General features: G+C 32.3%; 2 protein-coding genes across 2 annotated transcripts; one reads left to right on the top strand and one right to left on the bottom strand.

Moving 5' to 3' along the window:
- Positions 1-55803: 55803 nt before the first annotated feature.
- LOC127723105 (neural cell adhesion molecule L1-like protein) lies at positions 55804-88046 on the top strand. The gene is made up of 11 exons (XM_052229564.1): positions 55804-55827; positions 60773-60858; positions 61669-61816; positions 68592-68986; positions 73334-73456; positions 74990-75095; positions 77535-77722; positions 79068-79199; positions 80070-80210; positions 86440-86493; positions 87864-88046. The coding sequence occupies exons 2-11, from the start codon at positions 60780-60782 to the stop codon at positions 87986-87988; spliced, it is 1491 nt and encodes a 496-aa protein (XP_052085524.1). The 5' UTR covers positions 55804-55827; positions 60773-60779; the 3' UTR covers positions 87989-88046.
- A 6003-nt stretch (positions 88047-94049) lies between these two features.
- Positions 94050-126362, bottom strand: LOC127725659 (neuroglian-like). The gene is made up of 16 exons (XM_052232823.1): positions 126350-126362; positions 123614-123748; positions 119739-119876; positions 119269-119427; positions 118617-118798; positions 115742-115832; positions 112847-113134; positions 112291-112436; positions 111519-111750; positions 110243-110389; positions 107547-107735; positions 105086-105199; positions 103835-103993; positions 101920-102060; positions 101239-101278; positions 94050-94686 (listed from the first exon to the last, which is right to left on the bottom strand). Exons 1-16 carry the CDS (start codon positions 126360-126362, stop codon positions 94188-94190), a joined length of 2673 nt encoding a protein of 890 aa, XP_052088783.1. The 3' UTR covers positions 94050-94187.
- Between the last annotated feature and the right edge of the window lie 17817 nt (positions 126363-144179).

Below are 144179 nucleotides of genomic sequence, written 5' to 3'. Positions count from 1 at the left end.
CACATACGCACGTTTACAAAAATAATATAAAATCACATTTAATGGTATTAAATTCGCTCAACTTGGCCATGTTAATTTCGGGGAAATTATTTTTTACCCCCAAGTCAATTATACATCAGTATAGTAAATATTCTTAATTATCAGTACCAATAATTTATTTATTTCATAAGTAAGCATGGGATTATTTTGCATAACGTGCTGCTGGTATCCACCGCAGTCGACACCCCGCTGCTGGTATCCACCGCAGCCGAAACCCCGCTGCTGGTATCCAACGCAGCCGAAAACCCGCTGCTGGTATCCACCGCAGCCGACACAATGTTGCAGGTATCCACCGCATCCTGTAGTTAATAGTTTATTTTTAGAATATTGTTTTAAATTGTTGTTTAGATTTGGTAATTTTTTTATAAAGTGAGTAGCCCCCGAGAAAGCCAAACCATAGATACATTTATTGTTTGCTATATTGTTATGTTTTTATATGTTGTCATGTAGTTTTAGCAATTATATAATGGAATTAGTATAGCTTGTTTTTTTTATTAGTCTAGATAATAAATATATATACCACTTTCCTATTTTATGATGTTTGTTGTTTTGACCTTGTTTTTGTTAACGTATCAGTATGTCGTCTTAGATATAATGCGAGGTTTAGAAGGGACCGGAATTACTATAGACAATAGCTTTCACTAAGTGTCATTTAGGGAACACGTGTGCTTATACATATGAATTTAACATTTGGGTTGTCGTCGTTTGTCTTTGGTTAGTCGTTTTTTCAAGTTACTTATACTAGCTAAAATATGATTGTTTAAATAGAAATTTACAGATTTAAATTATAGTTTATACGATAAATAATGCCTGCCTACGTCAGGTGAGATATTTATAGAATGCAAATTGAGAGAACAGAGATATGTTTAGAAATTACCGAGAGAACTAAGATATTTTTAGAAGATTTTTTAGCCAATCAGATAGGAGATATAAGTAAAATATTAATAAGCCCGTTTTTAGCTGCCAGTTCATCGTAGCAGATTTTAATTTTGTTTCCCACCCGCCCTTACCTTTACCTCTTTAAAAATGTATACACGTATATAATGAAATAAATATTGGGGCTACTTACTATTGGTCATGTTAATTTCGGTGAAATTGTGTTCATTATTGGCTTTCAATCTTTTTTGGAGTTTTGAGCCTTCCTCATGAAAGTAAATCCAGAAAAGCTGACGGACTACCAAATTTATACTTGTATGTATTTTTTGTATTTCGGTTTATAAGCGCTTCAATGTTTTATCATTTTTGGATTTTGAAGAGACATTTAAAATGCGCATCTGGTGCAGTAAATTTGGTACCGTTAATGTTATAAAGTGTCATTTTCATTGTCTAGCACTGGGTGATACCACTGATGGTGGACTTTTAGTCCCCGATGTTATCATCACTTCAGTAGTAATTGTTGCGGTACTGACATAAATTATAACATACCTTTCCTAAATTCTCAGTTTAATGAATTAAGAAATTAATACGGAACTAAGATTCCAATGCCTTTACGCATGGTTGACCTAAGATGAACTTGGAGAATAATTTGTTTGTTTTTTTAGTGATTAAGATATGAACTGATGTACCCCAATTTTAGACATATTCACCTATTATGTCTGTTTATGTTGTTCACACATTATTGTCAATATAATGGAATTTTATACGACTGTCATACAAGGTTTAGCTAGCTATAAAACAAGGTTTAATCCACCATTTTCTACATAAGGAAATGTCTGTACCAAGGCAGGAATATGTAAGTTGTTTGCCATTCGTTTGATGTGTTTGAGCTTTTGATTTTGCCATTTGATAAAGGACTTTCCGTTTTGAATTTTCCTTGGAGTTCGGTATTTTGTTATTTTACTGCTTACTACAACCAAGTCGATGCCAAGTTTAACTTTACTGCTGGTTGATTATTTCCCAAGGGCATCATTAACTTTGTAGCTTAATGCATGATGAGTACAAAAAATACAAAGAACAATCCGGCTAGGACTTCGCCCGGGTTGCCAATGTCCTCTTCTGCTACACGGAACACTGTAGCATTTGCTTTGTTGTGTGTTCAATGGAACATCCTTCGGGATACCCCTGATTTGACTTATGTACAGCAAGAAGATAATTATTACTTTAAAAATTGAGATCCTTTTCAAAAATTAAAACCATGTACTGTAAATATTTTCGACTTTTTAAAGACACCAGCTACAAGTGAATCAACTCCTACCATTTCTACTTGTAAACATAAAAGCGGAAGGAGGAGCACATGTAAGACATGTAATATGATAATCACTACTCCAGATTTCACGGGTAATTAAAAAGGAATAACTTATTATACAAAATCTTTCGAGCCTCTGGACTGTCCAATTGAATGCACTTTGTGCGGACTACTTCATGTTTGTGAAACGCGACAAACTTTGCGTAAAAGGATAATCAACACAGGTCTGATAAAAAAGATCAGCACTTCACGGTTCTTTATAACCATTTTAATCAACCGGGCCATGATCCTTCTTTTTCTATGAAAGTACGCATCATGGAGAAAATTTATCACCACACCAATAGCGCTATACTAAGTACACCTTTGCGAAAAGATAGAGAAAATTTTTGAATAAGGGACCTAGATACTGCAATGCCATATGGTTGTAATGATAACATCAAAGGAGTAGAAAATTTGTCTAGTCCAGCCTGCAGTGATGTAAATGTAATTAGCTTATTTAATACCAACTTAGGAACCTAGCGTAGTCATAGGCAAAAACAATACCACCGGGCCAATGTAAAAAATTCTTCCAAATTTAGATCGCCTTCTGGGAGCTTTGATGACCTTCTTTCACACCTTCATCATCCACAAGGGTTACATAACATTAGAACTATTCTTTTTTTCACTGCCTGTTACTTTCCTAAAATGTTTGAGAGATTATGGACTTGACAAGGGATGCATAAATACATTTTCTCCAATATACAGACTGGTCAGTATAATTTGTAATGTACGTCTTTTCCGGCTTTTTAAACCAGTAAGATCGGAATCATTACATGACAAAAATAGAAAATTCCTGCCAATTCAGTTTACTTGAAAAGGAATCGATGCTATCAAAATCAGCAACGGTATTCATCACAAAGAGGTAACATCTTAAATTCCACTTTATTTTCAAAATTAGTCTGTTCCTATTGTATCCTACAGTTACACAAAAACCATTGCACCTTAAGTATTTAACTATAAGCAAGCATTGCAGGACCTTGATTTAGAAGGTTACCTAAAAAACCCTCCGACATTTTGACTGTTCACACTCTCCTTACAATTACAGCCCCACTGGCCATGTTATTACTGGGGATCTAAACATAATTCAACATGAACATCTCCGAAAGGTGATATCTCATAGTCCTAAGTTCAGAGAACCCCAAAACATTAATTGGAACCATAACTTCAAAATAATTAAGGATTCCATTGAAGACTACACAGAGCATGGGCTAAACGAGAAGAAGTTGAATTGGACACTTTGTCAGAATGGGTTAAAGTTATCAGGTCTCTGATAAAACGTCGAATTAAAAAAGTTGAAAAACTGTACAAAATGATCGACCAAAGTCCATTTTCAGAGACAAAGAAGCCGCGAAATGTCTATCATATCTTCACGATAAATATGTAGTTGTTCCTGCGGACAAAGCTTCAAATAATACTGTTTTTGTATGTAAGTCGTATTACTACGAGTGTCTTGTAAAGGAATAAGGAATGAATGAACACTCAGGTAATCCCACATACAAAAACATATCATTTGAAAAGGATGAGATTTTGGCGAATCATAAGTCCTTCATGGATTCAATGAACATTACATTGAACAGCCAATCTGAGGACTTACCTTGTTTGTATTGGATACCTAAACTTCACAAAATTCCGCACAAACAACGGTTCACTGCCGGCTCATCTGGATATTCTACAAAGAAATTGTCCATTAGATTGACCAAAATGCTGTCAGTAGTGAAAGAAGGTCTTCAGAAATACTGTGAAACTGGTTACTCGCGTAGTGGTATGAACTATATGTGGATTTTAAAAAAACTCTAAAGAACTTCTGGATAATTTTAAATCTCGACCTTTCTCTTAAATCAATTCTATCAAAACCTTTGATTTTTCAACCCTATATACCACCATTCCCAATGTCAAATTGAAAAATCGTCTAAAAGAAATAATTCACAATGCTTTTCAATATAGAAATAGCAGCATACTATATAAATTTATTGTTTTGGGATACCATACGGCATATTTTGTAAAAGGTAAAACATGCTACACCGAGGAACAAGTGATCAGTGTGCTAGAGCTTCTTATTGACAACATATTTGTTAAATTTGAAGGCAGACTTTTTCAACAAATTGTCGGCATTCCTATGGGAATGAACTGTGAGCCTCTCCTTGCCGACCTCTTCTTATTTTCATATGAGTCGGAGTTTCTTCAGACACTTGTCAAAAACAAGAAGATCAAAGAAGCCAGATCATTTAATTTCACTTTCAGATATATTGATGATGTTATTTCCATTAACAATCCAAACTTTTATGATTGGGTTCCATTAATAAATCCCTCAGAACTAGAAATTAAAGAAATAACAGACCCCGCTTCATCCGCCGCATTTTTAGACTTATACATCGAATTTGACATAAGCGGTCATCTCAGTACCATAATCTACATCTTCGCTTGCCAAGGATTACGATCCAGTCCCCTCCTCTCCACCCTTGATGTATTAAGATAGAATTTCGGATCCATGATGTAATGATTTTCATTGGTCGCAGTTGTAACTGGCTGCATCCAATCAAAAATAGCCGTTAAGATGATCACGTGAAAATGTAGACAATGTAAATAAACAATTGCCACGTGCAGATTGTGCAACAAGTCTTTACCCCAAAACATCAAGTCGATATTTAGTGACAATCTTGCAGTTCTTAATTAACTAATTGAAGTTTCTGGGTATGTTTCTCGCGCAATTGTTGGAATGCCAATGTTTATTTTTTGTTCCTGCTTCACTAAATTTGTAAACACTAGACACAACCGTTTTTACACCTCCTTACTGAAGATTGTTCAAGTGCTACTATTGGTCAAGAAACATGTAGTCGGAATGGGTATGACTTTTGTCTACCGGTAGATGGCACAGCATTGTGATCACAAATGTTGGCTTAATCTGGAGAGGTGGGGACTTGATCATAATCCTTCGCTAGCAAAGATGCAGAATCTATGACTAACGAGACGATTTTAATTTTGAAATTATAAATTCCCCCCACCTTAGTAGCATAAAACCAACTTCACCTGCATATGGGATATACATTTCCCAACTCATTCGGTATTCAAGAGCTTGCAGCTGCTACTAAGACTTTATAAAACGTCATCAATGTCTGAGCAGAAAGAAGATGAACCAGGGTTATGTCAAAGAATGTCTCATCTTTTTTCTAAAAACGTTCATCGGAAGATACCAAGACCTTGTTGATAAATATTCCGTATCAACTTCTCAAATAATACATGATGGTCTTGAAGTATAGATTCTAGATACTGACGTTGTTTATCACATTAGTAATGTGTTAAAGTGTACTTTTATTTATCTTTGTATATTCTAACCTTTACTATGATGTCCTTTTTTGGTAATATTCTTTTGCCGTGGCTCGGTACTAATACATCCCGCCATTGTGGTATTGTGCTATGGTCATTTTGTGTGTTCTTATCTTTCATTTTTGCTTACGTACTTTGTCTATATGCCGTTTTGTTTTCGTTGCTGACATATTTGTTTGTTTTTATAGTGATAAAGATAATAACACAACGTTGACTGCTGTACCCAAATTTTTGACATTTAAAACCTATTCTGTGTGTTTGGTTTGCTCACACATTGTTGTCAATATAATTGAATTCTACATGAATGTTATACAAGTGAGAGGTTTAGCTAGCTGTAAAACTAGGTTTAATCCACCGTTTTCTACACAAGGAAATGCATGTACTAAGTCAGGAATATGACAGTTGTTTTCCATTCGTTTGATGTGTATGGGCTTTTGATTTTGCCATGTGATAAAGGACCTTCCGGTTTAAATTTTTCTTTGAGCTCGGTATTTTTGTTAATTTACTTTTTAGATCCCTTTTTGTCATATAGGTCCTTACATTTTCAGGAATTTATAGACCATTGACCTTCAAAATATTTGATTTTTAGTGTTCCTGATGAAAATATACCCACAGAAGCTCCTCAGATGAACCAGATTAAAGGTGATAAAGGCAACAGTTGTCAACCGATGTTCAAATCTCATAAAATTATTTATATCATACAAAATCAAGGTAAGAAACAAAACCTGAGGGAATCGCTAGAACTGCAGAATGCGTCGACAGCTTTAGAATTTGCATGCATCATCCACCATGGGAATGCAAACCCAAAATATCACAATAAGGATTAGGACACAATTGGCAAATTAACATGAGCTATTTATTATTTTTATTGTGTAACTAAAGGAGATCTTATACTTCAACTTAAATTGTATCTACCTAAACAAATGTTGATTATTAAAAGCTTTATATGAGCACCAAACTGATATCTAAATCTAAATATCATATATAATTTACCTTGATTGCACGATTTAAAGGATAATACATGATCTGAAAATATAATAAGATCAATTAATTTTAATTTTTGAAAGAGTCCAACTGTCAAATTTTGATTAGTTCAGATGGCAAATAAAACTTAATAGCTGACATCGGCAAGTAGCTTAACTTAATAAAATCATAGCTAATGTTGCATTAGGAAGACTTTATGGTGTAGTTGTTGACGAAAAAGCTTCTCACTGAAGATTAATGAGAACGAAAGTGAGTATTTGCCTATCACCATACTGCCTTAAAATATGTTTTCTTAATGTAGGTTGTTTTTTTTAACACAAATTTATCAATTTTATTGCACCTTCGCAGTTAACAATTTACGTAATCTACAGCTTCAATTAAGTATCCCTGTGTATTAGTTATTGAATATCTAAGGAAAATATTCAATAAAGTAGATCTATAAACTTTTAAATTTAGATATGATCATTTGGTAGCATAACTCGTTATCAGTTGATTTTTGCTGACGATAGCTAATTTTGAACTTTTTTGGTTTTGTTTAAACGACTAAAGTGTAAATGAAGTTATTTGATGAGGTAAGAATGTTTTTGTTTTCACACATTATATATACTACTTCATTTTTTAAATTAATAATGTTAATTTCTCTTTCATGAACAAGGATCGAAAATATACATGGTCTTCAATACGTGTATGTAATAACGTTGCATTATGGTGTGTAATCTATTTGATCACCTGCTTATAAAAGGTTTGAACAGGAATAAACTTATTTAATGCAATTCAGATTCAGTGTAGCTGTTATAAATTGTAAAAGAGACTACAATTAAATTGCGGATTTCAATCAATACACACGAAACTGACTGGACACATGCGCAGTCGTGTATAAACTAAGTCACAGCTAAGCTGCTAGTACATGTATACATACTGTATATAATAACTCTCATTTAATTACATTTAAGAAATTCGAAATATTCCAATGTTTTAAGTATTATTCTCTTGTTTTTTTGTTACTGACTTTATTTATGTTAATAATGTCCCAGGTTTTATTTTTGAAGATTTTAAAGATATCAATGACCTTCTCTTTCGTGTCAGACATATAATATGAGTTATAGATGGAAAAGAAAATTACAGTTAATATAGATAGTTCATATCAAAATAAGCTTCATTTTGAATTTTATAGCCTGTTACTAAACTTTCAAGACTTAGTATATGCTTATCATATTTTAAAATGCTTATAGTTGGTCAATTTTATGCCAATAATGAACGTTATATGAGTAGGGAATAAAGAAGTGTTTATAATCATCATGTTGCTTACAATGGAGGCACGAATTACTTGGTGCTATTTTCCATTTATGAAGTAATTCATTACAGGCTAATGTATAATGTATTCTTTTCCATTTAAACATTTTAAATTTGTAGTGTTTCCAAGATAGTTAAATGTGGACTTAAATTTTGTAGCTATTTTTTTTTTTGAAAAATTCTTTCCCACATTAAAACTCTTATCGGTTTGTCGTGTGTAAATTGACTTTGCAAGTAAGTATATACTTCTTTGTTGCTTATATCTGATGAAATTTTATGTTTTAGTAGTATTTTTAGCTGTTTATATATATATTTATTTTATATTGACAACAGTTTTTTAAGAGCTTTCTTGTTTTAAAATATTTTGCCAGTGTTTTGGTTTATCTTTTTAAACTAATGAAAATTCTCTAATCCAGTCTTGTTTACTCCTTAAATTTTTAGTACAGTTTCTGAGGAAATGTATCCGTTTTCGTCTATTATATTATTAATGTACAAACTATTACTATCAATCAAGTTTTGAATGAACAGACATTTTCCATTTTCTTTGATAAGATAATTTCCCCATATAAGTTGTTTTTCTAACCTCAAGGAAGTATCTTTGTATGATTGTTTGACCTCCTTTTACTTCTACTCATGTTTTAATTAATTGTTTATAGAATTCTGGTAAAGATTTAAAATTTATTTTGTTAAGCATGTTGACATTTGTTGAATTCATTCTGAATAAAAGTAAGTTTATCCCAACTCTATAAAGATAAAATCTTGTGATAATTTTCCTTTTTGATAAGTTTTAAAACCCATCTGATTTGTAATTAATTTGTATAGCAATCAAAATCAATCATTTATAATCCCCCGTCAAGATATGGTTTACATAATGTAGTACGTTTAACTTTATCTTTTTTTCCACACTCCATATACAGTTATATATTAATTTTTTTTAACTTTTGCTTTATTTCATTTGTTATTATCGTACTTGATGCAATGTATGTTAGGTTTGGTAAAATTAAAGACTTTACTACAATAATCTTTCCTTTTAATGTTAAGTGTCGTTTGTTGTATTCATGAATATTTTTTTTACATTTGGCTATTTGCTTCTCTGTGTTTAATAAATGACATCCTTGATAATTGTATACAAAATATATTCCTAGACTTTTAATGTAGTCTTGTTTTCAGTTTATATTTTCATATTTATGTTTCGAATCTTTATGTTTCCCATGCCACAAATCTTCTGTTTTGTTTCTATTCAATTTGAAGTCCAGAAAGTCTTCCAAAAGTTTCAATAATATCAAAGGCTATATTTATATCTTTGCGTGTTTTTAAAAACAATTGAGTATCATCTGCCAATTGACATATTTTTAGCGAGTAAGATTTTCGATCTAGTTTGATTTCAAATCCTTTTAGTTGCGTATTTTCCCTAAATTTTAATTGTAATTATTTCAATAGATAAAACAAAAATTAACGAGGATAACGAAAACCCTTGTCAAAACCCATGAAATGTATTGAAGGGGGAAGACACTCATCCGTTATTTAAAACAACCCTTTTTTATCTGTTTACATAGGTTCAACTCATTTTATGAATTTTTTTTTAAGATTCAAACATAAAACACTAATCAAGTGAGTCGAAAGCCTTAGTAAAGTCTAGAAATAAAATTACACCATCTATATTTTACATTTTTTCAGAGTAATCAATAATATCTTGAATTTGTCTAATATTAAATCCTATTAAAATCTGTTTTTTATGTAACCTTTTTGATCAGAGTGAATGATTTTCGAAAGTACTGATTGTAACCTTTGTGCTAAAGCATAGGCTAATAATATGCATGTTTTATTATCTCGAAAATTAAGTTTTGATGGCCGATCTTTATGTTTTTTTTATTCAAAATGTTTATAACCTTGAAACGATTTAGAGCCAGACATATTGTATTTGCATCTTTCTAATATTCATAAGACTGTAAGTTTACCTCTAGGTATGTTTAGATTAATTGTATAGATGATTTGCTGTCACATTGATCCGTCGAGTTACACATCGCAAGTACATAATACGAGGTATAGTCGCAATCGGTAATGCCACTATCGTACGAAAGAGGACGGAATTGTGGTGATTACTAGTGGAACATATCTATGATCATCTGTGACACAGATATTCCATAACAGCGACCGTAAAACTTTCAAACGTATGATTTCAACCTTAAGAATGTAGAAAGGTTTCTTTTTATCAGTTACCCTCCATCACAGAAGAGAAACACATGTAAAATTATTAAATATATACAAAAATTGAATATTAAACATCAATATCAAATAATGTAGCTTTTACAGGTTCAAAATTATTTTATTTGCTCTTTTCTGATGAATTTTCTCATTTGAGGGGCAATTTTGGTGGATAAAGAAAAATTGTAAACAGCAAAACAATATCTACAATTAGGTGACAATTGCAGAAGTTTTCAGTCGACTCCTTATAAGAAGTATCGCCCTTAAATGACGATTTGTTTTACTCATTTATTATATTCTGGACAAAAACTATAGTATATAGAGAGAAACTGTAAACAGTAAATATGATCAGCAAGACATGATCAACAATAAGAGATTTAAGTCATGAATTATGTTCTAGTCTCAAGTTGAGTGGCCATAGTTGAAGATGCACATAGATCCAGATGAGCAACAAAGGCTTTAAAAAGCCTGTTTTTATTTCAATATGTGGATAAGTAGGATTTAGACTATAATGATTCAAGGCATTTTTGGTTACAATTGTTTGCATAGTTGTTTTTGTGATATTTAATTAGCTCCATGCATTTTTTTCTGATTTTCTTTTTAAGTATAAAAAATGACATCATTCCACAGTAGTTTGGCTATTTTATCACTATTATGTGCTGATGGTTGTCTAACAATTACAGATGCAATTGGTAAGATACACAGTTTTTATCTTTTTTCTCAATATATTTAAAATATGAGGTGTTTCTGTTTATATAATGCGCTTGAGGCCGAGAAAAAAAACAACATTTTCTACTGCACATTTTTAAACATAGTTCAGATAAATTTCAGACAAAATATTAGGGGAAAGACCTGTTTAGCCCAAGGTTATTCCTCGAAGAGAGGAAAACTATTTCATAATTGAAATTTGTTAAAAAGAAATTATTTCTAAAAGAATCGAAAACAAGTTAAAAAAGTTTTTTGTACGTGAAAAAAAATATGACGGCTACAAAAGATACATGATGATTCTTAAGTTCGTCTAAGTGTTGATGCCACAGGACGTCAAGCAAGCAACAATGAATTATTTAATATATATACTTGACAATCGAAGCCTCATAATTATTGTCCATTTGTATGAAAACTGTGACGACTTTGTATAGGAGTGACATGTTTCGACATATATGATTTGCGTTGTAAGCCCCGCATTACTCATGGTTATCCGATGGAAAATGTCTGTCGTATAGTTGTCAAATATTTAAGCATCTACACATTGCAAACTAATTTTAATATTTGTACTCATGCATTTAGATATACGGACTATTTTTCTAATCGCCTTCACATATTGAGCTGATTGTTAGTGTGTGAGTCAACTATGATGAGTTACAGATCGAATTTAAGTTTGATTCAGCTCCATTAATGTTTGCCGAAACAACAGGCTTTGGACTTTGAACAATTTGTGAAAATAACAGTTATACCGACGTTTTTCTAAACGCCTTCACATATTGAGCTGATCTGTAGTATGTAAGTCTACTATGATGAGTTTCAGGTCTAGTTTACGTTTGGTTCCGCTCCATTGAGTTTTGCCGAAATTACAAACTTTGGACTTTAACAATTTCTTGAAAATAGCAGTTATACCGACTTTCATTCTCAAATTTCCACTCCTAAAAATGACTTCAAGCTTTTCTTGCGAGCGGGGCCTTTCGTGTCGTTCCGACACATCTAGTTTTTTTAATAGATTCATATGTCTGATAATGAATGTTTATAGTAAAACAGAATTTATACAGTTATCAGATAATAAAAATATTTTTAAGGATGTTATTAAATGTATACTGTGCTGACTCACTCACAAATTTAAATGAGTCAGAATTTGTACATATGCATGTTTTATCAAAGTATTTTATTGTTTGACTTTGAAAGCATTGCTTCTGTCCAGTTTGTTTATCAAAGACAAACTACAATTTCTGTAATGGGTTTTCTTTTTAAATGCTATGTTGTAAAGTCAAGATTATAATAGTCAGTTTGACTATATATACACTTAGATTTTAATTGCAGTACCAAACAGACCTCCAGCTATTTATATACAGCCTCCTTTTGATGTGTACTACAAGACAGGAGAAACAGTAGAAATGCAATGCGTTGCTGATGGTGTTCCAAACCCTCTGTAAATATTGGTAGCATATTAATGTTTAACATATAGACACACTATTTTCTATGATATAATATGTATATATGTACCATTTGTAACAGTTATTAGTGTTTCATACTGAGGTGAGTCTATGTTACCTTGAATTGTGAAAATAAGACTGCACTTCTATTTATTTGAAATATATGAAGGTCATTTAAGATTCTTCGAGCTGAGTCTAAAAGTTATCAATCCATAATAACATAATAAGATTGGTTATTTATGTCTGATTGTTTGAGGCTTAACTTTTTTGATGTTGTATTCCTCCAAAACAGGTCGGGTGTATTGTTTCAACAAGTTATTAAAAAAATTTGTATCAGTAGAGTTTTTTGAAGCCTGGACTACATGTATTTTTTTCTGAATTTTTCCTTGTTTTCTGACTTATTTAAGATTTGGTCAAAATTGAGTGGAGTACATGTATACCTATAAAAAGTAACCTTAAAAATAGTTACAGAAATATTACCTTTATAAATGATTTTATGCATCTGTAATTACAATTATATAAAGAGTATATGTATAGACATATTTTGTAATTTGTTTTGGGTAACAAATAATAAATAAATTCAGTGTTCCAGCTATGATTTGAAAATAAAGGGGCGCATATATAAGAAAGGGCACTTACAATGTAGTTCAAGTCTCAATAAAATCAAGTGTCCATTATTCTATAAAAGTTTACCTTCAAGATTTTAAGGAAAATAAACATTATAATAATTTCAAAGAGCGAATTTTGTACCCAAAAGCGACAATATTAACTTTAAAGTGCATCAGGTAGGCAATTTGAGTTTCAAAAGGTTTTCTTCTGCATGGGAAATATAACAAGATATCTGAGGAAACTTTTTATGCTAGTAAAATTAGAACAAATATACCTAATTCAAATTAAGATAAAATACAAAATACTGCAGGCAAAAACAAGCTGAAAATAAAAAATGAAATAATGAAATCTAAACAAATTGAATGAAAATGTAGAAAACAGCCAGAATAATACTGTACAAAATAAGATAAAGATTGTTAAGAAAAAAACTAGAAAACCTTTACATAAATGAAGCAAAGGGGGCACAGGTGAGATCATGTGAAAAATGGACAGAAGAAGGAGAAGAAACACAAAATGTTTTATAGGCTTTGAAAAATCCGGACAAACTCGTAAAAATATTTCTGCCCTAACAAATGAAAAGAGAAAACTATTATAGAATCATCTGAAACTTTAAAGTTAGAAAAAAACTGTCATGGAAACAAATCACCAGGTATTGATGGGCTCAGTGTAGAATTTTATAGAACATTCAGTAAATGTATTTAACGTATGCTATCAAAATGAAGAAATGAGTACACTCCAAACTATGGAACGCCACAGCAATCTTATGTGGAACTCTGATATAACTTTATGTTGTTTTATTATTACTTGATGATATTTTGTCTTTACTTAATATGGTTTTGACATTACGTAATGATGTTTTGATATAACTCAATATGGAATTGTCATTACTTAATGATATTTCAATATTACACGATATGGTTTCGTATTGACTTGATATAGTTTTGTCATTACTCAGTATGGTTTTGTCATTACTCGATGTGGTTTCACCATTATTTAATGTGGTTGTGTCATTAGTCAATGTGGTTTTAACATTACTTGATGTGAATGTGACTTAACGTTATGTAGTTGTTTCATTACATGATGTGGTTTTGTTATTTCGTAATGATGATTTGCCTATTCTTTATATGGTTTTAACATTACGCAATGATGTTTCAAAATTTGACGATTTTACACTACATGATGTGTTTGTTTCATTATTTGATGTGGTCCTGTCATTCTTTGATGTAGTTATCCCATTACTTGATGAGGTAAAACCACGTGACCAATTCGGAAAAAAATATGTTCTATTTTTAAACAGATTTAAATATATCGTTTGTTTAATGTGCTTTGGACGGGTATCGCTATCCATTGAGTTAAAGTTCAAATTAAAGTTCGCGTGGTTGTTCAGAGTTATTTGGTATGAAAAAGGGGAACGGCTGACAATAATAAGAAAAAAATATTAAAAAGTTTACAGTATTTCGGACATAATTGGGATATCCCCAAACCACTTGGTCCTGTTGTTTTTATCCTAAGTTCTCAAACGGAAGCAGTATTTTTGTAATAAATTTGTAAAATATTCCACGGAACCATGTGTCTCGCCTGATATTGCTGCTGTAAGTGTAAAAGCGTCATGTTGATCGGCTGTACATTTCATGATCTATACATTTATCGGTAAAAAAAAAAAATAAAAAAAAAAAATGTTTTTCTGTAGATGCTTTTTCTTGAAATTGAGGAATAACTCCTATACAAGTTTTAAAACACTTCATTGAGGTTTACAAATTTATCATGTCAAAACAGTTTAATTCGGTTTTATTTAACTAAAACAAAACTGTATGGTTTTCAACAATGAGCAAAACCCATACCCTATAGTAAGCTATAAAAGGTCCCGAAATGAAAAATGTAAAAAAAATAGAAAACTAACGATCTATAGATACATGTATACTTTATTCTCTAAAAACTAAATACAAGTTTACAGAGAAACATACAATATAAATACAGATACAATAGTCGAGGTAAACAAATGCAGTTTGATATTCTAAAAGAACAAAATTATGATGGAATACATGTTTAGTAACATGTATAATGAAAGGTTAAACTCAATAGAAATAAAAAAAAATGGAAATGGAGACGCCGACGCCACTATCGACGACAAAATATAGGTTTGTTGTGTCTCACTGCCGCTACATTGATGTCACAGGCTCGACACAAATCAAAAGACTTGAACTTTATTGTTAACAAATGAAACACTTCAAATCAACTCACACTAAAGTTACAGGGAAACGGGGGGAGAAGGGGCTCGGACTAAGCGACAAAGCATCAATACTATAAAATAAGAATTCTCCGATTTTTTTTTTAGCGTAAATGATCATTTGAACTTATACGAATATCAATCTTTTATTTGTAATCAATTGAATTCCCTGATCTACCTTGCACTAATTGAAAAATAAACTTTTTGGAATATCTGTTTCACATGTGACGACGGACATGTTCCAGTGGTCGTAACCATAATACGTCATCTTTTCCTTGAATGTAAACTACCAAATAAAACCAAATCACTGGGTTTGTACTTTCTCGAATAACACGACGGGTGCCTTTCTGGAGCATCCGAGATCACCCCGATGGATTTATATTACACAGTCATACCGATCTATTGAATCAGCCAAATGAAACTGTTTTGTATGCCACCGCAACTGAAAGTTGGGGGGCATATTATTTTACCCCTGTCCGTCCGTCCGTCCGTCTGTCCGTCCCATTATGGGTTTATAGTTATTCCGCATAACTCCTCCTACAGTTTGAATCCTAGGAAGTTTTCTCTTTACTGTCTGTTTGTACATATATTGAAGGTGTGCATGTGGTCAGGGTTTAATGTTTATTAATATTTGCTCTTTTGGGAGATGGTTGAACTTTTTTTTTGTCATTTTTGGGGTATAAGCGGTTAAATGAGTTGAGTGCGGGGGCATCACTTTGTCTAGTTTACATATATTTCTCGTGTTGTGCTGTTACACAACTGTAACAGTCCAATGTAAGGTTAGGATTTAGCGCTCACATACATGTTAAACTCCGCCACGTGCACTTTCTTTATGTACCTGCCCCAAGTCAGGAGCATGAAGTTCAATTGTTGTCGTTGTATAAATGTGTGTCATTTTTTTTTTGTAGATTGTTTATTTATATATAAGACCGTTTGTTTTTTCGTTTGAATTTTTTCACATGGTGCATGGTGGCCTTTTGTAGCTGACTAAACGGTGTGTTGAAGGCTGTACGGTTGCCTATATATGATTTCTTACATCCACTGCATTTAAACTCTGGTGGATAGTTGTCTCATTGCCAATCACACCACATCTAGCTTTATTTCAACTTCTATGTTGCGTTTTGTATACTGTTACATTGTTTATCTTTTGTACGCATACCCCGGAGCCCTCTTTTCGGAAGCCTGAGCAAAAGTCCTTGTTTCGCGATAGAAAATTTAATTACGAACCCATATAAGATAGCTCGAATTTCAACTCATAATCTTAATTAATCTAAATGAGACTTAAATTCGAATCTTACTCAAACTCTACCTCAAAAAGTGACTCAAATTTAATGTTGTAACTAGAACTCTACCTTTAAACGTGACTCAAATTTAATGTTGTAACTAGAACTCTACCTTTAAACGTGACTCAAACTCGAAGTCCAACTCGAAACTCAATGCTAACTAAAACTTTAATTCTAAAAGTGACTTGAATTCGAAATCGAAGACTAACTCAAAGTTTAACTCAAACAGTAACCCGAACTCTAATTCGATGGATGGCCACACTCATCCAAGGCACATGGGAATCTATCTAAAAATAGAACAGGTTTTTCCGAATTGGTCACGTGATTTTACCTCATCAAGTAATGGGATAACCACATCAAAGAATGACAGGATCACATCAAATAATAAAAAACAAACACATCATGTAGTGTAAAATCGTCAAATTTTGAAACATCATTGCGTAATGTTAAAACCATATAAAGAATAGGCAAATCATAATTAAAAAATAACAAAACCACATCATGTAATGAAACAACTACATAACGTTAAGTCACATTCACATCAAGTAATGTTAAAACCACATTGACTAATGACACAACCACATTAAATAATGGTGAAACCACATCGAGTAATGACAAAACCATATTGAAAAATGACAAAACTATATCAAGTCAATACGAAACCATATCGTGTAATATCGAAATATCATCAAGTAATGACAATTCCATATTGAGTTATATCAAAACATCATTACGTAATGTCAAAACCATATTAAGTAAAGACAAAATATCATCAAGTAATAATAAAACAACATAAAGTACTACCAGAGTTCCACATAAGACAGCTGTGGCGTTCCATACCAAACATAGGGGTAGTCTTTTTGTTATATAAAAAGGCAACCCTCTTCTTTTTGACAACTACAGTCCAATAACGTTTCTAAATGATGACACGAAATTTATGGCATATTCCTAAGCATTATGTCTAAAGCCAATACTAGCTAAAATCAACTACAGTGACCAAAATGGTTATATCAAAAATCGGTATATAGATTTCAATATCCGTCAGATTCAAAACATAATAGACCATGCACAAAATTTTAATATTGAAGGAGCATTGCTCTTCATAGTTTTTCTCTAAATCCTTTGACTCATTGGAATGCCGATTTATGTATGAAGGGCTAACAAAACGTGGACTGCCAAATTCCTTTATAAAATGGGTCAAAACACTGTATAAAGATATGAAAGGTTGCATGTTGAATAATGGATGGGTCTCATCTTTCTACTACATTAAGCGCGGTATTAGGCAAGGGTGCCCGTTAAGTTCCTTGATTTTTGTCGAGCATGAAAGCTCGAAATAGGGATAGTGATCCAGCTGTGGCGTTAACTAACTACTTAAAAGCTTTAGATTTTAGAAGGTGGAAGACCTGGATGCTTCATACTTTGAATAGATGCCTTATGTTATGAAGTTTCCGTCTGTCATATGTCCATTGTCCTTGACCTCATTTTCATGATTCAGTGACTACTTGAAAAAAAGTTAAGATTTTTTGTAATAATAATTTCTCTCTTATTATGAGCAATAGGACAACTATATTAGGTATGTGCGTACATTGCAAGGTCTTCGTGCCTGTCAGACAGTTTTGATCTTACCTCGACCTCATTCAATGGATCAGTGAACAAGGTTAAGGTTTCGTGGTTAAGTCCATATCTCAGATACTATAAGCAATAGGTCTACTATATTTGGTGTATGGAATGATGGTGAGGTGTACATGTCCAACTGGCAGGTGTCATCTGACCTTGACCTCATTTTCATGGTTCAGTGGTTAAAGTTAAGTTTTTTGTGTTTTGGTCTTTTTTTTCTAATACTATATGCAATAGGTCAACTATATTTGGTGTATGGAAATATTCTACGATGTCAGTCTGGTAGGTTTTATTTGACCGTGACCTCATTTTCACAGTTCATTGCTCAGTGTTAAGTTATCATGTTTTGGTCTGTTTTTCTTAAACTATAAGCAATAGGTCAACTATATTTGGTGTATGGAATGATTGTAAGGTGTATATGTCTGTCTGGCAGGTTATCATCTGACACTGACCTCATTTTCATGGTTCATTGGTCATTGTTAAGTTTTCATGGTTAAGTTTGTTTCTTAGATACTATAAGTAATATGTCAGCTATATGTAATGCATAGATTGATTGTAAGGTGTACATGTCTGTCTGGCATGGTTCATCTGACCTTGACCTAATTTTCATGGTTCATTGGTCAATGTTAAGTTTTCCTGGTTAAGTTCGTTTCTTAGAAACTATAAGCAATAGTCAACTATATTTGGTGTATGGAATGATTGTAAGGTGTACATGTATTTCCGGTTTGGTTTATCTGACCTTGACCTTATTTTTGGGATCATGTTAAGTTTATGTGATACTTGTAGTAAAGCTTTATATTTAGGACCATCAACATAAAATCAATGGTCAGTAAAGCAGGCGAGACATTTCAGCGTGTGCATTCTTGTTGTTATAGCTGTCCTGCAGAATAAGACAAGATTACTAACATCAAAGGTTTTCAAATTAAGCTTGATGCTTAAACTCATAGATTAAAGATCTCAAATCTAGACACTACACTGTTTTTAAAATCGAAACCAGAAGTAATTAAGTCACTCTCTTTATATCATTGAAATCTTTGGAACACTATCATGTTTAAAACTTAACAGATCAAAAACAGAAGGCATTTGGTTAGGAAAATTAAAACATTGTAAAGATTAGTTTTGAACTATTATATGGAATAAAGGACCGATTAAAAGCTTAAGAGTTTATTTTGGAACTAATCAAAGTGAATGTGATAAGCTGAATACTGAAAAAATTATACAAAAACTTGAAAAATGAATAAGTAACTGGAAAAAGAAAAATCTTACAATGATAGATTAAATAACAATTGTAAAATCTCTTCTTATACCAGACCCTAAATATTTAGCTTCAGTAACAAACTTATCACATTAATTTATTCAAGAGTTTAAAACTCTAATTTATAATTCTATATGGGAGGGTAATCAAGAAAAAATAAACGAACGATATTAAGCAAAGATAAGACTGATGGAGGTCTTAAAATGACAGACATAGACATTTATATAACTGCACTGCAAATAGCTTGGGTCAAAAGACTAACAGCAGATAATTTCGCTAACTAGAAAGAGTTTCCGACATTTTACTTTAATAAATTTGGTGCGGATTTCATGTTACTTTACTTAAATCAGATATATTAATAAAATCAAAAGTACAAAATAAAATTAAACACCATGCATTAAGATAAAAGAAAAAAATAAGATGACATGTTTACAAGTAATGGAAACAAAGCAGATATATGCACACGTTGATAATAATACTAGAAATGAAGACAAACTTCCAGGTTTCTAGAAATGGAAAAGAGTACTAAATTTTGATTCTTTAAGCCCAATTAAATCAATGCTCAAATTTGTATTTAGTTATTTAAAAGATAACAGACTGAAAATAGTTAAATGGAAAATGTTGCACCATATCCTTCCCTGTAAACAAATGCTTTATCGATGGAAGATAAAAGAAGACAGACAATGTGACAAGTGTAATCAAACAGAAGATCATAAAAAAAAAATCTTGAATGTCAATACTTTAAAGTCTTTTGGGAAAAAAAATAAAAACACTGTTCAACAAAGCTAAAATTGGTCACCATGTCCTTACATTCAGAAATCTCATAGTAGTTTATATAATCTGGGACAGCGGTTATTACGATATCAATATTTGGATAACAATCATTACATTTTCCGTCCATAAGTGCACTCATATTATTATATAATTATAAAACTAAAAATATTGATGCATATGCCATGTTCAAAAAAGATTTTTTGAACTATTTAAATATCTCGACACTAACAAGTGGTAAACATGGTAAAATTTTGAAAGAAATGTCTGTATATATAATTTTGTTTTATGCATATATGCTATATTTTGCATTACACAATTTGTACAGGAAATGCATGTTGGGTTATTTGCTATGGCTTTTTTAATTGATTCTATGACCACGTGTTTTGGACTTCATCATGTACATGTTTGATGATAAAATATTGAACCTCACTTATCTGAACAGCAACTTACCTTTAATCACATAAGTAAATGTAAAAATTCATGTAAACACTTCAATACTCACATCTACGTTAAGATACTTACAATTAATATAATTTTGTCAAATTGCTTCCATGTTCATGATGTTGTGATCGATGATCAAAATGGTCATGACCAGGTTTGCTGCTGAATAAGTCGGCCTAAAACAAACTCGGCTTATCACAAACTCGGACTATCATAAAATCGGACTATAACAGACTCGGCCTACCATTATTTATATAAAGAAATTAAGTGAACAAACTCGGGCTATGATGTGTCGATTGTACTGTTTTTTCTACTTTTTTAATTTTACATAATTTATAACAACTTTATATACGAATTTATGAGATAATGATAAATATTTTAAAAAAAATATAAGAAATGTATTAAAATAAACTTAAGATAAAATATGCGTTTATATCAAATACAGTTAAATTGAAAAATTTTATACTTTAAAATCAGGATAATTAACTTCTATTTGAAATGTTGTTGTGTATTTCTCGTTTGAATTTTTATCTTGATAGTAGGATTTTTTTTATTGGTAAATGGTGTTTTAATGTGTGTGTATGTTTGTACTGTGTTTAATCTCAAGTGTTCATAATTGGTATTCAAACAAAAGAGAAATTAGATTGACAGTGAATGGCTTGTCAACGTATAACGAACATATAACTGATGTTTTCAACAGAAAAGTAATTGTACTAACTTATAAGTTGAAGTTCTTGACCAACAATATTTCGTGATAAACTTCCTATGTATATCAGTATAATTTAGACATTTTGAAATAAAATGAAATGCATCGTCTACTACATTTAGATCACACATAACACACATTCTATTATTTCTACTAATTCAACAAAAACATCCAGCTTCAATACATAGATTGTGTATGGACAGACGAATTTTCGTTATCCATTTACAAGATATTAGAGGAATACATTTTCGTAAATAAAATTGTAATTCTACATTTGACACAATATAGTTATACATAATCTACACTTTGGTGATGTTTCAAGCATAAAATGTAACTCTTGCTTAGTTTTCATAACCGTTGTTTGGTTAATTGTAAAAATGAACTATCCAAACAAAGTACCCATTAATTGTCCCAATAATCATTCATACAAAGATCATATAACAGTGTTTTAATACAAGTTGCCCACTTTTTCCATTCATTACTTTTTGCTACTAATTCGATTCTATGTACTGTGAAGTCACTACGTGTTTTGGTTAATTACGATTTCATGTAATTACATGTAGTTATGTTCTCACTTGGTGATTAAAAAGATGTCAACAAATCACGTACCAGTTATTAGTTTAAATTAAGGTGATTAAAAGGTGTCACCAATACACGTGGCAATATGATGTCATATTCCCAGTTTAACCAAATAAGTCATGCCTCTTTTTTTTTATGTATAAATACACATCCACGTTCATTTTCTATATAGAGATTACTCTATCTATATATAACATAATATTTTTATAAAAGGTTAACTCCTAACTATCCTACTGCCTGATACTTTTATTTTGGCATTGCACGAGTCATGTCTTCTTTGACTGTCAATGACGTTAAAACGCTAAATACCTGGGATGTGTTTCAGTTGATTTTAGTGTCTGATGCATGATTTTTTATTATTAATTGTTTTTGGCTTTTAATTAGCTTTCAGTAGCAGCGAGTACTCTCAAATCGTACTTTCGTGTTAATTTGACCTGTTGATACAATTTGTAATGCATTTTTGTTATTTAATGTTTACTTATTTATTGTTATATCTCGTCTAACTATTGTTGATATATACCACCTTTGATAAGTGTTTGGTATGACGATAAACTTTTCACTTCTGTTCTATGAACAACAAAATTATTTATGTTGTAAAAAATATTTTAGTACTCCATATATACCTTACAACAAAATTATTTGTATTTACCTGTGTACGTTATTTTATTTGGCGGCATTTTTGTCCAAGGTTATGGTTGTCTTTCTGATACTGTTTTACATCTCACCCCCCCTTATTTTTATTAACTTTGTATTTACATCGTGTCAAAGATCAAATTTATTCGTTCAGTGTATGTTCACTTGTTTTTGTTAATACGTTTGATGATTGAGTTAAGCCATTTCAATTGATATTTTATAGTGTGTCTTCCTATGTTGTGATGTTACACTATTGTTTCATGTTAGGGTGAAGGTTGGCGCCTATTAAAACGTTTAAACCCGCTTCATTTGTTTTTATCTGTCTTTAGTCAGCAACCTGATGTTCAGTGGTTGTCGTTTGTTGATGTGATTCATAAGTGTTTCTCGTTTCTCGTTTTTTATATAGATTAGACCGTTGGTTTTCCTGTTTGAATGGTTTTACACTAGTCATTTTTGGGACCCTTCATAGCTTGCTGTTCGGTGTTAGCCAAGGCTCCGTATTGAAGGCCGTACTTTGACCTATAATGGTTTACTCCAACAAATTGTGACTTGGATGGAGAGTTGTCTCATTGGCACTCATATCACATCTTCTTATATCTATATATGATAGATTTTTTTTAAAAGGGCATATAAATAAGAGAAAAGAAAAGAAAAGCCAAATAAGTGGTAACTTTCCATTGTCAACTCAAATTAGTCTTACTTTTCTTTTTATATCTAGTTAACGTAACTTAAATTTTTTGCTTTTTAAATGTCCAAAATAAATCATTCAATTTTAATAACTCATAATAATTTACTGCTAATTAATTTCAAATAAAGAAAAAAACATCCATTATCATACTTATATTCTTTTAGTAGTCCGAGTTTGTCATAGTCCGAGTTTGCTTTAGTCCGATTTTGTGAGGCCAATTGAGTTCAGCAAATCTAACCTTTCAAGGATACCCTGTCAATTGCTGTAGACATGGTATTTTTATAACACCATATAGTGCAATAAACATGATTAAATAAAAATAGAACAAATAAACACCTCTGTAAATGATAATTACAAAAGTAACTTATATTAGTTATATTTAAAAGTGCCTCTTTATCAACGTAACTCGTATATTTTTGTGAATATACATAAACATTTTATTATAGATACCTACTATGGACTAGAAATAAAGTTGAGTTTAACCCTATTGGTTATAAAGATCGTGTGATACAGCCATACAATTCTGGGACTATTGTTTTTAAAAGACCAGAAGACAAAGATGAAGGAATATTCCAATGTAACGTCATAAATAAAAATGGCACATCAACAACAATCAATGTTAATCTGAGGAAAGCTATGCTTTAAGCCTTCCCAAATGATGAAGAGAAGACTAGAGTTGTATCTCGTGGACATTCTGTCAAGCTTCCTTGTACACCACCAACAAGTATACCAAAAGCTGAAATAAGATGGGTTCTAAAAGATACCAAACTTGGTGGAGGAATTGAAGCTATCAATTTAGATAAAAGAATTACAATGGATTTAGAAGGTATGAAAAGGGACATATTCTGTAATATTATTATATAAACGTGTAAATAAATGGTCTGTTTCTTGTATGATGAAAAGTTATGGAAAGTCAAAGAGGTCAAAATGATCAATTTGAATTTTCACATATTATTGTTTTCATGTACCTGAGAGTCATAGCAATGAGAAAAAAGAGTATCATCTAAAATATGTTATCAAACTTGCCAGGGTTTTTAATAAGTCATAATACTAACGGATTCCAGTGCCTGAGCAGAAAGTTGATGAACCAGGGTTATGTCAAAGAACGTCGTCCTGTTTCAAAACAAGGTTATCGGAAGATACCAAGACCTTGTTGATTAATATTCCGTACCAACTTCACAATTAATACATGATAGTCTTGAAGTATAGATTCTAGGTACTGACGTTGTTTATCATCTTTATCATGTGTTATAGTGTTCTTTTTGTTTGTCTTTGTATATTTAACCTTTACTGTTTGGTTCATTTTTGGTATAAACTTTTGGCGTGGCTAGGGATTTATACATGCCGCCATTGTGTTATTGTGCTATGGTCATTTTTTTTTGTCTTTCATATTTGCTGATGTGTTTTGTCTATAGAGTGTATATATGCCATTTTGTTTGTCTTTGTTCAAATAGTTTATTTTTATAGTGATTAAGATTTTAACACAATGTTGACTGCTGTACCCCAATTTTTGACATTTTTACTTTTTATGTCTGTTTGTTTTGCTCACACATTGTTGTCAATATAATAGAATGCTAAATGACTGTCATACAAGTGAAAAGTATAGTTAGCTCTAAAACCAGGTCTAATCCACCATTTTCAACATAAGAAAATGCCTGTACCAAGTCAGGAATTTGACAGTTGTTTTCCATTCATTTGATGTGTTTGAGCTTTTGATTTTGCCATCTTATAAAGGACTTTCCGTTTTGAATTTTCCTTGAACTTCGGTATTTTGTTATTTTACCTTGAATTCATATATTTATGTAAATCTGTTTTTGTCATTTACAGGAAATCTGTACATCACAGCAGTCCAACAGTCCGATTATAAGAACGGTAGAAGCTATGTGTTTATGGCAATCAATTATGTCATGAGACAAAATACATCTGCTCCATGGATTATTATAAAACCTGTAGGAAGCTTAGGTATAAAAAGAAGATTTGGTATGATTGCCAATCAGAAAACTCTCCACAAGAGACAAAATGACACAAATATAGGTCACCGTACGGCCTTAAACAATGAACAAAGCCCATACCGCATAGTCAGATATAAATTGCCCCGAAATGACAAATGTAAAACAATTCAAACGAGAAAACTAACGGCCTAATTTATGTACAAAATGATGAACGAAAAACAAATATGTTACACAGCAATAAAAGACAATCACTGAGTTACAGGCTCCTGAATTGGGACAGGCACATACAGAATGTGGCGGGGTTAAACTCGTTTCAAGGCGCCAACCGCCCTCCTGACCTGAGACAGTGGTGTAACAGTACAACATAAGAAGAAAACAATAAAAATTAGTTGAAAAAGGGTTAACTCATCAGATGGATACAAATAGAAATACATCTAACAAAAACACAGATCTAAGAGTACTCGTAGTTACTGACAGCTAGTTCAAAGCCAATAACAACTAATAAAAAAGTCATGCATCTAAGACTAAATGTATGTATATGTATGTTCAGGGTTTTGTAAGCAATTCAGGTTATATAAATACATATGTTTCAAGGTTTGTTATAAAACCTGTAGGAAAATCTCATATATGCTCAAGGATATGTTATATAACCTGTGAAAAGCTTAAGTATATATAATTACATATGCTCTAGGATTTGTAATAAAACCTTTTTGACATTTAGGTGTATGTTTTTACCTTTAAACTCGAACCCCTTGAAATTTTATGGAATGTATGTTATTCCAAATTAATCTTGATTGTCTTCAGTTGAGTTGAGGTAGATTGAGACTTTTCATTTTAACTTTAAATTTGTTCATCAAAATCTGATTGATTGATTAATTGATTGGTGTTTAACGCCACTGTCAACACTATTAATACTCTGGTGCTATTTCGTGGCGGACAGTAATTATTGGTAGAGGGAGCCGGTAGGAAAACTGACAATCCTAGTAAATTAAGACTGGAGTCGAGTGCACCTGCCAAGTACGGAAATCGATCTCACAACCTCAGTGTTGACTGGCTAGTGATACACTTGTTCGACTATTTAGAACACTCGACCACCGAGGCCCCTCATTACAATCTGTTTACTATTTATAGATAATCGATATGAAAGACAACACTGATAAATTACCGCATTAATTGTTTTAATGGTTGATCAGGCGCGGCGTCTTCATGACTACACTTTTTTTAAAGACAACTGTGAATACCTAAGGTATCCAATCATTTATTACCATACTGCAAAATAACAACTTCGGATGTTGGTTCACCATATACAATTACTGTTTATAGATAAGATATAAACAGCTCACAAACATATTATCCATCTTTATTATTAATGTTTAAACTGTTTTCAGCTAAAATAGACAGCTTCAAATGAAAAAGGTGTGGTGTGGAGGATACCATAAACTTTTGAATTGGTTAAAAAAGAATATCATTTGAATGGCATTCCTTCAACAAATTCATGAAGCAGAAAAGATTAGATTTGACTTTGTTGATGAGATAATAATATGATTGATAATACAGGTACAGACGAAACTGTGCCTGCTCATTTCTTGTGGGCCACGTCATCTGAAATCTTTGGTCTTCTTGGAGAATCACTTAAAATCAAATGTATATATGGTGGAAAGTAAGTTTCAATATGTCAAAATTTACTTATTACGTAATTCGGGTTATTTGGGTGTACGGATATTTTATTGTTTTCACGGAAACAGTAGTGGTTATTTTTGTGTGTGTCATATTTTAGCACTTGGGATCAATTCTATCCACATAGAAAATGTGTTGATTGGTATAGTGTCATGGATTTTTAGTTCTGTCAGGTAGTCACTTCTTATTTGACAAAATGAAAATTGTAGCAGGATTAATGAATGGAAACAGATTAATGTAAGCAGCTTACTGCCTTGGCTGATTGATGAAATAGCTTCTAATTTTCTATATGCATTCTTAAATTCACAAGTTTTACTAGACTATTTTCATAATACCGACTTTTGATTCCGAACTATATATTTTTTGACAGGTTACCTTCTCTGTGGCAGGACATCTTGGTACTCGGTCAAGTAAGAGCAACCGAAAGAAGTAAAATCAAACATATACTCGGTGCAATTTGGGGCGAAAGTTAACTGTTTTCCGATGATCTTGTTGTGTATAGGAAACATCAGACATAAGATAAATTATGTCATTTATAGTTTATTTCAATGTTGAAAAATAAAGATCAAGATTTACAAAGGGGATAATAGAGAAATATGAATTTGTTGTGCCTAATAACAGATTATATGCATTGAGTTATAGTGGGTTTTTTTTAGGGTAAAATATTATAATTCAGTGTAAATAAACTGAGATAATATTTTGCAGCCCTACTGCAGAAGTTCATTGGGATAGTAACACTGGTTGGATTCCAGATAACCGTCGTTCATTGTCTCAGGAAGGTCAGGAACTGCTTATATCACAACTGAGAGAAGAGGACCGGGGACAATATTTATACTACTAGTTCAAGTGGCCGAAGAGAGCAAAGAAATATCAATATTATTTTGAAATGTGAGTAAATTGGTTATATATAGAGTATTCATAAAATTATTTAAAGTTAAATAATTATTTTTGATAAGACATGTAGATTCATGACATTTCTTTTTATGGGTGAAAATCTCAAAGGATTAGGTGCAGTAAGTGTCCAATTTGGCTCCAATGAATAATTCCATAATATCAAGAGAAAATATATATACATATATGCATATAAGTGTGTTTAAAATGTGGGTTTTTGATATGACATAAAAATCTTCATTATTGTTTAAACTATGATAAAATGTGTGTTATAGCCACTAATTTGAAAATTCATTAAATTTTGTAGAAAATTAAAATTGTTGCTTTATATGACATCAAAATCCTTATCTAGTCATTTATTAAACTATGATAAAATGTGTGAATAGCCACTAATAAAAAAAAATACTTCTTTTACAATTTGAAAAAAAAGACACATTGTGCAAAATGAATTAGGGAATATACATGTTTGCTTATATTTGACAGCAAATAATTGGGAAAACATTCTATTTATAGCAAAACCTCATTGGGCTGAAAGAGGAGAACCAAAAGATATAGAAACCAGTATAGGCGCCTCAGCGACACTCTATTGTAATGCTTCAGGAGACCCACAACCTGAACTGCAATGGTATATTAATGGTGTCAGGCTTAAAGGTATACAAAAGTTCGTTAGTCTTCTTGTAAATAGAATGATATATTGTGTCAGAATAAATAGTTCTTCATTCATTCTAACTAGAGTGGTATGTAAACGATTTCAGGCTAATGCGATCTAAAATTGGCAATATCATGTTAGTACTAATGTCATTAAAGGGAATTATTTACCTCCAAAATCTAAATTGGTGTGTTCAAATACATATAATTTTTTTAGCTATCAAGAGTATGAGTATAGATTTATTTTCCTGCCAAATAAACAAAAAATGTTTAAGGTTAGATAAATGAAAGATTGAAATACTGTACTGATTATGTGACCAATCTCTGCTCACAACGCTTCAATTTACCCTCTGATAATAATGTTGTATGCGCCGATGAAATGACCATGATCCGACACCACTTCTAAATACCGTCTAGATAATTATGCTGCCAGTCAATGAAATTACTATGATTTGACATCACTTCTATATACTGTTCTGATAATTATGCCATCAAGCAATTTGTTTAAAGTTGTAATTTCTTATGACAAAACATGAGAATACCAAACAGAATACAGAGCGTGTCAGACTCTCTTCAGGAAATAAATGTGAACATAACATCTAAATTTATATCAGATTGAATGAAAAGTTCTGCGAATTAATTTCAATATTTTATTTGTTATTACAGATTCTCAACATCCAACTGTAAAATCTAAAAGATTTTTGAAACCAGATGACCACAATATAACAATAATAAACTTAGAGAAAAGTGATGTCATGGTTCTACAATGTAATGCCTCCAATATGCATGGTAATGTTTATGCAGACTTTTATCTTAATGTACTAAGTAAGTAAAATTAAAGAACTGAAAGTGACAAATTCGTCTTATATTTAGGAGATAGCAGTATTGTTTTTAAAAAATTGTGGGCTTCAGTTGACAATGGAATTAATAGAAAAAAATGTATGCCTGCGAATGCCACTGCATGAAATATTTCTATATGTTTATCATTGTTATTCGTGTTTTTCTATGTTATACATGTATTCATATCATATTTCATAATGAGCTGATATTTAGTAAATGAGTCACCTATGATGAGTTACAGATCGAGTTTACGTTTGGTTCTGCTCTGCTGATTTTTGCCGAAACAACAGGTTTGGACTTTGAACAGTTTGTGAAAATAAATTTTTTTTTTCTAAACGCCTTCACATATTGAGTTGATTTTTAGTATGTGAGTCTACGATGATGAGTTACAGATCAAGTTTACATTTGGTTCCGCTCTGCTGATTTTTACCGAAATAATAGGCATTTGACTTCATAAATTTCATGAAAATAGCAGTTATACGGACTATTTTTCTAAACGCCTTCACATAATTGAGTTTACTTTTGATTCTGCTCTGCTGATTTTTGTCGAAACAACAGGCTTTGGACTTTGAACATTTTGTGAAAATTACAGTTATACCGACTTTTTTTCTGAACATATTGAGCTGATTTTTAGTATGTGAAGCTACTATGATGAGTTTCAGGTCTAGTTTACTGTACTGGCCGGACCAGAGAGTTTAACCAAGATGACTGGGTTTATGTAAAGATAAAACAATCAGGAGCTGACTTTTATTTCACTACCAATCCAAATGGTGAAAAATTGAAAATACAAATATAAATACAATTTTACAATGTGTTCAATGATAATTAAAGTCCATTAAAATACGGATAAACAGTTTGTAGATATATAAAGCTGTTAATTTCTTTATAATAATAAATAGATGAATATTCTTGCACACGTCGGGTTCTGTCTGAATAAAATTGTGTAATCGCAGATACGAACAGTTTGAACGGTTAAATGTTCATACTTTCTTTATAACATAGGAAAACGTACTAAAACAGTTCATCGCTGATGTAAAGACATAGTTTGTAATGTTTTAAAGGTAACTCACGCTGTGGTTAGCCACGAATTGTTCCTTTGGACAACGTGTCTGCTGAATGGTCTTTGCAGTTGTGCACACGGCCTGCTGAGCAGTTTTCGTCACTCAGAAGAGAGGGGAAAGTAACATGGGTTCCTACACTGTCCTGTATAAAACTCCTAAAACTGGAGCATATAAAGTGATGTACGCAATGAAACATAAACAATGTAAAATGATGATCACATGAAGAACAAATGATGAATGAGTTCCAGAACATTTACGTGTGGTTCCGCTCCATTGATTTGTGCCGAAATTACCGTCTTTAGACTCTGAAAATTTATTGAAAATAGCAGTTTAACAGACTTTCATTTCTAAATTCCCACTCCTAAAAATGGCTGCAAGCTTTTTGTGCGAACGGGGCCTTTCGTATCGTCCCGACACATCTAGTTTTTTAATAGATTTATATGTCTGATAATGAATGTTTATAGTCAAAACAGAAATTTATACAGTTATCAGGTAATAAGATTATTCTTACGGATGTTATTGAAATGTATACTGTGCTGACTCACTCACAAATTGAACTGAGTCAGAATTTTGTACATGTGCAAGTTTTAGGTTAAGACACAATTAACATATCAACAAACTCTTGGAAATAACCTTTCTTAAACATATTGACAATAAAATGCATTAAAAAATGATCGAGATAAAAAATATATACAGCCTCCTTTCGATGTGTACTACAAGGCAGGAGAAAAAGTAGAAATGCAATGCGTTGCTGAAGGTGTTCCCAACCCTATGTAAATATTGGTAGCATATTAATGTTTAACATATAGACACACTATTTTCTATGATATAATATACATAGTTCAGTGGTTGTCGTTGGTTCATGTCTGTCATATTTGTTTTCGTAAATTGTTTTTTTTATAACTTAGACCGTTAGTTTTCTCAATTGAATTCATATTTTCCATGTCGGGGCCTTTTATAGCCAACTATACGGTATGGGATTTTTTCATTGTTGAAGGCCGTAAAGTTGCCCATAATTGCTTACATCCACTTCATTTGAACTTTGGTGGATAGTTGTCTCATTGGCAATCATGCCACATCTCCTTATTTTTATATATTTGTACCATTTGTAACAGTTATTAAGGTTTCATACTGAGGTAAATCTTTGTTTCCTAGAATTGTGAAAATAAGACTGCACTTCTATTTATTTAAAATATATATAGATCATTTTAGATTCTTTGAGCTGAGTCTAAAAGTTATCATTCTATAATAACATATTAAAATTAGTTATTTATATCTGACTTTCCCCCAATTTGCTTTTGACCAGAAGACTTAAATGATGGGTTGAGGCTTAACTATTTTGATGTTGTATTTTTTCAAAACAGGTCGGGTGCATTGCTTCAACAAGTTATCAAAAAATTTCTTTATTGATAATTTTGTCTGAGTTGAGTTTTTTTTAAGTTACAACAGAAGCCTGGAATACATTTAGTTTTTATGAATGCTTCCTTATTTTTTGACAGATTTTAGAATTTGTTAAAATTGAGTGGAGTACATGTATACCTATAAAAATAAACTTAAAAATAGTTACAGGAAAATTACCGCTATAAACGATTTTATGCATCTGTAATTAGAATTATATAAGGAGTATATATATAGACATATTATGTAATTTGTTTCGGGTAACAAATTATAAACAAGTTCAGTGCTCCAGCTATGATTTGAAAATAAAGGGGCGTATATACAAGAACGGGCACTTACAATGTAGTTCAAGTCTGAATAAAATCCAGTGTTAATTATTTTATAAATGTATACCTTCATGATTTCTAAGAAAAATAACATTATAATAATCACAAAGAGCAAATATTATACCCGAAAGCGACAATATTAACTTTTAAGTGCACCTAGTAGGCAATTTGTGTTTCAAACGGAAAAGTTTTTATTCTTCATGGGAAATATAACCAGATGTCTGAGGAAACTTTTGGTGCCCGAAAATTAGAACACATTGGACACCTCTGTAAATGATAATAGCAAAGGTAACTTAATGAGTTATATTTAAAAGTGCCTCTTTTTCAACGTAAATCGTATATTTTTGTGAATATACATAAACATTTTTATTATAGATACCGATGGACTAGAAATTTAGTTGAGTTCAACCCTAGTGGTTATAGTGATCGTGTGGTCCAGCTATTCGACTATTGTTTTTAATAGATCAGAAGACAAAGATGAAGGAATATTCCAATGTAACGCCATGAATGAACATGGCACATCAACAACAATCAATGTTAATCTGAGGGAAGCTATGTTTGAAGCCTTCCCAAATGGCGAAGACACGACCAGAGCTGTAGCTCGTGGGCATTCTGTCAAGCTTCCCTGTACACCACCAACAAGTATACCAAAAGCTGAAATAAGATGGGTTTTGAAAGATACCAAACCTGGTGGAAGAATTGAAGCTATCAATTTTAATAACAGAATTACGATGGATTTAGAAGGTAGGAAAAGGGACTTTTTTCTGTAATACTAATATATCAACATGTGTAAATAAATGGTCTGTTTCTTGTATGGTAAAAGCTATGGAAGGTCAAAGAGGTCCAAATAATCAGTTTGAAATTTTGCTTATTTATGTGTTCATGTCAAAGCAATGAGAAAAAATAGTATAATTTAAAATATGTTATCAATTTTGCAAGGGTTTTTAATAAGTCAAAATGATAATGAATTCCATTGAGGACTACGCCAGAGTATGGGCTAAACGAGAAGTTGAACTAAACACTTTGTCAGAATGTGTAAAATCAATCAGGTCTCTGATAAAACGTCGAGTTCATAAGTTGAAAAATTGTGTGAATGATCGACCAAAATCCGTTATTAGAGACAAAGACGCTGTGAAATGCCTACCATCTCTTCACGATAGATATATTGTTGTACTTGCGGACAAAGATTCAAATAATAATGTTGTTGTATGTAAATCGTACTACTACGAATGTCTTGTAAAAGAACTAGGAACAAATGAGCACTCAGGTAATTCCACATACAAAAACATATCATTTGACAAGCATACGATTTTGGTTAATCATAAGTCCTTCATGGCTTCAATGAACATTACATTGAACAGAAAATCTGAAGACTAACCTTGTTTGTATTTGATAACTAAGCTTCACAAAATTCCATACAAACAACGGTACATTGCCGACTCATCTGCATGTTCTACAAAGGAATTGTCCATTAGATTGACAAAAAATGTGAAAGAGGGTCTTCTGAAATACTGTGAAACTGTTTTCTCGCGTAGTGGTATTAACCATATATTGATTCTGAAAAACTCAAAAAAACTTCTGGAAAATTTTAAATCTCTGTTTTTTCTCTGAAATTAATTCTATAAAATCTTTTGCTTTTTCAACCCTTTATACCACCATTCCCGACGTGAAATTGAAAAATCGTCTAAAAGAAATAATCCACAATTCTTTTCAGTATCAAAATGGTAGCTTACGCTATAAATTTATTGCTTTTGGATACCATACGGCATATTTTGTTAATAATGAACAAAAATGTAAAACTTGCTACACAGAGGAACAAGTCATCAGTATGCTGGAGTTTCTTATTGACAACATATTTGGTGAATTTGGAGGCAGACCTTTTTTCAACAAATTGTCGGTATTCCTATGGGAAAGAACTGTGCGCCTCTTCTTGCCGACCTCTTCTTATTTTCATATGATTCGGCGTTCCTTCAGACACTTATCAAAAACAAGAAGATCAAAGAAGCTAGATCATTCAGATGTATTAATGATGTTCTTTCCCTTAACAATCCAAACTTTTCTGATAAGGTTCCATTAATACATCATCCAGAGCTAGAAATTAAAGAAACAACAGACACGGCTTCCTCCGTTTCATTTTTAGACTTTTACCTCGGATTTGACATCAGTGGTCATCTCAGTACCTGAATCTATGACAAACGAGACAATTTTAATTTTGAAATTATAAATTTACCCCACCTCAGCAGTAATATATCAACTTCACCTGCATATGGGATATACATTTCACAACTCATTCGGTATTCAAGAGCTTGCAGCTGCTACTCAGACTTAATAAAACGTCACCAGTGTCTGAGCAGAAAGTTGATGAACCAGGGTTGTGTCGAAGAACGTCTCGTCCTTTTTCTAAAAAAGGTCATCGGAAAATACCAAGAACTGTTAATACATGTTCCGAACTTCACAATTAATACATGGTAGTCTTGAAGTATAGATTCTATGTACTGACGTTGTTTATCATCTAAATCACGTGTTATAATGTTCCTTTTATTTGTCTTTGTATATTTTAACCTTTACTGTTTAGTCAAATTTTATTTTGGTATATACTTTTGGCGTGGCTAGGATACATCCCACCATTGTGTTATTGTGCTATGGTCATTTTTGTATTCTTGTCTTTCATTTTTGCTAGTGTACTTTGTTCATAGAGTGTCTTTATGCCATTTTGTTTTTCTTTGTTTAAATAGTTATTTGTTTTATAGTGATTAAGATTTTAACACAATGTTGATTGCTGTACCCCTATTTTTGACATTTTTACCTATTATGTCTGTTCGTTTTGTTCACACATTGTTGTCAATGTTATGGAATGCTATATGACTGTCATACAAGTGAAAGGTTTAGCTAGCTCTAAAACCAGGTTGAATCTACCCTTTTCTACATAAGGAAATGCCTGTACCAAGTCAGATATATGACAGTTGTTTTCCATTCGTTTGATGTGTTTGAGCTTTTGATTTTGCCATTTGATAAGGGACTTTCCGTTTTGAATTTTCTTTGAACTTCTGTATTTTTGTTATTTTACTTTGAACTCATTTATTTATGTAAATCTAGTTTTGTCATTTGCAGGAAATCTGTACATCACAGCAGTCCAACAGTCCGATTATCAGAACGGTAGAAGCTTTGTGTGTATGGCAATCAATTATTTCATGAGACAAAGTACATCTGCTCCAGGGATTGTTATAAAACCTGTAGGAAGCTCAGGTATATATCTATATGTATGTTCACGGTTTTGTAAGCAATTCAGGTGTATAAGTACATATGTTCCAAGGATTGTTATACAACCTGTAGGAAGCTCAGGTATATATCTATATGTATGTTCACGGTTTTGTAAGCAATTCAGGTGTATAAGTACATATGTTCCAAGGATTGTTATACAACCTGTAGGAAGCTCAGGTATATATCTATATGTATGTTCACGGTTTTGTAAGCAATTCAGGTGTATAAATACATATGTTTCAAGGTTTGTTATACAACCTGTAGAAATCTCATATAATTATGCTTAAGGATTTGTAATACAGCGTGTGAAAAGCTCAGGTATATATAATTACATATGATCCAGGATTTTTAATACAACTTTTTTTACAATTAGGGATATGTTTTTACCTTTAAACTCAAGCCCTTTGGAATTGTACTTAATGTATGTTATTCCAAATCAATCTTGTTAGTTGTCATTTGATTTGAGGTAGATAGAGACTTTTCATTTTAACTTTAAATTTAATAAAAATAATTCATTTCAATCTCTTTTACTATTTATAGATAATCGATATGAAAGACAACAACACTCGTAAATTACAGCATTAATTGTTTAAATGGTTGACCAGGCGCGGTGTCTTCAGGACTTCACTTTTTTAAAGACAACTGTGAAAACTGCAAACGGAATCCAAACATCTATTATCCAACCGCAAAATCACAACTTCAGGTGTTGGTTCATAAGATATGATATAAACAGCTCACAAACATATTATGTATCTCTTTGTTAATGTTTAAACTGTTTCAGCTAAAACAGACAGATTCAAATGAAAAAGGTGTGGGAGTGGAGGATTCCATAAAAATTGGCAAAAAAAGAATATCATAGGAATGTCATTCAATTCAAAATTCTTGAAGCAGCAAAGATTAGATTTGACTTTGTTGATGAGATAAAGATAAGATTGATATTACAGTTGCAGACGATACTGTGTTTCCGCATTACTTGTGGGCCACGCCATTTGAAAAAGTTGGTCTTCTTGGAGAATCACTTAGAATAAAATGTATATATGGTGGAAAGTAAGTATCAATATGTCAAAATTTACTTATTCTTCACCGTAATTCGGGTTATTTGGGGTGTAACGATATTTTATTCGTTTTCACGGAAACAGAAGTGGTTATTTTTTTGTGTGTCATATTTGGCACTTGGGATCAATTCTGTCCATATAGAAAATGTGTTGATTGGTACAGTGTCATGGATTTTTAGTTCTGTCAGGTTATCACTTATTTTTTGACAAAATGAAAATTGTATTGTAAATTAGAGCTGATTTATGGAACAGTAGTATATAATGATCACTTTATGATGAAGTTTTTTTTCACTAGCAAGCTCAATAAATGGAAACAGATTGATGTAAGCAGCTTACTTTCTTAGCTGGTTGATGAAAAAGCTTTTAATTTTCTATATGCATTCTTAAATTTCTTAAACAATATTCAAGTTTTTGTAGTCTATTTTTATAATACCGACTTTTGACTCCGAACTATATAATTTTTTGACAGGCTACCTTCTCCGTGGAAGGACATCCTGGTACTCGGTCATGTTAGAGCAACAAAAAGAAGTAAAATCAAACATATACTCGGTGCAATTTGGGGCGAAAGTTTACTGTTTTCCAATGATCCTGTCGTGTATAGGAAACATCAGACATAAGATAAATTATGTCATTTATAGTTTATTTCAATGTTGAAAAATAAAGATCAAGATTTACAAAGCGGATTTTTAGAGAAATATTAATTTGATGTGCCTAATAGCAGATTGTATGCCTTCAGGTATAGTGTTTATTTCAGGCTAAAATATTATAAATTCAGTGAAAATTAACTGAGATAATTTATTACAGCCCTTATCCAGAAGTACACTGGGAGAGTAGCACTGGTATAATTCCAGATAACCGTCGTATATTGTCTCAGGGAGGTCAGGAACTGCTTATATCACAACTGAGAGAAGAGGACCGGGGAGGGCAATATATATGTTATACTACTAGTTCAAATGGCCAAAGAGATAAAAGAAATATCAATATTATTTTGAAATGTGAGTAAATTGGTTAGATATAGAGAATTCATTAAAAACATTTAAAGTAAAATCATTATTCTTGATAAGATATGTAGATTCATGACATTTCTCTTTCATGGGTGAAAATATCAAAAAAATATAAGATGTAAAAAATACTACTTTTACAATTTGAAAAAAAGACATATTGTGCAAAATAAATAAGGGAATATACATGTTTGCTTATATTTGACAGCAAATAATTGGGAAAACATTCTATTTATAGCAAAACCTCATTGGGCCGAAGGAGGAGAGCCTAAAGATATAGAAACCACTATGGGCGCCTCAGCGACATTCTATTGTAATGCTTCAGGAGACCCACAACCTAAACTAGAATGGTATATCAATGGTGTCAGGCTTAAAGGTATACAAAAGTTCGTCAGTCTTCTTGTAAATAGAATGATATATGGTGTAAGACTAAATAGTTCTTCATTCATTGTAACAAGAGTGGTATATAAACGATTTCAGGCTAATGCGATCATGTTAGTACTAATGTCATTAAATGAAATTATTTACCTCCAAAATCTGAACTAGTTTGTTCAAATACATATAAGAGTATGAGTATAGATTTATTTTCCTGCCAAATAAACAAAAAATGTTTAAGGTTAGATAAATGAAAAATTGAAATACTGTACTGATGATGTGACCACTCTCTTCTAACAACGATTCAACTTACTCTCTGATAATAATGTTGTCTGACCCTATAAAATGACCATGATCCGACAGCACTTTTATATACCGTCTTGATAATTATGCTGCCAGCCAATGGAATTATTATGAACTGACATCACTTCTATAGGTTAGATATAGATATATACTGTTCTGATAATTATGCCATCAAACAATGAAAATTCTGCCTTCAATTTGTTTAAAGGTGTAATTTCTTATGCCAAAACCTGAGTATACCAAACAGAATACAGCGCGTGTCAGAATCTCCTAAGGAAATAAATGTGGACATAAAAACTGTATTTACATCAGGTGGAATGAAATGTTCTGTGAATTGTGATACATGATTTGAATATTATTATTTATTTTTACAGATTCTCAACATCCAACTGTAATATCTGAAAGATTTTTGAAAACAGATGACCACAATATAACAATAATAAACTTAGAGAAAAGTGACGTCATGGTTCTACAATGTAATGCCACCAATATGCATGGTTATATTTATGCAGACTTTAATCTTAATGTGCTAAGTAAATTAATTAAAAAACTGAAATTGATAAATTCGTCTTATATTTATGAGATAGCAGTATTGTTTTTAAAAAATTGTGGGCATCAGTTGATAATGTAATTAATAGAAAAAAAATGTATGCCTGCGAATGCCATTGCATGAAATATTTCTTTATGTTTATTATTGTTATTCATATCATATTTCATATTTCATATTCATTGTCATACCACATTGATACTTGACGAATGACAAACCCAAATCAAGCATACCTTTTTACCTGCATGCTTTCTAGTTACTGACTAAAATCCCCTCTTACCTGCGATATCCTTTCATACCTGTATTGCTGTATTCAGGCGTTGGAACCTGCAGATGGCATGCGCCATTAGCTATATATTTACAGGAAAGATATTTATGGGCACTTATGCACTATATAGCCATATGGGAAAAATACCCGGCGACAAATTGGAGCCTTCAGAGAGTGTCCATGTATTCTGATTCTGATTATTGATGTTTCATCTTACTTTACTAAACATGTCATCTTAGTTTTTGGCTCAGCGACGTAAATTCATTAATCATCGTCATTAGTCTTCCCCTTTACAAAGTAGATGTGCCTTCTATAAAACCACGTTATTTCAACGTACTGTCCGTTTGACAACGTAATATGTACAACGACAAAAAAATAATTTATCTGCATTGTCCATATTGTCCCTCGCCTGCTCGTCCGAATTGAAAGTCTATTTTACTTAATTCCTTCGTGTAGATAAGACAAAACTCTAATATATGTTTGGTTGTTCGCATTAACTGGTTCTTTTCTCTTGCAAACAATGTTTAATAACATAATAATCTAATATAATTTAACAACAATCTTCAAACTGACATTTGCATACAACAAAATTGTCCAATACATAATTATATGTAAACGAACTTAAACTCTATATGATTCATATTCATAAATATGACAATTAACGGTAAACTGTATGTTGTAGTTAATATGAGCACCTTCGATGAACTGACAGCTCAACAATTTCTTTATATAATATAACGGAACCCCACCCTTTAAACCGCCAAAGAATTTCACGTGCATATATAACCAATATATCTTACTCCAAAAAACAATAAAACGTTTTACAACTCTCTAACCAGTTTTGAATATATTTAACTATATTTAACGCAGCGGAAATCCCTATAGTCAAACGGAAAGAAATATATTTAAATTCTCTCTCGCCTGCTCGGTCGAATTTAAAGTATTTCTTTACTAAATTCCTTCGTATAGATAAGACAAAACTGTAATATAGGTTTGGTTGTTTGCAATAACTTCGACAAAACAGTAGATACGATTTGTATCAAATGCCAAGATGGCTAAGTTAAGCTTTTAATACCCTACAAAAACCAGAAATAATCGTCCATTAAATAAAAATTAAGAATCCAAATTGGACACACTATTTCCCGTTAAAATAAGTCCACCAATAAAAAGCAAAACAATATTGAAAACCATTTGAAACACACCACTCTCGAAATTTCTCATATTGCGGTATTTTTTATTAATGCTGGCTTCGATGATTTGATAATACACCGTCAACCATCAACCACATCAACTTGCAAATCTTGGATTTCCGTTGAAACTATAAATAAAAAATAAAAGAAATTAAAATCACAAACATTCATGTTCACAGATATATACTAATCCATTAAACAACATTTCATGTCAGACTGTGCGATCAAATACATCGCACCTAGCGCTCATGTAAAATAATATCTATAACTATAGTACATATAACTATTCAGTTCAAACTAACTGTTACTCAAGTCACCCTGTGTGACATACATAACTACAGTTCACACTAACTGTAACTCAAGTCACCCTGTGTGACAATAATCATCGCACTGCGCGAAGATTACCACCTTATTTAACATCAAGTAAAGTTAACAACTGTACTAACACATAATTTGCACAATAATGTTATATGATTCGGTCACTTTTAATAATCTTTTTATAATATATATTCTCCAACATATTTAACAAAACTTACATAATTATCTGTAAAACAATCAATAATCATAGGCCAAATGTAAATGGCCGACTTCTACGATGGTTCTATTATAGTACCGTGACCTTATGCATCAGCATACGATTAATTATATTAACAGGAGGTACGACCAATAATGAATTCTTTGACCAATAACATTATGCAATTCTACAAGTACCAGATGAATAATTATAATTATTTTTTATTATTTTTTTTATAAGAATACATGTAGACTTTTATTATCTGCAAAAAACATCAGGAGCAAATTGTCCCAAAAAGAATTATTTCAAGTCATAAAAAAAATAGTTTACGTAACTCGTCTGGACATCTATAATCAGTCCTGTCACACTTTATTGTTAAAATATAAAGTGTAACCGATGTAATACTGAAAGAAGTTTTCTAATTGACATCAATTTTGTAATTTTGACAGATTTCATTTCTCTCTCTCTCTCTCTCTCTCTCTCTCTCTCTCTCTCTCTCTCTCCTTATATGTTTCTTAAAAGTTAATTAAATCAAAATTATAATCAATGAAAATCAAACACAATATCCATATATATCATACAATTAACAACATTTCATGTCGCATTGGGCCACCAAATACATCCCCCCAAGCGATCTAGTGAAGTAATGTCTATAGTATACTTTGTAGGTCAAACTAATTGTAACTCAAGTCACCCTGCGTGACATACATTTCTACAGTTCAAACTAACTGTAACTCAAGTCACCCTGCGTGACATACATAACTACAGTTCAAACTAACTATAAATCAAGTCACCCTGCGTGACATACATGTACATAACAAACTAACTGTATCTCAAATTACCTTGCGTGACAATAATCATCGAACTGCACAAAGATTACTAAATTGATAACATCACATAAATATTTTTTAAACTGTACTAACACATACTTTGCAAAATACAGTCACTTTATTATATATATGTATGACTGATCTGTTATTACATAACGTGCCCCATGTTTCTTCCGTAAGAGGTTTTATCCATCTGACAGTTTTATTCCGAAATTTGATATTCGAACATAGTAGTTTGGTTATATAAATTCTATTCTCTTTTTTTTTTTTTTTTTTTTCAAAACACAAATTTTTTTTTGAATAAGAAATAAAATTGACCTTGAATAAGAAGTGTCTATCTCGCTATATTCCGTTGCTTCTAGATTTGCCAGAAGGCACTAATTGTTCCATACATACTGCTTAAACCTATATTATCTAAAATTGACTTTATTCAACCGATCCATTTAGAATCACAAAAATTAAAATTATGCATATTATACATATACATGGACGACTTCCATGTTGGTACTATTAAATCATTTGGACTGAAGTATCTGTATCTGATTGGTAATATAAACAAGAACTACAAACATTGAATATATTTTTTTTCTTTTTTTTTTTGCCAAATATATATGCAATTGCATGAACTATATCATATTTTATTTTTTTTATTCATATTATTATTAATTTTTATTTTTCGAACATCAAAACCAATTAATTTACTAATACAAAATAATGAGATGTGGTATGATTGTCAATGAGACAACTATCCACTCGAGTTTTAATGAAGTAAATGTAAGCTCGTCTGCACTCGTATAATCATTCCTGGTTATTCATTCTACTTCTAATTCAAATCACTATTTAAACATAATGTGGAAACAGTATAATACCGCAACTTGCTAATATAATTTGATGCTATAATATTATGATATAGACAAATTATTTCTCCATTTCTCAAACAAAATGTTTCTTTAATTCTTGTTTCATAATTCTCAATAAAATCAAAATTATACTTAACTTCATTTACGACTGATTACTGAATAATTGACTTAATGTTGTCCTTGGACACTAGAAATATATTTTTCTATAATACCTTGCATAACAGTTCGTAAATTGACAGCATCATCTGTATTATTGGCCTTAGGACTATCCAAGTACTCCTGCGTTGTATCCAAGTCATGCTTATAGTTTAAGGCTTCCTTCTCTTCGGTAATCAAATAAGAGACGGCCTCCAACAAAGTTAACTTGCTGTCATAGTCAATTTTGGTCAGCTATTTGGAACGTTGTAGACTAAACTATGTTGAATAAGGTTGCCTTCGATGCTTGAAAGTGAATTCTTCAACATCAACACCAGAAGCTTCCTCCGACTTTCTGTAAACCGATTGACAAAATGGGAATAATATTACTCTTCTGTTAGTCTTTTTAGTAGTCCAAGACACTTGATATAGGAAAAACTACACCATCTGTAAAAAATCGTTTTCAGCGCCATCAGGTTCTACCGTACCTATAACATCGCGGTCTGCATTGGACATTAAGTACAAAGACGATAAACGGTAAACTGTACGTTGTAGTTATTGTGAGCACACTCGATGAACTGATAGCTGAACAATTTCTTTATATAATATAATGGAACCCCACCCTTTAAACCGTCAAAGGATTCCACGTGCATATATAACCAATATATCTAAATCCTAAATAACAATAACACGTTTTACAACTCTCTAACAAGTTTTGAATATATTCAACAATATTTAATGCAGGGGAAACCCCTATAGTGAAACGAAAAGAAATACATAGAACGACGACCCAGTTCGTTCTACAAATTGGCCGTTGATTACCTGTATTGATTTTGATTGTACTGGATTTATTTAGAATGGCTCATAGTAATATGAAAAATATTGATGGGATAATAATACTTTATTTTAGTTGTGGAATACTTAACATTTGTATTTTATCTCGGGGGAAGAAATCCACTTGATGAAAAATATTTCTATATTTAACCTTACATGAAGATACGATTTTTCAAAGTTATATGCAGAAGAAAACTTAAGTAAAAAGTGGGATGGAAAACGTAAATTGCAAATTTGTTTTTGCTTCTGTTTGTACTATACACTTTGAGAAATGGAATCAGGAAAGACTTTCAGCTTATATAATCACTTCAAATTTGAATCAAAAATGCAGAAATGCAAGGAAGATTGAATTCCATATTAGTTAGATTAAATCGATTCATCACTGAATTGAATGTTGACAGTGGCTTGCAAACACCTTTTCTCCATACATATGTACACCAGAGAAGCTCAAATGAAAAGATTAGATATAATTATACAAAACTAATTGATGGCTTACAGCCATCAGTAGATCTTGGACAACAGTTGTCCTCACATTTGAAAAAAAACTATTATTAAAAATGAGCATCGATTTGAAATGTTCAGATATTTTATTGTTTTTGGTTTTGGATAATTATTTCTCATTTTTGTCATGTTTATTGCATACATTAGGCTGTAGCCAATTGGGATATTGATGCGCTGCATTTTTGTGGTATTATCCAAACAACATAAACATAACAGTGTTGCTTTAAAAATTAAGGTCTGTTATTGACATTTTGAAAGATAAAAACATATTTAAGCAGCATAATCTATATATATTTTATTTCTAGAATAAAACCAAACAACATTGATTTGTTTGGAGTTCTTGCAGTTCCTCGTTTTTTTTTTTATTCTATGTGTTGGTATGACCAAATGGATTTACGACTTTGGAACATAGTTAAACAGCTGTCACCTCTCTTTTTATATTTTACATTTCTAAATGACAGACGGTCTCTTGGCAACTGTCTTAATTTCAGACGAGGGAGATCCTTAACACATTATTTCTTTCCAGTTGTTCCAATTATTAACACTTTAGTAGACTTTATTACTTTAATCAAAGTAAAATTTTGGCGAATACATTATTTTGCTTACGAGTATGTGCTACAAAAAGAAGGTCGAATATACCGAACGACTGTTATCTGACATCCCCTCTAAAAGTTCTGATTGACACCCTTATTGACGGACTAATGCTTTAGGATTCTGAAAATGGATTAGTTCCACACACAAAAAGTATTTAAGAATTATATATTAACTTCATGTACTTGTATTCAATTTCTCGAAATTTCTTTTCCCTTACCTTTCAAGAATTTTTTGTATATGTTAATGAACTTTCTGAACAACCAATCAGACAATAATTTTATTTTGTGTAAAGGTATTAAATAAAGGCAACAGTAGTATACCGCTGCTCAAAAGTCATAAATGGATTAAGAGGAAACAAATCCTGGTTACAACTAAAACCGAGGGAAACACATTAACTTTAAGAGAAAAACAACGGAACAACAGAAACACTGAAGTGCAACAAAAACAAACGCCAACATACATAGAAACGAACTATTTAATAACAACTGCCATATTCCTGACTTGGTACAGGACATTTTAAGAAAAAATGGTGGGTTGAACCTAGTTGTATGGCTAGCCAAACCTCCCGCTTATATGGCAATGTTAAAATATATCGCTAAAATGACAACACTACGTGACAGAAATACAGCACAAACAAACACAAGAACACTCGACACATAGAAACGCACAAATAAATAATATAATAGTCGTTACAACATGTAAACCGCAGAATAACAACGAACATCTTCCATTAACGATAGCACAGGACATCACAAACAGTGACGTATTTTTGTAACGAATATATAATCTTGAAATTCATACAATTATTTTCACAATACTAGTCCAAACAATTATCATGAATATGTCATAAACATAGTAAATGATGAAAATAAGGTAACAGAACCATTTTTTTCTGTAAAACATATGTTTCAACTACAGGTGATACTGATGAAATATGAACAAAATTAACGGTGATCAAACGTTTTCATAACATTGCGCCTTCCCTACATTGAATAAATTTTTCTTGATTAAAAAAGTGACATGTTTAATTGGAAGAATATATAAACCAAGTAGATATCTGACGTAAAAAGATGGTCTATATGGACAAAGTACATTAATATCAGACAAATTATTTTCCAGGTAAGCCATGAACCCTTTTACTAATGGTAAGTAAAGTAAGGTCAAACCATGTTATGAAATAAAGCAATAGTAGTTTAACGATGTTGAATCTCATTAATCCATTAAGAAGGTACAAATCAATATTCAAAAACGGAGGGAATTGCATAATCTTTAAAAGGCGCAATACCGGATGCGTTGACAGGGGTAGTGTCTCAGACTCAACCACTTGAACCACTCGCCATGAAAATCAACGAAATTTCACATTCGGTTAGTAGAACATAATCCTTATTATGCATGTCTGTAAGTAAGTAAGAAAGTATGAAATCTGTTTAAGAGCACTCAAACCGACTGATACATAATAACATTTATTGTAAATAAAAGATTTTTTGGCTGGAATTTCCGATAATTTTTAGTTTCATAATGCCATGTGTGTGAGAAGGAATTTCTTTGTTTAAGTATATCAACTTGGGGTCAAGGGATACCTGTTCCATGCATGTTCATCTAATTATATTATCGGATTGGTCAGTTCTTGAGATAAGTAATTAATATCATATTTCTACATGTGTTCGGACATGCAGTCATTCGCCTTTGTTCTGGGAGAGAGAAAAAAGATCGTTTCTGAAATTTAACTGAAATAGACTAGTTGCTTTTGAACCATGGTCCGGCGTGCATTAATTTTTGGTAATTCTTTTATTCTTCGTTTAGAATCATTCACTCATGAAAACTGCGATCGAGGTTGGTTTAATTTATGTTTAGACGGAACAGATATTCGGGTTGAATTTTTTAGTTTGGGGGGAGACACTTTTCGTCCCGGTCATAAATGTGTTCAAAAGCAACAATATATGCATATAATTGAAGAATATAAGCCACATTTAGTTTTTTTCAGTTCGGAGGCAACGATTTATCGTCTGAAAATGAGCCCGTCAAATTAGCAAGAGATATCAGCGTTTTTGCCGATTTCATAATTATTTCCTAACATGTAAACCACGTGGTAATTGGTCAACTTCTTCCGAGGTATTCCGAAAGACTTGAAACAGATTATAACAACAAGCTTTATATTGTAAACAAAGAACCATTCACCAATGGACAAATGCTTTTGATATATTTATGTCAATATATCTTGAAAAGAATTTGAGGTCCTCTAAAGCGTTGATTAAGTATGGTTTAAACGTAAGGTCATTAGGTAAATCATTGGGTTTCCAAGCAGCAAAGTTATATCATGAAACATTTAGAAAGATAAGGAAAATTCTAAGGTTGAGATGGGATGAAATAAATGATGAACTTTGGAGATCCGCAGCTTTATTTGACAGACAAACTGAATTTTCAGGTCAGAATAAGAAGTCATTTTCAAAAACGTCTAACTCCGGTTCAAATTCTTTTCAAAGGAAGGCCCAGCATCAGTATCAATTCCCTAATGGCTATTGCTGGGCCTTCTGTTAATCAGGGGAATGTACAGCAAAGTTTGCAAACTTAAACACCAGTTTGTACACTGCAGCAAAAAACACTGTACCCTTACATGTTCAGAAGAAAAAGGAAAACAAGCAACCTTTGTCAAAAATTCCAACGCCAATAAATGTTCAAAATCTTTATCATTTTATAGCAGGTTATGAAACGCATTTGAAAGATAAATTGATTCATGGTTTTACTCTTAGATTTTCACTTAATTCCTGTTTTTCTACATCCCTAAATAAGGAGATTTTCCCTCCAAATCATACAAGTGTCAGGGAGAATTATCATGTTGTGCAATCAAAACCGAATAAAGAGATTGAAGCAGGTAGGGTTAAGGGTCCTTTTACAAAACCCCTTTCCCTTTTTTTGTATCCTCCCATTTGGGTTTAGTTCCAAAAAAGGAACCCAATTCTTATCGATTAATACATGATTTGTTATAATCTAAGGGTGACTCTGTAAGCTCAGGGATTTACTCAGAATTTTCAGCTGTACAATACCAAAACATTGAGACGGTTATAGATTTAGTCCAATCTTATGGCTAAAATGTCTGATGTCCAAAACAGATATTGAGCATACTTTTCGCTTAATACCAATTGCTAAAAAAGACCATCATCTATTAGGTTTTCATTGGGACAAACAATTTTATTATGATGCCTCCCTTCCAATGGGGCTTTTTCCTCGTGTCAGCTGTTTGAGTCTTTTTCTACAGCACTCCACTGGATTTTAAACGCTAAATTTCAAATTTATGTGGTATCGCACTTGTTAGATGATTTTTTCTTTGTCAACAAAGCTGGCTCAAATGAATGCTATAGAGCATTACAAAATTTTCTTTGTCTTGCCGATAAATTGGGGGTACCAATTATATCAGACAAAACACAACTTCCTACTACTTGCATTATTATCTACGGTATTGAAATTGAGTCTACACAGTTGGTTGCTCGTTTACCTGTAGAAAAAATTCAAACAATTTTGCTATTATTAAGTAATACAAATGTAAACGTAGTATCTCACTTAGAGAATTACAATCCCTATTGGGTCTTTTAAATTTTGCATGCGGAGTTATCATACCTGGAAGAGCCTTTTTACGCCGGCTTTTTGATCTGACTGTAGGCCATACATCTCCTCATTATAGAATCAATCTTAATTCTGATGCAAGATCAGATCTGAAATTATGGTACAATTTTATTGTGAATTACAATGGTAAATCTTGTTTTTTATTTAAAGAATGAGTTATATTATAATTGTTAGTTGTTCCGTTATTCAAACTATTTCAAAAAGCCCCTCCTCAGTGATTTCTGGTCCAATTTAATGAAAGAAAGATCCCTTTTGATTTTAAAGTCACTATGTCAATGGTCAAGGTCATAGATATTGAAAACATATTTTTGCTAGACAATGTAACTGAAATCAACATTAGAAAATCATATCCAATGGCAATGTAAACTAAAAAAGTCACAATATGGAATAGAACACAATTGGCAAATACACATATTATACGACTATTCTGACAAACCGCGAACACATTAGATATATTTTTTTATTATGTAAGGTCGATGGAGGTATAATAAAGCGACTTGAATTGTATCTACCCTAACCCATATTAATTTTTATGAAATGGTCAGTTTCTCAAAAATAAAAGTTAAATAAGTCAACAATATTTGGTATATTGAAAAGTGCAAGGTGTACATGTCTGTCTGACAGGGTTCATCTGACCTTGAAGTAATTTTCATTGATCATTGTTTACATACTAGTATATGTGATTCCTGTAGTACTTTCAACTTCAAGTTTAACAGTAAAGCAGGTGAGACATTTCAGCATGTACAGTCTTTTGATTCAAATATCAACCCTACCCTTTTAATCTTATTCAGTGGACTTACAAAAAGAACATACAATACAAATCAGTACAGAATGATGTATATTTAGCAACCAAAGCACATGCATACACAAAACAATAATAAACAGTATTATACATCATAAGAGAACATATGCTCCATATCTGCAAACTTTTGAAAATCCCCATAGGAGATTTTAGTGTGCAACAATATTTTTAAGAGTTACATTTTATTCAGTGTTTTTACTCTAGAAAAACTGTAAATCTCTTCTTTTTTTCACAAAATTATGTTTTAGGTTTTGATTAAGATCGCGATGGTACAATTGGAACAAGGGATCAAAATCGTGTAGTTCTGCTCTAAATCGTGAAAGTTGGCCGGTATGATGCTCTCAGTCACTGACAATGTTTCTCCATTTTAACTTATTATTACAATCATTTTCGCATTAATACATTGGACATTCAGACCATATATGGTATGTTAGGAGGATAAGGATCGATCGAACGAACAATGGTGAAATTTTTTATGGATGATATTCTGAACATATCTGTTTTAGATGAGACTGATATTTTAACAATTATACAACCAGTAAATCCTTCATATGACTGCTCAATAGAAAATGGAATCCTTCACCGCTTAGTATATGGTTTACATGGAGATCAACTTGAAATTGAAGAGATAAAACATCAAAATGGTCAAGTTCGAGGTACAGTACGATTACGTCAGAGTAGTTTGCTTCCCAAAGCTAGTGGTTTTAGATGCAGATCACGTTCTTCGTCACCTAACATGAATGACATCTTGTCAGACATTGAAAACACACATGATCCAAATGAGAATATTGATATAGCACTTTTACTTGAAAATTCAGACATCTACCTTGTCAAGCCTTATTTATTACACAAGTACTTTGAGCCACATAAACCAGATCTTGTTGTTTTAAGAGATACTATTGAAGAAAGGAGAGTAAAGGTTGTAGTGGAAATATCATCCTTCAATAAATATGGAACGTGTAAAAAATTTGCTACACATTCGAAACGATCTAATGAACAGTGTTTTCAAAAGTGTATGGCAGGTCTATCATATAACCAAGAAGAAATAGCAGGAATTGTTGTTGTGTCTGATGGAATGAAACTGATGTTCATTGATAAAGTCCAAAATGAAGATAATGCATTTTCTTATATAGTTCAAGAAACAGACCTTGTCAAATGGAATGATAAAAATAAACTTTTTTGTATTATGCAGAAATTGATAGATTGTAGCTTGTAGAAATAAAGAAATTCTGACAGTAAAATATAATTTGAATGCAGAATCACTAAATCAAAGGATTTATGCCTGAATATTTTATCCTTATTTAGGAAAAAATATGGATTAATTTAGTATTAGGAGATTGTCAATTAAGCAAATTTTGCCAGGATCTTCTAAATAAAAAGAGGTTTGCTCCCTGAAAAGCTGTAATCATCAACGTTTGTTTTCTGATTATAGCTGAATTTTATTAAAATTAAAGAATAAAAGCCCAGACTTGTTATTTTATGATATAATAACATGGTTCAAATTAGATTTGACTAAAGTGAATTTCAAATCTTAGATATTGTAAGTGATGTTAATCTAAGGGATTCAGAACATCTTTTTTTCCATTTATTATAAATCCATAGAATGACAAAAACCTAGCCTTCTGCTCCATATATTTAAAAAAATGAGAAATACAGGTAGGATCACTGTAAATAACTTTTTGTTGACACCTTTGCAGATCCCTAGGTTGCCCAACGAACAAGCTGTTTGTGCAGTGATGATCCTCTTAGCTGCTTATACATCAGTGTTATGCATTCGTATTGAGAAAAACGTGAAAAACCTTACAGAGACTCCAAAAAAGCCAGGAATGGTGAATAATCTGATGTTTTAGGTTAAGATTGCATGAAAACTCTTATCTTTATGTTCTAAACCTCGTTTGGGTTTTGCTCATTATTGGAGGTTGTAAGGTTGCTAACTTCTAAGTCTTTTGGTTTCTGGTGGAAAATTATCTCAAAAGCAATCATGCCGCATCTTCTTATTTTTATACTCATCTCTACCTTCGAGAATTGTGCAGTGAAGAGAGCATTCTTTAGATCCAACCCAGACCAAAATAATATAAGTTGTGCATAGTGTATTAATCTACCTGTTCTTAAATAGGTACAATAATGAACAAAGGAGGATGAAGAAGAATGAATCTGATTCAAAATTTTGGCTGATTGTAATACATCTAAAATAAATCAATGTTCACTTTGCAAAATAAACGCAATCTTTACACTTCAGTACTCACAAGTACCCTGATCATTTACTGAAATACATATTATACATGTACATTAAAATCTTGGAAGAGTTCCCTTTTACCTGTGTGAACCTCTTCATTTCTTGAAGAGTCCAAAAGCAATAGCTGTAATAGCGCATCATATTTGACAGCACAATGAACCTATACCTTTATATTATAATTGTTAGTTGTTCAGTTATTCAAACTATTTCAAATTCCCCTCCTTAGTGATTTCTGGTCCAATTTAATGAAAGAAAGATCCCTTTTGATTTTAAAGTCACTATGTCAATGGTCAAAGTCATAGATATTGAAAACATATTTTTGCTAGGCAATGTAACTGAAATCAACATTAGAAAATCATATCCAATGGGAATGTAAACTAAAAAAGTCACAATATGGAATAGAACACAATTGGCAAATACACATATTATACGACTATTCTGGCATCTAACAAACCGCGAACACATTAGCTATATATTTTTTACTATGTAAGGTCGAAGGAGCTGTAATAAAGCGACTTGAATTGTATCTCCCCTAACCCATATTAATTTTTCAAAGCTACATCTGAGAAACAAATATCTGATACATAAATCACCTTAATTATGCGATATAAAAGTCAATTAGTAATGTTGAAAATATATTTATATCAGTCGAGTTTAATTTTTAAAAGTGTCCTTCAACTGTCACTTTAGCTAATTTTGGCCATGACAGTCAAAATGAGCAGAGATTTGCTCCTTGAAAAGCTAAAATCACTTAACTTTTGTTATCCTAATATTCCATTGAAATTAAAGAATAAAAGTCCAGCCTAGTTATTTAATTGTGCAATTAAATGGCTCAATTTAAACTTAAAAGGAATTCGAAAACTGAAATATTGAATTTGATGTAAGTCTGACGGACAGGTTTAAATACCCTATAGGCGCCCCGTATTCAGAAACTGCTTGCCTTATTTGGCATTAACCACACCCATATCTATCTTATTATACCAAGTGTTTTTTCCTACATAATAGATCCATTGAATTTGAAACACCTTCCAAACCGCTCAATATATTTCAGATAAAAAGAATTACAAGCTGGGTCACCATATATAATTTTTTGTTGGCATACATCCAGATCCCTAGATTGCCCAGCAAACGATTGCATCAATTCGTTGACCTTACCGCTGTTTAAGGATATGTTAAATGCATTCGTATTACGGAAACTACAAAACACCTAAAGAAAGTCAAGAATGCTTATCTGGAAAATCAAATTTTTTTATTTTTTTTTAGGGGGGGGGGGGGGGGGGGGGGTTGAGATTGCATGAAAACTCGTGTGTCACTTGCTTGATAGCTTTATCTACCAAGTCTCAAGTTTATCTTTAAGAGTTCAAACAACACAGTACAGAGAGTACTACGCCCATGTCATATAATACATACTTAGATATTCAAGTTTCAAAATGATGTGTATAACCATACTTTTTATTCAAAATTAGATAAGTTGTGCATGGTGTACATATCTACCAATTTTTCTAAAATGTACAATTATGAACAAAGGAATTTAGCTTTAATTCAAAATGTTGCCTAATTTTTACATTCACTATTATCAAAAGAAAGTTAATCTTACCTATTTGTGTTAAGGTTTTAAAAATTTCCGATAGACAAGAGGTGGGCAACGGTCTCTAACGCAAGGTTTCAACGCCATTTTTTCAATATATTATGTGCACTAAATGAGCCTAAAAAATTATTGTGATTCTACAAATCGCATTTCACAGTTACCGTAGGTGTTAAATGGAGCAAAATATTTATCATTATCTTTAATTTCAGAAAATTGTATTGTTAATCGTTATTTAGGTTCCCACATATCTCTCCTCGATTATGAAAATGTTCTCAGTGTATATCAACATGACCTAAATGGTATTTCCCGAAGTGGGTATTATTTGTTTCATATACTTTCAAACTGTATATATTACTATATTTTGCCGCAATTCAACAATCAAATAGTCTTTTTAACAGTCAAAATGGTATTCCATTTCTTTTCCATCGATAAAATCTCACTCTATTACGTTGAATTTCCGTAAAAGAGAGGCGAAAGATACCAGAGGGACATTCAAACTCATAAGTCGAAAATTAACTGACAACGCCATGGCTAAACAAGAAAAAGGCCAACATACAAACAACGGTACACAAAACACAACATGAAAACTAAAGACTGAGCAACACGAACCCCACCAAAAACTGGGGGTGATCTCAGGTGCTCCGGAAGTCATAATGTTCTTCTAATAAAATCAAAATAAATTAATGTCAAATCAAAAGTTCAAATTGCAAAATTAAAACAACCTTTACCATTCAGTGCTCACAAGTGATTTGACTATTTACTGAAATATATGATATATATGTATTTGTATATTGAAATTTTCGAACAGTTCCCTTTTAACTGTGAGAACCCCTTAATCTAGTTAAATTGGTAATTTTTTGTTAGCGTCCAAAAACGATAACTTTACAGTCTTGATATATATCTCAATATATAAGGCTCCATATATGGATCCTAGTTCTTGTCTGATTATATAACGATGATGTGCTTTTAGGTAGGCCCACACATACAGAAATGTATTTTAAGGTCACCAGTCATATATCAAGGTCAAAGTTACTATTAATAGACAAAAATGTGTGCAGAAAAGTTATTTCTTGGTGTTCTTTCAAAGTATTGCAGATTGCAACTTAACTTTGAGATATGGTCACATATGATTAATGAGATATATCTATCGATTAATAGGTCACTTTATCTAAAGTCAAGTTCATAGTTACTAAAACACAAAAAGTAGTACCGAAAATTGATTTCCGGATTCTTTATGTTTTTTTGTCAGATTGCTTACTTACTTTGAAACCAGTTCACATAAAATGAGATTAACTACCCTACAAAGATTTAGATCATTGTGTCGAAGGTCATGGTATTTTATTGATAAATATAAATTTCGTGCCGCTCAAAATTCAAACAGCAGCTTTTTGTTTCTTTTTTTTATTATTATCAAAAGACGGTTTCCAGAATAAAATTTGAAAATGTTTTTTTTTCTTCATTTTTTTCCATATTTTATTGATAATTTTTTTTTAAAAATCAACAATTTTCTCAAACTCTCCAACAATTTATACAGATAAAACGACTTTGTCAAACCTTCAGAGAATTTTATGGAACTTTACCAAATGCATTTTCCTAATTAAGCGATATTGATAGTGTCTAAATCAAAATTTTATATATTTTTCTAATTTTCCGTATTTTACTGGTATATTGACTTAATTTGCTGTGCATTTATCAAATGCATAGTCTTGGATTACATATTTTAGACATTATTAATTTGGTTCAACCTTTATGGAATATTTTGAAGAAATATCACCTGACGAAAAAAGTTTTTTAAAATCTTTGACTGTTTTTTTACCCATAAATGGTTTTTTTTTTCAATCAACATTACACTTTTATACTGACGGCAGCAATCGAAGGTGAGACACATGGTTCATCGAAATGCTTTTCGATTTTTTTTTTTCTATAAAAAAGGGAGCATACGCCTTTTGCGCCTCACCTGAATCTGACACTTACATCTTCAGGTTTGTGTTCATTTTTGGCTTTCAAACTTTTTTGAGTTTTTAGCCTTACTTATGAAAGTGAATCTAGAAAAGCTGGTGGACGCACCAAATCTATACTTTTATGTACCTTTTGTCTTTTGATTTATAAGCGTTTCAATTTTTAATACTTTTTGGATTTGTTTCAAAAATTTTGACCTCAAGCATCACTAAAGAGACATTTGTTGGCAAAATGCGCATCTAGTGCAGCAATTTTGGTAACGTTAATGTTATGAATAAACTCATGATATATACCATGATTGCATTTTGTACGCCAGACGCACGTTTCGTCTACAAAAGACTCATCAGTGACGCTCGAATTAAAAAAGTTAAAAAGGCCAAACACAGTACGAAGTTGAAGAGCATTGATGACCCAAACTTCTTAAAGGTTCCAAATGAAAAAAGGAAAATTACACAAATACCGAACTCCGAGGAAAATTCTAAACGGAAAGTCCCTAAGTAAATAGCAAATTCAAAAACTCAAACAAACACTTCAAACGAATGGATAACAACTGTCATATTCCTGACTGTGGTACAGGCATTTTCTTATGTAGAAAATAGTGGATTAAACCTAGTTTAATAGCTAGCTTAACCTCTCACTTGAAAGTATATCCATAAAAGCACCTCGGATCATATGCGTAAAATAGAGACGAAAGATACCAAAGGGACATTCAAACTCATAAGTGGAAAATATACCGACAACGTCATGGCTAAAAAAGAAAAAGACCAACATACAAACAAAAGCGTCCGGGTGCGGGAGTTTCTCGCTGCATTGAAGGCCCATTGGTGGCCTTCGGCTGTTGTCTGCTCTATGGTCGGGTTGTTGTCTCTTTGACACATTCCCCATTTCCATTCTCAATTTTAAAAGTACACAAAACACAACATAGAAAACTGAATACTGAGCGAAACGAACCTCACCAAAAACTGGGGGTGATCTCAGGTGCTCCGGAAGGTATTTAATTTTTATTTTTTTAAAGGCACCTGTTGTCAACCGATGTTTAAATAGTACTAATTCCTTTATAATATACAAAATGAAGGTAAGAAATAAAACCCTAGGGAATCGCTTGAACTCCAAAAAGCGTCAACAGGTTAATAGTTTGAATGCATCATCCACCATGGAAATGCAAACCCAAAATATCACAATAGAGGTTAGGACTCAATTAGCAAATTAAAAGACTAGACGACTGTTCTGGCTTCTAACGATCTACCTGCAAACACTTGAGCTATTTATTTTTTTATTGTGTAACTAAAGGATGAAGGACGTCCAATACTCCGACTTCAATTGTATCTACCCTAACAAATGTCTATTATATAAAGCTACATCTGAGCACAAAACTGATAACTAAATATCATATATAATTTACCTTAATTGCGCAATTTAAAGGATAATTCATGATGTGAAAATATAATAGATCAATTAAGTTTAATTTTCGAAAGAGTCCAACTGTCAAACTTTGATTAGTTCATTCGGCATATAAAACTTAATAGCTTACATCGGTAAGTACCTAAACTTAATAAAATCATAATAAATGTTGCCTTAGGAAAACTTTATGGTGTAATTGTTGACGAAACAGCTTCTCACTGAAGATTAATTAGAAAGAAAGTAAGTATTTTGAAATCACGATACTGTCTTAAAATATGTTTTCCTAATGTATTTTTTATTATTTGGAGAATAAAGTTTTGATGGCCGATCTTTGATGGTTTTTGTTTATTCAAAATTTTCATAAACTTGAGACGATTCAGAGACTGACGTATTGTAAATGCATATTTCTATTGTTCATAAGACTGTATGTTTCTCTCTAGATAAAAATAAGAAGATGTGGTATGATTCCCAACGGGACAACTATCCACAATTATTCAAATGAAGAGGATGTAAGCAGTTGTAGGCATCCGTACGGCCATACAAAATGAGAAAAACTTATACAGTTTAGTCGGCTATAAAAAGCACTGACATCAAAAATATGAAACAATTCAACTGAGAATACTAACGGCCTTACGGCCTAATTGATAACAAAATAAATGTGACAGACATGAACCATCGACAACCACTGAACTACAGGCTCCTGACTTGGAGCCTCTGGTTTACAACATTTGGCATTCTAGATATGTTTTTCGTTAATTGTATAGATGGTTTGCACATTGATCCGTCGAGTTACTCATCGCAATTACAAAATACGAGGAGTAGTCACATTCGATTATGCCACTATCGTGCGAAAAAGGACGGAATTGTATTGAACATATCCGTGGTAATCTGTGACACAGATATTACATAACGCGACCGTAAAACTTTCAATTGTATGATTTCAATCTTTAAAATTTAGAAAACTCTCTTTTGTCATCAGTTACCCTCTATCACAGAAGAGAAACACATTTGAAATTATTAAAATTTTAAAATATCAAATATCAAATAATGTAGCTTTTACATCTTTAAGTTTTCTGTTTTTAATGGTTTCCAACTTCGTAATTGATTTTGCTACCAACTGTTTTGATTCGAGCGCCACTGAAGAGTCCTATTTAGATGGAATGCACATGTAGCATACCAAAGTATAAGCCTGGTAAATTTTTCAAAGATGGTAGTAAAATTTCATGGAACTAAGTGTTACAAAATCAGGATTGCATAAGACTAAAAATGTCTCAATTTTAATGCCACTGGACGTTGAGAAAGCAATAATCAATTAATCGATATATGTTTGGACAATCGAAGACTCCAAGTATTGTCCATTGGCATGAAAACTGTCTGACGATTTTAATAAAATTGAGAATGGAAATGGGGAATGTGTCAAAGAGACAACAACCCGACCATCGAGCAGACAACAGCCGAAGGCCAGCAATGGGTCTTCAATGCAGCGAGAAACTCCCGCACCCGGAGGCGTCCTTCAGCTGGCCCCTAAACAAATATGTATACTAGTTCAGTGATAATGGACGTCATACTAAACTCCAAATTATACACAAGAAACTAAAATTAAAAATGATACAAGACTAACAAAGGCCAGAGGCTCCTGACTTGGGACAGGCGCAAAAATGCGGCGGGGTTAAACATGTTTTTTGAGATCTCAACCCTCCCCCTATACCTCTAGCCAATGTAGAAAAAACAAACGCACAACAGTACGCACAGTAAAACTCAGTTTAAGAGAAGTCCGAGTCCGATGTCAGAATAGGAAACAAAAGAAAATAAACAAAATGACAATAATACATAAATAACAACAGACTACTAGCAGTTACTGACATGCCGGCTCCAGACCTCAATTAAACTGATTGAAAGATTATGTCTTCATCATATGAATATCAGGCACATTCCCTCCTGTTAGGGGTTTAGTATTATACCATCATAAAATATATGAGAAGAACATAACCCGTGTCATGCCAACAACTGGTTTTAGAATAAATATGTTTAATTCCGATGCAAAGACCCTATAAGTGAATCAATATTAAAGCCAAAATATGCAATCTTTAATGACCTGACAACAGTATCGTAACTATATCCCTTCTTAATAAGTCTGTTTAAAGGTTTTGTTAGCTTTTGAGGTGAATACTGACATTTTTTGTGCTTTGTAAAGAATATTACCATAAAAGATTGGATGTGAAATACCCGAACGTATAAGATGTCTGCATGTTGAGTTATATTTACGAATGATGTCCTTATACAGATGATAAAATTTAGTAAATGTTTTGACTAGTTTATGATATCGAAAACCCTTGTGTAATAAAAATGTTCAGTAATACATAAATTTCGCTCGCTAAAATCTAACACGTTGTTACATACACGAGCGAATCGTACAAGTTGAGATATATAAACACCATAAGATGGTGACAAAGGACCGTCACCATCTAAAAATGGATAATTAACGATAGGAAATGAAAAATCATCTCTTTTATCATAAATTTTTGTATTAAGCTTCCCGTTAATGATATAGATATCAAGATTGAGGAAAGGACAGTGGTAATTTTTAGTATTAGCTTTATTTAAAGTAAGTTCAACAGCATAAATTTCTTTAGTATACATACTGAAGTCGTCATTATTGAGAGCCAATATATCATCCAAATATCTAAAAGTGTTGTTAAATTTTTGTACCAGATGTTGTTTCGATGGGTCTTTGCTGATTTTAGTCATAAATTGTAACTCATAACAATACAAAAACAGGTCCGCAATAAGTGGTGCACAGTTAGTCCCCATTGGAATTCCGATAACTTGACGATATACGGAATCTCCAAAGCGAACAAAAATGTAATCAAGTAAAAATTCAAGGGCAGATATGGTATCAAAGCATGTCTAATTGACATAGTTCTTTTGTTTGTTGCTACTAAAAAATGACCTAAAAGAGTTTGAACATATGTATTCGCATTCCGACTTTTTAAATGCCCATTTAATTAGGTGTGTGAATTTTTTCTTAATAAGAATATGAGGCAAAGTGGTATATAGGGTAGAAAAATCAAAACTTTGAACAGATTCAAAATCACCAATATATGCATGCAATTTATCAAGTACTTCCAACGAGTTTTTGACACTCCAAAAGTAGTTAATTCCACTATTTTCAAAGGCCTTATTTGAACAATTAATTATCAGGTTTTTGATTGTACTAAGTGTACCAGTAAGTAGAATAGACAATTTAGTAGTGGAACAATGACTTGAAGACGAAATAAATCTATATTTGTAAGGTGATTTGTGCAGCTTCGGAAGCCAATACATAGTTGGGACTTTCATTGTATTTGGTTCTGCTTGTAAAGAAGTAGCTAATAGTTTATGTTTGTTACAGATATCGGATATATAGGAGTTATTGCCTTTAAATGACGAATTGTCCTTTTTTTCCAAGTTTGCCTATTATCATGAAAACTATAATAGATAGAAAAAACCTCCAATAGGAAAAATGATCATCACGACAAGATCTATAAATAAGTCCAATGTATGTTATTTTCAGTCGACTCCTTATTTGATGTTATTGCCCTTTAATTAATGAGGAGTTTTACAAACTGTTTGCGTTTTTTAATGTCATCTAAAAATTTATTGTATTTAGAAAAAACAAAAAATATAATAAATGATCAACAAAATAAGATATACATATAAGTCAACATGACCCAAATATTTAGCAAATGCCTTATAGGAATAAATGCCCTTAAATGGCAATTTTTACCATTATGTTTTTCGTTTTTGCCTATCATCTTGAAAATCTTAGATAGATGGAATTATTAAAAAAACAAAAATGATCAGCAAGACAAGTTCTACAAATATGTCAGATGGCCGAAATTGTCAGTCACCGTTTTATAGGGCTTTATGCTCTTCATAGATGATTTTTACCTATTTGAGGGGAAAATTTGGTGGATAAAGAAAAATTGCAAACACTAAAAATGATAAGAAAGACAAGATCTACAATTAGGTGACAATTGCAGAAGTTGTCAGTTGACTCCTTATAAGACTTATTGCCATTTAATGACGATTTTTAACTCATTTACTTTATTTTTGGAAAACAAAACTATGTTACATAGAGAGAAAATGTAAACAGTAAAAATCAAGACATGATCAGCAAAAAGAGATTTTAGTCTCAAATTATGTTCTATAAAAATATAAAGAGAAGTGGTATTATTGTCAATGAAACAACTCTCCACAAGAGACCAAATGACACAGAAATTAATAACTATAGGTTACCGAACGGCCTTCAACAATGAGCAAAGCCCATACCGCATAGTCAGCTATAAATGGTCCCGAAATAACAAATCTAAAAATTCAAACGAAAAAACTAACGGCCTGATTTATGTACAAAATAATGAACGAAAAACAAATATGATAACAGCAACAAACGACAACCTCTGAATTACAGGCTCCTGACTTAGGACAGGCACATACAGAATGTGGCGGGATTAAACATGTTTGGCGGGCGTCCAACTCTCCCCCTAACCTGTGACAGTAGGACAACAGCACAACACAAGAACAAACTGTACAAAACAATAAACGAATACTTGATATAATATACAGAAACGAAAAAATAACAACTGAAATCAAGGTTCCTGACTTGGGACATTCATGTACAGAATGTGACGGGGTTAAACATGTAAGTTTTCTCCCAACCCTTCCTCTAACCTGGGACAGTGGTGTAACAGTACAACAAATGAACAAACTATAAAAAAAACAGTTGAAAAGGGTTAACTCATCAGATAGATACAAAGCAAAAACATGTAAAATACACTGTGGACGTGGCAGGGTACTTATACTGACAGTAGTCAACAAGAATCAACAGGGCAAGTCTACAATGTTGAGTGGCCATAGTTGAAGATGCGCATAGATCCAGACGAGCAAAAAAGGCTTTTAAAAGTCTGAATTTTTTTCAATCTGTGGATAAGTGGGCTATAGACCATGGTGCTTCAAAGCGTTTTCGGTTACGATTGTTCGCATAGTGGTTTTTATGATATTTAAGTAACTACATGCATTTTTTTTGATTTTCTATTTTAGTATAAGTATGACATCATTTCACAGTTGTTTGGCTATTCTATCACTTTTATGTACTGGTGGTTGTCTTACAATTACAGATGCAATTGGTAAGATACACAGTTTTTATCCTTTTTCTCAGTCTATTTAGATATAAGGTGCTCCTGTCTATATAATGCGTTGGAGGCCCAGATAAGAACAACATTTTTAATGCAAATTTTTAAACATAGTTCAGATAAATTTCAGGAAATATTAGGTGAAAGACCTGTATACTCCCAGGTTATTCCACAGAGAAAGAACAACTATTTTTTTAATTAAAATTCGTTGAAAAGAAATTATTACTAAAAGAATCGAAAACAACTTGAAAACGTTGTTTGCACGGAAAAAAAACATGCCCGCCACAAAAGATAAATGGTGGGTATATAAGTATATATGATTTGCGTTGTTAGCACTGCATAACCCATGGTAGTCCGATGAAAAATGTCTGTCGTATAGTTGTCAAATATTCAAGCATCTACACATTACAAACTACTTGAAATATTTGTGCATTGTTACACAGTTTTAAAGATACAGACGGTCCCTTGACAACTGTCTTAATTTCGGACGAGGGAGATCCTAGACACATTATTTCTTTCCAGTTGTGTCAAGGTTCAGTAAAAAGACAAGCAGAAATAATCTTGAGACAACGGGAAAGTCTTACAATATTAGTGTTCATTGGAGTTACCGTATCTACTAGTAAAGCAACATATTTGTTTTTGATATTTCTCTTAGTTGTTTTGTTTTTTTTTAAGTTTGACACGGTTGTGTTAAATTTTAATAACTTTAATTAGGTTATTTTCATCGTCAACAAAAAGAAATTATAATTATGATTTTATATTTTTTGTTGTTGTATATACCTACTTCAATAAAAATAATTTTAGATGACCAGCCACCTAGTATTATCGAAGAGCCTACACCTTTTCATTGTTCTGAGTCTACTTGTGATGTTGGTGATACAGTAACTATTTACTTTAAAAGACAAGACACAATAAAGATACACTGTAAAGCTTCCGGACGACCTGAAGTGACGTAAGTACTATTTAAAAATCTAATTTTGATTGGGTTTCATAATTACTAATATTTATCATAGTGTCATGACTGAATACGACAGACAAAATAGAGGCAAAATAAAAACAACATCTGATGAGAACAAGGTGTCTAGCATTTAATGTCTTTCCGTTTTTTTATTTGTTTGATTATAGAGGGTATCCGGAATAAATCACGAAGAGTTATGAACTCGGCAGTGGTAAAAATGACAAAGACGCCATATATATATTTTAATTGTTAAATGATTTGTATCTATAGTAATAAAATGTTCATTGTAGCTGTATAATTTGAGCTTTTTTTTATGTTTTTGCTAATTAATAAACAAATTATAATATAGAGCTGAGAGATATGCCGAGACCTTTAAATCAAGGAAAATTTCTCACAAAACAACTGGTTCAGATGAAGGTGAAAATGATTTTAGATATTCATAAATTCCATGAAAAAAACATGGAAAGATAAAAGATTGATCTGATAAAAACGTTAACTTGCTTATAGACCTTCTTGCTATAGTATTTTGTGAAAAAAAAAAAACAATTTATCATGAAAATAAATAATGATCTAATCGTGAAAGAATAAGACGTGTACACCTTTTATATCAGTAAGGCATGTATGAGAATGATTATATTCAAACTTCACAATACTTTAAAACCAATTATATGAGTCATGCGACATACTTTTTTCAGGAGTCATCATTAACAAAATCACGTCGTGATATAATTTTTAAAACTTTTTAGTTTAATCAATTTCACATTTAGGTGAATAAATTATTTTGTTAAAAAAAATATGCGCGACAAAGAGAAGGTCGGACACACTGTAGCGACATTCCCTCTATATGTTCTGATTAACACCCTTGTTGACGGACTCATACTTTGGGATATGGAAAATCCATTATTTCCACACACACACAAAATATATAAAAAATGGATATTTACTTCAGATTATACTGATTGTATTCAATAAATATATTTATATGTTAATGAACTTTCTGAACAACCAATCAGACAATCTAATGTGTGTATAGTCATTAAACAAAGTAAATAATGATAATAAGGTAGCAAACCATTTTTTCTGTAAAACATAACTTTCAACTAGAGGTGGTACTGATGCAATATAAACAAAATTAACAGTATTCAAACGCTTTCATGACAGTGCGCCATCTTTATATTGAATAAATTTTTCTTGATTAAAAATTGACATGTTTAATGGGAGAAAATATTAACCAAGTAGATATCTGACGTGAAAAGTTTGTCTATACGGACATATTACATTTATATTAAACATAATTAGTCTCCAGGTAAGCAACTAACCCTTATATCAAGAGTAAGTATAGTAAGAATAAAAGGTCAAACCCTGTTGTTGAAATTTAAGGCAACAGTAGTTTAACGATGTTAAAATCTCATTTATCGATTAAGAAGGTACAGATTAATAATGTAAAAATAAAAAAACGGAGGGAATCGCATAAACTATAAAAGGCGCGATACCGGTTGCATCGACAGTGTTAGTGTCTCATACTATGCCTGAACCAAATGCCATGCAAATCCACAAAGTTTCACAATCGGTAAAAAGAACATAATCATTATTATTATGCATGCATGTAAGTAAGTAATCTTTATTCAAAACGGGTTATCATTTTTCGGGGTTTTTAGAGCTCTTAAACCGAATGATGTATGATAACATTTTTTTATATTGTATATACTATAGAGAACTATATTTGTAGTAAAAATGAAACAATTGATATTTCGGATCAAAAATATGCAAACAAAAAACTGACCAATATGAACCTTAGCAAAAACTCGGAATGATCTCCTGTGCTCTGAAGGGAAGCATATGCTAATACAAGAACTACTTTTACAATCACAACTTTATTTCTTTCAGTTTGAGCTTCGTTTTTTCCTGACAATACGACAAATTTGTTCTTTTAGTATGATGTATGAGATGTAATATTGTATTATGTCATCAGTTTCCGTTATTTATAGATTTAAGAGCTTGAATGAATTAAACTTGCTTCTTTTTCTTTAGAACATTTGTTAATGCACATTTAATTTAAGCCATGGCGTTGTCAGTTTATTTTCGACTGATGAATTTGAATGTCCCTTTGGTATTTTTCGTTCCTCTTTTAAAAATGGGGCGTATTTAAAAAACTAAACAGTTTTATTCTTCCATATGTGATTTTTCTGTTGTAATTCCATGACTTTATTATGTTGTTGTCTTTGTTTATACAATTATGTTTTACCTCTTTTTAAGTAGTTGTTGATTACAAATTTTTGTTGGTCCCTTTTTACTTTATCGAGAAAGTGTAACGTCACAGCGCCCAAATTACATCGAGTATCCAAATTGCACCCGTTTAGCAAAAATAGCAGAGGAAATCTTTCAAGTTTTCGTATAGACTAAACGATTTGCAATTTTATAATTTGACATTATGCACGTCTTTCAACATTGCTTAATATATTTTAAATACACAAAAATTTCACAGTATATATCAACAGATGAAGTATTTACTGGAAAAAGTAAAATCTACGGGGTGACGTCCACAAAAAGTCAACTTCACCAAAATGAGCAATTAAAATATGTTACAGGAATCCATTTAAAAAAAATTAATAGTAAGTATGGATTATTGTCATATTGTTCTAATTATTTGGAGAAATAAAACAAAACATCAGCAATTCGATTTTTACGAATGTAAATTAAAGCATGAATGCAATTTGGGTGCTCCTCATCACAGAATCGTGGATCATTTGGAGGTCTGTTCCAGTGGCGGATCCAGAGGCGGATCCAGAGGGGGTCGTACGCACCCCCTTTGCTTGCATTTTTTTTTTTTTTTTTGTAAAATGATTAATCAGACTAGACTTCGTGAACTTTGCCATTTCCCGTGTATTTAATTTTTATGCGACAATTCTTTACTTATAAAGATATTTTTCGCTCGTATTTACTGTAATATTTTATTGATTATGTCAAAGTCATGTGATTCTCTACGGTGGAGTTGACCAGTTCGTCGAAAAAAAAACGTCACTCAGTCATTTTGAAATTCAAATTACAGTAACACATTGCTTGTGCTGAGAATGACAATAAAATTGAGAATGGAAATGGGGAATGTGTCAAAGAGACAACAACCCGACCATAGAACAGACAACAGCAGAAGGTCACCAACAGGTCTTCAATGCAGCGAGAAATTCCCGCACCCGGAGGCGTCCTTCAGCTGGCCCCTAAACAAATATATATACTAGTTCAGTGATAATGAACGCCATACTAAACTCCAAATTGTACACAAGAAACTAAAATTAAAAATAATACAAGACTAACAAAGGCTAGAGGCTCCTGACTTGGGACAGGCGCAAAAATGCGGCGGGGTTAAACATGTTTATGAGATCTCAACCCTCCCCCTATACCTCTAGCCAATGTAGAAAAGTAAACGCATAACAATACGCACATTAAAATTCAGTTCAAGAGAAGTCCGAGTCTGATGTCAGAAGATGTAACCAAAGAAAATAAACAAAATGACAATAATACATAAATAACAAGCATGACGCATTCAAAGCGACAAAGTATTGAGCAAGAACGTATTGACTTCTATTTCACAATTCCACCCAACAGAAAGTAATACTCTATTACACTCTCATGAAAAAAAAAATTCCACAGCAATATTATTTACCTACGAAAAAATGTTAAACCCCACACGCCCCAGCCCATTAATAACATAGCTGAATAGTGATCCCCAGTCAGTAAGCTCTAGATATAGATTTAAAGTCTAAGACCATTTGATCTGAGGGGGCAGTCTGAGATGATTTTAGAGAAAAATTTCTTACCCTGATTTTTGCCTTAAACAAAAATTCTGGCCGTATCTGGATTGAAAACAATAATCTTGTCCACTTTTTTGCTATAAGAAAAAAATATTTTCAACAGAATTATTTAGTATTAAATAAACATGATGAATAAAAAACGGGCGTATTTTTTTTTTTTGAGGAGGGGGGGGGGGGGGGGGGTTGCATGTGAATCCCATATCTGACCGGAATGTCTGTTTCGCCGAACTGATATACTGAATACTTTTCTCAAGGCCCGACTGCAACCTGACTGCTGGTTGTGGCCTATATGTCTCCATGTGTCGACCGTCATTCACAACTTCATTGTCATTTCCGACCAATTCGTAGCCTTTGGTTGATTTGGAACCCCTCACTTCCCTTGTTGGGTAAAACATTTCAACCAAACATTTGGATGAAAATTGCTTGTTTGTCTTTCTTCGTGTCGGTCGTATTGTAAATTTCATTGAATAGCCGTATATCTTGTTTACAACAATAAATCTGTGATCTGCTAACTAACCATACAACAAACAAGAATTTTCCATGTCCATTTTTTAATGACAAATCCCACATCAAATATATTAATTAGTACATAGCTTTGGATCCATCCAATCATTTCATTAAAGACAATTGATGGAGAGAATACGGCACCAAAAATGTCCAACCCCTACACTTTAACTATAAAATGCATTTTACACTTATTTTATGTTTTTTAGCCAAAAAAAGGTCCGCTCGGCGAACTTAATACTACGCCCCCCCCCCCCCCCCCCCCACTCCCCCCCCCCCCCACTCCAAAATCCTGGATCCGCCCCTGTGTTCGAACCCATTTATCTATGATTCGATATTGATTCATTACTAAATTGGTGGAACAATATATAGTAAATAAGGATACACCTACACTATAATGGAAACTTTTGTCTAGATCATAAATAAACGTAGGTGAAAAAAAACTGTTAAAATAGGTGCAATTTGAGTACCCTCACGTTATACTATGGTACTATCAACAACAACAATTTTTTTTGTTGATGACGTCATTGTCTAATTCACGTCACTGATGAAGACGAAACGCGGCTCTGGCGCACAACATTTTGGGCTTGGCATCTTTGATGAGTTATTACTATTTACTACAATTTATATTTTTTTTGTTGGCGTCTTTGTTAGATTAATTTGTATGTTTGTTTGATTTTTTAGTCAGTTGTGTTGTATGACTGTGATGTACGTTTACACAGTTTTTACCATGTTTACTGCTGGATTAATTATTGTCACATTAACCTATTATGTCTGTTTGGATTGCTTACCCAATTTTGTCAATATAACGAACTACAAATAACTGGCATACAAGTGGGAGGTTTAGCTATATATACAATTTCTATACCTGAAAATAGCCTTTTAATATGCGAAAAAAACATTCTTGTAGTTCACATAAACCGCCTTTGAAGGCTATATTATTCTTCAGCTAACTAAGAATTATATCTATTGTAAAATAACTTTGACATTTGAAAATTGCATCGGGACCAAAATGCGAAAGTCATGTGATTAAAATTCAGAATTATCGCAACTCGCGTGTTATTTTCATATAAGGGTAATGGTATCAGAGATCAATATTTTAATTTAATTGAATGCAATATTAAAGTCCTTACTGTCTGTTGCTACCTTATACCTACGCTCGACTTTATTTATGGAATGAATGTAATATTTTTTCTGTTTATGAAGAAATAATATCAAATATGTGGTGCACACTGAATAACCCGTGCTGTGGGTTATTTAAAAGTGTGCACCACATTTTTTAGGTTATTTCGAATAGACAGAAAAATATTACAGTCATTCTTTAAAAATTCAATTCTAAATTACATTTTGAAGGAGTCAATCATGAAAAAAAAATTGATGACATCATGGTCACATGACAAAATTGTGTTTATGAGCTGATAGACAAAAACCTTTCACCCAATCAGAAGACGTGTTACATCCAAAATTAAATAATATCTACAACAATGGACTATACATTTTGAGCGCTAGACTTCACTTCTCTAGCGCTGGACTTTACATCTTCAATCTAGACTTTAAATCTTCAGCGCTTGACTTTACATCTCGTTCGCTAGACTTTAAAAAGCTCTACTCTTTAGTACCTGTTTTAGACCAAAAAGACTCATTCATACAAATTAATGTCAAAACTAGAAACAAGTTAAATTGATAACCACAGTACAGAAAGTGTATGAACTTTGACGGTCGTTTCCGATTGACAATTAGCTAAGTAAAAGTGTTATTCTACAGAAGTTCTCAACATTGTTCCAGAAAATCTCAACCGATACCAGACAATCTCCATCTGACATACTTTATATTTCTAAAAAAGATAGAAAACTTAAAATACGTTTATATTGATTAAGAAGAACACAAATATACTGATATATACGTTAGATTTATTGATAAACTCACTGTCATTTTGTCAAAAACTCACTGAGCTAGCCTGACTTTCCTACGGAAGAAAAGTCATTACGATGTAATTTTTAATAACATTGGTCTAACTAATAAACGAGACAAGCTCTCATTTAGTTATCTATGGCATGACATTCTCCTACTTAACAAAAAAGGTCACAGATTGACAATAAATTGATGAAAAGTCGATCTACTTTTTCTAAATTTTTTCATATTTTATATCAGAAAAGCTTAGCAGGAAGTCCCAGTAAATTTTTTTCTCGCATAAATATTTGGTTGAGATGTGATGGTTTACCAGGCGTCCTGGATCAATCAAACAAACAATAAAATTTGAGTTCACTGTACTTTATACAAACTCAAATAGAAAGATGATTGTCAACACAAACATGTGTGTGCTTTTAGGTTTTTTTTTTTGTTAGGTTACTGTCTCGTTGATGTTAATATAATACCATCTTTTATTTTACAAGCATAAGTGACGACAGACACTCAATAAACTTTCACACTGTATAAAATTAGAAATCTTTTTTTAGATATAACTGGACTAAAGATGGTGCAAACTTTGATACAAGTTCATTGAGAATATATTTAGAGACAGAAGAAGGAACAGTATTTATTAAAAATGCGACTCAAACCGATCAAGGAGTTTATCAATGTTCAGCAACTAACGATTATGGTACATCACTGAGCAAGAGGGCTAATGTTATATTTGCCAACGATAGGCACTTTAACCGAGTTAGTAACCCGAAAAGATATTCCTTGGACGAATATCGCCAATTTTATCTTAAATGTAATCTTCCTGACATCATGCCAAAGCACAAAGTGTCCTGGACCTACGAAAACATTGGTGACTATCTTACCAACGACAATTTATTCGATCGACAGAAAGAAGTACAATTGAGTGAAAGAGTTTCGATGGATTCTAAAGGTAAGATAATTAAGATATCAATTTCTTTTAAGTTGAAATATATATGTGTAAAGACAACATGGATTAGTGTTTTGCCTTGTTTGTCTGCCTGTCTGTGTATGTATATATATAAATACGTCTAAACAAGTGATAACTCTACGACAGATCCATTCATTGGATCACCAGTGAAGGTGATACACGGCTGATAACACATATTCTATTCATAATTACTCTTAATATCAGCCCAAGAGTGTTAAATCTAAATTCGAACTCATGCTATTGGGATATATATATATATATATATGTGTGTGTGTGTGTGTGTGAATTTGTCGGCCTGTTAGTCTGTTTCTGTGCATGTATGTTTGTATGTATACCTGTCTATCTTTCTGTCTGTCTGTGCATTTGGGTGTCTGTTTGTCTGTCTCTGTATGTAGATCTAACTGTCCAAAAACAAATTCTCCAGTTTACATTAGTATATGCCAGAAGGAATTGTTATTACATTTTGTTATCATAATTTTGTGTCGTCAATTTCCTTTGCAAATGGATTATTTATTTTATCATGTTTAAAAGTACATCTTTCCTGATTTTGAGTTAAATCATTACAGTTGATTCAACTCATCTGCATTTTTTATCAGCTTGGAATTGTATGGTTCCCATAATAAAGCATGATGTTGGTAGTTTGTTTTTGTTTTTTTTTTGTCTCGTCTGCGAGCAAAGCCGCAGTATGCGAGACATAGAGATTTCGTTCCGGCGGCGGAGGCAGCGTAAACTATTTATATAAAGCTTTATATTTCAGAAGGTAGAAGACCTGGATGCTTCATACCTTGTATGCAGATACCTTATGTTACGAAGTTTATACCTATCATATGTCCATTGATCCTTTACGTCATTTTCATGGTTCAGCGACTGCTTGAAAAGAAATACAGTTTTTTAATCATGTGGATATTTCACTAATTATGAGTAATAAGATAACTATACTTGGCATATGGGTTCCTTGCAACGTCTACAGATCCGTCATACAGAGTTCACATGACCTTGACCTCATTTCATTTATCAGTGATTATGGTTAAAGTTACATGATTAGGTCAGTTTCTCGGATATTATCAGCCGTTTATCAACTATATTTGGTATATGGAATTATTGTAAGGGGTACATGTCAGTCTGGCAGATTTCATCTGAACTTGATATAATTTTCATGGTTCATTGGTCAAAGTAAATTTTTGTGTTTTGTTCTGTTTTGCAAGTACTATATGCAAAAGGTCAACTATATTTGGTGTATGGATTGATTTAAAGGGGTACATGTCTGTCTGGATGTATCATCCGACATTGACCTCATGTTCATGGTTCATTAGTCAATGCTAAGTTTTTTGTGTTTTCGTTTTTTTTTTAAATACTGTATTCAGTAAGTCAACTATATTTGGTGTATGGAATGATTGTAAGGTGTGCATGTCTGTCTGACATTTATCATCCGACTTTGACCTCATTTTCATGGTTCATTGGTCAATGTTAAGTTGTTTATGCTTGGTCCGTTTTTTAAATGCTATAAGACGTTGGTCAACAACATTTGGTGTATGGAATGAATTTAAGGTGAACATCTATCTGGTAGGTATAATATGACCTTTACCATGGTTCGTTGGTCAATGTTTAGTTTTTGTGATTTGGTTTGTTTTAAAATTACCATAAGCAATAGGTCAACTATATATGGTGCATGTAATAATTGTAAGGTGTACACATGTCTGTCTGGCAGGATTTATCTGACCTTGACCTCATTGCTATGGATATTTAAAAATGTTAAGTTTATATGATACTTGTAGTAAAACATTTACCTTTAAGACTATTAACATAAAATCAATGGTCAGTAAAGCAGACGAGATATAACAGTGTCTTCACTCTTGTGTATGTTACGCAAAATGAGATTTTGAACACACAATCTCAATTTTTTTTCATAATTCGATTTAATTGACTTAAGTGTTTAAATGGTTCAGCATACATAGGATAACAACGTCAAATTCTTAATTAATGTACGCAATCGCTTTAAAAATTAAGTGCAATAAAAATCCTTTAAAATTCGAATAACAGCCTGTTTGAAAAACTTACAAAAAAGGAAGAAAACAGCAAAATCATCGATCAATTTTGATGCAAAATCAGTACACGAACGGGGAAGATACTTTTATAATGTAGAGCAGAATTAACATTTTATCATAAGAAAAGAGAAAGACAGCATGTTGTCACGAAATTAGAAATAAACCGTAAGTTTATGAGTAGAATATATTTATCCCAGTCCGTTGACAATTATGTTCTCGCTCAAATTAATGTTTTGGACTGTTGTCCTTTATAATAGTTACTATTAAGTAATTAAAAACTCACCCAAAATACCTGGCTGATGATGTGTTACGCCAGACAAGTGACACAAGAATCATCAGTGGCGCTTGAATTCAAACAGTTATCAGGTCAAATCAAATGCGAAGTTGAAGAGCATTAAAAAACCAACATTTCTGAAAAGTTATGCCAACTATATCTAAGGCCATATATCCTTAAGAGAAGAAAACATAAGTGTTTCGTACCGTTTAAAATCTACCCAAAGGGACCGTATCATTGATATAAAATGTCAACACAGAAGTGCGGACTACCAGGCTGGTGATTCCCTGGAGACGAAATCCAACATCAGTGGCATCGACCCAGTGGTTGTAAAAACTCATGAAAAACACAGATTTATATTTTGTTAGGGCAGACTCACTTTACAGTGGTTCTCGAAACAAAACAGTTCAAAGATAAAATCAAATGCGAATCTGAAGAGCACTGACAAAAAAAGATTTCGAAAAAAAAATGTGCTAAATTTGGCTAAGCCATCTATGCATGGGAGTAGAACATTCCTAGTGTTTCGAAATATTTAAACTTTTATAAACAGAAAACAACAAATAGTATCGTTTTATTGCATGCCAACACATAAGTGCAAATCTCTGGGCTGGTAATACCCTCGAGGACGAAAATCAAGTAGCAGTGACATCGATACAGTGGTTGTAAAAACTCATCAAAGATACCAGGCTTACAAGTTGGAACGCGCTTCAGCCTTAACTTTTTTAAAGCGTGGTATCTATGATGAGTTTTTTTTACATACAAATAAATGCAGGAAATACACGGTTCTTCCATGTGCACTAAGTTCTTTTCATGGTAATCATTAGTAACAATTCTTCATAGCACGTGCCTTATCTTTAATGTTGAACAGTAGGACGAATTCAATTAGACTTGTAAGCATTGCTCAGTCTTTATGTTTTGTAGACTGTTGATTGACTTTGGTCGTTTTACGGGTTTTTTTGTGTCAGTTCGACTTACGAATTTGTTTTATTGATATAATTGTAAAAAATCTCACTATTATCCTGACAAATATTGTCCCAACTTAACGATAAGGTTATAAAGGATACATTCTAATTTATGACACTTTCAAAACATCTCTTTCGGGCGTAGCTATGTCATACGACCGTCTTAGAACTTGTATTGATGTTATGATAATCATATCTTTTAAAACCAGAATGGTCCAATATCGATTTTCGATGTTTCGTTACATCTCCAGGAGAAGACTGTTACATTGTTACCACATGTACTATTTCATTAGAAAACAATCTGGCAAACTAAAACAATGCAACAAAGACATTTATTTGATTGTCCTTTGAATGTATATGGTATTAAAATGTAATCAAATTACTATTCTAGTTAGCGAAACAACTTCACCCAAAATAATTAAAGCTGAATACTTGTTGTCTGTCAATCATCATTACGGAATTTTATTAAACATCTATGTTACCAATAATAGCTAGACATATGCATTATAATCATATTAAGTGGCTGCGGAGAACACATATTAAACACTGTAATCAAAAGATATTTATATAGATGAAACATATGAGTTTATCCTAGTGTTTCGTTATATAGTTAACTACATCGTTGTCAAGTATTGAGCAATGCTTAAAGAAATTAAAATTGTTCAAAAGTCTAACGGTCAGTACAACACATTGAATTTTGGTTTATTTATGAAGGAATGTGTGAACGTTGACCTCTAAAATTTTTGCGTACATTGCCTCAATCGAAAACTATCTATAGACATATCTCTATACAATATATCAAGCCCTAAATCGCCCCAAGTCTAGAAAAGAAGTTAGTTAAGTAACTGAAACTATCGGGGATATAAGTACCATAAATACAAATTCCCCAAAATGACAAACTATTATGTAGATATATGCACTACCGGGTTCTTGATTCAGGGCAGGCTCAAGAAGTCTTTTTTGCTACGTGAGTTATTTTGATGATAACATATTTCCTACTTACTACTTATTTATACTTGTTATACATATCACAATCAAATCTTTACAGGGACACTTTATTTTGCTAATATCAGGGAAATAGATGGCGGTAAAATATACAGATGTAACACGTACAACTCTATATACCGGAATGTTAAAACAGGAGACGACCACATTATCAATGTAAATACAAGTGAGTTGTTGTACTTATTATTTGACACAATGAATTTTATTCTTTTTGTTTAAATGGAAAGTCTTTTATCAAGTTAAGGATTTAAACTAATCATTACTTAAAATGATTTATTTCAAACATTAGACTATACATTAAATGCAGAACAGGATGGAAGCAATACTTCACAAATGTTTTACGTTTTAATATAACCACTCTTTAGGTACAAATATTAAGGCCAAAACAAAAAACATATGTGTGTGACAGTTACATTTAAATACTGCGAATATGGGATTTTCGATCAAATAACATTATTTTTGTTACTTTTTGTTATTTCTGTCGTTTGTTTGCTGTCTCATTTACGTATGTCCCAAAATCTCTTTGTTTGCATAATTCTGTGAATATATCTTTTACAATGTAAATACAATGAACACTCGGATTGCCATGTTTTCATGTTATCAAGCGTCTGGCAGAAGTTATATATTAACGCTTTACACCACTGATGAAAAATCCATAGCAGGAGATGCTTTTCTTATTGGTACACAAGGTCATTTAGAGTTCATGCAATTCCCTTAAGTCTAATGTTTGTTTTTCTTTTTTCTTTTAATTCTTATTAGTATATCTCCTTTATCATACAGGCCTTAACGTTTCAACATAATTTTACACATCCCTAGCTTTCAAATGTCCAGATTTGAGCGTTCTTGAAGAAGGTTATCCAGTAAAGCGCTTCGGATGCACGAACTTTATAGATAGTTGTTTTCATTCTAAATGGATAACCGAGATTTAGATATCGGTTAAATACTATTGCCTTCAAAGATACGAGGATTATAAATTTATAATTTGTTACGACTATATAAACTGCATGAAAACCCACAGTTTATTTTAATGTTTTTCTCTCTCTAAATATATATAAATACAAAAGAAGGAATATTTATAAACAAAACTACATACCTTAGGAGCGGTGTGGATTCTAAAAATCCAAAGATATGTTAAAATACAAACAAAGTCTTTCTCGTGTAATGATATACCATGTTCGTGGTGGGGTTTGTGTTGCTCAGTGTTAAGTTTTCTGTTCAGTATTTTATGGACTGTTATATCAGTAGCATTCATTAACAGTAACAAATGGATTGCGCATGATGCGCATTTTGACAATTAATGTCTTTTCATTGACGCTCAAGGTCAAAGTTTGTCTTTTCGTCGTTTTTCTTTTGCCATTTACTTTTCCGTTTGTATCATTTTTTAACTATCCCCTTGGTATTGTTTTTAACATAACAGACAAATAATCTAGTTCGACTAGTGTTCTATGATATATAGTTCCGCTTTTTGTATGGTTTGTTAGTTTTCCCAAACGTTAAATTGTTTTAGCTTTGGGAACTTTTAGTCACGAGCTATCTGATAAAGTTGTTTCAGACACGTGTTGTTATTTAGTCTGTCCCTCGTCCACTTTAAAGTTTAGATTCTCCCTTTGGTATCTTTTGCCTTTTTATGATCACGTGAAATTCTTTTCATTTGTTTTAAGGCCTTTGTCGATGTTTTTTTCTAATTATTTTGTTACAGGAATGAACCCTACTCAAATTAAACCACAATTTATACATAATTCTGAGACTAAAGTCGTGGGATTGAAAGGCGAACAGGCAACGTTCACATGTATACTCTATGGATAGTAAGTATATTCGCGTATATGTAATAGCTCATCATATATAGCAAGATTAAAACTGTGTACGTCAGACGGGCAGGTTTTGTCTGCAAAAGGCTAAACAGTGACGCTGGAATCAAAAAAGTTAAAAAGGTCAAATAAAGTAAATAGTTGAAGAGCATTGAGTTACCAATTAACATCCATAAAGCTTTTTGCCAAATACAGCTAAGGTAATCTATTCTTGGGGTAGAACGTAGTTAGACAAATTCAAAGTTTTGTAAACATTCAATTTATAATTATGATCATTTCAATTATAATTCATGTCAACATAGAAGTGCTGACTACTCGGATGGTGATATCCTCGGGGAGGAAAAATTAACCAGCAGAAGCATCGACCAATGATTGTTATTAAACTCATCATAGAAACCATAATTCAATTTTGTACGCCAGACTCGAGTTTTGTCTACAAAAGACACACCAGTGACGTTTGAATAACGTTAAAAAGGGCAAAGAAAGTGCGCTTTGAAGAGCATTGAGGACCAAACATTCCAAAAGGTTTCTTTGACAAATACAGCTAAGGCAGTCTATTCCTTGGGTAGAAAACCCTAAGTATTTCGAAAGTTTTGTAAACAGTTAATTCATAATTATGACCATACCAATGATAATTCATGTCAACATAGAAGTGCTGACTACTGAGTTAGTGATATCATCGGGGAGGAAACCTACATTATCATTGGCATCGTCTCAATGGTTGTAAATACACTTATCATAGATACCAGGATTAAAATTAGCATTGAAAAGAAAGCATGCATCGAAAACCCAGGTTCGTCTATCTCGTATGTTTTACAAGATCGTTTTTTACATTTTGTATACATGGGGAATTCTTATAACGTTTTCTTAAAACATCTGAGTTGCGTTCTATATTAAACTAATAACATACGATGAATACTAAAAGCATTGAGTAGTTGGTATGATCCCACCGTTTTGGTGTCTCAATCACTATCGACATGTTTTGCCCAGGCATTTGATCTTTATTAACCAGTAAGGTCGTCTAGTCTATAACTTTATCGATTTTGTCCTATTCTGGAATGTGACATTTTGACTGAGTGTGAATTCACGTGGGGAGTGATGCATGCATTGCAGGAGACGCTTACCCTGTCGACACACATGGTCTCGCTTCTTTTGGAGTCTATGCTATTTACCTCATTTTCTGTTGGTTTCTTTGATTTGTCTTCTTCTGATCGATTACGAGATTTGAACATCGGTAAACAACGATCGCCTTAATTTGCACATCTACCATTGTGACGGTTTGTTATTAGTCTGTTTCTATGCATTGCGAATGAGTGAATATAGCTGTTTGTGGATAGCTGTAATGTTATAGATCGTTATCTGTTGCAGTTTAATATATAATACCAGAGAATAGAGATTGACAAATCCCTTAAATGGCAATATTATCTATTTATATAGCAAACGGATCTCTATTTTTCCAACCACTCTTTAAGGTACAGACATATCCCTTTGGTTTACTAATTTGCTTGTATATTTCAAGGCATGGTTTGGAATTTAAGAAATTACCTAGAAAGGTAAAGTTTGAAAGACAAATATTACAATAAAAATATTAAAAATTCAACGACGTCACTGAACGAAATATGTTGAATGAGATTTGTGCCCGGCTTTGGCTTTTTATATCATTTCTTGGATTTTCAAATAATTTGGCCTCGGGCGTCACTGAAGAGACATTTATTGTTGAAATGCGCATCAGGTGCAAGAAAATTGGTACCGTTAATGTTATTTTGACGTTCCTATTTGTTTTTAATAATACAATTAATGATGCCAAGAAAATGAAGTCGGCCTAATTTCTTGATAGAGCATCGAGGTTTTATTTTATTTTTGGATTATTAAGATTTGAATGATATCATTCGTACTTGAATAGTGTCAATAGAAGGACGTGTGATGTCACCAGATGTGACTTTATTGCCTATCTCTAATATCATGTTTCTGGCTTTAACTTTATCTTGCGAAATAATGGATTTTATTGAACACGATATAGAAAAATAAAATGTTTTGTAAAGAAAATTGGTTTAGGTTACAGATGTAGACCATAACAAGTATTCCTATTACTAAATATTTACATTACTTTTGCAATCAGTATAAAAATCACTGGTCTCTGAGATATGATCGAAAGATTTTAGTATGTATAGCTCTTAGAATTTGTAACAGGTTCCTGTTATAACGTTTCATGACCAAGTAAACAGTAAAATTTTAAGTATTTCACCAGATTATAATTTGGTTTGTTCAAATACAAAAAAACGTTGAACTTATTGATGCTTGAACATATGTTAAACCTGTCTAAACATTTGATTTATACAAACAAATATAGCGTATATATTTTTTGGAATTCGTGTTGGCAGAACACGGTTAACATATACGAGTACAACTGATGATTGATTGTTATATTTATTCCAGCCCAACTCCGGAAATGATATGGAAGAAAAATGGTGTTGAAATAGATGACAGATCAGGTGTTATCTTGAAATCAGGACACGAACTAATTATACGTGACCTTGAGTATGAAGATACAGGAGAGTATTCTTGTAAAGGATTAAATATTGTGGGAAGTACCAATGCACATAAATTCCAACTTCTCGTGGAAGGTAATCATGTATAACGTACTATTATGAAACTAACTAGATGTGAAATGATATCCAATGGGACAACTATCAACCAACGACTAAAGGACAAGAATGCTTCAACATACCAATGACATAAAACTATACCGTAAAGTAAGTTACACAACAGGCACCCGTATGATAAATGTAAAAGAAATGCACAAGATACCAGAGGGACATTCAAACTCATAAGTCGGAATTAAACTGACAACGCCATGGCAAAACAAAAAACAAAACAAAAAACAAAAAACAGCAGTATACAAAACACAACATAGAAAACTGAAGACTGAGCAACATGAACCCCACCAAAAACCGAGGGTGATCTCAGGTGAAGAAATTTCAAATGTTTGGTGTAAATATGCATATGTTAAATTAATGTTTCCTTTTTTCCGATTTCGTTATATTAATATTTTGATTTGCATCAACATGTTATACACATCTGTGAAAAACTCGTGAAAATGGAAAAACGGATTTAACCCTAAGTCGATTTCCAATTAGTATATTTCGGTTCTAATGTTTGGATGCGTTTTAAATCAGTCGTTTATTCATTCATGATTCTTTTATCTAATATAGTTATCATAAACATGTTTTGACATAATTTATGCATGTGTATTTAGTTGTATACACCGTTTTTTGTACAATACTAATCACATCGGATATGTTTACATAGGGCGTTGGTATATTGTAATTTCCAGCAACAGAATTTCAGTTTTTGACACTCGATATTCCTTACTTCCCTTCCACAAATTAACAATATGTGTATCATAATGGTTGTTATGGCCACACAAATTAATTAAAATGTTGTATGAACAGGCTATCTATCAATGTATCAGACGCACCTGTCAAATTGTCATATTATCAAAATACAGTCAATATTTATTTTTTTCCTGCAATGTAAGGTTACTATACACTGTATATTAGAAAATATCTCTCGTTTGAATTGTGTCACATTTTGTCATGTCGGGGAATTTTTAGCTGACTATATTGTATGAATTTTGCTCAATGGGGAAGATCATACGATGACCAATAGTTGTTTACAACCACTTCATTTGGACTATGATGAATAGTTATCTCATTGGCAATCACACCACATCTCAAGTATGTTTATACTTATGGAGAATTTGTTATTTGGGTTTTATCGTTTTCCCGTAAATTCAGCATGATTGGTGGGGAAGCATATTCCAATTTTTAAGTCATTGGTTTGGAATCCAACCAACGTCATTCCGCACTATAGGCGAGCATGCTACCACAAGACCACCCAGGCAGTCAGTTTCACAACATCTCTGTTAGGCATATTGTCAGTATAACCATTATCCCTTTTTCTGCACAGCAAGACCTTTTTGGTTGACGAAACCAGTAGATGTTACAACCAACATTGGAGAGGACGCAGAATTTCCTTGTTTGGTGGACGGAATTCCAACGCCAGTAGTAAAGTGGTTTATCAACGGCAAACCTATAGATGGTATTTTAATATATACATCATACGTCGTGTTTTAAAATCTCTAAATGATTCCGTTTTTCTTAGTTTCACTGATCCTAAACTTTCGTCCTTTAATATAAAATAATATAAATGTTGACATTGTATTGTTACCCAATAATAAATAGGTAGAAGGTAGAGCACCAAGTTTTATATTCTTATTCTAATCTTCCACCACAATATACAGCTTTAATTTCTGCTCAGTTTAACCCAAAAAAATGAATTTTAAAGGATTGGAAAATTTTGCCATTTTTCAGAATTTCATAGATAATGGTTCTTTTCTCACATACTATATAAGGTTTCACAATGATAGAAACTTTTAATTCGAACTTACTTAAACTTAAGGAACATTAAGGACAAAAGATGAAGGTATCGTAAGAACCCTAATCATTGATTGTCCTAATTAGAATTTTATGAACAACAGAGTTACCGAATCCTTTACAACTCCATTGACTATTCTTACTGGAAAATTATGAATTACAGAGGTACCAAACCTTAGACGAACAAATTCATTATCCTTGAAGGATGTTTTTTACTACAGGGGTAACAAACCCTAAGCCAACTCATTCATTATCCTAAATAAAAGTGTACATTCTCCTTTCCTGACAAGAATTATCATTGATGGGCTTATTGTCTGTAAACCTACTTAATTATTTGAAACCATCGATACACATGAAGATTATTCCTCTACAGGCGTAAATGACTTTAGCAAAACATGTAGAATTATTAGCTAGACATGCTCTTGAAAAGTGATAAGGCCATCAAATTTTGGTCATATGATTGGTCTTGTGCACACGAAAAGAGCGTCTGGCATACTTTACTTATAAGTCTTGTAATTGTGGTGACTTTTTACAGAAATACCAAACCCTAAGAGAAGTGTAATGAAAGACCGTTTGGTATTCAGAAGTGTTACAGCAAGCGATACACAGGTGATACAATGTAAAGCATCAAACAAACATGGATCCCTAATGGCAGATGTCTATCTCAATGTGTTAGGTAAGATAACAATGTCAGATATGGAGGATCCCTAATGGTAGATGTTTACCTCAATGTGTTAGGTAAGATAACGTTGTCAAACATGGAGGATCCCTAATGGCAGATGTCTATCTCAATGTGTTAGGTAAGATAACATTGTCAAACATGGAGGATCTCTAATGGTAGATGTTTACCTCAATGTGTTAGGTAAGATAAGATATATCTCAATTTGTTTCATAAGATAACAATGTCAAACATAAATAACTAATGACAAATGTCTATCTTAATGTGTTTGGTAAGACAACAGTGTCAAGTCAAATGTGGATCCATAATGATAGAAACATATCTTAATGTGTTACGTAAGATAACAATGTCAAACATGGATCCCTTATGGCATATGTATATCTCAATTTGTTTCATAAGATAACAATGTCAAACATGGATCTCTAATGGCAGATGTCTATCTCAATGTGATAGGTAAAATAAGAATATCAATCATGGATCCATAATGATAGATGCCTATCGTAATGTGTTACGTAAGATGACAATGTCAAACATGGATCTCTAATGGCAGATGTATATCTCAATTTGTTATGTAAGATAACAATGTCAAACGAGGATACTTAATGGCAGATGTCTTTCTCAATTTGTTAGGTAAGATAACAATGTCAGATATGGAGGATCCCTAATGGTAGATGTTTACCTCAATGTGTTAGGTAAGATAACGTTGTCAAACATGGAGGATCCCTAATGGCAGATGTCTATCTCAATGTGTTAGGTAAGATAACATTGTCAAACATGGAGGATCCCTAATGGTAGATGTTTACCTCAATGTGTTAGGTAAGATAAAAATATCAAACATAAATAACTAATGACAAATGTCTATCTTAATGTGTTTGGTAAGACAACAGTGTCAAGTCAAATGTGGATCCATAATGATAGAAACATATCTTAATGTGTTACGTAAGATAACAATGTCAAACATGGATCCCTTATGGCAGATGTATATCGTAATGTGTTACGTAAGATGACAATGTCAAACATGGATCTCTAATGGCAGATGTATATCTCAATTTGTTATGTAAGATAACAATGTCAAACGAGGATACTTAATGGCAGGTGTCTTTCTCAATTTGTTAGGAAAGATAACAATGTCAAACATAGATGACTAATGCCAGAAGTCCATCTCAGTGTGTTAGAGATAACAATGTCACACATAAAAAATTAATGAAAAATACATATCTCAATGTGTTACTTAAGATAACAAAGTCAAAGATGGATCTCTAATGGCAGATGCATATCTCAATGTGTTGGGTGAGATAACAATGTCAATCATGGATTCATAATGATAGATGCCTATCTCAATGTGTTACGTAAGATAACAATGTCAAAAATTGAAAACAACACGTTAAATAATTTCATGCGTCCGAAGCGCTTTTCTGGATTTACCTTCATCAGAAACGCTCAAAGCCAAACATTTGAAATCCGAGGGATGTATAAGTACCGAAACAGTTGAAGAGCTATATGACAAAAACACGTAAAACAAATAGCCAAATTCATTTATGGTCAACTTTGCTTGAGGGAGATGAAACCTTAGTTTCTTTATAATTTCAAAATTTATTAACGGACAATTTAGAAGGGTTTGTTATAAATCATGTAAGTACCGAAGTACTGACTACTAAGCTGATGATACCCTCGGGGACTGATAGTCCACCAGCAGAGGTATCGACCTAGTGATGTAAAAAATTGAAAACAAAACGTTAAATAATTTCATGCGTCCGAAGCGCTTTTCTGGATTTACCTTCATCAGGAACGCTCAAACCCAAACATTTGAATTCAGAGGGATGTATAAGTACCGAAACAGTTGAAGAGCTATATGACAAAAACACGTAAAACAAAAAGCCAAATTCATCAAAGGTCAACTTTGCCTGAGGGAGTTGAAACCTTAGTTTCTTTATAATTTCAAAATTTATTAACGGACAATTTAGAAGGGTTTGTTATAAATCATGTCAGTACCGAAGTACTGACTACTGAGCTGATGATACCCTCGGGGACTGATAGTCCACCAGCAGAGGTATCGACCCAGTGATGTAAAAAATTGAAAACAACACGTTAAATAATTTCATGCGTCCGAAGCGCTTTCTGGATTTACCTTCATCAGGAACACTCAAACCAAACATTTGAAATCCGAGGGATGTATAAGTACCGAAACAGTTGAAGAGCTATATGCCAAAACACGTAAAACAATATCCAAATTCATCTAAGGTCAACTTTGCCTGAGGGAGTTGAAACCTTAGTTTCTTTATAATTTCAAAATTTATTAACGGACAATTTAGAAGGGTTTGTTATAAATCATGTTAGTACCGAAGTACTGACTATTGAGCTGATGATACCCTCGAGGACTGATAGTCCACCAGCAGAGGTATCGACCCAGTGATGTAAAAAATTGAAAACAACACGTTTAATAATTTCATGCGTCCGAAGCGCTTTTCTGGATTTACCTTCATCATGAACGCTCAAAGCCAAACATTTGAAATCCGAGGGATGTATAAGTACCGAAACAGTTGAAGAGCTATATGCCAAAAACACTTAAAACAAATAGCCAAATTCATCTAAGGTCAACTTTGCCTGAGGGAGTTGAAACCTTAGTTTCTTTATAATTTCAAAATTTATTAACGGACAATTTAGGAGGGTTTGTTATAAATCATGTCAGTACCGAAGTACTGACTACTAAGCTGATGATACCCTTGGGGACTGATAGTCCACCAGCAGAGGTATCGACCCAGTGATGTAAAAAATTGAAAACAACACGTTAAATAATTCCATGCGTCCGAAGCGCTTTTCTGGATTTACCTTCATCAGGAACGCTCAAACCCAAACATTTGAAATCCGAGGGATGTATAAGTATCGAAACAGTTGAAGAGCTATATGACAAAAACACGTAAAACAAATAGCCAAATTCATCTAAGGTCAACTTTGCCTGAGGGAGATGAAACCTTAGTTTCTTTATAATTTTAAAATTTATTAACGAACAATTTTGAAGGGTTTGTTATAAATCATGTCAGTACCGAAGTACTGACTACTGAGCTGATGATACCCTCGGGGACTGATAGTCCACCAGCAGAGGTATCGACCCAGTGATGATAAAAATTGAAAACAACACGTTAAATAATTTCATGCTTCCGAAGCGCTTTTCTGGATTTACCTTCATCATGAACGCTCAAAGCCAAACATTTGAATTCCGAGGGATGTATAAGTACCGAAACAGTTGAAGAGCTATATGACAAAAACACGTAAAACAATATCCAAATTCATCTAAGGTCAACTTTGCCTGAGGGAGTTGAAACCTTAGTTTCTTTATAATTTCAAAATTTATTAACGGACAATTTAGAAGGGTTTGTTATAAATCATGTAAGTACCGAATTACTGACTACTGAGCTGATGATACCCTCGGGGACTGATAGTCCACCAGCAGAGGTATCGACCCAGTGATGTAAAAAATTGAAAACAACACGTTAAATAATTCCATGCGTCCGAAGCGCTTTTCTGGATTTACCTTCATCAGGAACGCTCAAAGCCAAACATTTGAATTCAGAGGGATGTATAAGTACCGAAACAGTTGAAGAGCTATATGACAAAAACACGTAAAACAAAAAGCCAAATTCATCAAAGGTCAACTTTGCCTGAGGGAGTTGAAACCTTAGTTTCTTTATAATTTCAAAATTTATTAACGGACAATTTAGAAGGGTTTGTTATTAATCATGTCAGTACCGAAGTACTGACTACTGAGCTGATGATACCCTCGGGGACTGATAGTCCACCAGCAGAGGTATCGACCCAGTGATGTAAAAAATTGAAAACAACACGTTAAATAATTTCATGCGTCCGAAGCGCTTTTCTGGATTTACCTTCATCAGGAACGCTCAAAGCCAACATTTGAAATCCGAGGGATGTATAAGTACCGAAACAGTTGAAGAGCTATATGACAAAAACACGTAAAACAATATCCAAATTCATCTAAGGTCAACTTTGCCTGAGGGAGTTGAAACCTTAGTTTCTTTATAATTTCAAAATTTATTAACGGACAATTTAGAAGGGTTTGTTATAAATCATGTTAGTACCGAAGTACTGACTACTGAGCTGATGATACCCTCGGGGACTGATAGTCCACCAGCAGAGGTATCGACCCAGTGATGTAAAAAATTGAAAACAACACGTTAAATAATTTCATGCGTCCGAAGCGCTTTTCTGGATTTACCTTCATCATGAACGCTCAAAGCCAAACATTTGAAATCCGAGGGATGTATAAGTACCGAAACAGTTGAAGAGCTATATGACAAAACACGTAAAACAAATAGATCTCTAATGGCAGATGTATATCTCAATTTTTTAGGTAAGATAACAATGTCACACATGGATAACGCATGGCAGAAGTCTATTTCAATTTGTTAGGTGAGATAACAATGTCAAACATGGATAATTAATGATGGCAGAGGTCTATCTCAAAAGAGAGGCGAAATATACCAAAGGGACATTCAAACTCATACGTCGACAACAAACAACGCCATAGTCAACAAAGAAAAAGACCAACAGACAAAAAACAGTACACAAAACACAACATAGAAAACTAAAGACTGAGCAACACGAACTCCATCAAAAATTGGGGGTGATCACAGGTGTTCGAGAAGGGTAAGCAGATCCTTCTCCACATGTGGCACCCGTCGTGTTGCTCATGTTAGTACAAACCCGGTAATACGTCTAATTCGCTAGCTCACATTCAGGGAAAAGGGGACGGGATTGTAGTTACGACATTTGGAACATATCCGCTATCATCTGTGTAACGGATATTCCATGACGGTCAACCAACTCGTGATGGCGTATGTAAAATTTAAGAAGAGATGATTTCAACTTCACCACTTGGAACTCTTCGTTTAAAAGCTTCCTTGTGAGCAGCAACCTTCCATCAAGGAAATCATGGATCCCTAATGGCAGATGTATATCTCAATGTGTTAGGTAAGATAGCAATGTCAAACATGGATCCATAATGATAGATTCCTATCGCAATGTGTTACGTAAGATAACAATGTCAAATATAGATTCCAAATGGTAGATAATTTTTTAGGTAAGATAACAATGTAAAAAATTGATAACTATTTGCAGATGTATATCTCAATTTGTTAGGTAAGATAACAATGTCACACATGGATAACTAACGGCTGAAGTATATTCCAATGTGTTAGGTATGATAACAATGTCAAACATGGATAACTAATGGCAGACGTATATCTCAATTTGTTAGCTATATAACAATGTCAAACATGGATCCCTAATTGTAGATGTCTATATATGGAAAAACAACAATGTTGTGTTCCCTTCACTAATCTTAAAATTTTTACGAAACTGTATAATAATTAGGAGATATAGTATGAATATCAAAATACATCTGAACCTGACTATAATTGAGTTGGAAAGTTATTATAGTAGTCATTAATATCATTTTTTTTACTGGCTTAAATATATATGTATTGTTTAATGCAAAATTTTGCTTTTATCAGGCATCAAATTTGTTTTTAGGTATTGCATTTCAGATATACTTTTTTTGCATTGAGCATCACTGAAGAGACATTATTTGTGGAAATGCGCATCTGGTGCTGTTATATGTTATTGCTATCAATGTGTCCTGTCCTGTCTATAATTGAGTTGAAAAATTATTATAGTAGTAAGGTGTATTGATGTATTTCATTTATTCTTTAATATCATTATTTTACTGTCTTAAGTATACAGGCATTGTTTAATGCAAATTGCTTTTATCTCGCCTCAAAGATTTTTTCCGGTTTTGGATTTTAGATACCCACTTTTTTTGCAAGAGGCATCACTGAAGAAACATTAATTGTGGAAATGCGCAACTGGTGCTGTTATATTTTATTGCTATCATTGCGTCGATACCTCTGATGCATGGTGGACTGTAAGTCCCCCAAGAGAATCACAAGCCCAGTAGTACATTTCTCCTGAACTGGCATCAATATACGAATGTTATTTAATAGAAATTTGTTAGTATATAAGTCTCAGAAAATGATATTTTTTAGAATAAGAAATGTATGTTCTTTAGGTAAAGATCTAATTCCTTGTTGGATTTTCAAACATTTCGGCCTCGAAAATCTTTGAACAGACAATTATTGTCAAAATATGCATATTGTGCAATATAATTATCACCGCTTAACGTCGTGATATGCTTTTTTATTTTCATCAGAGAATAATTCTGGAAATAATGAAGAAGGGATTCAGTTAACATCTGAAGTATTTAGTAAGTAACTTTTTTATAAACTACTCATATGATTTCACTACTTTCAAATCAGCTTTTACCACTTTTATTCCCAATCTACGCTAACAGGGGATTTTCTGGTCTGTGCGTCCGTTTGTTATTCTGTCCGTCCGTTTGTCCGTCTTTTTCAGGTATAGTTTTTTGGTAAAGGTGTCACCAAATAGAAGTTCCTTTATAATATAAGTTCCAAGTAGAAGAAATATTCTGTAATATTATTTCCACTGGAACAAATTTTACAGTATTTGTTCCTTACGGAATAAATGGTATAGAGTTTGTGTTCCAACAGGACTCCTGTCTCCTGTCTCCTGACTTGGAACAGAACATTTTAAGAAAAATGTGGGTTGAACCTGGTTTTATGGCTAGCCAAACCTCCCGCTTATATGGCAATGTTTAAAAATATTGCTAAAATGACAACGCTACGTGACAGGAATACAGTACAAACAAACGCAAGAACACTCAGCACAGAGAAATACATAAATAAATAATATAATAGTACATTACAACATGTAAACAAAACATTCATAGGAAGAAAAGCAAAGTTACTTTGTGTTCTATCCGTGTCATTGTTTACGATTGCCAAGATCTGCCAAAAAAATGCTTGATTAATTTCGATCATGCATATTACAAAGATTAAAGACGGAAATGTTTTTTATTTGACAAAAGATCATACTAGGTATATATATTACATGAAATCTAAAATATGGCGTTCGAATTTAGTTTTCAAGAAATTTGCTATTTTTGACTCTTTTTTTTTCAACACATGAACGCACGACTTGATGTATAATTTTTTTTTCATTGGTGAAGTCCAAACTACAAATTTGACAGTAACGTGGCATATTGCATGGCCTATACGTTAAACAAATAAACATTACCATAGAAGTAGACGCTGTCCAAAATGTAAAACATTACTTCATTTAATTCAAGAATTTTCAATTTTCAAAATAAAATTTACAGCGGTATCATACTCATACGTCTTTTAACACTGGTCTAAACATGACTTCCATCGCCTTTGTAGGGTACACAAAAGGACAACCTAATGCAAGGAAAGTGAAATACTACTATTAACCCTCAAATAAACAGTTTAGTCAGTAGAAAACACAGCTCTTACGAATTTTCTTGGAGTTCGAACTAATCATACTTGAGTCCCTGTATTTTCATTGCTCTCTTGGTATTTCTCCCTCTTTTAAAGTGTTTATGAATTGACTTTGTGTGATATTAATTTTCTTGTTGACATACAGTCACTTTGGTACTCATAAAGTCTGTTCATTGACATTTACGTTAAAGATGCGTCATTATCAAAACCTTCATAATGTTAGTAGATTCGGATATAATATTTGCAATTGTATTTTCAGATTGCTATGCCCTAAACTGTGTAGTTGATTTTGTTACATGTTCCAAGGATTCAACGGACAATATTGACAAATGCAAAGACATTTATGGGTTGTGTGTGTCTTGGTGCTCATCCAAATCCAAGTAATTATTTGTCTTTAACATTTTCAGTTGTAAAATATTAAAACTTGACTAGTTTTATTTTATATATCCAGTTGTTGTTAATATCGTATCTCTCCACGACAGGTTGCATACTATTGAAAAAAAAACTACACATTATGTTATATGTTTAATTGCAATCTTTGTTTCAAATTATCTACGGCTATTATTCGAATTCATATATCAAACCTGATCAATAATATATATTACCATTATTAATTTCAAAAGACTCATTTAATATGTTTACATTAGGAATGCAAGTACCTTCTATGAAAAAGAAGAATCTCGAAAGATTAATTTTTAATAGATCATTAAAGGAAACACGAGCTCTGAAATATCGTACATTCCAGGGCAAAATGGGAAAATGCAAAATGACTATTTAAATAGTTTTAGTCGGTTCCTTTACAGAGATTAGAAATATCATAAAGGCATTCATTTTTTGTTTATACCTATATAGATTTGGTTATGACGGTATATCTGCAATACTTTACTTTGAACAACTCAAACTGATAAAAAATCAAAAATCAAACGATTTTAAAATTTTCGTCGCCTTAACCCGCCTCGACATATTTTCACAAAAACTTAAAGCAGTGTTATTGCATAATACAAACTTCTTCATGCAGAATGCTTTTACAAGCAGCATAGGAAACATCCAAGATATACAACAAACGTTCAAACCTCTGTAAAAACTCATCAAAGATACAAGATTTATAATTTTGAACACCAGAAGCGCGTTTCGTCTACACAAGACTCATCAGTGACGCTCAAATGAATACAATTGGAAGGCCAAATGAAATACGGATTTGACGAGCAGTAAAAATCAAACAGTCGGATAAAATGTTCTACTCTAAAGTCTAGGTATTGTTTCGGAGTTGTTCTAAGACATTCTGTGTCACAGATGACCACGGATATGTTCCAATTGTCGTAACTACAACCCATCGATTTTAACCTTACCGAAAGGATTTTTATCTTAGATAAAAGCAACATTAGTATACTGCTGTTCAATAGTCATAAATCGATTAGAGAAAACAAATCCGGGTCATAAACCAAAACCGAGGGAAACACATCAACTAGGAGAGGAAAACAACGGAACAACAGAAACACCGAACTGCAACAAAAACAAACGCCAACATACATAGAAACGCACTATTTGATAACAACTGCCATATTCCTGACTTGGTACAGGGCATTTTAAGAAAAAATTGTGAGTTGAACCTGGTTTTATGGCTAGCAAAACCTCCCGCTTATATGGCAATGCTAAAAATACCGCTGATATGACAACATTACGTGACAGGAATACGGTACAAATAAACGCTAGAACAAGAAACACGACGGGAGCAACTGGTCGAGCAGAAACTGCTTACTCTTACTCTGAGTCCTCCTCTCTGCTGTGTTTTTTAAAGGGGTTCGTGTTGCTTCTGCTTAAGTTTTCTATGTTGTTTTATGTCTTATTTCCTTTAAATGTCTGTGCTGTTTCTACCGGGACATGTTTTGTTGACCTTTCTCTCGAAAACCATGGTTTCAAATTTAAATCTAATATTTTGTCTAGTTTATTGTTGGGAAACTTGTATCAATAAGACATTCACCAATCAGCTATTACTAGTACATAATGCATAAACATCTGATATGATTCTTCAACGTTTTTAACAAAAGTGACTCGGCTGGTGTTTCTAGTGGAGCAAAAACTGCTGACCCTTCCAGATTACCCGAGTTCACTCTCGTTTTTTTTGTGGGTTTCGTGTTTCTAAATTTTTCGTTTTCTGTGTTATGTTTTGTTATTGTTGTATGATTTTTCGTTGTTTTTCTTTTTGATCATGGTGATGCCTGTCTTTATTGTCCACACGGTTAATTCTCTCTCCTTTTGATGCTGATAGCTATTTAATAACGTTATTTATCTATTCCTTTTTATAACTTTTTATATTTATCGATACGATAACTACATAAAACGCTTTACAACGTACAAGTGAAGTATATAATGATTTCAAAGTCGTCAATCGACGATCTACTCCGTATATTGACAAACGGAATAAAGACTTATTCATGTTCGTCTGATTGAAGATTGTTTTTTGCAATTTCTTGTGCTAGATTTTTATATCCATTGGCGCATGCAAATTTTTAGAAACGATATAATTGTGTACCTGAGAGAATAATAAAATACCCTCTAGCAAAAGTAGTATTGAATAATTTTCTCGTTCTGTTGTTATGCTTATGAACTTTAATATCATTGTTTTCCCTGAAACCTTTAATAAAGAGCGTATCAAGTTCAACCTATCCAGAATCACATTGCGTCCTTTTTTCAATTGTAAAAATGGAAACTATTATTGTGATGACGCGCTGTCAATTTAGCTCTTTAAAACCGATAAAAGTATCCACATAGCATCATTACGATCCGTATAAGACAATTTAAAAGATAAATGTATCTTCTAGCTATTAAGCATCATTTAATGTACTTTAAGGACTTTAGTCAACTTAAAACTATTGTCTGATCGTTTGTCAAGGTGAATTTTTGAAAGTTTAAATACACAAAAAAAAACAATTTATTTAAATATTTCGTTGAATGGCAGACTAAAAAATTTCAGAGGTTGAAGACTAATTACCTTAGATAACAAACACTCTAGCACAAAAAAAGACCCAGAATTAAAGTCTGGCGTCAAGTACTTTAAGAAAAAATGTATTATTCAAACACACCTAATCTTGTTGTTATGACTCAATTGAAAGGTATTTCACTTGACCCTTATATTTTATTATTTAGTACTGTGAATTTTAATGTTAATTTATCAACCCGTAGCCTAAAAAAAGGTTGGTTTGTAAGTTTGGTTATATCCTTTGGTTGCACAAAAGACATTTACCGGTCGACCGTCATTTTATCAACTATTTAAAACGGAATACCACGACAGGTTACTTCGAACGATAATTTGAATTATTGAAACAATAAGCTTCCAAATATGTAAGCATCTTTATCAAACACTGATGGCATTGACAACACAATTAACCAGTGCAATCTAGAGTACAACATACAGTATCAAACAAGGGACAGGTGTGTATACAAAAGATCAAACTTTTAATTGTTCCGAATCTATAACAGGCATACACACATTAAACAGAAACGACAAAAAATCTGTCATTAACACCAAATTCTCCAAAAATAAAAAATATTAAGATATGACAAAAGGCAACTGCTGGAATTATCATAAACAGGAAATATTTTTTAATCAATACCAATTATGCAGTTAACATTTAAGAAAATGGATGATGATATTAACTCTGCATTGATTGCATTTAGGAGTGAAATTTATTTTGAAAGCTTTACGACTAAAAGGGATGATTTTAGTTTCCCAATATGATGTCTTTGATAGATGGTTGCTGCTAACAAGGAAGTGATTGAACCAAGGATTCCTAATGGTAAAATTGATATCATCGCTTCGAAAGTTTTACGGACACCATCACGAGTTGGTTGACCTTTATAGAGTATCTGTGTTACAAATGACAACTGATATGTTCCAATTGTAGTAACCACAATCCCGTCCTCTTTTCCTTGATTGTGACATCACCGAATGAGACTTAATACCGGATTTGTACTTAACATGAGCAACATGAGCGGTGCCATTATTGAAGCAGGGTCTGCTTACTTTTCTGGAGCACCCGAGATCACCCAAATTTTGGTGGTTCCTGTTGCTCAATCTTTAGTTTTTTAGTATTACTTTGTTGAACTATTTCGTCGTCTTTCTTTATTTGCCAGGGCGTTGTCAGTTTCCAGTCGACTTATGAATTTTGAATGTCCCCTTGTTATCTCCGACTATTATTTTACTTGTTTCAAGTAAAAATTAATATTCACTAGTTGTAAGAATAAATTCATTGTAATATATGTTGTTATTGGAAGCATTGTATGATAAACTTTAAAACAAGACGTTTCGATAGCATAGAATGTAATTGTTGTAAAATCTTATGAATAACGCAAATATGTAACGACGTGAAAACTTGTTTTTACAGTAAATATCGACTTGCGTTTGATGGAACCAGTGTACTTGTTTAGAATCAGTTTGTTTTTGAAAGAGCAATCAATGTTTTTTACTCTCTTACACAAATTTCGTATATCAGTAATGTATCAGTTTTTAGAAGAAATATTCTTCAACTTGTTGGATTCTTTAAAGTTTAATGATGATAAAATAATCAAAAATGAAAAAAAATACCAAATAAATTCGTTTCTTACGGTTATAAAAGCAATTAATGAAACAATTAAAACATTAAAAATATACAAAAGAAATATCAGTATAACCAGTACATGTATAAAAGATATAAGACTGAGTATTAATGTAAAACAATTATTTGTAGTTTTCATTAATAAATTTAGTACTTTTTATGAAATAGTCTTTCATAATCGTTTAAAATTATGTGGTTTAGATGATACATATTTTATCATAAAATATCTATAGAAAATGTTTTCAAAAATGGAAAAATCACATACATGATGTTTATTTCATAATCTACAAATTAATTTCAAATTTTTTTTTTCAAATCCAATACATTTGCATAAAGATAAGGTCAGGAGAGTTAATTAATATTCAACAAAGGCAAAGGAATAAAAACATTAAAAAAAGAACCGATAGTTAAAAAGTCATGCTTAATTATTGAACAGTAACGCTTAATACATGTAAATATGTTGGTTAGCACTTGAATAAGTGCAAGTGTTCAGAGTCTTTATTATCAATTGATAAGTATATAGAAAATATGTGCGATTTCCCAAGCCCTATTAATGAACGGCTACTGAAAAGTTCCCTATCTTGTTACTATTATAAAAATAGTGCCATGTTTATATATATGAGTATACATAATTTTGTAAAAATCAACACATTTGTATATCTTTATTAGTTTAAAATTCGTTTTGAAAACATTATTATCGTAACATTATTTAAAGTGTCCCTTCTAATAGGGTTGTATCACTACCGATGAAGAGTAAGTTGGGTTAATAATATCTATCTATTTTTTATTTATTTATTTTTTTGGTTAATTAACAACAATAATGAAAATAAAAACATGCGTCTTATTAAGAATGTACATCAGCAAATACAATGAAAATAATCCCAAAACAAAATAAAAAACAACTATCGTACTCTGACTAAAAAATCAACCAATCAAGAAACTGGATTTCGTGTTTCCGGGACAATTTGCATCAGTATTGAATAAAGTGTATGACCAACAGGTCATGAGCGTTATGAAATTGATAAAATAATTGCGGTATTTATAGTTGATTACTTAATATATAAATATGATATAAACTAAAATAAGAGCTGTGAAACGAAGAATTATTTAAAAAAAAAGAGTAAAAAGGAATTTATTTTCAGACTGGTTAAAATAAAAAAATCTCATTTATTTTTACGACAATGTTACAATATCAATAGAATAGAAAATTTTCCTATTACCGACTTTTGACTCCGGATTATATAATTTTTCGGCAGGTAACCAAATCTGTGGTAGGACAGCCTGTTAGTCGGTCAAGTAACAGAAACCAAAAGTAGTCAATTCAAACACATAATCGGTGCAATTTGGAGGGAAAGTTTACTGTTTTTGAATTATTTTGTCTTGTATAGAAAACATAAAACATTTAATTTTCCCCCAAATTTGTACCGATTGAAAGCTTGATTTTACTTCTTTATGTTGATCTTACTTGACAGAGTATCATGATGTCATTCCAAAGAGTAGGTAACTTGTCTAAAAAATATAAACTCCCGTTTCAAAAGTTGGTATAATGAAAATAGTCTATTACCTTTAAAAATTAATTGAAATTCTACTTGCTGTTTCTAGTTTGTGCGCAAAACATATACACCATTCATGTCATAATGAAAGAATTTCTTTCATGTATTGTCAACTTATCATTCATCAAACAGAGGATATAACTTTCAAAAATATTATCTGGAACCTAAAAAGACTCATGCACTATTAGTAAACATATAATGAAGATCAAAAGTGAAACAAAAGAAATATAATATAATAAATTATAAAACAAACATATATATAACAAATCATTTATAACTTATATGTAAAATCTGATGTATATTTTGGAAAAATCTAATGAAAAGTGAACAAATGGATTACTTGTAACTATCAATTTTATGGACCATAACAGATTTCGGAAATCTGAATATAGTGTTTCCATTCTGTTTACATATTTATGTTTTTTTTTCTAAAATCTATACTAAACTCGATGCTCCAAGAGTTTCAGATATTTTTGTGTCCACAGGGTAACCGTCATCACCAAACTTGTTCGGTTCCTGTAAGTCTACATCTTCGTCGTTACTTGACGATCTGTTATCGTAGCTAGGAGTCCTATAGGGACGCCTTGAGTTTGGTTGAAAGGCTCCATTACCATTTCCATAATGATCGTTATCACTGCGGTCAGTGCTGTAACGCCTTCCCTCATCCTCATACCTATAATCTTTATTGTAATTGTCATCATGCCCTCTGTCGTAATAATCATCATCTCGCCTCTTGTCGTAATCATCATTTCGACGAACATAATCATCACCATCATCACGTTTACCACAATCATCATACTTGGCATCATATCTGTCATCATATCTTTGTCGATCATAGACATCATCGGCTTTCCTGTTTTCGTCGTCATAGGAACCTCTACTGTATTCGTCATCGTCCCGATAACCTCTGTCATCACCATGGTAATCTCTGTCACTGTAATTATAATTGTCGTATCCTTTGTTCATTAAGACTGAACTCTTATGGACAATGTCCTGAGTACTGTAAAACAACACATGATGAGTCTTAACTCAAAGATTATTAGATGAATATTAAGTTGTCATTACGAGAAGAGGTTTCAATTTAAAAATACAAACCAATACACGAAAACAAATTGTGTATTTTTATATCTATAGCAGCTGAATGGTCTCTTTCTTTCGAAAAATGCCTTCTGCTTCAAGATCACTGGGTTAATTTTTTCTCTGATTACAACATGTATCTGTTTTGATATTTTTCAATTCATTTTTAGCATTTGTACTTGGTCTTTTTATAAAAGTTCATATAATTTACAATTTGAGATAAGTCTTTGCTCGACGGGAAGATTGCTTCAATGATAATTGAAATGTATCAGTAACCTGCAATATAATATGACCTGCTTGTATTCATTTACTTACAAGAGAACGTAGTAGCTTTTGAGGCCTTGATGAGTAATACTATTTGAACAGAAAAAACAACTTCAACAGGCGTAGTAGATCTTTACATGCAGTTGGTTACCTCTTTCGAATGTTTGATATATGTGCATCTATCATATATACATAGGATTTTAGTGAATTTACTATTAATGTTCGTGGTTTGGTAATTCTGGAAACATTTTTTAATACACTTAACCATCCGGATCATCTTAAACCCTTCGTAGCCAAAGCAATAACCTACATGTATTCAAATATGAAATATACACGTGCAATCTAAAAATAAATTTTAAACATGCAAGGTTTGATCAAAGAAATTCTATTTTACAAATTGATAGCTAATAGCATGACTAGACGTACAGTGAATCAAATACTGGTAAAAAGACATTTGCGGAAACTGTCATACACCTACGATTAGGATTACAATTTCACTTTATACAGATAGCATTTAAATCTTGGGTCGTCTCATAGTGTAATTATAAAACGTCATTCCAAAACAAAGTCTAACTCCTATAAAGATGTTCTATAGCTGAACAACGGGGGTTTTAACAAATATATGTAATAATGTGTACACTTTAATTATTGTACATGGTGTTATCCCAGTTGAAAATGCTGTAAATGTACGGAGTATGCTAGAACGGACAAACACCATTTAATGAATTTTACATGAAAACAAAATCGCAATTGACGTTAGCAAGGTTAAGATATTTCAAAATTAATTTCAGCTAGACGTAGTGTTAAGAAAGGGCGATCAACTAAGGAGCGTATTGACATACATTTTCCATAAAAAAAAATTAAAAATGAAGGGAAACAGCGGGTGGGTGCTTAAGAACTATTTATTCTTTATGGCCTTATACTTGCCTTCGGTATATTTTTATCATGATAATAAATATATACCGAAGGCAAGTATAAGGCCATAAAGAAAATATCTTTTATTTTTGTTCTGAATTGGGCAAATACTTTTGTCCACGTTTTTGGATTTAAAAAAATCAAAAATATACGAAAAAAAACACTAACACCACTATCAATGAACATCTTTGTGTCAAATATATAATTTAAACTATTCGTCAGACTCTGTTGAAATGTAAAATAGGTGAACTAAAATAGTTGGAATTTTACTATCTATCTTTTCAAATTAAACAAGACCAATACCGGGTCTGTCCCTGCGTCGCTGAATGTAATTGATTGAGGTTGGGTGTCTACTGAAGCATAACTGATCATTCCCGTTCATTGAAGGCAATGCAAAAATTAACGAGAATATTCATTTTACAATGAGTGTTGTAAAATTTCAAATCTATTGGAAAACAGGAAGTGCAGACCAAATATGAAATCATTCCTTTTAATGCAAGACAAGAAAAAAATGACGAAAATTTTCCTTGTGCAATGAGTCTTGTCATATTTCAAACTATCAGCAAGCCGGAAGTAGCTGCACGGCAGATGTAAAAATTGCTTACACGCTGCAGCTCATAATTGTTAAGCTACATACCAAATATAAAATCATTTCCATCAATAGAAACCAAGAAAGAATACTTTGAGGAAAGTTTTCTACCCAAGGTCTTTCGGGTTGATGGACGGACGGACAGAGTCGAGGAGTTACTAGACCTGCTTTCGCCTTCAGCAACGCAGGTAAAAAATTACTACCGGGTTCTGAGTTGTTTGTTTTTATAGAGATCTTAGGAGTCATTTGAGTATGGACGGTGTTTCTTTTCACGGTGTCGATAATACTCTGCCAAAAACATGGGTGAGGCTGGACTGCTCGAAGCATGAGCAATAACTCATGATCCGAGAGCGGTACAATTTTCTTGAAATTGTACTGTATAGTGCACTTATGACGGCCACACAAAGTTTGTCCGCAAAATTAATCCGTTGATTAAAAGAGATTAAAGATGCAATGGTATATCGGACGAGAACAAAATTGATAAAAAAAATCACACTATCTAATTCGGTTATGGAGCAGTTGCGGGTACAAAGGTGTAATTTTGAAAACGAAGGACATTAATATTTCAAAAGCACTGCGCTAAAGCGGGTTTAATAATTATATTGTGTAAATTGCTTATCGCATTTCCCCATGATTTTCAAGAACGCCGTTTGTAGAGTACCCTCTTAAAGGTTTTTTCCTGATTGTTCTATACTTAGTTAAGGTAAGACACAATTTGCAATTTTAACATTTGGAGAAGTACTCTGTATTTTGGGAAAAGCGTATGGCTTGTTTTTGGTGGGTGACAAAATATATCCGAACAACTATAATGGTTCACTTTTACAAATTGTGACTTGGATGGAGAGTTGTCTCATTGGCACTCATACCACATCTTTTTATATCTATATAAGACAACAGGTTGTTCGAAAACCCAAAAATATGTAGGTGAAGTATAAACAATAAGATAGACCTTTTACGCACAATAGAATAAACGTTTAACACGCCATTGGAGAATTAAAAAAGTACAAAGTTATGGAGATTTTTAGGTGACATCCAATACAATGATTCAAAGTTGTCGTGACCATTTGCGCTGCATTAGTGTGTCGTCGAAAAGATTTTTTTATAAACAAAAGAAAATCATTTGGTTTTACTATATATCTCTATTGATTTTTTTATTTTTTGAGATGATCCCCTTGTTTTTCGTCAACTGGAATCGTAAGTCTAAGTGTAATCCTAGGTACAGACCTAGTTTCCGCAAATGTCGAAAAGCAGTTATTTGCATAAAAAGCACATACAAATACATAACAATTGTCCATGAACATAAAATGAATTGATGTTTGCTGAATAAATGAATTGCAAAGCAATATATTTTTCATAGGGCTAACACTTTAGGTTTGTTTTTCGGACAAAAGTATTAAATGAGTAAATATTTCGAAGACAAATCATAGTGGTTTAAGGTGTGGCAAAATCAAGTGGTCCAAGGACACAGTTATCGTCCTTTGGTTTTCGTTGTCTACGAATATAGTCCCTAGTGTGAACAGTGTATAACTTGCATTTTTTTTTGATACACTATCCCAATTTATTTCTTGATATTTTATGCATGAAATATTAAGTAAGGGGATGAAATTACATGTTAAAAAAATTTGGGTGCTGAATCTTTATGTTAAGTAGTGATTTGGTCCAGTTAAAAAAGGTCAAAAATTAGAATGTCGGAAGCTGTCAAACTGAATTTTAGCCCCCCTTAACACAGAATTGTCAATATTTTGAGTTAGAGCTGGTAGAAGTTTCTATAATTTTGATATTATTTGTATCAATAGTAGTACACTACACTGTAAAAATCTTTTTGAGATAGAGCAGGTGCGATTTTTTTAATTTGAATTTATTGTCTAAAAGAAATGCACTACGAAATAACTGTGTTCTCGGGCCAAGTACCAATGTTACTGCAACAAAAATATAAATTCTTCTTTTTGAATAGCACTAAATAATTGCCGTTTTGGCGCTCATTTTTATGCCTGAAATCTTTATACATGAAACAAATTTCATAAACCATAAATGAATGTTTAAAAGAATTATATTTCCTAAAGATAACAAACAGCAATGCAGTATTTTAGGTGGTTGCTATTAGTAGAATAAAAAGGAAAAGAAGTTCTGAAAATAAGAAGACTAAGTCATTTCTTGTTTCGAATGTCGCAGTATTTATAACATAACTTATAAACGAAAGTTAACATGGAATCACATATTTTTAACGTATGGTTGATTTCGAACTTATATTACACATATATCTACTTGTATTTAAATGAGTATTTTCTGCATGGGACAAACATTTAGAATCTAATCAAGCAACTCCGTTATTCTCAATAAAGGGATAAACAATTTAAACAAATAAAGCATTTCAAAACAAATTTAAATCAGAGAGCTTTTTTTTAATTTCCACTAACAATGATGTAAGTGTTTGGTAATTTTAGGGATGTCAAATATTCTCCAACACCAAGACGATGGTCTCCAAGGTTATCAACTGCATTTAGATCTGCTGCTTGCTCTCTTTTTGGTTTTCGGAATGCCTGTTTAGTTAGCCTCAATTATAAGTTTAAACACCTAAGACATTTAATATTTGACTGTTGCATATATCTTGAAGACAGATTGAATTTCTTATATCAATTACTCGCTTCTTTTACTAGAACATTTTCTATGATATTGGTAAAGAACATAATAGTAATACCCCTGTGTTTCAAATGGCTTAAAATATCCATCAAAACTGTTAAACTACAGGTTCTTTCTGGCATATGAATTGTTCGTAAAATGATAGCTCAATTTATAATTTGCGGAACCTATATGAAAACTATGATTTCTGAATAAAAAAATTAAGACTCCTTTTGCGGCACTTTCTTATTTGCAATTGTACTTTTCATACAGAATTATTACGGAATGGGAGGTAGTTTCATGGGAACATTTCTTCTTTTTTATATTTTTCAGAAACTCTAAACAGATTTATATATTAGTCTCCAAATCATTTCTCTGATTCAGTCGACTGTTAAAACAATTGCATGTATCTTTAATATTTATGTCTAATAAATGTAACCGATTATTGAGTTTAATATAATTTTGAATGACATGATTTGTAATAAAATAGTTGTGATTTTTTTACAATCTCTATACTATATGAGCGGATTTTTTAAACCTAAAGCAAGAACAGTTGGTATAAAAGGGTTTAATGAAATAAGTAAATCCTTTTGTTGTTACAATGGCACCACTTAATTATGTGAAAATGAGTCTGCAAATTATTTACCATTTTGCATGATTATTAGAAAGACTACTACTTAATAAATAAAGGTTTTTAACTATTTTTCATGTGTGAATTGTAAAACTACTACCAGACTGGAAATTATGATCTTGTATTTCAAGATTGATTGTACTAGGTTCTTGGATTTTTCACACAAATCTCTTGAGTTGAACGATAGGAGGAATGTACTCAGGATCAAACAAAATTCATAAGTAGTGTATAGACCGACATAACCATAGCCAAATGAAAAAAAGACGATGAGACAAACTACAGCCAACAAAACACTTAAGGATGTACTTAGGTGAAATTAACAAAATCTAAAATTAAAATTGGTACTATAAGTTAGAAGAGCGTTAGTTAAGGAACAAAATAAGCTAAAAATATTGAAAGTTTATGGAGCTCCTTTTCGAGATATTTAAAAAAAATGGCGGGAAAAGGCAGACTCGGACATTTGTATTGGTATTATTTTGGTCTCAAATTGAAAGAAAAGAAATATAATCTGCTTAAATTTTGGTAAATGACCTTTTATGGGCTTGAAGTCTTATATGAAAAGAAAAATGGGTGTTATGGTGCAAAATATTTTACCCTATATCGTAGGAAAAATACCAAGGAGTCAGAACATCTGACAAAAATTCCAACACCTGACCTAAGTACATCCTTAAGAGAAAACTAACGCCTGAGCAACACGAAACCCACCAAAAACCACAAGAGGAATCATAAAATCGTAAGCAGAAAAATAATTCCGAAATCTCCCAATAGAATATTTTCTTGTTCAGATTGGAAATTTGTTTTCAAATCAGACACTGATCTTCCCACAGTTAAAGGATTAGATTCAGTATGAACAGGAAGATGGTCCATTAAATAGCTTGTTTTTCAATTAAATCATGCATCATTTGAGTGTTCTCTGTGTTTATCTGTTATTATTTTTCTGTTTAATATAAGAGCCAAATGAAATTTTGAATCATCCTTTTTCAAATTTATTCTTATCTTATGTCGAAGACTTCGCATTCTGTAATTTTTGTAAACTGAATTTTATTACATCAAATAAAGTCAAGTCCATTCAGGAATAGATAACATTAGCGTTATTTGGCAAAACCGTACGGAATTTTTTATTGGTCCTCAATGAATCTTCATTTTCGTACTTAAAAGAAAGGCGAAAGATACCAAAGGGACATTCAAACTCATAAGTCGAAAATAAACTGACATCGCCATGGCAAAAAATGGGGATCAATAGGCAAAAAACAGTACATAGAACACAACATAGAAAACTAAAGACTGAACAACACGAATATATTTGTAATATGTTTAAACACCGCTAATACAGTATAACGATTACAAATGTATAGTCGTAGTGAAAGTGCATAAATCTGAGACTAACATACCTTCTGTCATCGTCATAATCATATCTTCTTCGGAGTGGAGCTACAAACCATAGAAACTAATGTGTTATTTGTTTTGTACCCATTAAGGTACCTTCCTCAAACAGTTTTTATCTTGTGCTTTTAAATCATGTTTAAACCATTTACCATGCGTCTGCTTTATAGTGCCTGACATGATTTTGTAAGATGAGTTTGACTCTTGAATAGGAAGCTCGATCATCTCTTTACTTCATTTACTCACTTCTTTTATTTGGGTTAAATTGGAACGATTACAACGTAATAAGATTGAAAGCAAGCTGCTTTTTTTTTCTGTTTAGAATTACAATCTTTATACCTTGTGAAGACGTGCGTAAAATATGATTTATTTTTTCTCTTTAAAATAAAACTGAAGTATGCTGTATTTTAATATTGTAGAAATTCTCTGTGAGGCTCTTTGATTATTGTTTCTCAATCCACTACTTTTTTATAATTCTCTGATACATAATTTACTTAATTCAGGATCTTTTTAATGTCGTTTATAAAACAAGAAAAACAATTGTTTTACAATTTTCTTTAAAATGTTGTCTTAACTTCGTGAGTTGTTATGTTTCTGTTTTGTTACTGCCTATATTAATTTGTTTTGATATAATAAGTATTGATAAATTATCTCTGGCAGGTGAGAAAACATACATTATAAATACACACCTGTGTGATATCTTTGTTTTGTAGGTTCAGGACGTCTTTTGTACAACCGGTAAATTAGTGCAGCCAGTGCCATGATAATCAACACTGATATTATTAATCCAATAAACCAGTTTAAGTTTGCTCCCAAGCTAAATGCTGCTGCTGTTAAAAAAAATATCTTGGAAATAATAAAAACTGCATCAATAGTATTTCAAAGTGATTAATCTTACTTTCGTAAATTATGTGGGGGAGTAATTCTAGTCATATATTTTACTTGGACTAGGCCACTGTTCTTTCATATGCTTTTAACAACCATCATGCCTCCTCTTCTTACTTCCTAGATTCCATGGCTATAAATCTGTGCTTAATTTCCTAAACATAATGCAGGGATGTTGTTTATATAGAGCCCGTAAATTAAGATATGATATATTTAAAATTGTTGATTCTTTGAATAAACCGATTCTTAAAGGTTCTCATTTCAATGTTGTAGTAAGATCTTTGAATAGTGTCTAAATCGGTATTTATATTGATTTTGTTTTAATAAATTAATATATAACTACACATGTATTGCTAGACGCTTATGAATACTTATGGTCCTACATCCTGTCGATACTAATATTTTGGCATTGCACACGGTCATGCTTTTGTAAGATTGTTAATGTCCTCGTTACACTAAATAAACTGTTTGGTGTGTAATGATTGATATTTAGGTTGGCAAAGCATAATTTATTAATCAGTTGAGATTGGCTTTGATCTTCATAGCTTTCAGTAACTGTGAGTACTTTTATATCGACACTTTTTGTGTTTTTTAATCTTTTTGTGAGATGTTATTTATTCTGTTTTTTTTTGTTTTTTTGTTTTTTTTTGTTGGTTTTTCTTTCGGATCTGATATGTCAAACTTTTCCACAAAAAAATGAAAACAACATGTTATAAATTTCATGCGTCCGAAGCGCTTTTCTGAATTTACCTTCATCAGGAACGCTCAAAGCCGAATATTTGGAAGCCAAGTATGTATAAGGACCGAAAACGTTGAAGATTATTAAAGTTTGTTCTTATTGTGTGCAGATAAACCACTCTCCCAGATTAAGGTAGGAAGGAATGCTCACTTATATAAACTCATTATAGATACCAAGCTTACAAATTTGTACGCCAGACTCATGTTTCGTCTATAAAAGACTCATCAGTGACGCTAATATATTTGACCCCGTCATATTCTTTATTGCTTATTCCAAGTCAGGAATGTAATGCAACTGTTGTCGTCCATTGATGTCTGTCATTTTTTTAGCATAAATAAATTGTTTCTTTTAAGAGTTGTTTCACATATTGTCATACCGAAGCCTTTTATAGCTTACTATTAGGTATGGGATTTGATCACAATTAGAGACTACATTTGTTTCATCCTAATCCTTTGCTTTCTGGTGGTAGTTATTTGCGTAATGTTCTTAACACGAAATAACCATTTGAGTAAGAATAATCATATGGCTTCCATTTATTTATAAACAAATCATTGCGTCATTTTACATAAATATAGATACAATTTCTATACTTAATACCAAAAACAATAACGGGACAATATTGTCACCAAAATACTTCAAACAGAACAAGCTGGTAAATGATGCTAGAAAATGTCATTTTTAAAAAAATAAAGAAATCCTTATGGTAAGCGATTTACCTTGGAGTTAACAAAATTGACGCCACAACAACTCAATATTGATGTTTCAAATATGATTGATTAGTTATTGGACATATTTTATTGAAGTACATTTAACAATCTACTTTGGAATAAAGATAATGCATGCGTAAATCTCAATATGACAAGACGTTAATGATAAGGGACTCAAATTGATGGTGCGAATTATAATTGTTGGTAGGAAGCTTAAATATACTCTTATTTCCATTTAATTAGTTTTCTTAATTTAAATACAATTATACATACGTATTCCTTTAGTTTTAATTATTTCTATGTCACTTGAGGCTGTGTTCCAACCATTGGTTACAGACAGACGTACTTCGTAAGACGTCCCTGACTTGAGATTAGCTATACCAATCCAATTCTTGGAAATTTCCTGTGGTGACTGTTGCCAATCAGCAACACCTGAAGTTAAACCATCCAAATATTTATGGACTATTGACGATACAGTCACAATGTCTATATTATTATCAAAAGTGTATATATTAAAGAAAAATACGACTAATAGGTGATCGAATATATAAAAAAATTAACATTACACCTATATATGAATATAACAATAAAGTATGATCAGATCATGCAAAACATTTTATTTAAAATATTGCCACATTATGTTACTTTATCAAATGAAAAATTAAAAACAAATCAAAGTATGTCGACACAGCACACGTGTAATATAAACTTTCTATGTAAATACCTTTTGGAGCAACGCTTGCTAATTAATAATTTCCATTAAATCTCATATATATCTCAAATCTATAATGATATGTATGCAAGCACAGAGCTCTTGTTCAAACGAAGGGAGTAGTGTTTAGGTATTAAAGATTATGAATTTTAACAACAGAAACATTTAATCTATGAATAAGCATATATTCTAGAAGACAATTTTAACCCACTATATATCTTTTCCTTGCCAATAAGGTCATTTAAAAATGTTGAATGTAAGCAATCACATAACAGAAGTACATTATATGATTTTTTGGCAAATTATATGTATATAACATACCAAATTAACATACTTTCAACGGAAAAATAGGGCAAATCATAAGTAACAACACAAGTCTGGTATACGGACCAAATACAGGTAAACAATTAAAGCAAAAGGGTTGGACATTTCATACTCCTAGGAAACCTGGAACCTTATCTGATACCCCTCGAGGATAGGCATTTGTGTCCTAAAACCAAATATTAATACTTTATTCTCCATTCTTCTTATAAAAGCCTGATATTATTGTTCAGGAAACAAACTTAAAATTTATTGTGAGGGATTGCTGCGAAAAAAGTTACAAAAAAGTTTCGAAATTACTGCTTTAATAATTGTTCTTTATATCGAAAACATTTTTAATAAATATTTCGGTTTTTAGGGATTTATATTTAACTGTCATTACTGGAGGGGATACACCTTACTACATAATAAAACTTATCAAAACAATCGTATTAATCTGAAAAAAATCAAAACGTTGATATCTAACATTAGTAAAATAAAATTAATCATACCTTCTTTTCGGTAATCAACAAAAGCCACTGTTCCATATTTCCTGTTTGCCATAGTCGTCCAGGTAATATTGAAAAATGTAGAATTTAAATTGATGATAGAAAATCTTGGCACACCTTAAGATAGGAAAAATCATGTGTCAATAGAAGGCACTTAATTCATATAATCCGTCTGATTTACTAGCTGTTTACTTGTCATTCCGTGCTGTAGCTATCTTGTATTGTGTATGGAACCACAATATTATTTGGATACCAGTACAACTATAGCAAACATGTTGTGCAAAATACATATCCAAATTATGTGAAATAATTACTTTTAATATGACTGTTTTGTAAAAAATAAATTAAAAACTTCTTCAATTTAGTGTGGTAGAAGCGCTTTTAATATTTCATCTTCATCAGTGACATTCAAAAAACAAAACTAGAATGGCAAGGATAAATCAATACTTGATGAAGTTTATGTCGACACGGGAACATAAAAAAACAGCTCAAACTATCTAAGGTCAACTTTGCATGATTATCTAAGATTAACTTTGCATGAATATATAAGGTCAACTTTGCATGACAGAGTTGAATCTCAGTTTCTACTCAAGGTCTAAAATTATCAATATAACATTTAAGAAGATCTTTTAAGAAGTTTGAAGGCTTATTTTGTATTTGAAGTTTTGTCAATTGAAGATTTACATATTGCATATTCTTTCTAAGCATATGTTATGTAATTCAGAAACCATTGCATGTCTTTTAATACATTTGTAATATTTGACAAAACACAACAGTATGAAAATAAATGATATCAGTTGCTGCCAAAAAAATAATACAATTAATGTGGTACAGGTGTTATTGTAAGTCTTGCACTAAAATACCACATATGTTTCTGAATAAACAGTAAGTTTAAAGATCAAACAACAATCACTCAAGCAGACTGTTCAAATATCAAATTAAAACATATGAGGAACCACACTGATTCTATCAGAAAATACACTGAAGATGATATTATCAAAATGCTGGACTTTTTAATCGACAATATATTTGTTGAGTTTAGAGGATTGATATTTCAACAGACAGTCGGTATTCCAATGGGTTCAAATTGTGCACCCCTTCTGGTCGACTTGTTTTTCTACTCGTATGAAGCAGAATTCATTCAGAACCTTCTAAAAGGCAAAAAGAAAAAGCACCTTGCAAAATTCTTTAATTTTACTTTCAGATATACTGATGATGTCCTATCACTGAATAACCCATATTCTAGTCAGTACTTGCATCTCATATATCCCAGTGAACTTGAAATTAAGAACACTACTGATACTAGAAGGACTGTTTCATACCTTGATCTTTTCCTCAATATTGACACAGATGTACGACTTCACACTAAAATCTATGACAAACGGGATGATTTCAACTTCCCAATTATCAATTTCCAATTTCTCAGCAGCAACATACCCTCTGCTCCGTCGTATGGTGTTTACATACTAGTATCTCAATTGATACGTTATGCTCGTGCATGTTTACACTATTCGGACTTCATATACAGGAGTGTGCTCCTTACGCAGAAACTGCTCCAACAGAGTTATGAGGAGGAAAGATTAAAAATGAGACTCCGTAAATTTTTATGGACACCATCACGAATTGGTTGATGTATATGTGTCAGTGTCTAAACTACCTAATGACATTTTTACAACGTCTTAAATTGTGGTTTAACATCTATGTCGTCTGTCTTCTAAGTACCGAAAGTGACCTATTCCCGAATCTGACTGTTTTTCCCGAGTGTGAATTTGCATTGCTATACGACGTGTCTCGGCATTTATACATCCAGCATTCATGTATTTATTTATGATGTTTCTGTTGTGGTTTCGGTTGGATATTTTGTTATGTCTTATCGTTTGTGGTTTGAATTCGGTATTTTCGGTACATTTCACATATGTCTTATTTGTCAGTATAGTCGAGTTAATTTCCATTTTCAATGGATAAAGTATTGTGTTAGTTCAAATAAATATGACGTCGTCACAGCATTTATTTAAAATAGCCTTTCAATACCGTCATATTCATGATAATTGTTTAGACTAGTATTGTGAAACTAATTGTATGAATTTCAAGATTATATATTCGTTACAAAAATACGTCACTGATTGTGATGTCCTGTGCTGTCGTTAATGGAAGATGTTCGTTGTTATTCTGCGGTTTACATGTTGTAACGACTATTATATTATTTATTTGTGCCTTTCTCTGTGCTGAGTGTTTGGTTAGCCATAAAACCAGGTTCAACCCACCATTTGTTCTTAAAATGTCTTGTACCAAGTCAGGAATATGGGAGTTGTTATCAAATAGTTCGTTTCTGTTGTTCCGTTGTTTTCCTCTTATAGTTGATGTGTTTCCCTCGGTTTTAGTTTGTAACCCGGATTTGTTTTCTCTCAATCGATTTATGATTTTTGAACAGCGGTATACTACTGTTGCCTTTATTTAAACTTACTCATGCTAGCAGTTGCAGCTGTTGTTAATTCAATAAATGAAGCTTCACCACGGCCATTTTCAGTTCTTCCCCACATATAAATCCTGTATTTTTGGTTAGCAGTTAGACCATTTAGAACTGTAGTGTTACGACGAGGGTCAACTATCTGTGGATCCATTTCCCGTATTTTGCCAAGATCTAATCCTTTCACTTCAGAAAATAAATGTTTTCACAGAAATGGATATTTTCTGGAATATTTGTACATTTGAAATATATTTTGAATGAAAATATTTTAGCTAATTTTGAAAATATTTCTCCGTCGAATTCCCTGAATCCTGATCTGTTGTAAAGCGTTTAGTTTTGCGCGAACTATGGATGCTTGCGAAACAGTGGTTGACAGGAAATTCGACGTGACCTGTCCTATCAACTGTAGTATAACAACAAATGTAATGAAATGTGAGTTGTAAGTTGATAGAACTTGGGGGATAAAAATTGTCATTTAAAAGACTGACCAGTGATAAAAATTGCAATGAATGGCAGTGCAGACGTATTGCTGCGTAGCTCAGATGTACCCGTCACTTGCGGAGTGAAGGCTGGCTGATTGGGGGCGGCGGTGGGAATATTTTTGGTTAGACAAGACTTCTAACAAACTGAATGAATACAAGAAGACTGATCGTTATCTATCCAAATAATTTCAATATTAATTATTTTTACGGCTATGGTCTGACCGCTAAGCTATAAATTCCTGACGAGACACAGAAACAAAAACAAACTCCCGAAAGTCGTTATAGATCATTAAGAGAAGACATCTCTACCAAGCAATAAAATGCAGCTGTCGAAACAATTATAAACCAAATTATATGCTATATATTCAAATAATTTAAAATTAAGGAAAAATCAATTGAACATCTTTTCGAACTAACATACTGGCATTACATTTTTTCTACCTAAACAATTCATTTATTCAGATATGATCTATCAGTTTTACGTGTGGTAAAATTCTTCACAAAACACACTTCAATGATTATACTTTATTCTTATACAGTATTTGTCCAGACTAAAAATTTATACTGTGTCCCTTCACTACAAAATGATATACCCTGAAGGTATATTTTTCTATGTTCTTTGTCAAGTATCAACGATAAAAGGAGAATTTTCATGGAAAAAATCATAAAAATGACTTGCTATTGTTGTTTAAATAATTTTTACATTCAAAGTCTTCTTTTGATTTGAGTGCTTAGAAGTCCTAAAACAAAGTCAGAGACTGAAATACTTTTAATTCCCTTGAAGTATCCAGTCCTTGACTTGAATTGCTGAATACAGAGATAGCTTCAAGGGTTAATTGTCATGGAATAAAACGTATAAAAATATTTCATTGATATCACAGTCAGACTTTCATAAGATATCAAGCTTAAGGATGCCAACTCCCTATCTTTAAAATATTAAGGAGATGCGATATGATTGTCATGCTTGTCATAATCCATTAGAGTCGAAATGACGTGGATGTAAGCAACTATAGGTCACCGTACGACCTTCAACAAAGTGAAGAACCCATACCGCCTAGCAAAAATATTAAAACAACACTATACAATTTATATGTTTCCTCTATAAAATTCCCCGACATGACAACATGTGAAACAAGAAAACCAACAGCCACATATGTGACAAAAAATAAACGAAAAACAAATATGACAGATAGCAACTAGTTTTGAGCTTTCAACCCCGCCTAATCTGTGACAATTGTGTAACAGCAAAACATAAGAACAAACTTAAATGGCTTGATTCGCCAGATTGGTACAAAGCACAAAAAACAACTAACATAAAGACAAAAAACCGAAGTTTTGATCGTACAGTACGCGCAGTTACTGAAAGATAGCATTACGTTGTGCAATGCATACATATAAGTACATAGTATTGACAGGATGTAGGACTATACCTTCATAACTATAAAGCAATACATATTTAGTTGTTTTAATTTATTAAAAATTAAGGTCTTATTTCGGTATTAAATTGATAACCATTAAGAAAACGTTTATTCAATGGATCAATGAGTTTACATTGATCATGTCTAGATCTAAGGGCTCTATCAAAAACATCACCTTAAAATTAAAATGTGATATTCTGTTTGTAAAAAGAAATTTTACGTATACTTTAGACTCTGAAACCAAATCTTTGTATCTATGTGGTTACAAAATAAATGTCTGAATAATTTACCAGTCATATATAAATTAAGTTCATTGATTTACAACGTAACGAAAGACAGGGTATGGTGACCGAGTTTCAAAATACTCACCCCTTACGGAGGACCCAACAGAGAAAAAAAGAAAAAAATACCATCAAAGCAATGGTAGGCGTTATTAAATTTATCAATTACATAGTATGTGGACGATTCTTCCTAAGTTGTTTGTAACAATACAAGTTTGCTATTACGGAGGTACAGTGCCGATATGAATACCTACAACCATTGGATAAACTTAATTGGTTATCAATACTCTTTAACTGTGTAATTATTTTGGCCTTCCAACTATTTTGATTCGAGCACATTGATGAATCTTGTGTTGAATAAATGCGCACCTTGTGTGCTAAATTACAAGGCTGGTATCATTGATGAGTTTTGAGAATCCCTCCCCTCCCCACAAAAAAATTGTGTAGATATTAAGATGTTTAAAAACATATGTTCTATTTGACAATCGAAATGTCATAACTAGATGATTTACCTATCTGAAAGCCGACATCATATCCCTGTAAATATGTGTTGGTTATATCGTCATCTGGTGACTTCAATAGCTCTGGTTTGTTCCAAGTCAGCTCTACAAAGTTACTACCAACAACTAAGGCACGCAAGTTTTCTACAGGTCCTGGGACTGCAAAAACACATAAAAAATAATAACTTAAATGTTCTCTGTCCTTTCGAAAGTTACGATTTACTCATCAAAGGTTTAAAATCATTGACCAGAAGAAACAATTTCTTTTTAGTCTTTTTATTAATGTTGTCATAAAGAGAAAATATCATTTATAAAAATTGAATATATTGCAAAAACAGAAATTCTTATGTTTTTTAGTTCTTTCATTTCTTACGAAATTTGATATGTTTTGTCCTGTCATTTGTTAAATACTTTAAATGTATGACTACATGCATAGCAATTTAAATAGAGAGAAAAAAGATACCAAAGGGATATTCAAACTCATGATTCGATACAAACTGACACGTAATGTCAAAATAAAAATGAAATACGACCATTAAACAAACAACAGAATATAAAACACAACATAGAAAACTAAAGACTGAGCAATACCATCGAAAAGCATAGGTTTTCAAGTGTGCTCCGGAAGGGTAAACAGATCCTGCTCCACATATGACACCCGGACGTGTTGCACATGTCACTACAAACTCTATGATAAGTCTAATTTGGTAATGTCACATCCGCGGAAAAGATGACAAGATTATGGTTAAGACAATTGGAGTATATCCGTAGTCATCTGTGAAACAGATATTTCATAATTTTCCAACAACCCGTGTCTGTAGAATTTTCGAAAGGATGAACTTCATCACTTGAAACCCTTGGTTAAATAGCTTCCTTGTAAGCGGACACATTCTATCAAGGAAATAATGATAGGAAATTCAAACCCTGGAATATCGTATCAACTGATAGATATATACTGCATATGCATGCACTGCTTAATAGAATAGAGATAGATGCGTTCACCATACACTGTAATAACAAAACTTAAAATTATTTAGTCAGAGAACATCATCTATATATTTGAACATAAAGTTAAAGAATAAAGCTTACTTCCTTTCATTCTTTTCATTCTTCATAAGAAGATCCAGTATAAAGTCTTTTTCATAAATATAAAAAAGTGCAACCACACCTTCAGGTACCCCCCATAGTAGTGACAAGAACACAATTACAAGAGACAACTTACGTTCTTAATTACCTCTCTTCAGTGTCAAAAGAGACAATAGTACATAATGCTGACTATACAAGTTACCTCCCCTTGCAGTAACAAATGACACAATAGCACTTGGTCCGCTAACATAATGTGTATTCATCACACAAATTTGTGCCTCCATATAAGTGTACTGTAGCAAATCTTTCACTGTGTACATTAGTTCCGTGACGGACCGTTTTTGTATTGCTCCATATCGAGACTTCAGATCTTTTTGAAGAATCTCGTCTTCTCTAAAGGTTACTCTCTTCATGTCTTTGATCCAATATTGCAGCTAAAATAGTGATTACTTTTTGAAAAATTTTGTCTCATTTAAATGTTCCTAAATTTGATTACCAGATGGATTCGAAACGATTTTATGACTTATACATGTAAATGTTCAACTGCCTTCGCTTAGGTTATTAAGCTTTTGCAATAGTCAAAACGTATCAGTAAAATTCAAAGAAATTCTAATAACAAAGTTCAGTAAAAATAGTTGCATAGATTCAATAAATGAAAAAGGTTTACATAAAACAAAATATTTTACAATCCAAACCTATACTCTTAAGCATGAACAGAGAATAATAAAAGCTACCGTTACGATCAATAATATGTGTGAAAAAGAGGCGGAAGATACCAAACGGACATTAAAAAATCATAAGTCGTAGAGAAACTGACAACGCCATGACATTTATGTAAAGGATAAAACACAAATTTATAACAACTATCCCAGTCTTTTTACATACAGTTACTTAAAATCGTGATACATTTTCAATCTTTTTAGATGATGCCTACAATAAGGTTGTCTTTGGATATATTTTCTATTAAACCTTACCTTAAATCCTCTGAATTTTCCATGAAGACCTGACTGGAGATTATTATTGAGGTCCATATCCCAGTTCCAGTAGAACTTGACAGAGTTTTCTTCCATTGCAACATTATCAACCACAAAATTTTCTACTCTCAAACTTGAATCTGGCTCTGTAATAAATAAAATTTTATACTCTGAATGCATTTTTTACTCTTCCTTCCACTTTTGTTGTTTGTGGGAAATTCATTAAAAAGGGTTTTGAGTTATTCATGGTTTTAAGTTACAAAACAATAGAAATATGTATCTCGTTTGGGATAAACATGATTTTAATGAATCATGATATCTTTCACATAGCTCCTCAACTGTGGCAATAACAATTGTTTTCTTCTAAAAATGATATTTTCAGTGCTGATTTTTAGTGTTCTGCACCAAATATTTTTTCGTTGATGGTTGTTAACTGGGGACTATTGTGATCAAAGAAACAGGAATAGAAAGAAAAAGTGATGTGTGATCGCCTCGTCGTTTTTAAACAAGTTGCAGTGTCACATTTTAAAATATTAATCGTACCAAACAGTTATACCTTTGACAGTTAGAATTGCAGATGTTGTTTCCTTATCCAATCCATTAGTTATAACACAGCTATACAGTCCTGAATCTCTACTTATCGTTCCACTAACGGTTAAAGAATTGTCTTGTACATTGGTGGTCATTCTCTGGTCATTTCCTGTAATCTCTTTTCCATCCTTCAACCAATAGACACGTAAGTTCGCAACTTCTTCAAAATCCGTAGTTCCTGAACATGTGAATTTGGCTTCTGTACCGGCCATGTTTTCTAAATCACCTGGCTTCTGTTCAATTGTTGTCTTTCCTTTAGAAAATTGTCAGATAAAAAGAGAAAAAGATCCTAAAGGGGCGAATAAAATATCAAAGAAAACCTAAACTTTGGAAGAGTCAGCTGTTCCTGCTCCGCCAATAAAAGTCAACTAGAAAAAAGGTATAAGGGAACAGAGCCAGCTTTTCTGAGCTAAAGAAAAAGTTCAATATCCTCCCTAGAGGTATAAGGGGACAGAGCCAGCTTTTCTGAGCTAAAGAAAAAGTTCAATATCCTGCCTAGATGTATGAGGGGACATAATCAGCAAAACAAGGTCCGTTGTCTTTATGAGCGTCACAGAAGTGTTCACTATCCTACATATAGGTATGATTAGACAGAACCGACAACACAAAGTTTCTAGTCCTTGTACGCTACAGAAAAGGTTAACAATCATGTCTGGAGTTATGATGGGACAGAACCGGCAAAGCAACAAACCTAGAGAAAAAAAATGTTCATTATCCTGCCTAGAGGTATGAGGGGACAGGAACAGCAAAACACAAAGTTTTTTTTCAAGAATCTTCCTGTCTTTTAGCCCATGATCTGAAAATTATCTTTATTCTCATATTATTTCACTGTCCCATGATCATCTGATTGACTTTTCAAAAACTATTATAGTCATGTTACAGTGTATAGTTTGATATCACCCGATACGTATATGATTGCAATTTGTTTTTGCAAAGGAACAAATATAATGTATTCCTGAAAAAACCATTTTGCGTATAAGATTAATTTTTAGCACCTTTTAAACATTAAAATCGATATTAAAGTTGATGTGTTGCCATTTAACTGTATTGTATTTGTATTTGTTTTTAAAAAGTTTGTTGTTCCGTACATCTTTTCAAATATAAGCTTTGTAAATATAAGCTTGGTAAATGAAGGCAACAGTAGTATATCGCTATTCAAAAGTCATAAATCGATTAAGAGAAAACAAATCCGGGTTACAAACTTAAATCGAGGGGAGCACTTCATCTATAAGAGGAAAACAACGGAACAACAGAAACACTAAACTGCAACAAAAACAAACGCCAACATACATAGAAACGGACTATTTGATAACAACTGCCATATTCCTGACTTGGCACAGGACATTTTAAGAAAAAATGGTGGGTTGAACCTGGTTTTATGGCTAGCCAAAACTCCCGCTTATATGGCAATGCTAAATAATATATACCGCTAAAATGACAACACTACGTGACATGAATACAGTACAAACAAACGCAAGAGCACTCAGCACGGAGAAATGCATTAATAAATAATATAAATAGTCATTACAACTTGTAAACCACAGAATAACAACGGACACCACAAACAGTGACGTATTTTTGTTACGTGTATATGATCTTGAAATTCATACAATTATATGGGATGAGATCCCAAAATTCACAATTATTTTCACAATACAACATTAGCATTTACCTTTCATTGCATGTGTTCATTGTTTTATAATACTGTATGTAATATTATGTGTATGTTTGTTTTAATTTAAAATCCGTCGTGTTTCTATATCTGTGATGTATGTTTACAAAGTTTTGGCGGTTGGATCCCTATTATTGTAACGTTTAGCAATTATGGCTGTTTGGGTTTATCACGTAATATAACGGAACCAGAAATAACTGCCTACAAGTGTGTGTGTGTGTGTGGGAGGGGGGGGAGGTGGCTAGCTTAAAAAAACAGGTTTAACCCACGATTTTCTTTAGAAAATGTATGTACCAAGTCTGAATTTGATCCTTGCTTTCTATTCGATCAGTTTGTTGATATAGTCTGGCGTTTGATTTTTTCAGGTCTTTGGGTCTTCCCCAGTTCGGTATTGTTGTTAATACTTTCTTATGCACTTAGTCAGTATAAATCTACTATTGGTATAGATACTCTTAAAGAGCAATTGTTACTCTAATGCCCTCTATTTTATGTTTTATTATTGTTAATTTTTTTCATTTTTTACTATTAGTAAAACAAAAGTAAATATTCGTATAAACTCGTAGTATTTACCAAGAATATACGCTATATAAGTCACGAACACGAAAAACAATGTATTTCATATTAAGATCTATATCTGTAAATCTGTAGTAACAGTCAGCTTCGCGTGCCTACATGTCAAGAAAGATCTTATTTGAAGTTTTTCTGTTTTGTATCGATCTGATAAGCTAATCCTTTTTAAACTGATTTTTATAATTTTTTCTTATGTTGTGCTGTTACACCACTGTCCCAGGTAAGGGGAGGATTTAGCGCTCACAAACATGTTTAACGCCGCAACATTCTTTAAATGTCTGTCCCAAGTCAGGTGCCTGTAGTTCAGTGGTTGTCGTTGGTTCACGTCTGTCATATTTGTTTTTCTTAAATTGTTTTGTTATAAATTAGGCCGTTAGTTTTCTCAATTGAATTGTTTCATATTTTTCATGTCAGGGCCTTTTATAGTCGACTATACGGTATGGATTTTCTCATTGTTGAAGGACGTACGGTTGCCAATAATTGCTGACATCCACTTCATTTGAACTTGGGTGGATAGCTGTCTCATTGGCAATCATACTACATCTCCTTTATTTTTATATTATTGTCTTTCGATTTCATTAGCATAAATTTCCAATTGGGATGAATTGTATGGCTTACTTCTAACAATAAGTACTCCCCAATCTGTAGCAGATCCTTCTTCATTTTCAGCAACACAAGTGAAGTTACCAGCATCAGAAAGTACAATATTCTGTTAAACATTAAAAACCATTTATAATTAATACGGGTGAAGTTACCGGTATAAGATAAAACAACATTCTGTAAAACTCATGAAAAATACCCGACTTATAATTTGGAACGCCAATCGCTCATTTCGTCTTCATGAGACTCATCAATGGCGCTACTAAAGTAAAAACAGCTGTAAGGCCAGATCAAATACAAATTTGAAGAGCATTTAAAACCGAAAATACTGAAATGTGATACAGCTAAGGCAGTCTATGCCTGAGGATATAAAAAGCTTAGTTTTTCGTACGATTCAGCCTTTTATAAACGATAAATTTACAGGTTTCCGTGTCAAATAAAAATTTGTGAATACTGGGCTGATGATACTCTCGGAAATAAACAATCTTATGCAGTGGCATGACCCATTGGTTCTTAAAACGCATAAAAAAATACCAGGCTTAAAATTTGGTACGCCAGACGCGCGTTTCTTCTTCTCACAACTCATCAGTGCCGCTCGAACCAAAGCATTTGGAAGGCCAAATAAAAAACGATTGAAGAGCAATAAAACCCGAAATTCAGATTTTTTTCAAATACGACTATTTAAGGCAATATATTCCCTGTGTAGATAAATAATAAGTGTTTTGAATAATCTAAAAATCTTATAAGAAGTAAATTTACAAAATGAACATTTAAATGATATTTCATGTCAACACAAAGTGTTGACTACTGGGCTGGCGTTTCACTCGTGGATGAAACGTCCAACAGCAGTAACTTCGACCCAGTTGTCGTAAAAACTCGTCTAAGATACTAGGCTTTTAATGTTTATGCCAGATACGCATTTCGTCTACATGTTCACATCAGACTCATCAGGGGTGTTCCGATCAAAACATTTAGAAGACTTTACCAAATACATTACAACCCATTGATGGCAATACAAGTGTTGTTACCAGCATCTGATAAGATAATATTCTATTCTACATTACAAACATTTCAAGGGGCATAAGCTGTCAAATTCATGTTCACCGATTTGACTCAAATTCTCATATTTGATTTATAACATACTAAAACATGTTTCCAAATCATGTGTATTTTAGTCTAGACGTCATGTAATTAACCATCAAGATGACCTCAGAAGACTACCGACGGTCATATTAACATATATATAGATATAAATAGATAGCAAACTCGTGCAATTGGATTTTTCTAAGTCTGTTTGATTTCATACTATAGGTTAAAATATATATAAACCATCGTTTTTACCTGTATAACAATGAGTTTTTGTGGATCAAATCAGTCAATCAAATGGTTTACCCTTGTTTCACTTTCAATGTTGACATTCTTTTCCTTTTAATAACTGAACACGCCTAATTCATGCGTAACCCATCTCTAGCTAAGGTGTTAAATTGAAGGTTACATGAATACGGATTCAATGAGGTCTAATTATTCATTTGCAAGTGAATGATTCTTCAGAGATGTTTCTTAGCTTATTTTGACAAAATTGAACAAAACTGGATTCTAAAAGCGAATTATAATTTCACTACTTCACTTTCATTAATGATTGAACCAAAACAAATCATATCTTATTTTTTTATATCTCGTAGCTAATGCCCCTTTAATAGGTAATATCAATTTGTACATATCATATTATTTGTGTTAAAAACCCGAAAACGAGTAGATCTGTCATCAGTACTCATGATCATGCAAGATAAAGTCTATTTGGACAAAAGAAATTTTCTAATTTTCTTAAAATTATCAAAACCACCAGTCACTATAAATAATAAAATTATTAAACTTGATATCAATAAATCCACAGGCTCTGATAACATAGGGACTAAAAAATTAATTAGGTGCACCTTTCCTTACTTAATCTCGAACTTATATTTAAATCAGAATAATAGATACAAGTGCAAACCAAAGAATGCAAGAGTAACCCTTGTATTTAGATATGGTAGATATTAATTAACATAACTATTTCGGGACATTTGATTTATTTTTAAAAAATATAGGATTAAAAAACGGAAAACAAATATGACCATTACATATAAAAACAAGAAGATGTGGTATGATCGCCAGTAACACAACTATCTACCAGAGTTAAAATGAGGTTTTTAATAAGCAATTATAGGTCATTGTACTACCTTCAACAATGAGCAAAGTATGGGTTCAGACAAGAACACTCTTGTCAAACTGTCCTTATCAATATCCTAGATAAACTGGTACAGGAAATGAATGATAACAACCTAGCAGTCCTATTGAAATTTGAGAAAGCCTTTGATGTAGTAGATGGACAACCCAAAATGATTTGATTTGTTCAAAAATTTTATCTAAGCTACATCTACTATTTAAAGTTAAGAAATTTATAAATCTTGTCGAGAGAGAATTGTTTTATTTTGGTGATATGATATAATTGATTATTGTTATATAGTGTGTAGTGGTTGTAGTAGTGAGGTTTAACAAGAATTCTAAAATTGCAAACGACAGCTGCTGGAATAATAATAGATTCAGACCCTTTTGCTCCTTTTGAGTCCTTTTTCAAACAATTACAATGGATGAAAGTTGAACAAAGAATAATATAACACAAGTTGGTGACATTTAAGAATCAAAGATGATGCCCCATCATATCGTACTAACAAGTTTCATTATGTTCATCATGACATAAATCTATACCCATTGAGAAATACTGTTCAGGGAAACCTTATATTTCCTAAACAAAAAATCGATCTGTTCAAGAAATCTTTAATTTATTCTGGACCATCCTTGTGAAACCAAAGTTTGTATCACTACCTTACTTATAGACGTACAGACTATTTACCGATATGAATAAATCTCCATTTGTTTGAGTCTGGTACCTTCCACCAGTAATTTGCTGTGTCCCTTTGTACCAGGTGACAATTGGATCTGGTTTACCACTCGTTTGGCATGTCAGGTACACATTAGTGGTTTCTGCTACCTTCAATTCTTTTACTGGCCTCTTGATAAATTGAGGCTTCTCCTCTAAATATGTTATTTAATAATGGTTAAAACGACGTTTTCACAAGTGAAACATAATTTTTATACCTTTAAGTTAACGATTCTAATGATTAAAACCCGGCTAGTGAATCGGTTGTTGATGGAAGAGCTTTGGTTGTTTCCGTTAGATTTATTTGCAACTTTTATAGACTCGGGAAGATATATTGCTTCACATATTGTATAGACTTCTGTGTATTGTTGAAGACAGTATATTATCCTCCAGATGTCTTGATTATTTTTGTCGTTGGACTGCTGTTTCATTTTCATTTATTGTACATCTCATTTTTATTTATATAAACTGGTTGATCGTGGTTGTATGCCCCCAATAGATACAGCGCTTCAATAGCTTTTAGCTTTGAAAATCACAGAAACACATTGTGAACATTATTGATGTTAGAAAATGTTTGATATTTGAGCTTCCAAAAGGTAATGTTTAGTCCTTTAATATTACTCACTTAGCACATTGAGATAAAAGTCTGCAAAAACATATCCATAGATATTAGAGGCATTACATTGTAAAACCATGACATCACTTTTCTCCAAGTTTATTATTGTTATATTATGGTCATCTGGTTTCATAAATCTAACAGATCTAACAGAATGGTGCTTGGAATCTATAAAAAGACAATTTAGTTTTATAATATGATACTTAGCGTAACACTTCATTTATATGTAACAAAAATTGTCTTACTTCGTAGTTATTTAGATTTTGTTTTTTCTCCAACTTAATAAAAAAAAAACAGAGCAAATTGAATAGTTAACTTTTTACCAACGAGAGAATTATATGTATACAAATCTATGTTTTAACGCTATATTGAAGATTGAATATTTGCTTTAATTCATCTGCTTCTCTGCTTAAGTTCCATCAATGATAAAGATTTAGCAATTTTTTTGTGCATTTTTTCCTGTATATTTATTTTCATACCTTCAAGTCTGATACCATTAATATACCATTCCAGATCCGGTTTAGGGTCTCCTAAAGCTTTGCAGAAGAATGTAGCAGAAGATCCTACACTTGCCTCTATATCCTGGGGTTCTCCTTCTGGTGCCCAGTAAGGCTTTGCTATCAATAGATGAAATAAAACTGCCCTGTTAATTTCCTTTGAAAGTAACCCATTGTATTTCCCTTTTGAATTTTGCACTTTCTCTAATTGTGTTCCTGTTCCTTTCTCTAAATGGAATTTTTTTGTCTCTAAATGCAGTTTTGCTTATTAAATAGACACCAAATGCAGTTTGATCATAAAGGATTTTGCCTATCAAACAGACATGATTTTGAAAAACTATTAGTAAAAGGATATATTGGGTAAAAGACATTGAAGCAGCAACTTAACGACAAAATATTTAACGAAAAGGGAATCTAGATAGCACACTCGCTTTTTAAAACTAGACAGGTGTCTATGTATAATTTTTCTAGCTTTCAATCGTTCCAAATTTATAAATATATTAAGATATGATATACGATAACAACTGACGAGGTTCCTGACTTGGGACGGGCAAATGAAAATATGGCAGGGTTAAAACTGTTTTGTAAAATCTCAACCCTCCATGTTTTAAATCTCTATCAGTACGAATAGTAAACGTTCATAAAAGAAGATATCAAACAAAACGTTGTACATGAAAAGAAGTTAATGAAAGCAATCACAAAGAACTTAAACCGCTGATAAGAAATCTTGCCGTGCGATAACTAATATTCGTAGGTGTACTTCGTAGAATATTTAATACATCATCATAAACATTACAGTAAGACATGATCTTGTGCAATGCCCTAAACAAAAAGTAAAATAAGAAAAATTTCAAACTCCAAAGAAAATTCAAAACGGAAAGTCTCTTATCAAATGGCAAAATCAAAAGCTCAAACACATCAAACAAATGGAAAACAACTGTCATATTCCTGAGTTGGTACAGGCATTTCCTTATGTAGAAAATAGAGGATTAAGTCTGGTTTTATGGCTAACTAAACCTCTCAGTCGCATAGAATTCCATTATATTGACAAAAACTATATAGAAGAATAAACAAAAGAAACATTTTAGTATCGCTTCTTACTATGTACGGTGGAAGTTCCGAAATAGATTTTTTTTCTTCTCTACATACAGTGTATACATATCAGATCTTATTCGTTTCTCTGAAACTTTAGTCTGAGATTGAGGTCTGTGGGCGCCAAGTTTCTGTCTCGAAATTAAAGATCAATTAAACAAAACATCAGTCATTTCCTTTTTCATTTTGATCTACGAAAATGAACCTTTTAATCACCGAATACAGTCCCTGTAGCAAAAGAGACGGTTTTATTTCTGTCAACACTACATTTGAGATGACGAAATTCACAGGTATCTAAAAGATAGATGAATTACAAAAGAGAAGCATGATTGTATTTTGGCTTTGTGTTTATTGTTTCTGGAGAGTCGGGTGTAAGTGGTTGATGTTGTTTGTTGTACTGACCAATTTTATGGGTAATTCATGTAATCCTTTCTATTATCGTTATTTTTGTAAGTATCTCTGTTTTCTGCATTCCCAATCAACTTACATTTGATAATAAAATTGATATTTCTTTGCATTCGTTGACTAGATGTACTGGTAGTGTAGCATATATATACTGTCCACGGTCTTTCTCTGTAACTTCTGATATAAGCAGTTCCTGACCTCTCTGGGATAATGTACGACGGTTATCTGGAATTCTTCCAGTTTTACTCTCCCAAATTATTTCTGGAGAAGGACTGAAATAAATTATTTTGGATTATTTCATCATATTAGTATTCTAAACCTAGAGATAAAAGAGGCACCAGATAGATGCAGGTATCATGTGGACAATAAAAGTTAAAAATTATTATATCATGCTTGATACAAAATAAATGCTGGAAAACTTAATTCAATTCCTATAATGATTAAAAGTTATATATATTTCAAAAGTACAATATGCTTTCTTTGTATGCATTTTACAAAAAAAAAGTTTTGCATTCTGTATATTTCTATGTTTCTGTTTCATGCATCGCCCTTTGTCGAGGTTAAGATAAAATCAGATGGCAAATTATATGATAGTCCTAACTAATGATTTTTCTGTATTCGCTTTTTCTACGCGTTCTTTAATGAACCCAAAGTCTTGGTATTGGTATGAACATATAGATATTGTATTTATGCTCGTACGTATTTTTTTCTGTTGGGTCCAATGTATAACTTTATCTTCTCTAGTAGCCATATTAGTTAAACTAACAATACCTTTTCAGGAATATCTATGCAATGTTTGGTGTCAACCCTGCTGGCTGTTTCTATGCAGACAATAAAAGCCTGAACTTTTAACAAACACCGTAATAAATTGTTACCCAAAATAGCAGATTAAAAATAAAAGAGAAGAAAGATTATTTGCGACAAATAGTGGTACTTACTTTCCTCCATATATACATTTCATTCTATGAGATTCTCCCAGGAGACCAAATACTTCGGAGGGTGTTGTCCAAAGGTAATGTGGAGGAAGCATGTCATCTGTACCTGTAATAATAATAATAATCATCATTAGGTAGCATGTCATCTGTACTTGTATAATTATAATAATCATTTAATCATAATTAACCTTGCTATATAAAAGGCAACAGTATTTTTCCGATATTCATATTTCGCAAATCTATTTAGAATATATAAACCAAGTGAAAAACAACTACGGAAAGTGCACGAACAACAAAATGCGCGAGACCGGTATCGTTGACTAGGTAAGTATCTCCTAAAAATGTGACGATGGAGAATATATATCAATCGGTAAATTTACAATTCAGACGACTGTTTTGATTACATTCGGATATAAGACGGCCTTAACTACCACGAGTCTTACCTGCTGTAGACACTATCACAATACTTGCATATTAAAGGACACTATCACAAGACTTGCATAGGGTAACCACTATCACGTTCCTTACCTTGTGTAGGCACTGTGGAGCAGGATATGTTAACCCTTCCGAAGTACGAAATGTAACCCCGTTTTATGTAGACTGTTGGTTGCCGTTTCGTCGTTTTTCATATTTTGCGATTACATATTAGTTCGTTTTCGACATATGAGTTTGAATATTCAGTGGTTATCTCCGTCTCTCTTCAACAAACATGTTCTCAAAATATGTATGAACTGATAAAAAATAGTTTATTGATTCCTGATACGTACACGTCCATTGGCAATTGATTCACATAAATACATTCCGCACCATGGCCATATAATGGGTAGGTGTCTTAATTGATAACAGGCTAATTAAAATTCAGACAGCAAATACGTTAATGGTTATGTCTCTCCTATTGAAGTTATGGATAGGGGAAGATAATATCTACAACAGAAAAGATCATTTAAGAACTGGTTGTAAAGAGCAGAACAGTTTGGTACCTCAACCCTCGGATCTCTAAAGTCTCCACTCATACATGATATAATAAAAATTGTAAGAGAATATTCAATTTCATAAAAAAAAAAGAAAACAAAGACACGGAAATATATGAAAAAAAGGTACAGCAGCCCTTTTCAGAATGAAATCAAAGACACAAATTGTAAATAATTGAAAATTCAATGTTTAGTAAATGACCGCCATTGTCTTGTCTTGAAAAAAGAAAAACAATATAAAAAGATTTACAAAAGAGGTTGATTACCCATAACGTTATGTGATAGTCATTCATGCGTGCAAATTGTAGATGCTTCCAAAGACAAACAGTCAAAACACACATTCGTTTCCAAAACAACATGAAATGATAAACCGAAGAAGTACACTGAATATCATTAATTTTAACATAATGATATGACTTTCACATCTAAACGTTTTTAAAAAGAAAATTAATACCTGCACTTCCTATTGGTTGCACAATAAATCCAGGAGCATGGGTTGATTTTCTCATAAAGTAGTTTGTTGCCGTACAAACATAAGTTTTCCCATCCTGATAGTCTTCCTGGATGACAGCAGTTATGTATAGATTTCCTGTCAATCAAAGAGAAAAAAAAACTAACTCACAGAAAAGGATCTTTATAACTTACCCTCTTAATACCTTTTATCGTTCAATTTATCATTTGGTCAGAATATAAGATGTACTAAATCTGGGATTGAATAAATTGAAACAATGTGAAAATAAAGAGATGTGATGTGGTTACCAAGGAGACAATAATCCACCAAAGACCAAAGAACAAGTATATAGATAACTCTAACTATGTAAACACTGTGATTCTTCCAGCAAGAAAGACACTGTTTCTTGTGTATGTACCCAGCATACCTTAGGAATAGTGTCTCAAGTAGATTTACCTAAAATCCATCAAATAAAATGTTTATATCAAAAAGGTTCTAAAATTTTAATGCAAAACCTTAACCGCTCTTTGAAATATATCTGTTGAAATGTAATAGCATGCTGTCAATTCAACACAGATATATATATATTTATATATATAAAAGTCTAAATTGAAAACAACGTTCAAACCTATGATTGCGTTGGATAAAAACCGCAATTTTTATACGTGTGCATGTAAAACAAATTTCTTGGTAGAGGGGTATATATACAAGTCTAGATTGAAAACAGCGTTCAAACCTATGATTGCGTTGGATAAAAACTGCAATGTTTATACGTGTGCATGCAAAACAAATTGCTTGGTAGAAGGGTCTAAATACAGCACAAACAACATTTTCCGAAAGACCAAAAAAAGTGAAAAGTATATTTTAACAAATCGCATTTGACTAACAGGTCGAACAACTGATGTTCTTAAACCCTGCTGACTGCCATTGACGATTGGCAATTAAACGGATCACAAGATGTAACAAAATGGATCTGTATTATTAATTTAATACCAAACAGAAAACAATAAACTTGCAGAAAAGATGGTGTACCACAAACATGAGGTGCAAAAATTTGTACACCATATCCTCATTTCGACAATTAATGTCTCTTCAGTGATGTTAGGAATCGAAACGGTATTGGAAGGCCATAGAATTTACCTCAATTTAGGATACACTCTTGGATTTTGAAGAGTCGAAATAAGATGAACGGATCATATAAACCCGAAGGCAAATATAAAACAAGCCCAAACGAAAAAATATAAACAAGTCTGAATTGAAAACAACGTTCAAACCTATGATTGCGTTGGATAAAAACCACAATTTTAATACGTGTGCATGCAAAACAAATTTCTTGGTAGAGGGGTCTAAATACAGCACAAACAACATTTTCTATTAGACCAAAAAAGTGAGAATCTTTATTTAAACAAAACGCATTTGACTAACAGGTCAAACAACAGATGTTCTTAAACCCTGCTGATTGCCATTGGCGATTGCCAAATAAACGGATCACAAGATGTAACAAAATGGATCAAAATGTATATATATATATAATTCGTCTAATTAACAGCCCAACAATGTTAGATCTGTTAATTTGCAGAAGCAAATTTTTTTGTTCTTCCCTATCCGGAATTCGAACTCATGCTACTGAGATATCGTGGCACCAAATCGCCTTGTAATATGACCGTCGCGCTAGACCACTCGACCACCTAGCTTTCGGTGGCCGGATGTTACCTTTACTCGTCAGTTTTTGCATGTCTAGCGTCGTAACACAGTACTTGATATATATATAGGTTCGAACGTTGTTTTCAATTTAGACTTATATATATATATATATTGTTAAAATATACTTTTCACTTTTTGGTCTTTTGGAAAATGTTGCTTGTGCTGTATTTAGACCCCTCTACCAAGAAATTTGTTTTTCATGTTTTGCATGCACATGTATAAAAATTGCGGTTTTTATCCAACGCAAACATAGGTTTGAACGTTATATATCTCACAACGTCTTCCTAATAGACCTTTTCCTTCCTCAGCTCATTACTGATGATGAGTCAAGCAGCCAACAGTCAACCAATCGTTACTGATTACCTTTGTTTTTTCAACACTTGACCCAACAGGACTAGATGTTGTCTTAATGACTTTTTTTTTTAGAATTTGACTAAATAGGAATAAGGTCTATTCTGATGATATTGCTAATCAGTGTGTGACTGAAGTGTTTTTTTCAGAAGTAACATGAGAAACGATTATACGAAAATATGTACGAATGGCAACACCATGTTTGATTGAATTCATCTGTCCCTATACTACAAATATTTGGTTTTTTTTTTTTTTTCTTATTTTAACTTTTCTTCCTTTTTCATTTTCTTTTGATCATTTATTTTCATTTTAGACATGAATGTATAACATAAGACGAAACATATAACAGAAAAATAAACAATGCAAAATATTTCTAAAATACAAATAATCAGCAGAAATTGATAATGTATACAATATGGGGGTCGTCCTGAATATGCATGAAATGTTTGCCATTGGACCTGAAGCTAGCGCAAGCAATCAATATAGGGACAGACAAGTTCGGGGAAATATCAGGTTACCTCATTTCTTCACCTTAAACATGGATTGTAAATCATTAACAAACTATGTAATACACAATCCAGAAAACTTAAATAATTGGCATTACATTTGAAATAATTAATTATAACACTGAATATAAATTTCGACATTGAATGTTTGTATCTATTTTGTATTAATCTTTCAAACCTTCTAAATCCATTGTAATTCTGTTGTTGAAATTGATAGCCTCGATTCTTCCATTAGATTTAGTATCTCTAAGAACCCATCTTAATTCAGCTTTTGGTATACTTGTTTCTGGTGTACATGGAAGTTTTAGCGAATGTCCACGTTTTATAGGTATGCTTTGATCTAGGTCAAACGGAAAGGACGTTAACAAAGCTTGTCTGACGTTAACATTAACAGTTATTGACGTTCCGTGTTCATTTATTGCAATGCATTGATAAATTCCTTCATTATCGCTTCCTGGTCTGTTGAAAATAATTGTTCCGGAATCTGGGAGCTGGACTACATCATCACCATGTCCACTAGGGTTAAACTCTGTTTTATCCATTGTCCATCGATATCTATTATGAAAAATCAGATAAGTAGAATTATACCTTTAACAAATAGTGCTTATTTTGTTGAATGCGAGTAATTAAAACGTAACAGGGGGTGTAAACGCCAACGACACAACAACATTAACAACACAAGTACTAGCAGACAAAAGACACCTAGGGACACCATTAAGTCTTTGTAGTATATCGAATGTAAATACAAGGAGATGGGGTGTATACGTCAATGAGACAGCAACCTTACGACACAAAAAAAAAACATCAGGAGGATGATATACAGTCTGTTATTTAAATTTTTGCACGTGTCTTCAGATTTCAATGAACGTAATCTATGTTTAACTTGTACGTAATTAAGTCAGGAGTTTCGTTTCCACAAACTACTTAAAACCTGCACTAAATTCGTTTATGGATACAAAGATTTGGTTGGAAGTTTGGCTGTACTTGTAGAAACCTTATTTCAAACAAGACATCACATCCTTTTTTTACGGAGATGTTGTTTATAAATCCTGTAAATGAGGATACGGTCCGAGTAAACTTGTTGAACCTTTGAATAAATTTATTCTTTAAGGCTATTGATTTGCCATTGCAGTAAGATCTTTGAATATTGTCTTTATCGGTACTAACATTAACTACAGGTATAAATAATTCAGTAGTTGTCGTTGTTTGTTGTCTGCCATATTGGTTTTCCATTAAATGTTTCATTTCATATTTCTGTTGATCAGGCCGTCGGTTTTCTCCTTTGATTTATTTTCGACCCTTTATAGCTAACGTACAGTGACCTATAGTTCTTTCCATCTAAGTCATTTGATCTCTGGATATAGTTATCTCATTGGGAATCATACCACATTTCCTTATTTATATATTTACCAATAGACAGGTGTTTATACAATGTATCAAGCTCTTAATCACATCTAGTCTTATGAAGTTCGAATGAATTGGACAGAGACGATAAAAGATCTGTCAATCAACACCAAAATAAAAACATCAATATATATATAAATATAAGTCTAAATTAAAAAAACGTTCAAACCTATGATTGCGTTGGATAAAAACCGCAATTTTTATACGTGTGCATGCAAAACAAATTTCTTGGTAGAGGGGTCTAAATACAGCACAAACAACATTTTCCAAAAGACCAAAAAAGTGAAAAGTATATTTTAACAAAACGCATTTGACTAGCAGGTCGAACAGTGGATGTTCTTAAACCCTGCTGACTGCCATTGGCGATTGCCAAATAAACGGATCACAAGATGTAACAAAATGGATCTTGACTATTAATTTAATACCAAACAGAAAACAATAAACTTGCGGAAAAGATGGTATACCGCAAACAAAAGGTGCAAAAATTAGTACACCATATCCGGATATCGACAATTAATGTCTCTTCAGTGATGTTAGGAATCGAAACGGTATTTGGAAGGCCATATAATTTACCTCAATTTAGGATAGACTCTTGATATTTGAAGAGTCGAAATAGGACGAACGGGTCAAATAAACCCGAAGGCAAATATAATACAAGCCCAAACGAAAAAATATAAACAAATCTAAATTGAAAACAACATTCAAACCTATGATTGCGTTGGATAAACACCGCAATTTTTATACGTGTGCATGCAAAACAAATTTCTTGGTAGAGGGGTCTAAATACAGCATAAACAACATTTTCCAAAAGACAAAAATAGTGAAAAAGTATATTTTAACAAAACGTATTTGACTAGCAGGTCAAACAACGGATGTTCTTTATATAACAAAAGACATCCATGCATTGACAAGGCATAGGCATATGTGTTGGGATTTAATTAGTGTTTTCAGATCTCAACCTTCCTTCTTTAAAGCTTGATCAGTAGACTAAGAGTAGGTACATAAAAACTCTTCAAAGATAAAAGAACATTCAATAAAAACCAGTGCATGAAAACACTTAAATATTAAATAGTTGTGCAAAAGATTAAAAAATCACAAACTTAATTTTCGTCACAATGGTAGAGTCTACTTTAACTACATTTGTAGTAGAATAGGTACGTCTATGTAACCTGAATTAGAGTGTAGTGTCTTCTATTTCATGAAAGTATAATATATAAAGATACAGACAAACCTTAATTCCATTTTCAATAGAAAACAAAAATATTTATACAATATTTACATAGGTTCGGGAACACCAGTTGCAACGCATTGTATTCCTGCCGTTTCTCCTTTCTTGTAAAACACATCATACGGTGACTGTACATATATAGATGAAGGTCTGTTTGGTACTGTAATGAACAAGCATACATAATGAACTAGTATACATTCTTGTTTAGGGGCCAGCTGAAGCCCGCCTCCGGGTGTGGGATTTTCTTGATGCGTTGAAGACCCATTGTTGGCCTTGGGCTGTTATCTTCCTTTTGGTCGGGTGTTTGTCTCTTTGACACATTCCTTGTTTCCATTCTCTATTCTACAAGGTTGTGTTCATGCAGCACTTCTGTGTTGACGTGTATTATCATTGATAATTTCATATTAATAAATCAACTGTTTACAAAACTTTGAATTGTTAGAAATACTAAAGATGTTTTACCCAAGAAATAGATTACCTTAGCTGTATTTGGCAAAACATTGCGGAATATTTGGCCCTCATTGCTCTTTAACTTCGTGTATTATTTGGCCTGTTAACTTACTTAGTATTTAATTCGAGCGTCCCTGGTGAGTCTTTTTTAGACGTAACGCGTGTTTGGCGTACAAAGTTATAAGCCTGCTATTTTTGATGAGTTTTTTACAACCACTGGGGCTTTGCCACTGCTGGTGGAGGTTTCCTCCCCGAAGGTATCACCAACCCAACACTTCTGTATTGTTGTCTCTTTGGCACATTCCTTGTGTCCATTCTCTATTATATAAGGCTGTGTTCATATAGCACTTCAGTGTTGACGTGTATTATCATTGTTATTGTTGTTTGTTGTATTTATAAATTAACTGTTTACAAAACTTTGAATTGTTCGAAATACTTCGGATGGTTACCCAAAGAATAGATTAGCTAAGCTATATTTGGGAAAACAATTTGGAATTTTCGGTCCTCAATGTTTTTCATCTTATTGCTTTATTTGGCCTGTTAATTTTTTATTCGAGCGTCACTAATTAGTCTTTAGTAGACGAAAACAAAATTATATGCCTGCTATCTTTGATGAATTTTTTTATAGTTATAGTTATTGATTCTAATGTGACGTGCTTCTTTCGCTTTGTTAACAACAGCGTGATAAAATTCTCGCTATATCTATACTTAGCGCCGACTCAGAGATATCCATATTAATGGCTGTTACTATTTACCTCCCACGTAAATCCACATGTATCGTAACCTATGTGCAAACACTATGTGGATTTCGTTGTGTTCAAATTGAAATTGAAAAAGAACGAACTACAGAACCGTTTTTCCTATTCTAATGCATAACAAAATGAATTAATGCGTAAGATCTTAAAAAAAGTATAAAATCAAAATAAAATAAAATTTCATGAATGATCTTGGCGCATTAACGTCCCGGCTCTTCTTTACAGATAAAGGGAAGTATGACCCGAACGATTTTGGGATTTTACAGTAAATAGTAGCCAACGGAAAAAAATGTTTGGGTTAAGAATTATAAGGATTGAACACATATTTTCTAGTGGTTAATATTTTCTAGTATGACCCGAACGATTTTGGGATTTTACAGTAAATAGTAGCCAACGGAAAAAAATGTTTGGGTTAAGAATTATAAGGATTGAACACCTATTTTTACTTAGCGCCGACTCAGAGATGTCCATATTAATGGCTGTTACTATTTACCTCCCACGTAAATCCACATGTATCGTAACCTATGTGCAAACACTATGTGGATTTCGTTGTGTTCAAATTGAAGTATGAACAGAACGATTTTGGGATTTTACAGTAAATAGTAGCCAACGGAAAAAAAATGTTTGGGTTAAGAAGTATAAGGATTGAACACATACTTTCTAGTGGTTATTTAAGAAATAATTCATGCAAGCCTTAAATTTATTTGAAATGCGTAGCTTTTATCTTAAAGGGGGTAAAAGACAACAGCCATATACATGACAATCTTACCTTCGCTTCATTTTTTCAAATTTCCGTATTTGTCCTATTAGGATCGAAATAATTCATACAAGCCATAGATTTGTTATCATTTTCACATGGCCTGGGTCGTTATGTTCGTTAATTCTATCTCTCGCTAACGCTCGAGATAAAATTTGAAATCAAATCTATGGCTTGCATGAATTATTTCTTTATTAAATCATTTGAAATAATTATTTACCAAAGTGAAATCCTCACCAAAGATAAACCTGAAAATCGATTACCCGGTTTCTGATAGACCTTATCGCTACTAAGTATTCTGCAACACTTGACCTGAGATGTTGTGATTTCGTCATACATTTTCTATTGTGATGTCAAAAATTTACGGGAACTTCTATGATAACGTAAAAATGCGAACAAATATCAATAAGGTGTATTTAGGCAAAAGTGTTGTTTTTTTTTTCTAATTTGAAAATATAGCATATTTATTTCCACCATATATGTTACATACTTAAGTCCAACTTTGTTTCATCAAACAGGTTGTTTAAACCAGATACAAATATCTTGTTTTAGGAAGGGACAAAGCATAGGCCCTACTTTGTAAAAATAAAACCCATCTGATTCAAACAAACATATCACTGAAACTGACATTTTGAATCTCGATCGTTTGTTGTTGTAGATGATATTTTTTGTTTTCGTTTATCATTTTGAACATAAATCAGGCAATTAATTTTCTCGTTTGAATTGTTTTACATTTGTCATTTAGGGGCGTCGTAAAGCTTGCTATATATGCGGTATGGATTTTTCCCTCGTTGTTGAAGGCTGTACAGTGACCTATATTTGCTAACGTTCCACGTTATTTAATCTTTGATGGAGAGTTGTTTCATTAGGAATCATACCATATCTTCTTATTTTCATACCATATTATTACTGACAGACGTGTTTTCGTATTCATATGAAGCAGAGTTCAGAGTTCAGACAGAACTTTCTCAAAGACCAACAGAAAAGGCATCTTGCGAATCTATATCATTTCACTTTTTCCTTATTTTAATTTGAATGAGTGCTTACATCTCAAATATCCCAGTGAACTTGAGATTAAGGAGACTATCGAAAGTAAAAGGTCTGCTTCATACTATGATCTTTTCTTCGACATCAACACAGATGGGCGACTTCAAACTAGAATCTATGACAAACGTGATAATTTTAATTTTCCAATTGTCAATATAAAAATAAGGAGATGAGGTATGATTGCCATAGAGATAACTATCCACCAAAGTTCAAATAAAGTGGGTGTAAGGCAATCGTACGGCCTTCAACAATGAGAAAAACCCATACCGTATAGTCGGCTATAAAAGGCCCCGACATGAAAAATATGAAACAATTCAATTGAGAAAACTAACGGCCTAATTCAAATCAAAATAAATTAACGAAAAAAAAATATGACAGACATGAACCAACGACAAACACTGAACTACAGGCTCCTGACTTGGGACAGGCACATAAAGAATATGGCGGGGTTAAACATGTTTGTGAGCGCTCAACCCTCCCCCTGACCTGGGACAGTTGTGTAACAACACAACATAAGACTATAAAAATCATTTGAAATAGACCTTACTCATCAGATCGATACAAAGCAGAAAAAACATCAAACATAAATACAGACCGGACGTTGAAGGGTATTTATCCGTCCCTCATCCCTAACAACAAAAAGGACACTAAGTACAGAACTTAGAGTACCCGAACTTACTGACAGCTAGTTCAAAGCCAATAACAACTAATAAAAAAAATTATGAATCTAAGACTAAAATAGCAATCAGTACACATCCAACATTCAATGGATTTAGTTAAAGACGTCATTAACAGTCAGAGAAAAAACATGACCTTGTGCAATACCAAAATAAAGGATCGACAGATTGTAGTACCGTTAAAGTGCATATGTGAATAAAAAAAACAATTACATGTAGTATGATTTTAATTTACTGATAACAAAATCAATATTTATACCAATAAAAACAATATTCAAAGATCTAATCACAGTGTTGAATTGAAAACCTTTTAGAATAAGTTTATTTAAAGGTTTGATAAGTTTACATTTACATTTCTCAGCAGTAACACATCCTCTTCTCCGTCGTATGGCGTAACGTTAACATATATCTCAGAAAAAAACGTTTCGCTCGTGCATGTTCACACTTTACGGGCTTCATTAACAGGAATGTGTTCCTTATTAAAAAAATTGCTCCAACAGAGTAATTAGGAAGAACGACTGAAATCGACAATACATAAGTTTTACGGTTACCTTCACGAATTGGTTGACTGATACGATGTGTCCGTGTCTCAACTCCACACACTCATTTTGTTCCTTTTGGAGTGCATGCCAGTCCTCCTGTTTTTGTTCGTTACTTTGATTTGTCTCTTTTTAATCGATTTACGATATTTGAATATCGGTATACTACTGTCGCCTTAATTTATCCAATAAAAATATGTAATAGATACGTACAGAACAAAGGGAACAAAAAACGGGATGGTATCAACCGTTGTCGTAAAGTTTTTCTGCACGAGTAGTCAGGTCAATGTCCGAGGCTACAGCCATGACCTTGATCTGACTACGAGTTTTAAATTGCTTATTCTTACTTTCCCGCGATGTTTTCGCATGAAAGGATATATTCTAACTTTGTTGTTAAAGTACCGAAATGCTTACATTGGAGGTAAAAAAAAATGATGGAAAAGGTTTGACAAGAGCAATTAAAATGATTGTCCATGAAATTGAAAAAAATAGATATCGGAATTAAACACATTTATTCTAAAACCAGTTGTTGGCATGATACGGGTTATGTTCTTCTCATATATTTTATGATGGTATGATACTAAACCCCTAACGGGTGGGATTGTACTTGATTTTCATATGATGAAGACATAATCTTTCAATCAGTTTAATTGAGGTCTGGAGCTGGCATGTCAGTAACTGCTAGTAGTCCTTTGTTCATTTATGTATTATTGTCATTTTGTTTATTTTCTTTTGTTTCCTATTCTGACATCGGACTCGGACTTCTCTTAAACTGAGATTTACTGTGCGTACTGTTGTACGTTTGTTTTTTCTACATTGGCTAGAGGTATAGGGGGAGGGTTGAGATCTCAAAAAACATGTTTAACCCCGCCGCATTTTTGCGCCGGTCCCAAGTCAGGAGCCTCTGGCCTTTGTTAGTCTTGTATCATTTTTAATTTTAGTTTCTTGTGTATAATTTGGAGTTTAGTATGACGTCCATTATCACTGAACTAGTATACATATTTGTTTAGGGGCCAGCTGAAGGACGCCTCCGGGTGCGGGAGTTTCTCGCTGCATTGAAGACCCATTGGTGGCCTTCGGCTGTTGTCTGCTCTATGGTCGAGTTGTTGTCTCTTTGACACATTCCCCATTTCCATTCTCAATTTTATCAATCAATCATTTCAATAACGTTTAAATTCAATTACACCTGTCTTGACAAAGTAAAACAGAAAAATATCAAAACAGTGTTTTCTTTTAATTCTCTCATTATGCTAAACAAACCAGATTTTTGTTATACAGGTAGTCGATAATACGCTGACTATTTATCTAATTTTGATAAGAAAAAACTTCCAATGACACATAAACATATCTCATTATAAATGGTGTGTCATGATTTTCATTGAGATTCGGTTCAATTCATATTAGTTACGCTTTAAGATACTAGCAAACAGGATTTGAGTCATAATGTAAAATAGTTTTACCGCTTCCACCCTTTTATTCGTCACCCTTTTATTCACCGAATGTGAACTACCGAATTAGACTTATTATCGGGTTTGTACTATTATGAGCAACACGACGGGTGCCACATGTGGAGCAGGTATCCTTTATCTCAAGTTCGATGGGATAGTTGCGCACAACATAGTCGCCAAATTTTGATTTATTGAGTGAGGAACATCATCTATATAGAGGAAGTTAAAGGATACTGCTAACTTCTTTTCTTTCTTCCTAAGAAGTTCCTGTATGAAGTCAGCCTCATATGAATTAAGGAACGGGTAGGCAAGAAGATGAGCACAGTTGGTTCCCATGGGAATGCCGATTGTTTGTTGAAAAACACGTCCTCCAAACGTAACAAATATGTTGTCAATCAAGAAATCAAGCATCTTGATAATGTCAGTGTCAGTGATGTTTTTGTTTGAATCAGAGCGATTTTTTTACAAAGAACGATTTATCCCTCCCTAAGACAAGATACTTGTATCTACGTTGGTTATTCTCTTTTATGAAACAAAGCAGGAACAACTATTTCAATTTGTCTTTTAGTTTGGAATGGGGAAATACTTGTGTAAAGTATAGAAATTCAAAAGTCAAATGTGTTGATACTAGTGCAAGATGAAAGAGTCTTAGATTGTATGTACTCTAAAAGATCTTTGGACTTTTTTAGTATCCACATCTGATTCACGCCACCTCTAGAATAGGTAGTTTCATAATTACTTTGAAGCCCGGCTTTGATTGCTGATAAAATTGATGTTAATAAGTAAGAAAGAGGTTTCGTGGAGCTCATGGAAGACCTAGCAATGTAAGGATACTTGTGCAGTTTAGGTATCGAAACGTTATGGTTTTTCTACCTGCATGAATAAATTGAAAGCCAGATTGTGTACAACCTTATGGGACGTCAATGTTCTTCATACGTTATTTTAATGTGTCAGAAGCGCTATTCTGGATTTTCCTTCATCAGGAACGCTCAAAGCCCAATATTTGAAAGCCAAGGATGTATAAGAACCGAAAAAGTTGAAGAGTTATATGGGCAAAAAGGACCCACAAAAATGACCAAATCTATCTAAGGTCAACTTACTAATCGATTTGGTTTTCCAACTGTTTTTTGAGCGCCAATGATGACTCTTATATAGTCTGGTGTCCTTGATATATGCCTGAGTATCATTGATTACCTTTTTATGCATGTAACGTTGTTTGTTTTTTATATTTTAAACTATCTTGCTAGACTACTCTTTAACAGAAACTTATGAAATTTGCCTGCACAACCATCAGACATTGATGTTTAGAATATAGCAAAGTGCTCTCGACCAATGAAATTGTAGGATTTGGTGTTTCTTAATTGTGAAGATTGAATGTAAATCATGTTCTCAGTAAGGGATTATCCTACTGTTAAGGCCTACATACAGTTCAAAACAAAGAGTTTCTGTGAATTAATTACAACGTACTGCCCCGAGCACATTTATCAGATTGAAAGGATTTTTCACACAGTGATCGAAACTGACTAAAATTTGAATTGTGAAACAAACAAAAAAATCAAATTAAGTTGAAGTTTACTGGTGCAGTAAAATTGGTACCTTTAATGATATTATGAGAATATTAATAACTTAAATTACTAAAAAATTAAACAATATCAAAGCAATGCAAAAAAAGAAAAAAGTTTTAAAATTAAAAATAGCCTAAATCTTTAGCTTTCTAAAAGTCTGATTACTGGACCAGCGGTTGGGAAGAATAGTTATTTCCAATATTCCGATAAAATAAAATAAAACAGGAATTTGATTTAGTTTTGAACATATTTAAAACTTTTAAAGTCATTTTATTTGAACATTCCCCTGGCATAATGAAATAGTATTTAATTTAAAAGCTGGACCAAAATATTGGCTGTGAAATAAAATTAGTTGTAACTCAAATGTATTTATTGATTTAAACTGTAAATGAAAAAATGATAATTCCTCACTTAAATATTACATGATTTACATTTCTTTTTTATAAAGAATAAATAATAACTAATAAAAGTATAATAAAATATGTTTTATTTTTTAAACTGACTCTTAAACATACAGGAAATTGAGGAAAAGCATATTGTTTCCTTTTCTTTAATAATGAGCCAACATTGTTTTCATCGGTATGGCTTCCTACCAATACAGGAAGTGAAAGGTCTACAAAAAAGGGAAAGGTGCCACGAGAAGCCACTTATTAATCTCAACAGTCTCTATCAATAATTGTTGTAATTACTTAACTATCATTAATTGGTATGATTTTTTTGTTTAAAATAAATTGAAGGATTCTCATGTTATTGGTAAAAACATAGCTATAGAAATAAAATCAAAATAACATAGGGTCAAGTCATATTATAGAATTTCTAACTTTGACTCAAATCAAAGTAAAATGTTGAGATGTCTAACTCACATATCCTTCAAAAGCGATATGAAACAAACATATAATAATTACAACAAAAATCAGTAAACCAGTTTGTACAAGTTTGTTTTTTTGGCGATTTTTATCTAAATTTCCTAAAGCTAAAGAGCGTAAAACTTGAATAAAAATATGCCCATTTCCATACAAAATGTATATTGGGAATTGTTTTCCTATATATATATATATATGTGTGTTGCCATATGACCATTTTCATACAAAGTAACCTTATAACTTATGACCTTATAACTATTTTCATATGAAATATATATTGTGACTTTTTTTCCTGAGACTTTTTTTCCTTGTGACTGTTTTTCCTGTGACTTTTTTTCATACATTCACGTATACAATCATATGAGTTTATAAAAACATGCCAAATATTGATCATAATCAGCACTTCTGTATTGACATGAACTATAATAACTTCATATGATCATATTTCTAACTTGACTAATTACAAAACTTTAAATTGTTCGAAATACTAAAGATGTATTCGAAGAAAAGAATATCTTAGCTGTAAAGCTGGCAAAATCTTTCGGAATTACTTTGGGTCCTCAATGCTCTACAACTACTTTGTACTTTATTTTGTTTTTTTAACTTTTTAACTTATTCGATTTTCACGGGTGAGTCTTTTATAGAATGAACGCATTTCCGACTTTTTCCTTCATCTGGGGATGTAAGGTGTTTTTATTGGAAATTTATGGAAGCAGTGTTGATGAAATACTTACTTAAACGTATCGGTAAGGTGAATTGTATGCAGATTTGAAGCATAAAAAGAGATTTCATGATTCAGCCTACAAAACATAGAGATTTGTGGTTAATAAAAAGTAAAATAACAAAAATACCGAACTCCAAGGATAATTCAAAACGGAAAGTCCTTTATCAAATGGTAAAATCAAGAGGCATTTCCTTAAGTAGAAAATGGTTGATTAAACCTTGTTTTATGGGGTTTACTCCTGGTTTGCCCACTTTTAATAATACCAATTATCTGATAGTAAAGAAAACAAAAAAGACAAAAGGTTTAATGAGCATACAATTATAGAGTCTGTTCCAACTTAGGTATATAGTTTATTGGTGTTTTCTATATATTCAAGTATTTTTTATTTTGTAATTCCATTTTCATTTGTATATAAAAATAATAAATAAATCAAATATTTTTTTCTCTCAATAATTTAAAATCAATTCAATCGATTCATTTAACATACATATGTGTACAACTAATGACAAAAAAATGACATTCAGTTATAAAAATTTAAAGTGTACAAATAATTCATTAGTTTTTGAATGATTTTCATGATACAAATACACCAATACAAGTTGTCTTTTATTGCAAACATAATTTGTATAATATATGAATCAAGTTTATAAATGCATTGCATAAGGAAATACATAAAGCACTATGGTAAAATAAGTAATATGGAGGAACTATATGTATAATGATGGGAAATAAAATCTTTTTTAAATATATATTTCAAAAGTCACAAAAAATTATATTCCCAAAGTCAGTAATTACAATATTTCACTAAGTTATTCACTTCAAATGGAGAAGATGGTATGCTGCGTCAGAGTAGTCTATCACTTTGAGGATTCCTTGTTACTATCTCTCTTTCAGTAGTTTGAGTTTGGTGACTATTACTCTGTATCTTTGTCTTTTTGGTGGGTGGGCTCCTCCTGCTGCATACTGGATAATATAACATTGGTATTCTTCAGTACCTCAATGATATCGTAGATGTTAGGGTGGGCATGTTGGAGTCTCTTTTTAATTTTGTAGTGCCATCCTTTTAGGTGGCTCGTGGTACAGGTTCCTTCTGTGTAGTAGTGGTTCCATGTAAAGCGGTATCCTTCAACCCAGAACTCTGTCACATAATCAGTAAATGATGTTGTAGCGGGTATGTTGTCAGCTTCACCAATGTTTTCTAAAGTTGTAAGCCAAACATCATCAACAAGGTGGGGTCGAGTGATGTCTTCATTTTCTTTAAATTACGACTGTAGTCCACAATTCTGTGCCTTTCACCAAATGCACTGGGTAAAGTGGAAAAAGCATTCTTTCTTGGTTACCCCTGAGAACACTGTCTGTGCTGCGTTGTTGGTTGCTGTCTCGTAATCAATAAATATTGTTTCTGGTTGAATTTGTAACTGATGTTGTGTCAAATGTAAAGCTTGGCTACTGAACAATTGCATTTATATTCTATTTGTTAAAATTAATTGGATATCTTTTATGATCTTTTATATTTAATTTCAGAACAGTATATTTATTAGAATTTAAAAAAGAAATAAGTTGAATAAATAAAACGAAATTTAAATGACATTTATTCTAATCTTTAGTTTCATTATTTTACTTTTTACTTTTTTTCAGAATGTACCAACAATTAAAACTATTTGTTGAGAAATTGTAAAAAAATAATAAACATTTTTGTACACATATTTGTCTATTTTTTTTTGTATTTATCAAATTCAATACATTTTCCTGCTAAAAACCATATATCAAATATAAAATATTTTTGCACATTTTCCTTGATTTAATAGCAGAATATAGGCACTTTTATAAAATTTTACAGGTAAAATAAAAGGTAAAAAATATGACATTAATTTAGAAATAAACTATAATTGTTAAAACAACAATTCCTCCTATGCTTACATATGCATGTAATTAAAAGTGGGCAAACCAGGATGACACCGTTTTATAGCTACCTAAACCTCTCACTTGTATGACAGTCGCATAGAATTCCATTATATTGACAACAATGTGTGAACAAAACAAACAGACATAATTGTGGTATTTCAGTCAACCTTAATCACTATAAAACAAACAATATGTCAACAAAGAAAAACAAAATGTCATATAGACACTCTATAGACAAAGCACATACGCCGAAATGAGATCATGAAATATAAGAATGTAAGTCCACTAATCGGGAAAAAGGAGAAACAAAATGGAAGAACATCATCCAACTTCTTTCTCTTAGGAAGCTATTTTTGAAAATTCCTTCACTTTCAAGAAAATATATGAGAAAGTAATACAGAAATGTTCGTACTTTTCATTGATATGTAACTATTCCTTCATTTAAGCCATATATGGTGTCCAACATGCTCATAATGAAGCACTAAAGCAACAAAGATTTGTTACTGCAATTCGAACTCCGCTAACAATTTTTCATCTCTTCTGCCAAATGCAAGGATTTGTATAGTATGTGTTGTACTGCCAAAAAAAATGACATAAAGACACATGATTGTTGAGTGTGTTTAGGGTTTGTCATAATGCTGATGATACTCCATGAATCAAATATTTTACGTATGCACAGGTTTTAATTATAGTTTCAATAGTATTCTTGTAAAAAAAAACGACACAGTTATCAAAAAAGTCATATGTTTCTTCAAATCAATGATTTACTTTACAATATTCTGTGAAAATTTTCTTTTTAGAAATAAGAATAAAAACAGTTTTCATAAAAATTATTCTTGTCAATAAAGGGCAAATTGACATAACACATTGAAAGGTAGTAGTTTCAGGCACATAAATCTAGTTGCTGGTATTCCGAGCATTAATTTGAGCCCTCAACCATATTTGTGCGTCAAAAAATGTCAACGATACAAATTGTCCAAAAATTGACCGATAAGAATGTTAAATCGTTAAGAGATAATGGGTTTTTGTGTTCATTTTAAGCGTATGTTCTTTCGTATGTCTTTGAATCTTTGGTTAGTCAACCTATCGAGATAAGAAAGGGGAGGAATGAGATACAAGAAAAATTGGAAGGGGTTCTGCGGAACCCTGTGTCTCGCCTGCGATTTGGGTTGTCAGTGTAAGCGTGTAATGTTGACTTAAAAGTGACTTCATTTATCAGTAAAACACAGAATCTTAAAAAAAATCTTAATATTTCTTGAGATGCTATTTTATGGTCTCGAAAGCTTAGCTTCTGTCCAAATTTCATAAAAATCCATGAAGGTTTACAAATTATTCATGTCAAAAAATTTTTAATCCCAGACTGTCTGTAAAAGTTTGCTTCAGACATTATCTCTTAATCATAGAAAAGCTTCTGACAAAGTTTAATAAAATTCTATGAAGGTTTGACAAAGTAACTGATATGTAACAAACTTTAACCACAGACCGTATACGTATCTATTTTTTTTAAATGTGAAAAAAACTAAGTCCATTTATCAGTAAAATACAGAAAAAAGAAAATAAATATTTCAAAATTTTGCTCTGAATTCTGTATTTTGGTCGTAACTAAGCTTCTGTCCAAATTTCATAAAATTCTATAAAGGTTTGATCAAGTTAATGATAACTGAAAAACTTTAACCACAGACTAAATCTGAATGTTAACTGTAAAAAACTAAGTCAATTGCTCTGGATATTTTATTTTGTCATAAACAAGCTTCTGTCTAAATTTCATAAAATTCCATGAAAGTTTGACAAAGTTATCGATGTCTAAAAAACCTTAACCATAGACCGAACCGCCGACGACAGAATCTAGTATCGCTATAGTCTCGCTTTCGCGACATAAATGTCGCAGGCTCCACAAAAATGAAAACCGTTTTGTCAGACCTAACGCCCCCAGACAAAGATGACCTTTGAAAAATTGTTTTATTCTGTTTATTTTGATTGTTTCGTCAGTCAGGATTTTATTTTCAAATATATTGTCCATATTTTAGCTTTTTAGACTGTTTGGTCTGGAGCGTACGTGGTGAAGATTGTTCCAGAAACACCAGTATTATACGCGTCTATTACATACGGCTATTTGTATTAACGAGAGAAAACATACATTTGCAATAGCAAACAGTGACAGAAAAGTGTACTCTTGTACCGTTTAACAGGACTTTGTTTTATGCTTTCATCTATATAAAAAAAATCAACATACGGTGTTTTTGGTGAATTACACGCTTTTGGGATGTGGGGTATTAGCGGTAACAAAAAGTGGGGACGTAGAATAAACGGGGTAAAAGGTGGAATTGAGGACATTAAGTGAGATTTGAGAAATACGTATCACGTCACCCCCTCTTTGTTGTTGTTTTTTTTCACAGTAAATTACTAATAAATAGCCTTTTGAAGAGTTTTTTTTTTATCAAAAATATATCTCTAATAGTTTGTCCATCTCAACCATAAAATGCTCAAAAATGCATTTTTTGATTAGGATATAATTAAATTTATTGAAGGTGCATACTTAAATACAGACAAATTTTACAAACGTTACAAAATCATGCGCAATAAAATTAAAGCTACCTACCTATATCTGACCTGTGTCCTATTTGCATTTTTCTAAGCTGTCAACATCTGAGTCAACCTTTCGGAATACCAGTGTGTCATTATGGATTTTCCTTCTTTAAGAGCATTACGAAATTATTTCGAACTTCTATAGTTATTTATAGGACGTACAATAATATGCGTATAGCTATATATTGTATGAAGCGTACATAAGTTGACCTTATTTACAGAAATTATTATTACTGTATAAATGTATTAGGTAAAATTGATTTCGTTATTTTTTGGCAAAGAATTCCTTTCATGAATATTCTGGGGGTTTATTTTAAATGAAAAATGGATGTTTCGTGTGTTTTAAAAGTTAACCAATTAATGACTTCTGAATGCCCCCAGTTTCAAGCTTGTAAGTATATATTGTCAGGATAACCGTCTTTTATATAAGATAAATCTCCACAGGATTGTCACTTTAACGAAAGTTAAGGATGATCGTTGTTTTCAAAAGGGCAAAATTGACTTAGTAGTTTGTAATCGGGTTATATGGATTTTACCCTTACCTATTTTGTTATATATGTGCTGCATTAATAGCGTTCTAGGTGATCCACATACAATACCGACCCCGTTTCAAATCCTTTTTGAAAATGGTTGTTCTTGTCGGTTGTTGAATTGATTGATTGTTCAATTTTGATTAACGTCGGTTGATGAACATTTCAAGTTAACCTACAAACTAATACTTTATACAGCTGGGTATTATTCGTCCAAAGCAATGTGTGTGCCGTTTCTCTCCATGGTTATGAGCAACTTATATATCTATACGTAGAAATCATGCTAGATATTTACTGATAATTATTTTCGACAACCTTTGCTCCTTGTTTGACTCTTCTTTCAAAATCACTCGAAGTAGATAATTGGCTTTTGTATGTAATAGTATTGCATGGTGATCTTACTTCTATGAAACAGCTAGTTACCACTGTTCATTTTTACTCCCGCGACAACATGTCGAGGGGCATATTAATTTACCCCTGTCTGTCCGTTCGTCCGTTGTCCGTCCGTCCGGATTAGGATACATTGTTTGTCCGGCAATCTCCTTCTACAGTCTTGGAGATACAGCTTTAATATTTTGTAGGATGTTCAAACACATAATGGAGGTGTGCATGGCCACAGGGTTTTGATTTTTTTTTTCAAATATTCTAAAAATGACAGGTAGTTGGACTTGGTAATTTTTTTTTTTGGTACTAGCTTTATAAAGAGATCATGGTTCGTCCGGCTATCTCCTCTTACAGTTTTGGAGCTACAATTTTAATGTAGGATGTTCATACACATAATGGAGGTGTGCTTTCCTATGGTCAGGCAGGGGCATCATTTGTGTCTTACAGACAGCGTAACAATTTCAAGTTGTATGCCAACATCACTGTTTGTCAAATCTAAAATATGTGGAACTATAATCATGCATATGGCAGAGCAGAAAGGGGGGGGGGGTCTATATCTAGTTTTTTAAAGAGGTGAGGTTGCGCGGAATATGAAAGTATGATTTGAATAGGGTTCAGTTGTGACCTATACAGCACCATAACCACAATGTATGCAACCAAACAAGACGGAGGTGTATTGATCTTCAACCAATCATTCTTATAGAGTGAAAACGTTTCAAAGAAGAAACTGTAAACCAACCATTCAGAACAAATGATATATAAAACGTTTATTTTCAGGCAAATCAGCAAAGCTGGGATTCTGCATGTCATTTCTATTAGGTTTTTTTTAAGTTTTACACAGAGAAATTTCTCCGTTGATCAGCTCAGTAGTCATTACTTCAGTACTGACAGGATTTATAACATACCTTTCATAATTTCTCCGTTGATAAATTTAGAAATTATGAAGAAAGTAAGTTTCAAACTCCCTCAAGCAAAGTTTTTTAGAAGGATTTGGCTTCTCCTTTTTATATCCCTTTTGGTCATCTAGTTTTTATGTAATTAAGGAATTTTACTTCCTTGGCATTCAATTTTTGGGGGTTTGAGTGTTTCTTATGATGGTAAATTCAGAAAGGTGCACTAGATGCACCAATTAGAAAGATATTTTCA

Source organism: Mytilus californianus, unplaced genomic scaffold (assembly GCF_021869535.1).
Source record: "Mytilus californianus isolate M0D057914Y unplaced genomic scaffold, xbMytCali1.0.p SCAF_1, whole genome shotgun sequence".
Classification (NCBI taxonomy): Eukaryota; Metazoa; Mollusca; class Bivalvia; order Mytilida; family Mytilidae; genus Mytilus; species Mytilus californianus.
Note: the sequence above shows the minus strand (reverse complement) of the source record. Positions and strands in the feature narration are given on the sequence as shown.

Excerpts from the sequence above, each read along its gene's own strand:
- LOC127725659 (XM_052232823.1), bottom strand. Across the intron at positions 119,428-119,738 it reads TAATGGTATCAGACTTGAAG|ATTCCAAGCACCATTCTGTT; the intron begins GTATGAAAATAA and ends GTCTTTTTATAG. Across the intron at positions 112,437-112,846 it reads TGCAATTCTAACTGTCAAAG|AGCCAGATTCAAGTTTGAGA; the intron begins GTATAACTGTTT and ends TATTTATTACAG.
- LOC127723105 (XM_052229564.1), top strand. The coding sequence starts at position 60,780 with ATGACATCATTTCACAGTTGTTTGGCTATTCTATCACTTTTATGTACT. Across the intron at positions 60,859-61,668 it reads TACAATTACAGATGCAATTG|ATGACCAGCCACCTAGTATT; the intron begins GTAAGATACACA and ends AAATAATTTTAG. Across the intron at positions 79,200-80,069 it reads CAACGGCAAACCTATAGATG|AAATACCAAACCCTAAGAGA; the intron begins GTATTTTAATAT and ends GACTTTTTACAG.